Source organism: Notolepis coatsorum, assembly GCF_963971535.1.
Source record: "Notolepis coatsorum genome assembly, chromosome: 18".
Classification (NCBI taxonomy): Eukaryota; Metazoa; Chordata; class Actinopteri; order Aulopiformes; family Paralepididae; genus Notolepis; species Notolepis coatsorum.
The window spans coordinates 92032533-92168843 of record NC_140182.1 but is presented as its reverse complement, the minus strand read 5'-3'; the positions used below and the strand labels follow the sequence as shown (position 1 = coordinate 92168843).

The 136311-nt window shown below is 44.0% G+C and overlaps 2 protein-coding genes across 2 annotated transcripts; both read right to left on the bottom strand.

Moving 5' to 3' along the window:
* Positions 1-18982: 18982 nt before the first annotated feature.
* On the bottom strand, positions 18983-60282 carry cnot4a (CCR4-NOT transcription complex, subunit 4a). Its single transcript, XM_084335602.1, has 13 exons — positions 60069-60282; positions 58803-58977; positions 57015-57212; positions 55398-55484; positions 55144-55245; positions 54735-54860; positions 54115-54239; positions 53813-54022; positions 53644-53701; positions 53134-53389; positions 52491-53012; positions 25466-25699; positions 18983-21457 (listed from the first exon to the last, which is right to left on the bottom strand). The coding sequence occupies exons 2-13, from the start codon at positions 58974-58976 to the stop codon at positions 21129-21131; spliced, it is 2421 nt and encodes an 806-aa protein (XP_084191728.1). The 5' UTR covers position 58977; positions 60069-60282; the 3' UTR covers positions 18983-21128.
* A 1053-nt stretch (positions 60283-61335) lies between these two features.
* Positions 61336-126135, bottom strand: LOC311245441 (uncharacterized protein; the record flags this gene model as incomplete). The annotated part of the gene is made up of 23 exons (XM_084335283.1): positions 61336-61531; positions 62040-62122; positions 65465-65631; positions 66303-66440; positions 66530-66644; positions 66780-66908; positions 67838-67932; positions 68054-68117; positions 68216-68275; positions 68395-68531; positions 68722-68807; positions 69559-69679; positions 71079-71205; positions 71420-71526; positions 72185-72296; positions 76621-76795; positions 84772-84886; positions 122432-122678; positions 122823-122981; positions 123165-123208; positions 123669-123912; positions 124372-124459; positions 125900-126135. 23 exons carry the CDS (start codon positions 126133-126135, stop codon positions 61336-61338), a joined length of 3045 nt encoding a protein of 1014 aa, XP_084191409.1.
* Between the last annotated feature and the right edge of the window lie 10176 nt (positions 126136-136311).

The window sequence follows — 136311 nt, the reverse complement described above, 5'->3', positions numbered from 1 at the left end:
ACCAGTGGTCGGCGCCTGGAGGCCAGGCGAACTCTCTACAAAGGATCTACTACTATTCAGCAAAGCACCTTATAGGAAAAAGACTGATCTCGCCCGTTTGGACGTAAAGAGATGGTGATGTACTCGCTTCACGGACATCCGCAATGCTGCTATTTTCCAGCAGATGCTGTAATTATGATATCACCAAGTGATTCAATGCCATGCCCTTTAGATGCAACACAGCACAATGGTTAAAAAAAGAAAAAAAGAAAGAAAAAAGAGAAGAGCTTCACACTAGCATGTTTAGAGACTTCCCATTTTGAGATTGGCATGCATGTGACATTACCTCATATAATGGTAAAGACGTTCTTTTGGATATCCACCTCCATTCCCCTCTCATTCGTTCTCACATCGAGTGCACTGGATCGTTTTTAATTTTAAAATGCTAATCATCTAGAAATATAGGAACTGAATGTTAAATCTTAGGGGAACAGTAAATGAGATCATAGCATGAAAAAAGTAACCTGCATTATGGCCTACTAACTAAGGTACTTTTGTATCCTAGTATATTTAATGCATGACATCAGTATACAGCTTGTTGCAATTCAGGCACTTTGCAGTGCCCTATTGTCAGGAAACAAGGGAATCTAAATCCTGTATGTTTCTGAACTGTGACAAAGTATATCCAAGCTCAACTCGGGGATGCAGAGTTTCTAATTTAAAAATAAGAACCTGAAAAAATATTATCAAAAATGCATATAATCATAATAAGCACCAATTACAGTATTACTTCAATAGTGCAGTGCATGGACCTTCTTTGAAGAAGAAAAGTTAACATTGTGAGTCATGCTTCCATCTCACCCACAAAACTTTAGTGATGTTGAAACCACTGAAAAAAAGATTCAGTGCCAAAATTCTGTTCATATTGCAAATAATTATTTTGACATTAGTTGCTAGTGCCTTTATCCCTCCTCACCAACAGGACCAGTGAAAGTGCCTCTGTGTACAATGGAATTCTTGATGTTGAGCAGATCTGGTGCAGTTCCTGTTTTCATACAATTACGATGTTATTGATGATGTTATAGGGGCAATTCACCCAAAATAAGAAAACAAACAAAATATTTCAGCCCTTACCTGGCCTGCTATCTATCCATCCAGATAGTATCAATGTGATTTGTGTATAGTTTTAGAGATATCCGCTGTAGAGATATCTGTCATTACCCCAATACAATGGAACTGAATGACACACGGTTTGTGGCGCTCAAAGCACCAAAGAATACATTTGTAAAACACAAAAGCATGATAATGATTACGGGAAAGAGACTCGGTAATCAAGGTAATGCACAGACCTGGTTGTGGGCAGTTTCATGTAGGAACTATTTTCTACCGAAGTACATCCACCATAATAATGAATGGGGCTGTACTTGAGTAGAAAATAGTTCCTACATGAAACTGCTCACAACACGGTCTGTGGTTTATCTTGAGTAACCGGGTCATGATTTCTGGAAAGAGAAATATACTGTTGAGTTTTTCAAATGTATTCTTTTGATGCTTTGAGGAGCACAAGCCAAGTGCCATTCAACTCCATTCTATTGGAGTGACTGCAGACATCTCTGCAGCAGATATCACCAAAACTAGGCAAATCCCACCAAAATGATCTGGATGGATAGATAGCACTCCGGGTAAGGGGGATAATATGTTATTTTTTATTATTTGGGGTGAATTATCCCTAATGATGATGATGATCATGACTGAAACAGAGAGAGAGAGAGAGAGAGAGAGAGAGAGAGAGAGAGAGAGAGAGAGAGAGAGAGAGAGAATGTTTGGTTGTTGAGCGAAAAAACTAAAAACATGGACTTCAACAAAATGATCCATGGCTGTCACGCACAACCCTGATTTCATGTTGTCACGCACTTGCTTATGCCCTTAAGGAACAACGTATTGTATTCTGCATTTTCACCAGTATGAATCAAAAGGGAATATTCATTGCTTTTGTACACGTTTTGCTTATAATGTGTTCTGTTGATTTGCGTGCCATAAATCCTTGCATTGTTTTCTACCTCAGTGAGGTCATTGCAGAACTAAGTGCAGAGCTGCGAGCTTCAGTGCAGGGCTCCTTTTCCATAATGTAAAAAGGAACCCTAAGTATATGTACACTGCTGTCATGCAATGCTAAACTCAAGAGTAGGCCCAAAACAAAGCCTTTAGATGAGCACTTAGGACAAATAGTGTATCACCACCCCACTCCTTAACCCTTTCCCCTCTAAGCTACGCACAATCAAAAGAAAACATGCATTTGTAGAACATAGTTTATGGAGCATAGTTTATAGAGATTGCCTGACTCTCCAAAAAAGATGGGATTGACTGTTTTGTGTGGCAGTTTTTATGAAATAATGGCCTATACAAGTTAATGTTGTATCATGGAAGCCTAGTGTCTGAATGTGTTGTTAATATGCATCTGTCTAGGAAAGACAGTGGGAAAGCTTGATAGTTTATAAGTCTTCATATTGCAATCCTTGGGCATTATAATGCACACCAGGTGCAGTCACCCTTTTTGCACAATGTATTGTTTTGTTCAGTTCTTCAAGTCAATTTGTTAGATGTTTTTTTCTTCCATGGCAAGGCTTTCGCTGACACATTCTGAATAGTTGTTATTAAGTATGTTGGCTGAAATAAGCCGATCGCAGATGAGGGGTCAGAACATAATGACACTACTTGAAAAACCTCCACCAACATCACTATACACTTAGTACCGATGTTCATTTATCCAAATGATATTAAGTCATTTGGGCAGAAAAGTGCTGTTCTCTGTTTTGATCTCGTCCTTATTTGAAGCTCTGCTTACAAGGTCCTATGAAAACCCCACATATACAGTGCTACTTGAATGTCTCACTTGTCTGTGTTGGTGAAAAGGCTACTACCCTCACAGTGCTTGCAGGGGGCCACCATTGCTGTACTGTTGCCACCCGCCACACATTGCCTGGTGAAACAAGCGTACATAAACTTTGTTGAGACGAGACATTTCTTTTGATTCTGTGAATCTAGTTCCTCATTGTTTCGTTTTTTGCTACGTAGCTGCTTTGTTAGCTTGGGACACTTGCTGTCCTTTTTTATTTGGTAATGATCTTTGTACTGTATTGCTGAAGACTTCAGAAAGTGTCTGCCTCAGGCCAGGGGACTATTTAAGAGCCTTCCTTGATGTCAGTGACTTATTATGAGTGCAAAAAAAAAAAGATACACTTCTGTGTCAGGGATCCTCAATGTGGGTTTCTCATAAAAATCTAAGAACAGACACAAAGGACATCCCGACACCACATATTATAATACTAGATCTAGAAAGATCCTAGGAAAGTAGAGCAAACCTACTGTGTCTCTTGTGTATAGCTAACAATCAGGTAAAGGATATGGTTGCTTTTGTCATGTGAGTTTCCCCTATGGCTGAGGCTTAGGACAAGTTATGATAGGTGTAACATGTCCTACAGTAGGTAAAACTGAGGCAAAGAGAACACATTATGATCCCCGTCATACTCCTGCTGCTCTTGCTGGGAGGGCAAATGTATGGTGCTATGCATTCAGTGACTCTACAGGCCATGCATTCTTATAGCAATAGAATAACAGGCACGTTTCTCAGACGCTTTTTGTAAAATAGGATACAAATCAATTTTGAAAGACACTGAAGCTGAGATCACTTGGCAGATACTTACAACAGGGCTGTTTATGAACCGACCTCTTACCCCTCTACTGTGGGATTTCCGTTGAGGTCATTGGGGGTCAAAGGAAGAGGTCAACATCTGCCCTTACATTACGCAGAGAGAAACCCATGAAGAAGAAGACAAATATAGGTTCTGTATGTAGTATTCCCCCTCATCCTCCCAGTTCTAACTGGAGTTGTTTTCCAGTCAGGAACCGAGGTTGATGAGGGGGCAAGGCAGACCTATAGCACATGTCCCAAAGGAATAGCCCAGAATGCACTTAGGGGATGCTATCATCAACCCACTGGACTGGATGCCTGTGTGCTGCATGGATAGTGAGGGGGAGTCAGAGAGGGTGCCTGTATTGTTTTTACACATTCTTTTGCATTTCTTTTGCCTAACGTTTCAAATGTTGTGCTTCTCTGAACAAAAACATGAGTGAGAAGGTCTTAAAAAAAATCATTTAGAGACAATATTAACCTAATTAAACTATAAGAAGAAATATTCTATAAATGTAGTAAGAACTCAATGCCATTTTAGCTACAGTTAAATAGAATATAGCAACTACTATATATTGCAATTATGAAAACCAATGATGAATTTTAATGTGTCCCTTGTGTGTTCTAACCCCCCCCCCCCCCCCCCGTGGCACTGTAATGACTGATTGTTTTAGGAAGAACATGCCATACTGAAATATCAAAGACTCAGTGCGTTCCTTTGGAAAGCCATGATAACGATGATGAAATTATGATCAATTACTGTACACTGAATGATAGGAACAACACGTGTATTAGCATTAAGATGTGTATGGTTTGTCTTTTTTTGTTCTAAGAAAAAAAAAAGATTCATTCAAACTTCATGTTAACAATTTCCAAAATTCCAACACGGAACCTACTGCTAATGTATAGATGCATATCTCTACAGCAACCTACTGATCGCAAAAACTGCATGGTCAATGGAAGACTGCATGAGCTTAGCCTTTCCAAACTGTGGATCAACTATAATAACGGTTGCATCATTTAAAAAACCCTTGCTTTCATCTGCACCAAGGCTTCTACAAGGCCCTGTTCGGAACTTGTTTCAAAATGTGCCCTCTGCTGGGATCCCAAAAAGCACCTCTGCACTTATCTCAGTGCTGGGATGCCTTTGGGAATAGTAGCCATAGCCATATTCAATGACTGTCTGTGACTTATGGGTTCTGACCTCTAGGCTCAGAATGTGAACAAGGACATTAAGGGCTTAGTTTCTCACAGATTACCCTATTCTGAGACTGAAACGTTCTTTCGACGGGAGTTGTCAGTTGACAGGCGTCTCCAGTCTTTGGATTAGGCTTAATCTGTGTCCTGGGAAACATGCTCATGATGTCTAAATAGGGCCTAATGTGTCACATACCCTCCTTTATACACTATCGGTTTCAAGGCATTCTTGTTTGCTTAACCCTTTCAGGTGTATGTACTGTATTTTGGAAGGTTTTCTCAGAATTCTACCGTAGAATTCTAGAACCGTATAGCTTTCAATAACTAGTAGCCGTTACATCATCATCATTAGAATGTTCAGTTCCCCAAATTCCAAACTCACTTGTGGGATTGTATACCTGAAAGGATTATGGTTTTGACACGAGTTTGCGACTCAGATGAACTGATGTGTGCCTGCTGTGGCAGCAGTCGTATGTTGGAATACTGTGTACCTCGCTCACCTCAAACCACTTCACTTGGTCTAGTGATGAACGGTGACCGATGAATGAGAAGAATTTGTTGTTTGGCAGTAATGCCACAAAAGTAATGTAATTGATGTGAGTTTGTCTTCCTGTCAAGCATGCACATAAGAATGTGACAAAGTGCACTATTTAGGGAAGCCGGCCCCCGTTTGGGAGCAGCTCTGAGACACAAAGGACTGTTGAACTCCCACTCCTCTGTTTCGTCCATACGCCTACAAACTGTCCCATATGTTCTTCTGTTGTCATCTTCATGTTGTGTTTACAAGGATTATGCTACAATGTGTTCAGTTTGTCAGATGATGACAATGGCATGGTCTGTGATCTATGCAAGGGTATTTCTTTTTATTCTTCTATCACTTATGATTTCATCTGACATTAACTTCAATAAATTTTTAAGGATCTCACAGTGTAATGCTTATTTGTGCTTGGGGTCGGGGCATCTAAGCGTGGTGGTGTCTGTGTGCCTGTCAAAATGATTAGGTTCAGGTTTCAGACCGGGCTTCAATCCAACCATGACCTTTCAATGATGCAGTCACTTGCTAATCTGAAGACCTACAGTATGGTACATGCAGGCTTGTAGTGTTGCCTTGCTCTCTTGGGTTGTTACTAACATTCTGTCACAATTTATGGACATATTCTGTCATCAAGATGAGAAGCTCCTATTCGGACATGCTACCTGTGTACTCCTTGTGCCAAATTGTCCCTATCAGATACATTACAGTCCAATTCTAACAATAGTAGTGTAGTGGAGCGCATGGTGATACAGGCCTCGGAGTCTCCCTCTGTACTCTATACTCTGAAGCCATTAGCATTGTTTCACTGAGATAAGAGAATGGTCTCACGCGGGACGCGTGAATACTTTCCCCAAGGTGGTTGTCCTTCCGCGTTCGGTTTGGCCACTGACGCTTCTCTCAGCGCCCAATCGCGTTGCGCCTATGCTTTCAGTTCCACAGCCCAAGTCCTTCAGTTCCACAGCCCATTTCCTCGTATTTTGTCCATCTCTCTATATTAACGTAGCCCATTTCCTCGTATTGTTTTCATCTCTCTATATTAACGTAGCCCATTTCCTCGTATTGTTTTCATCTCTCTATATTAACGTAGCCCATTTCCTCGTATTGTTTTCATCTCTATATTAACGTAGCCCATTTCCTCGTATTGTTTTCATCTCTCTATATTAACGTAACGCGCTATTCATATCAATCGACATCACATCAATATAAATAACGTATTTTTTTCATCTCTCTATATTAACGTAACGCGCTATTCATATCAATCGACATCACATCAATATAAATAACGTATTGTTTTCATCTCTTTATATTAACGTAACGCGCTATTCATATCAATCGACATCACATCAATATAAATAACGTATTGTTTTCATCTCTCTATATTAACGTAACGCGCTATTCATATCAATCAACATCACATCAATATAAATAACGTATTGTTTTCATCTCTCTATATTAACGTAACGCGCTATTCATATCAATCGACATCACATCAATATAAATAACGTATTGTTTTCATCTCTCTATATTAACGTAACGCGCTATTCATATCAATCGACATCACATCAATATAAATAATGTATTATTTTCATCTCTCTATATTAACGTAACGCGCTATTCATATCAATCGACATCACATCAATATAAATTACGTATTGTTTTCATCTCTATATTAACGTAACGCGCTATTCATATCAATCGACATCACATCAATATAAATAACGCATTGTTTTCATCTCTCTATATTAACGTAACACGCTATTCATATCAATCGACATCACATCAATATAAATAACGTATTGTTTTCATCTCTCTATATTAACGTAACGCGCTATTCATATCAATCGACATCACATCAATATAAATAATGTATTATTTTCATCTCTCTATATTAACGTAACGCGCTATTCATATCAATCGACATCACATCAATATAAATAACGTATTGTTTTCATCTCTCTATATTAACGTAACGCGCTATTCATATCAATCGACATCACATCAATATAAATAACGTATTTTTTTCATCTCTCTATATTAACGTAACGCGCTATTCATATCAATCGACATCACATCAATATAAATAACGTATTGTTTTCATCTCTCTATATTAACGTAACGCGCTATTCATATCAATCGACATCACATCAATATAAATAACGTATTGTTTTCATCTCTCTATATTAACGTAACGCGCTATTCATATCAATCGACATCACATCAATATAAATAACGTATTGTTTTCATCTCTCTATATTAACGTAACGCGCTATTCATATCAATCGACATCACATCAATATAAATAATGTATTATTTTCATCTCTCTATATTAACGTAACACGCTATTCATATCAATCGACATCACATCAATATAAATTACGTATTGTTTTCATCTCTATATTAACGTAACGCGCTATTCATATCAATCGACATCACATCAATATAAATAGTATATTGTGCACGGCGGTAGCGAGTTAGGCGTTAGTTAGTTTTAGTATATTGTGCACGGCGGTAGCGAGTCACGGCGGTAGCGAGTTAGGCGATAGTAGGGCTAACGCGATTGGGCGCTGAGAGAAGCGTCAGTGGCCAATCATGCCGCGCAAACCGAACGCGGAAGGACAACCACATTGGGGAAATTATTCACGCTCCCGGGACAGCCCTTCTTGTCTCTGTCATTCCTGGGGAGTTACCGCTCACCTATGAGGCCTAAATACGACCCCGTCTTCCACTATTGTTCCAGCATTCAGACGTGGAAACGCATGAATCATCTTGGTGTGAATCTAGGGCATGGGCTTTCTCAACTTTGGGATCAAACCCCTAATTAGGAAAAACAGGGTCCTTAACAAAATCCCTATTCAAAGTAATGACTCTAGTAATATTGTGATTTGTGAAATGGAAAACAAGGCTCGCCTACAGTAACCCGTACATAGTATAATCAGTCTTCACTGTCTTCACCTTCACCTGAGCGATGATGAGGTCACCGGTCAAGAAGAAGGGTTGCAAACCCTGGGTCCCGAGGTGCCATTGACCACGTTCACACGGTGGTCATTTTGCTCTTATGTCATGCTCAGGTTGGGATTCCTTTCAGGTGGGAACAGGGTGGAAAGAAATCCCAACCTGAGGCACGACACAAGGGTGAAATGGACACTGTGCAACTATGGTCAATGTTAGTTAGAGTCTAGTGCACAAATCACCCCATTTCCTATAAGAAAAACTAATCCCACAAATGTCTCTGGGAAAATCCAGTGACGTGAGTGTTTGCAGTTATTTTGGGGGGGCGGGGGTTATAAAAAAGATTTATTATCAACCCGTCCTCTGACGCTGCAAAAGCTGTCTAGCTGAGAGCTATGGAAGACATTGGACAACAGAAGCGTTGGAGTGAATGCTGCAGCTTATCTCTCTCTCTCTCTCTCTCTCTCTCTCTCTCTCTCTCTCTCTCTCTCTCTCTCTTTGCACCTGTCTGTCCGTCTCTCTCCCTCCCTCTGTCTGCCCCGGGCTCTCTCTGTCTGTTTGGGATAGGACGACCCTATAGGCAGCCTCCTCTTCCTCCTCGTCCTCTGCATTGCCCTCAGGAAATGCACCACTTCTCACTCTGCAGGCAGCAGCAAGGGTGGGGTGAGCTGGCGCCGGTCCCACTGCTCTCTACCTCTCTCTCTCTCTCTACTGCTCTCTCTTTCTCCCACTCTTTCTCTCATGCCCCCCTCTCTCCCTCCAGCTCTCTCCTTCTCACTTTCTCTCATTCTCGCTCTCTCTCTTCTCCTCCTTCTCTTTCTCGCTCTCTCTATGAAGCACCGTGGCCAGCTCCAGAGCTCTACTTCTGTAACAGCACACATCACAACACAGATCAACACTTCACACTCCAAGCACTACCCTAGCAAATGTCATGTCGGCTTTCTTTAACACACACACACACACGCACGCACACGCACGCGCACGCACACACACACACACACACACAGTCAACAGGCAGGGGCACATGCCAAATGCATGTTCAAATGACACAGAAATGTAATGGAATTAAAAAAGTCTTTCTTTCTGTGACTGTGTGTTTTATTCATTTATCTTGACGTAAACTCAACACAGCTGAATGCGAGGGCAACATCAATCTGTTTTTCGAGTCTGACATAAAGGAAATAAACTGATGATGATGATTTTCATGTGTGCTTTCCCACTGGACACTGAGGCCATTGGGTCCTATAGGTCAGCTTTAGCTGTTTGGTTTCAAACAAATGTAGCCTACAGGCTACAGCCCTTTGGAATTGACACCCTGTTTCGTCCATCGCTACCACATGCACCCAGCTGTCTGTCTGCACATGCAAGTGGTGGGTTGGGAGCTGGGTGAGGGGGAGGGGGGGCTTTTACGTAATTGAAACTGTGGTGGAAGCCACCTCCTCAGTAATCCCCCTCCCGTCTGTTGGACTAATTGAGGGACTTATCGGTCAGTGGTACAACAGGGCCTCCCTGGTGCTCATAACATCCCTCCTTCTCCTTCCCTCTCTCCTTTCCTCTCCTCTGTCCATCCTTCAACTGCCCGAACACGTCTCTTTGAACGTGGAGTCGTCGTCTGTCAGCTGTTGGGCAAATGTGTTTTTTATCACAGAGTGAGCATCTCTCTCTCTCTCTCTCTCTCTCTCTCTCTCTCTCTCTCTCTCTCTCTCTCACAAACACACAAACAAACCCACGCACACACTCGCAAGGGATGGCTGCTTTGGCTGAGTCAGATATCTGGCTCACTTGATATTCCCGATCGATTCCTGTGAAGATGGACACTCATCCCTTTTAGACAAAAATGCCATGCCGTTCCTGTTGACGTCATCCAAAAACCTTCTGAAGGGCCCCAGCCGTGTGGTCCAGTCAGCTCCGCATGCCACAGTATCACATGAACCACTCCGTATCAAGTCGCAGATGTTTCCTGGTAAATCTCTGCTGTGTAGCTAATCACTGAAAGGAGCCCCGCTTTAATGTTTACAATGCAGTCCACCTCCTGCTGCCCCACATAAGCTCAGCATGTTAACAAGGCACAAAGCAGCGTTGGCAGCAATACCTACCGCATGCTCAAGTCATACATAGCCTCTCCGGGTCTCTCACCCCACCCCCAGACCTAAGCCCCCCAACTCCCCCTATGCCCCCTCTATCCCCAAGGCCCTCTCTCTGGCCCACTTCCTTTTTGCATTACCTCCATCAGGCCGGGCTGCTGACACACTTGTTTAATAATTAAGGGCACGTCCATAATTTCCTCGTCCTTGTGGAAGTCCACAAATGGTGTTTGTGAAACTCAGGCCAGTTAAATGTACCTCTTTACCCCTGGCCCCTGACAGCCCTACATCACTGCAGTGATACAGCAAAGAAAACATGAGGCATGGATGCAAGGGGGGGGGGGGGCGAAGGGTGGTGGGTGGTGGACGTGTGTGTGTGTGTGTGTGTGTGTGTTTGGGGGTGGATTGCGAAGGGGTGGATTTCATTAGGAAATAAACTGTGTCAGTTTATCCATTGTCCATCAGGGTCAGAATTGCCTTGCACAGAAACAGAACACAACCCACTGTGTGAGGTAGAGGAAATTAGGCTCATTGTCACCCCTTCTGACCGTGAGATTGTTTTTTGGTGATGCTGTTAGCTGTGTGCCTAACAGAAATAATTTCTCACATGAAGACCTCCTCCAGTCTTCTGACTAGTATGCATATTGCCCAACATGTTGGAACTGTTGTTGCCCCTTTGATCTATATCCCCCTGGATATCAACAGAATCAAACCATTTTAGATATCCAATATGCTTCCGTGGAAACATTGCATAATCTACTTGGGTTCCCCCGATTGGCCCATCAGTCAGTCTGTCAGTTGTCAGTATTCTACAAACAATTAATGAAACTAGTTTGCTACAATTTAATGTAACTTAATCTAATCTAATTGAATCTCAATCTAACTGTTTTAGTGGTTGAAAAACATCCACAGCAACCATTATTTATCACCCTCTAGCATGGGTTGGACAATGTGAATCTCCCATAGTAACCAATCACACTGATCCCATTAATTAGTTGACATTTAAAAGTTTCATGTATTATGATACTAACTCCTTTACTCCTTTCAATGAACAGAGGGCCACTCCCCCTCAACATACTGAGAGTTAGCTGTGCTCAGAAAGGGTTATATAACGAATCAAATGATACCCAAAGCTGAGAAAATGACACTCCTGACATTAACATTCCACAATACGCTTTTTCTGACTGAATCATTGTAGTGGTGTAGTTTCAAGTTCAAGTTTCTTTATTAGTTGTCATACAGAAATACAGGATACTTTTGTATGAAATGCTTCTTTCTGTTTTGCTCCTGAGAGTGTGCTAGGTAAAAATAGATAATTATAAAAAGTATAATAAGTATAAAATAGAAAGTCAAGTACTTAAACAAGTGTAAACAAGACAGAAATGTCCAATATATATAATGTAGTGGGTAACACTGTCACCTCACAGCTAGAAGGTCCAGGGTTCGATTCCCGACCAGGTTTCAGCGTTGCCAGGTACCCAGGTGGGGTATCTCCAGGGCCTTTCTGTGTGGAGTTTGCATGTTCTCCCTGTGCTCGCAAGGGTTTCCCCCCCCGATAAGATAAACCCAATGGAAAAACATGCACAACAGATCGCTAATGCTGTCGCGTCCCTGACGAAGGCGGACAGGAGCACTTGGATTGGTCCCCGGGGCGTGGCCCCACACCGCAGCCCCTATCTGCTCCCGGCTGCCCTTGGGGGGGAAGGACGACGGGAGGGGTCAGAGTGCAGAGACTCAATCGCATCGGCGACCCAACAAAAATTGCATGTGTGTGTGTTCCTGTGTGTGTGCCGCCCATCACATGTGTGTGTCACTGCATGCCGAATAAAGACTTCTTCAAAGTCCAGTTATTATTGTACTGGTTCTGTTTTCTGACACCTAGAATTCCCCCACTTAAAACATGCACTGGTTCAACTCATAAAAAAAGAAAAACACGGTAGACCCCCTGGATCTCAGCAGCTATTGGCCCATTTCCATCATCTTTGTCAAAGGTAATTGAGAAAGTACTTTCAAATCAACCAATTTGATTTCTAGCCTAACTTTGAGAAATGTCAGCCAGGTTTCAGACTGCATTAGCTGCATAGTATGGAGATTGCGTTCCTCTTTTATAACAGCTTGTGCTGACCTGAGGGAACACTCTATACCAGGGGTAAACCAGAGTCTATACTAACCCTAGACCACATAGTGCATCATTTGACACAGTTGATCGCACCATCTTACTCAATCACCTCAAAGTTTGGGTTGGTGTCACTACGACTGATTAAAGAAATTATCTTAAGTAGAAAAATCACTATAAACATTGGTTATTAATCCTCATCAATACAGCCAATATTAATTGTGGTGTACCACAAGGTAACATTTTAGGTCCAATTCCGTTTTTCCATACATGCCTCCTCTTGGCCATATTATCAGGAGGCACAACATCTCCTTGAACAGATACACTATGCTGATGATACACAGTCAGACTTGCCAACCTTTATTATTGCCAAATGTTGGATGTATCAAAACCTTCTTCAACTTTGTGAGAGTAAATCTGTAGTCATCTTTGGCTAACCAAGCTCAGGGGACCTTTTGCGTATATCATACTGGGTAATTTGTCTTAATTTAAGACTCTGTTATAGAAATGTGGGTATTTTATTTGACTGTGACTGAAGTGCAAGTAAAACCCAATTATCCAGTTTGGCTTTTTCCAGCTGAGAAATATCTCTAAAATGTAATTCGTTTCATCCTTCAATGACCTGGAAGTTATTCATGCTTTTATCTCTTCTTGAGTTGACTGTTGTAATTCATTATACTCAGGTATCAGTTGTAATTAAAGCTCGCTCCCATCTGCAACTGGTTCAAAATGCAGTTGCTAGGCCTCTGGCTGACACTAAAAGGTATAATCTTTTTCTTTTTTTTATGTTCTGGCAACATATTTTGGCTAAATATGCCCCATTTTACAAATGTGTATTGATAGTGCTGTAATTATATTTTCTAATAAATATGCATGATCAAGTTCAACAATGTGTGCTTTTATTTTTATATTCCTTAATTCCACGTTGAAATTCCACGATACATTAATTAAATATCCTAAATAAAATGGGGTCGTGGTATAAAAAAGTTTGAGAACCCCTGGTCTAGACTGACAACCAAGGACTTTTGCTATCAGGATAACTCAACTTTGGAACAACCTGCCCCAGAATCTCAGGGTTGCCAAGTCCAATCCTTAAATCACATTCACCCTAAAAGAGAACCTACATATATCCCAATGATTATGATCTATAAACTAGATAGCTGTCTCCCTAAACTGGAAATCCAAAGCATTCAAGACTTAAATTTATGATGTCAAGTGAGTAAGATGTTTACAGCTCTGAATCAGAAAAGTATGCCCATATCCCATTAAAACCACCATGGTTTGCCCTATAGTGATCGTTAGATTAGATTCCCTTAGAAATATCCCTTTAAGGAGAGTCTACTTCATACTCTGAAATATCCCTTTAAGGAGAGTCTAATTCATACTCTGAAATATCCCTTTAAGGAGTCTAATCCATACTCTGAAATTGAAACTAAGCTGTATATAAATAACATATTCCCATTCGTGTGTATTTTCCCCATTTAAACCTTTGACTGTACTTAACCACACTATGTCTGTGGCACAATACATTTATAAGATGGCAGAAACTGAATCGCCCCAAAAATCTATTTATTAGCTCATCCACCCATCCAGGTTGTAGGAGCCGTAACACTGATGTGTCCTTCTCAGTTTACCGCTCCTCCTCTTCTGCATGCAGTGTCAGCGTGCGGCTTGTCTGGGGGAGAAAATCCCAAAGTTACCATCATCGTCGCACACAGCAGCGCTGTGACCTTCCCGCTTCAGTTACACCAACACACAGCACTCACAGAGACCGGCTCGAACACAAAACCACAAAGGATGACACAGCGTGGTGCATGAGACTTGTGCCGAGATGTACAACGACTCTAGAGTTCTTTGTCTTCGCAAGCTGTTACAAATGTGGAATATAAACCCACCAGGGGAGGCGACTGCGAGAAGTATAGTGCCTGGTAGCAGTACTCTAGATAACAGATAACTTGCACTGGGAAAGGCGATAATCCTTTTAAATGTTATAGATCCAATCACTGGGCCAAGACCCCCTCCACCCCCCACACCTCAGCTTGCTGTCTCTTCCCCAGCGTGAAAGTCATTCATCTAGGTCCACCCTGCTGCTCTATTGATTTGGTTTCGCCTCTCATACGTCTGTAAAGAAATCTCCGCATTGGGGTGCTTTTGGAGAGAGACCTTGGTCTTGACCTCGCCAGGAATAGCTCTTTTGTTGTGACTTGGAATGACTGAGGAATGCTCTTCAGTTTTTACCTCCGTTTTTTGATGCTCAGGTGAACAGTTGACGATTCAAAAGAGTAGCATGACTATGCTACCAGCTACAGTAAAGCTACGGCTGGAAAGAGTCAACCACAGATATAAGTTGATGCCCGTAGGGGAACAATATCACTCACTGTCTCTTTGCTAGAGGACAGAGCAGTGAACCGAAACGGCTCGGGCCATAAACAAGCGCCCATGGTGCGTCACACACAGACAAGCCCCCTAGACCCATTACATACTGTGTGATGATGAAGGGGCACATTAACGATATCCCTGGTAGGATTTACAGGAAAGACTCGATGGGGTTGTGCAGACCGCTATGCAGAGAGGACGACCTGCTCATACAACCTGTCAAGAGGCTGATGAATGGAGAAAGTGCTTTCTGCTGAGAGCTCGTCCCAACAGACTTCCCATGCATGCAGCCGGTCAGGCCCGGGCCAGGTGGTTATACCAGCATAGGATCCTGAGATGAATTACCGGAGCCCCTCTCCGTAAAAAAAAAAAAAAAGAAGAAGAAAAAACAAAACAAAAAAACTGTCAAGGACAGCCAGGTCAGAAAGCAGCCACTGCAGCTTGTGTGCCCTCTCCACGGGCTGCTCTCACTGCAGTCCTTCAGGAAAGCAGGAATTCAGCATTTTAAGTGACTGCTCTTTTCAACTCCCAGAGCAGAGAGCTCTGTGATGCAGCAAAAACAAGGCTCTTCTGGCTGGCCTGATGTAACATGCAGCACTACCATGCCGCTAAAGGTGATTCATCACCGTGAGCTACCGTTGCCTTTTTCATGCTTCGCCCGTTCATTACCACTCTCTCCCCTGTACTCCCCCCAGACTTTTTCACCCAGCAAAATGCCATATGGTAATGAGCATGAATATGCAGTTTCAGCAGAGCAAGCCAAATCAATAACCTTATCGTTCAATTTTAGGCAACACTGTCACAGAGCACTTCTGTTATTTTCGATAAGTCTTCCGGTAAGCAAATTTACCACAAAAAAGGAAGAAAATTATAAAAAGCCTCACTAGTCCATTGGTGTTAATATTTACAAAGAATTGGCCCATATGTTTTTATTTTCTCTCCACTTTATCCTCTACATCTATAGTCTATAGCTGTGACAAAGCTCATCTGTAAACATATCAGTGAATGCGGCTAGTGTCAAAAAGACCACTCTACTTATATAACAGGAGGTGCAAATCCAGAGCCTGCAGAATAATGAAAGACCCCCACCACCCCAACAACAGCCTGTTCAAGCTGCTGCGGTCAGGCAAGCGCCTACGTACACACGTTACGAGAAGAGAGAGACTTCGGCTCAGCTTTTCCCCCCAGGCCATTAGAACACTGAACTCTCCACACACAAGTACACATGAGCACACACACACACACACACACACACACACACGAGCACACAAACACACACTGCAATCTCTTTAAACAATCACTTTAACCAATCGCAAACAAAATGTCACTTTAAACAATATGGAAAAGTCACTTTAAAGGAATGAGGAATATAAAAGTCCCTTTAAGGAAAGAACAGGTGTGGTTCTTGTATAGTATAGTTAGAAATAGTAAGTATAGCATAATGACGGAGTTAAAATTGTATAGTAGTGTACATAGGAACCAGTGCCTTCTCAGGAATTTAGCATGTCTATTTGTATCATGCACATCTTATGTCTTCTTATTACCTGTTTTTTTATGTCTATTTTATTATTGTATTATTGCACAATCAATGCCCTGGTATGTATGTGACAAATAAACCTCTTGAATCTTGAATCTACCTATGATAGTGTGTTGGTTTCAGATTCAAGAGGTTTATTCATCACATACATACACAAAAGACATAGTGAAATGAAGGTGGCCATTCGATTGTGCAAAAAATACAAATAGAATAAAATAGAATAGAAATAAAATAGTCATGATAAAAATACTAAGATAAAATACAAAAGGCAATGAGTCCTATGTACACTACTATACAATATACAGTTATACCCTATGTCACTATGCTATCCTAACTATACTATACAAAAACATCCAGTTATGTTTCGTTTTTTCCCTTTAAAGTTACCTTTTTTCTTTCCTTTAAAGTGTGTGCGTGTGTGTATGTGTGTACTGGAGAACTGTGTGTTCGTCCAGGAATCTTCTCAGCTGAGTCTCCCTCTCTCTGTTGCTGCTGCTGACTCATTGTCACTGCCCCCAGAATCTGCTGCCTGTCTGCATTATTCACACACTCACCTTCGTTGGCTAGTGCCTCCTCAGCACCTGAGCGATGGGACTTGGGAGATGGAACTAGAGGGCAGTTGCAGTCGTGGCTCCCGTCTACCCCCGGGCTGGACCCTGGGGTGGGGTGTGTCATGTATGTGTTACACCCAGAGGACCGGTAATGATGTGCAGAGGTATCACTTGGAGAGCAAAGTTGGTCTCGTGTCGAGGGGTCTGTTTATTTATTGCACACAGAAAAGAAAAAAAAAGACTAGGGCCATATCTGAATGGAACATGTGGGCTACTGTAATGTCACACAAAACACATACCTACAGGTATATGAATGGAACATGTGGGCTACTGTAATGTCACACAAACCCCTCCAATGTACAGTAAATGACCAAGTATGGGCTTGTCAATATTCCAATGTACAGTTTTGCTTGTACAGTTGTACAGTGTCCCCCCCCCAACCACCTCCAATGTACAGTCAGTCACCCCCACCTACCCAACCTCCTCCAATGTAGTTTCTACGTCAAATGTATATACTCTCTTTTCGTATCACAAACAGTATTGTATTTGAAAATCTGGTATGTCATAAATGTATAGATGTAGCAGTACTGTCTATCTGTATGTCATGTATGTCATATGTTATGATGAGTTGAAAATGGGGGACCCTGATGTAAACAAGTCGAAAGTCTTTCTCTGGTCTGCATCCCCTTAACAATTGTATGTATTGAGCTGTACTGTACAGTACCCATTCTGCAATCTGTTAATAGTTTTCAATCAAACACATACCTACTTACAGGTATCTGAATGGAACAAGTGGGCTACAGTAATGTCATACTAAACACATACCTACGTACAGGTATCAGAATGGAACATGTGGGCTACTGTAATGTCATACTAAACACATACCTACGTACAGGTATCGGAATGAAACATGTAGGCTACTCAACACATAGTTAGAAAATAAATGTGAGAAGTGGATTCCCGATTTAAGCGTTGGAAGTTGAGGCCTGCCAGCAGCGACGGTGCTGGATGTGTTTCCCCTCTCGGAGGTCCTTGAGGACACACAGCTCTCTCCCGCTGCAGGTAGACTACTGCATTGGCTTGAAACAGCGTGCCAGAGCCATAGGCTGGAGGGCTGCATAATGTACACATGCTGGTCCACACACCTAGTGGTCGACCGATATGGGTTTTCAAACGGCCGATGCAGATAGATATTTATATTATATCGATATAATTTTTTTCTTTTCTTTACGAGACCCAAATTAACTCCAAAAACATGACTTTAGTAGATCTGCACTCTACTTATTTTTAAATCAAAACTTGTATCAAATAAAATTACTTTTGCAATCTTTTGAATCAGGTGATACAAGGGGGAAGTCATATTTTTTGTAATCGCTGATTATACCAAACGCCACATACACATGAATTGGTCCATCACTAACGCACACCATAAAATATATTATATATAACAAATTACATAGGCTACTGCTGACAGAAATCCTATAAACCTGACATAAATAAATGCCATGTCAAGATTAGTGTCAAAATGTTATCATAGCATTCACGATCAACACGTTTTAAAACAGAGGCTTAAGGCAATTCTTCAAGGTCCATAATATATGATAAATTAAGCAAATGTAACCTTCAGAATATCAAGATCCCCAGCAGCAGATAATTATCTGTAACCTTGTTGCACTAGACAAGTCTGACTGCAGCGCTTCATCACTGACAGGAAAGTAACCATCTGCCCCCTAGTGGAGACAATCCAAATAACACCGGAAGAACTAAGGACACCCTCAGAAGCTGTATGAGTTACATACAATACCTGCTATTAAAGGTCAACGTGTGGAATATGCTGACGGGTGTCTAATGTTCTAACAGTGTTCCTGTGGTTTCTGCAATAGTTCACCTTGTACAACAAATATAAATGTAAACAAAAGGACGTAGAGGGGAAAGATGACGCCACAACATTTGAGTTTTCAGTTTTATTTTACGCTTCATTCTTCCAGACCTGCAGAGGACAGTTTGTTTCCGTTAAGCTCCTCGATTAGTTTTTTTTCCTCAACATCATGTTAAAACCCATTGTATGACTTTTCTGTTGGTTTCTCCTAGATGAGTACGCTCTCATCCGGTGAATACTGTTTTAATAAAGGAGGGAAGGGGGGCGGGGGGTGGCAGCGGGGAGGAAAGAGACAGAGAACACGGATCAGAGAGTTAAGACTTCAAAAAAGAAAAGCCTGTGGTAGGAGAGGTCATTCTCAAGGCCAGAAGGCGGAGAGCTCCTTGAATCACTACAACAGAGTAGTTTGTATTGTCTTGCAGCACCTTCCTTGGCGACACACACTCGCATACAATTGCCGATGTTACATACATTGACCCCCCCCCCCCCCCACAGGTGCATATTTTCCAGCAATCATGACACTATATTCCCCTTCAAATCACTCAAACGCCCTATCCGTCATCAGTTCATTTAAGGCCTCGTTTAAAAGCCCTCACAGGGGGGGGGGGGGGGGCTGTTCAGCCTATTGCTACCCTCATCTGTATTGTCGGCCAACATCCTAGCACATCTAGCCTTTTTCTCCTAACGCGGTGGCTTTCCTGGTTAGGGCTAGCTACTGTAGGTGCCACACAGTGGCAACTGTGAGTATCAGTCTAGCCCTGGTTCTCAGGATGTGTGCCGTGGTCTCCCCGAGCCCCCGGTCTAGCCCTGGTTCTCAGGATGCGTGCCGTGGTCTCCCAGAGCCCCCGGTCTAGCCCTGGTTCTCAGGATGTGTGCCGTGGTCTCCCAGAGCCCCCGGTCTAGCCCTGGTTCTCAGGATGCGTGCCGTGGTCTCCCAGAGCCCCCGGTCTAGCCCTGGTTCTCAGGATGTGTGCCGTGGTCTCCCAGAGCCCCCGGTCTAGCCCTGGTTCTCAGGATGCGTGTCTCCCAGAGCCCCCGGTCTAGCCCTGGTTCTCAGGATGCGTGCCGTGGTCTCCCAGAGCCCCCGGTCTAGCCCTGGTTCTCAGGATGCGTGTCTCCCAGAGCCCCCGGTCTAGCCCTGGTTCTCAGGATGCGTGTCTCCCAGAGCCCCCGGTCTAGCCCTGGTTCTCAGGATGCGTGTCTCCCCGAGCCCCCGGAGCCCCCGGCTCCCCTTCCGTCAGGCAGTGCTCCATCCTCTGATACAGAGGTTCAGCAAAATCTTCCCTCTCCACCAAAAGGGAAACGTCGGGCCAAGTGGCCTCTCAGGCGAGCCATTTGTGTCCCTGCTTGACGGGGAGCCCATGCACAGCCTGTGCCCTCAGCTGCCCCCTACGTCACCTGTAATAGCCATCCAAACAATTCTCAGTTAAGCTCCTTTTTAAAAACCATTGTCAGAAAGCTCCAAAGTCTCTAAACTCTCTACTCACCTCACCCTCATTCATAACATATTACTCACCTCACCCTCATTCATAACATATTACTCACCTCACCCTCATTCATAACATATTACTCACCTCACCCTCATTCATAACATATTACTCACCTCACCCTCATTCATCACATATCGGGGACTTTTCTGCAAGGGGGGGGGGTTAACCGTTACACAGTCTCCTGTCAAGAGTGGGGAGGATGAGGGTCTTTGGGGGCAAAGCTTCAAGAGCGGATTCACAGCTTGCTTCGTTTCTCAAAGAGTTATCGTGACTTCAACTTTCAAAAAACACTTTTTTTTTTGTTCATGCTTAAATCATTAGTTACGTAAAAAGACCTCACGTCAGCTATGTTGTTGCGTCATGATTTTTGGGAGTCGACTCTTTGCGTCGCCACCGAGCACTCCCTCTATACTCTCCCTGTGCTCCTCGAAACAGTGGCTAATAAATACCAGAACATGTCAACCTCAACGCCCGGAGCCCAGTGGGGGGGGGTCTGAAGGAGTGGTGATGGTAAAGACGAAGGGTGCCGGAATTCATGTGCCACAAACAAACAAACAAAAAACCAATAGGCTTTTCAGAGTAGACAAAAAGGAAGGAGGAAGAGAAAAAAAAGAAAGCATCGTTTGTTACTTTGTTAATAATTTTTCACAATCTGCAGATTGGTGTGTATTGCATCATGGGAGGGGGGGGTATAGGAGGGGGATGTGTAATGTAGGGTGAGGGAGGGTCTGCTGTAGTCTGTGTTCAGTGGCGGTCCACAGCGGCACTCTGTAGCAGCTCTGTGGCGGGCTGGCCGGAGGGTCTGAAGGCTGTTTGGAAGCCGGGGGGAGGGGAGTGGAACTGGCTGGCGGGGTTGACTGTGGCGGGGGGCAGGTAGGGAGCCCAGCTGCCCGTGACTCTGTGGTGGAGGGGGAGGTGGGCGTCCATGAGGCCACTGTGGAGGGGCTGGGGGCTGGGCATCACTGAGCCACCTGGGCCGTCCATCTCTGTGAGCGCCTGCAGGGATTTGAGCCAGTGTGGCGGGTTGTCATCCTGGAGACAGTCTAAACTATTGCCTGTCGTGGCTGGGATGCCTGTGGGGTGGGGAGAGAGAGACAGAGAGAGGGGGTAGGAAGGAGAGTTTTGTTGAGTGATACCGCCACTTCTTTTACAGCACTAACTGATAAATACCCTTACAGTGAGCATCAAATGTATTCAGCGACAAAGGGGTTTAATTAGGCACGGGTGCGGCAGCAGCCACACTGATCTGATCCCAATCACAACACGGAGATGGAAAGTATTGTTGTCCGTGGGTTTGTTAAATGAGAACCTAGCTGGATTATCCTGGCCATCATAACAGCTAAGCACATACCCTACATACTCTGGAACAAAAGAGACTATATTGTTTTTAAGTGTTATAAGATAAGATAAAATACTCCTTTATTAATCCCCTTGGGTTGTTGTTCTTATTGATGATAATGTTGTTTTGATTTCCCCATTAACTCAATGGACGCCAGACCCGAGATAAGTCGGGTTAACTCGCCAACGCTTGAGCTCCAAACCCGGGTTGTCATCGTTATTTCTTTTATTCAATATTTCAATATTTCCATTATCCATCCAGGGAGCCTAGTGTTATCATAGGGAATGAGTCTGAGATCCCAAAAGTGCAATACCGGCCACATCCATCAGGCGGCGGTATCGAGCACCCTTTGAAAACTCTGTGTCTTGGGCTGTGTGTCAATTATTAGGTCCGGGGGGACTTTTCCATGTCAGGCAAGGGGAGCGGTTGTCCCGATCGGCTTGAGAAGCGTCAAATGCTCCAGATGGATGATGTATGGCGGATTATGTTGGCGGATTATGTTGGCGACACGATCGACACCAATACTGGGACTCGCAATCAGATAATTGGAATATTCTTTTTTAGGCACATCCTAGTCAAGGTAAGGGCTATATGATATCAATCTTGCGTTGATCAAAGCATGCCTTCATTGCGATCCGAGCGTATGTGTGTAACGCTAGTCCATAACGTATTCCGTTGGTGACGATCAAAGTATAAAAAAAATACCCCCCCCCCCCCCACCAGACCATGTGAGCGGATCGGCGCGGGCGAGAAATCCGCTCTTCGCTCTAGACGGCTTGTTTTCCGCTCCGCTAATCGCTCATGTTGACCCCGCCCCCAAGTCGCTCTTTGCTCGCTCACAGCTCACCTTCATTTACGAATCGAGTGCTCCCCGCTCCAGCCCGCTCGGCAGATTTTTATTTTTTATTTTTGGAGCATGATGTAAATTAGCTTGATTTGACCAAACTACAACAGTCTACACCCCCTGGGCCCCTTAACAATTGTTTGTATTGAGCCGTATTGTAATTGTACCCATTCTGCAATGTTAAATAACGTTGTTTATCCATTCACTAGCTCTACTACGCGATGGTAGCTAGCCTAGCCACAATGCTATGGTCGCTGCCATTCACGTTAGCATGTAAGCTAATAACAACAACAATGGTGGAATATATTTTTGTCTAACAGGATGTGAGTGACGGTTCACCCTTCTCATTGGTTGAAAATGGCCTTCATGTTTGTACATCGCCACCTGTTGCTTTGGCATTGTACTACATGTATATTACATCAGTGTGAGCGGCCCAGAGCGGATTGGAGCGGAGGAGAACTCTCGCTCCGGAAGTCGCGCCGACCCATTTTAAAACCCACTCCGCCGCTCACTTCAAAACCACCCGCGCCGCTCCCCGCGCCGCTCACGTGCCGCGCCGCTCACATGGCCTGCCCCTCACACACTTTCATGGAACATAATACCTATCACATGCATTTGATTTTTTTATTGTAGCGTGAGTAGGGACGGAACGCCAATGCATTTAGTATAATACACGTTGGGGGCTATTACCAGCCTCCCATGAATTACCCTAAAACCATACTTATATTCACCACGGTATAAAACAGGAATGTATGGATGAATTTTTTTTTCTCACATATTGAACGATAGATACTCGATGTCAAATGGGCAATAGTATTGTATCTAGGGCTGGGCGATATGGAAAAAAATCATATTGCGATAACGATATGATAATGTTATTATATTTCTCGATATCGATAATTATCAAAATTGTTATAAGTATAATTTTTTTTATTTTGCAGCAATTCTTTGTCGTTGCCGCCATCTTTAGTGTTACAGCCCCTCACACTCTGGTTTAAAAGCGAAAGTAAACCGGCTTCTCTGCTGGCTGTGGCTCCAGGGGAGTTGAACAGTTCTGGCTCTGCTAGTTTATTTTCGATCTTTTGGCGCTTTTTTGGTGGACAAACCACCGCACATGTGCACCGTGACTGGAGTCTAGCTCTGCTAGCACACATAGCCTACTGTGTACAGACGGTTTCAAACTGTATTTTAAATTAGAAAGCAAACAAAATAAATGGACAAGAGAAAAATAAATCTCAATTTGGTCAGTATTGTCATTTGGACAAGCAAAGCCATTACTTTAAGTTGCAGGCAAGAAAGACAAGTCTGTCCACTGTCTCTGGTTTTAAAACTGCCCTGTTGCAGGTCACAAAAAATATCAAAAATTTCGATATTCGATATCGATTATTAAAATATATCACGATATTTATCGTTATCGTTATATCGCCCAGCCCTAATTGTATCCATAGCTATAATATATAATATAGTTATAGCCCTACAAACACCGCCACGTATTCCTATACTTTAGAGCGCTGGCCTTTTAACCACACATTACACAGCGACCCTCTGGCGCTGATTGAGTTAACACATTCCACGCCAACAACGAGTTTACTCGTTATTGGGCGCCAATCGCTTAACGCCAACAATGAGTATACTCATTATTTGATTGTTTTTCCTTTTATTTGATATTTTTATTAATTATTCATCCAGGGACCTTCGTGTTACCATAGGGAATGAGTCTGAGGTCACCAAAGTGCAATACCGGCCGCATCCAGCTAGACGGCGGTATCGAGCACCCTTTGTAACCTTGTATCTGTATACACTCGTTATTGGCCGACAAGCGTTGAGTGCCAATAACGAGTAAACTCATTTTTAGATCCTTTGATCTTTTTCCTCTGATCCCCGTTCTAAATCATCCGGATCATTCTAGCCGTCCCTGGCTCGTTTGTATACATTGGAATTGCAATGCTGATCGAATATAACCAGGTGGCAGTATCGTTTGTGTCTGAACTGGAATTGCATTGGCATGGACACACATCTTCCTTTTTTTTTGGTAAGGGCTCCTCCTCCTGCTTGAACAGAGATTCACATTGATCGCCTCGATTCCGTTGCCTAAGCGTATTTACCATCGAAACGTGTAGACATATACACTGGTAATCGCGATGGGATCACTCGGAATTATTATTTTTGGAATACCTTCTGGCTAAGGTAAGGTATATTCTATGTCTATTTGACCAAACCTGAAACGTGTTTGTGTTTTACCGGACGTAAAACATGCTCGGCAAACACAGTTTTGAGTTAAAATGACCCAACCGCCTTGATGATTTTGTGAAGGTACATATGTACATGTTATATACCTTTGACTTGGGAGTATTTGGGGTTTCAGGGAATCAACCAGAACGATTCGAGCTTATTGCACATAAACGCGTTTTTATCTCACGATCTATGGAAAAAGACTGGATTATCTTGGAAATGCGCGCTGTTTAGCATGTAATAAGCCACACCATTGTCTCCACAGCTATAATACAGAACACACACACAGCTCTGCAAACATTGTGAAATACCACGGAAATTACCATTTTAAGCTGGCCTTCTAGCGGCAGAGATGGGGATTAAGCGTGGCGCTGAAAGTGTTAAGTCTATGTTGTCATTTTCTGGTAAGTGTTGTTGTTAAGTCCTGTCTTTGTTTGAAATTCCCTAATTAGAAATGATAAATCATAATAAAATAATTATTAAAAAAAAACTAGCTAATGTAATCATGTGTTTGCAAAAACTGCTATGCAAAACAGACGGTGATGTATTCATCAAAACAGATACATATCTAGTGGAGATGCACACATCATCAGTCCTGTCGAACAAATGGAAAAATAATGAAACAAGACAACGGATCAGTGTGGTGAACCAGGACAGTATAACTACCAGTGATGATAGCAGGGTCCATCCAACTGGCCGTGCCGTCCCAGCTCAGGCTGTGTGAGATAGCCGCTGGCCCTGCCGGTCCGCCGATGTGGTTAACACTGTTAGAGGATGAGGAGGATGAAGAGGAGGAGGAGTTTGGGAGGCCCCCGAAGTTGATGTTGATGTTGGGCAGGAGAGCTCTGAGGCCATCCTGCCATTCTTTCACATTTAAACCGTCTATAGAGCTGCTGTTTTCTGCAGGGAGAGGAAGAGGATGGGAGACATGTAAGCAGTCAGTGGGTTTTGACCACCAACTTGTGGCCAGTTACAGAACTGCAATGCATATCTAACTCAAATAGTTTTTGCCCTTTAAAAAGGTCACTAAACGCCAGTCAAAACAAGCAGTAGAGGTGGGCGATAGAGCAATCTGACATTGTCCCTAGTGAAAATGTCATCACGAGTCCATTCTCCATTGATAACCTTCACCATGAGTTAGTTACTAGGTTAGGTAGGCATGATGTTCTGATCATAAAATTCCAGAATTGTGGTCAAATCCACTGTCACACCAGGTAAATCCAATCCTACATTAGCGCACCAGCAGGTCACAGTGAATTGGCCTTGCATTGCTTTGCTGTCTCCAGTCAGCTGCATGTAGTTATTTTGGGGGAAAGTACGATGGGACTGAGGAAGCAAAACAACACGACCATTCCACCTATAAACACATGAGTGATGCTAGCTCAGTATATTTCTAAACACAAACCTGTTCCACAATGTGAAAATCTGCATAAAATATATCCCTAGGTAAATGGAATATTGCTCCACTTCTACAAGGGCTATTTGCATATTCTTGGTATCTAGGTACATCTATGGACCTCATGGAATGTATTCAGTGTCAGAAATATTGTGTCTATTACTAGGCTTGCTTAAATTGTGATGAAACAAAAAAGGAGAATATTAATTATGATTTTTCTTTGCATCTTTGACAGTGAATAACACCATGATATTAATGACCAAACTTAAAAAACTGCCACTGATGTTGTTCAGTACCCTCTTGAGATCATGTGTACAAACAATCTAAGGAAATTAATAAAGGGAAAATGATAAAACCGAAGGTTCTGTAGATACAGTACTGAATTCTCCCATCCGGACCAATGCAATTTGAAATATTATTATAGAATATAGAATAGATGCTTATACATTACCTTATTATAGCCAATTCGCACATTTATATATATATATTAGAGCTGGGCCGTTAACGGCGTTAACGCTATACTAGTATCGCGCGATAATATAATTAACGCATTCATCTTAAAAAAAATAAAAAAAAATAATGTTTATTTACCCAGGGTAGGTTCGCTGAGCACAGATGCTCTTTTTCAGGAACGCCCTGCTTCACATTCACACAGTTCCATTCACACCTGGGAGCTGCCCAGTACAACCACAGTTGACACCATTGGCCACTGAGCAACTCCACTGGAGCAGTTGATTCAAGCCATGTCACATAGTTCAAGTTTGAAATGATTCTTTCTGTTTTGCTCCTGAGAGTGCTAGATACTGTACTGTACTGGTAATATTATTTATTTGTGTTAACTTCTGAATAAAACAACTTATTGAACACAAGTACATCTTATTGAACATTATTTTGATATTTCATTACCAATTATCATAGCAAAACAGCTTTTTCAAACAGTCTGTAATGCATTTTGGAAACGGGAGATGGGCTCATGGTGTAATGGGCCACCTGGCCTGAGAAACATAAGGAGGAAAGAAAAAGTAAGGACTTACTTCTGGTCATTATTTGGGTAGAACACACATATTTTGAATGCCTTCGGCAGGTTTTTTTTCCTTTTTTGAGCCATTTTAATCTAGATTAATCTAGATTAAATCCAGGATTGCAGATAGATTAAAAAAAATTATCTATGCCCACCTCTAATATATATACATATATTATCTTTCAAATGCCCGAGTTCAATTTGGTATTTAGTATCACCAGGCGTGCATAAGAACAGATAATGAAATATCCTGTAATCTACTGTACTTTTTTATTTTCCCCACAGTGCAACCGTTTTGAAACTAATTTCAGATCTAATTGTTCCTACATGTTAACAATGAGGAGAAACTAACTGCGTTTCAATATTTGTCAAAAACGTTACCTTTTGTGGCTTATTATCGCGAATCATAACAATTATTGATACGATTCATTCAGAACGCTGAACTTTGAACAACCATAGTATGTGACAGGAACTGTAGATCGGAAAAATTCCAACGCTGGTCAACAGCTATGAATGCCCTCTACAAAATGGCCGCAAAAAGTCTACAATTCCCATGGTTAAAAATGTCCATTTCCGTTCCCGGCTTGGATAGACCAGGGGTTCCCAAACTTTTCAGGCTAGGGCCCAGAAAATAAGGCGTCAGAGAGCCGCGGCCCAATGCACATCGTCAGGCTTTTTATTTTTTTTTGCCAGGCGACCGATTTTTTAAGCCAAATATCACTTCAATCCTATTAAGTTAGTTCAAGTTAGTTATTCATTTATATGTGCTATTTATGAGAGGGCTAACTTGTTGCAAAATAATAATGATAATAATAATAGCCTCATTAAAATACTATTGTTGCTTCGGTTGTTTTCAGCGTTTTATGTGCATAATCTGTTATTTAGTTTGAAATGTTCGTTGAAATAAGTAGATTTTTCGTTTTTGTTTATTTATTAAGTTAATATAAAACCATATAGTCACATTTTAGAATACAATAGAATATAATTTTAGAATACAACTAGAAACACTGTCCTGGCCTGCTTCTAAGTTCAGTGGCCTGACAAAAAATAAAATAAAAATAAAAATAAAAAACAACAAATATTTTTTTTTTTATTTTTTTTTAGATCATCTCGCGGCCCACCCGTGGCTGCTCGCGGCCCACCTTTGGGTCGCGACCCCGACTTTGGGAACCACTGGGATAGACGATCGCAAATCGAAAACTTAAAACGATATGAGACTTTTAACCTATTGCTAAACTAACGTATTGATGATAATATACATTCTACATGCTTTTGTGACATGTTAGTGATGTTAATACTTGAAAACGGTTGATTTAAAAATCGCAAATTAAAAAAATCGCAAATTTTTTGCATCACTCTGAAAAATATGAATCTATGATCATAATGTCATTTTGGGGTCGGTACCGACCCTGAGGGGTGGAACAGGTTACAGTGATGCTAGCTAAGTATATTCATAAACACATAACAGTGATACTAGCTAAGTATATTCATAAACACATAACAGTGATGCTAGCTAAGTATATTCATAAACACATTAACAGTGATGCTAGCTCAGTATATTTATATAAACACATTAACAGTGATGTTGGCTCAGTATATTCATGAATGCATAACATTGATGCTAGCTCAGTATATTCATGAATGCATAACAATGATGCTAGCACAGTATATTCATACACATAAGTGATGCTAGCTCAATATATTTATAAACACATCAACAATGCTAGCTCAGTATATTTATAAACACAATAACAGTGATGCTAGCTCAGTACATTTATACACAACAGTGATGCTAGCCCAGTATATTTATAAACACATAAGTGATGCTAGCTCAATATATTTATAAACACAACAATGCTAGCCGAGTATATTTATAAATACAACAGTGATGTTAGCTCAGTATATTCATGAACGCATAACAGTGATGCTAGCTGAGTATATTTATAAACACACAAGTGATGCTAGCTCAATATATTTATAAACACATCAACAGTGATGCTAGCTCAGTATATTTATAAACACATTAACACATCCTGCACCAAAAACGTCGTACGTGTTTCAAGGTCATGCTAATTCTGCCATTCCATGGCGTACAACGTTATTGAGATCATATTTCATTTTTTCGCCATGGTATTCAGAATGCCCTCACCCAGCCTCGGCTGATACAGTGGGAGCCTGCACAACTCTGCAACGCTTCAATACTGCCGCCTGGTGGTGATCGGGCGAGTTACAACCGGAAATGGATCTCTGGTGATCACTGTGTACCGGGGAAATGCGTCCGGCACTCACATATTGTTGCGGGACTCTAGACACACGTCCGTACATATGGATCGCTGCCATAACTCAAGAATCGATATGATTTGGGCGTTTATTATTATTATACAAACCGGAAATGGATCTAGGCGATACACGTCAAATAAGTGGGATCTTTTTCCTCCAGTCTCATCGGCGAACGGTAAGAGGACGCTGACGGCATTTTCAGCGTGATTGTTTATTATTATTATTAATGCAAACTGCTCTGATCAATATATCACCCATACTACATAAAGCATTTACTGACGATCACAGAATTATAAACGACCCCCCCCCCCCCGTTCATCCGCGCATGATCAGTCATAACGTTTAGGATCATGTACAGTTGACATTTTTAATATAGTGTGTATTGGCAACAAACGGCAGTTGATAATCTATATATGCGTTTATGCCTATAACTCACGTTCTAGGAATTACTGCAGAAAACGATAAAAACATTTATATTCTAGACGGTATTTTCGTATGAATCTATGAATGAAAAAGTATAACGTTCCTACATCCTGAACGATAGATAATCGATGTTGAATGGGCCATAGTAATGTCAATTTAGCAATACAATTTAAAAAGTTATAGCCCTGCAAAGAAGGTAAACGTCTCCATAGGCTTAGAGTGGTGGCAGAGAGTGGTATGAGACGGGCAAACTCCGTGGCAGTTAATGTGTTAACAGTGATGTTAGCTCAGTATATTCATGAACGCATAACAGTTATGCTAGCTCAATATATTGTAAACAAATATTTCCCCCCCTACAGTTGTGAATGTGGAAATTTCCTAGTGGCGAGAATGCAGGTACTGCTCATTCAGTGTGAGGCATCACAACTAGGGATGGGTACCGAATTCGGTACTTTTGAGGTACCGAACCGAAACACGTCGGTACTACCGAGTATCGATTCAAGTGAGATACCGAAATCTTTATATATATTTTTTTTACCCTTTTTCTTTTCATGTCAACGTTCACACGCACAATATATGCTTACCTAGGATTTGACTTGATTCAACAACAAAGCAGTCGGAGCAATGGCAAGCCGAAAACTGTCGAAATTGTAGTTATTTGAAGTTTGGATTTTTTTTTCATGACTGAGGTAGGTCAATTAAATTTCTTGAGACTAAAGTACCGGAAAAAGGTACCGTTGGGTACCGGTTCAAATGTGAAAGGTACCCATCCCTAATCACAACCCCACCTTTAAAATAAATCTGGTTATTTTTGACATATCGTTCTATGGTCTCTCTGGTGTATGTATAGGATATAGGGTGGAACCATTTTTCATATTATTTGTAGTATAAACCCCAACTGCTTCCTTCCCGCTTTGTGAAATGGCTGGTGGTGACTTTAAAGTGCAGTGTGCTTGAGTAGAGTGGCACTAGGGCTTAAGAGCTGGGCTGCATTATGTGCTCCATATTCAGACCATCCTATAGTCACCCTGAGATTGTCAATAGCTGATGTTATCACCACATTTTCTCCTCCGTCTCTCTCCCACGCGTGAGTCTAGGCTATTGTTCAAATGATAAGATGACAGACATCCTTTTATTCATAATGACTGATATAACTCCTTTAGTGAGATTGGTGACCATATGATTTGATACGTTTGGATGATTTGATCAGTTTGGATGAACCCGTGCAGCTCAAGTTCCATGTGCTCAGCATCAAGCAGTGAGGAGAAACGGAAAGATACAAACATAGCCAACAGCAAGACACCCGAGTGAATATTAATTAATATCAATTTTGAATTAAATCACATCCTGTTAATACAAAGCCTATTTAACGCCACAGGTCTCTGCTTTAAATGCTAGTCAGTTGTTTGGGCTCAAACAACCAAAAACTTGTCTCGACAGGAAATTGGCGATCGCTCCGAAGATCATTGACACAACCCTACTAGGGCTGCACAATTAATCGTGTATTAAACGTGATCCCGATTTTGGCCTCAACAATGAATCAAACATGATCTACTGCAATAAGACGCATTCCATTTTGACCACCTGCTCTTCTAAATCAAATCAAGCGTGACTAATCACAGGTGTTCCTGTGCGCTGAGAGCAATACACCCTTGTTAACATTGGTAGCCTCAAACAAGGTTTATGACATTAACTCATTGGGCACCATACTTTGCTCCCCGTTCTATACACTCCCTAGGTCTCCCTGGCTCATCTGCCTACGTTGGAATTGCAATGACGATCGAATCTCGCCAGGTGGCAGTATCGCCTACCTTTTGAACTGGGAACTGAGGATATCACTTGTCTTGTGATCCGGCTGTTTCCGCCTAGGAGTGGATCACAACATAGCAATCGGTGGAAGATTTGGTGCCTCAGACGCTCAGAGCTATTATTTCCCATATGGTAGTCATGCCCAATATACACAAGTAATTGCGATTGCCAAGGGATCACCTGGGATTTATTAATTTTAGAGTACTTTCTGAATGAGGTAAGGTCTATCTTAGGTAATCTGCTGGTATTTTTTTAACGTAAAACATGCTTCTGTACCGATCACAGTGTCGTAGTTTACCGGATGTAAAACTTGCTTTTGGTAACGATCACAGTTTGAGTTCAAACGACCCCCCCCCCTTGATGATTTTGTGAAGACACAGGTAGTATTTGGTGTTTCGGGCGAGCACCCAGAACAATTTGGGCATATTGCATATAGGGCTGGGCGATATGGCCTCTAAATGATATCGCAATATTTTTTGGCCATATCACGATACATATCGCGATATTTTGACATTTCCTCTAAAGGACTTAAAAATGCTTGATGCCTACAGTCACGCCAATATGATTATAATAGTCCATGCAACATATGTTTGCATTATTAAACCATGAAGATGCTTTAAAAAATAATGAAATGAAAATGTACTAAGAGTTACTGATAGGGATGCCCCGATCACGTTTTTTGCCACCGATACCGATCACCGATGGTCGTGAGCCATATCGGCCGATACCGATAGTTTTTGATTAAAATAAATTAAAATGTATTTTATATAATATTTTATGTAGCCTCCAGCTACAGCCAGGATTCTCCGGAGCTGCAGCTGGACCTATACTCGAGTAGCCTCGAGCTACGGCCAGGATTCTCCGGCGCTGCACCTGGACCCTATTGGTATAACGTTACTTAACTGTGCTCAGCAAGCCCTCAGCTCGAATACGCATCGAATCAGTGTTATAAGACATTGATATCAGGAGCTATCTGTAGCTACTGCTAGCCGGATATATAACGTTAATACAACGCCTCTGTGAATTATTTAGTCAATGGGACATTTCGTTTTTAACAGTGAACTAACTTGCGCTAACGTGAGCTAACAGCTAACAGGTATCATACCTACCTACTATACTTGCTAGAGCGTTTGTTGATGTCAGGAGCTATCGGTAGCTGGCCGGCTAGATACCGTTCGGTTAGACCAGGGGTTCCCAACCTTTTTTCCCCCAGGGACCCCCAAACATCTCTGATGAAATTCCTGGACCCCCCTCCTAATAAAATACCATAAAATACTTTTTTTTGTCATTTTAATACTTTTTTTGGTCATTTTAATAACAAACTGCTTACACAGGCATATGAATCATAATTAGACCCACTATGCTTCTTTGACTTGTGCCTTCAATCAACAAATCTCATCTTGCACCATATGTATTTCAAAATGTTGGCCAATATTCAAATCCTGTATTCATCCTCTCAAATCAGGCCCTAATGATGAACGGTTTGCATTTATGTTGAATGAAGTAAGAATCCACTGCAGTAAAAATATCCTCACCTCGAGTGGTGGTAGTAAGGTTGACCGACATGAGAATGTCCTGCTTCAGATCCTCATTTTCGATATACTGCACATAAACGATGAGCACAGCCTCGTCTGCGACAGTTGTAGTTTCATCAAGTTGTATGGCAAATGGACCCTTTCTAAGCTTTTCTGACAGCTGCTGCTCGCAATCACTTGACATCTTATCAATTCGGTCTTTCACTACATTGTTCGAGAGTGGTACTGATTTTAGTTTATCCGCCACCTGTGGGCCGCACAGTTTCTAAACCATTTTGATGCAGGCTGGTTTGATGAGCTGCTCGCCAATATTGTGCGGTTTCTTTGCTTTTGCAATTAAAAGCGAACACTCAAGGAGGCTTCGGTAGCCTTCTGTAAATCACTGCCACCCCTGCTCCACGCTACTCTAACATCAACGGGCTTGTTCGCCTTGAGAGACTGTTCTTTCCTCCGAAAAAAGTCTGGATCCTTCCCAACGGTTTCTGGGTGCTTAGACGCCTGATGTCTCTTCAGCTTGCTGGGCTTCAGGCTCGAGTTTGCCAACTTTTCTCCACAAATCACACACTCAGGTCGTTTGTCTGGTCCCTCAGTGAAGCCCATGGTGATGTAATTTTCGCGATTGCTGTAGGTCCTAACTTTTTTTGCAGATGAGCTGCCGTCATCTCCTTTTCGTTTGTCACATTTTCGCCTCTGGCGGCTGACTGCAGACAAGCCGAGAAAGTTAACTAGCGTGCTAGGCTAGCTACGGAAAGTGATACAGTCAACTGATTAGGGCTGACCTTCGAATTATTTTTTCGCAATCGAAGCTTCGGGGCCGAGCTTCGATTTTAATTCGAAGCTTCGAATAAAAAAAAATTTTTTTTTTTTCTTTTTATATCTTATGTTGTGGGACTTGTACAGCACTTGGTAAACTTTGTTGTTTTTAAATGTGCTCTATAAATAAAGTGGATTTGATTAATGAATTAAGTAGCCCCTTTCGTGACTGTGACGCAGCCAACACGGCTGTGTGATTTAATTCAAGGTGGATCGCTGTTGTCGTTTGAACAACTTCAGATTTCATGGGAACTACCAATCCCCCAAATCAAGAATGTTTAAGATGAATGAAGTAAGATTTTGATTATTTGAAATATGGCCTGTGTAGACTAAACTATGGACAGAATTATGTCAGTCTACAAGGTCCGGATTCTACATGGTCCAGCAATGTAGACCTTGTAGACTCCACTACAGACCAATAATCAGTGAATGTTCATGCATTTTTAAGAAGGGCTACTTCCACAAAAAAACAAAGAACTCACCAAAACATCTCAGTAGCACCTTATCTAAATGTTCTATTTCATATATGGAGATTCATATTTATTTATGTATTGCATGCATTTCTACATTTTATTTCCCATTTTGTTTATTCATCCCAGTATCTTTCTTTCTTATGTGTGGAATTCTACAAGGCATTTACATTCACATTTACATTTAGTCATTTAGCTGACGCTTTTATCCAAAGCGACTTACAAGTTATGTACGACAGGTCATCAGGAAGGATACAACTCTATCAGCTGTGTAACAATATTCATCAAAGTGTTGCGTGTTACAGTGTAGGTTAGTTTATTAGGACAAGTGCATGACAGTAAGGTTAGTTATGGTTAGATTTTTTTTTTTTTTTTATTATTTCAGATAATGGTTGAAGAAGTGAGTCTTTAGTCGACGGCGAAAGATTGGACGGGATTCGGCTGTCCTAACTGGGGTGGGTAGTTCATTCCACCATTGTGGGGCAAGAACTGAGAATAGGCGTGTAGGTGGTGTATATGTGTTTGAGGATGATATCCTTCAAACAGGCAATAGTGATGATATAATTTGGGCAGTGCTGAGCTGGGTTACTTTCCTCCAGTGTATTTGTCCCCCGGCCCACCCAATGGCCCCATGCACACACACACACACACACACACTGAAGTAAAAATAAAAAAAAAAAAAAAAAAAATTGAAAAAAAAAATTGATTTTTTTTAACTTCGATATTTTTTTTAATGTTCGAAGCTTGTGCCATCGAACGAAGCTTCGAAGCTTCGAAGTATTTAAGACAGCCCTAAAACTGATTCGCGTTTTTAGCGGCTACCCGGTTAACTCGTGGCAAGTTGTTATTGTTTTATTCCATATTAATAAACGGATCAAGATCCCCCATCGACTCTGCAGATTTACCCGCCTCTTTGAAATCGGCGACATGCAATACCGGCCAGATCCTCTTAGGGGCGCCATCGCTCCACTGCAGTATCATTGTGGGCGAGTGGATATATTTTATTTTTTACAGTCTATGGGCGTTTCATTTTAGCCTGATCCCAAGCGAACATCCTGCACCGTTGATCACGGTTCGAAGCGCAGATTTCAGCCTGGAATAATGGGATTTATGATCAGCCAATGGACATATCGATCTACCAGATGCCAATGAATAATGGGGAAATGCTGCCGGCGATCACATGGGCTGACGGTAGGACCCTCTTCACCCAAATTACAGCCGGATCAGAGATTGTTGTAAAACGCAAGCAATCGATCAGTGAATGTGGCTACTTGCACGGACACACTATTGCTAATCAATAATACTAATCGGCGTCCCCCGCCACCCCCATTTCATCCATAGATGCTCTGTAATAGTCCGGATGATAAGCCGTTTGTTTTATTTCATTCGAATATATACAACAGAAATGCCGTTCGATATAACGCGAGTAGCCTTTAGCCTCATATCTAGCTTCCCAGAAAATATTTGAGACAAGAAGTGCGATAAACCTTATATTCACGACGCTATAAAATGACAACCAACCGATGGATTTTTTTTTTCTTTAAGCCATTATGAAGGCACGGTTTATGCACTCAAGTGACAATGAGAATGGACAGATAGCAATACTATAAAGTATAGATATAGCCAGGGCTCTACAGTGCGACCATATTGCTTGCATATGCCCCTAAAAATATGTGTGTGCGAACCTCAAAAATCAATTACGCGCACGGTGTGCGAGTGCAAATTACAGCCTCAGTCGTACTTTTTATTTCTCCGCTGAGAATCGTTAAAAAACTACAAGTCCCACATTGCACTCAAGCCAACGGTCCAATCACAGTAGAGTGAAGTGACTGGTTTCATGGGAAATAAAGCAAATGACCAATCGGAAGCTCTCATTTTGCTTATTTACTTCCTGAAACTCCGCCATTGCGATCAGGGCTCTCGTTTTCCGAGACACTAACTTATTATAGTCTCTCTCTTACCAATAGCAATAGATTTTAGAACACCTAGATTTATCGATAGCAATAGTAATATAACGTTAATGCAACAAAACGAATGCCTTGCTTTGTTAATCATAACGTTGATGCAGTAGCGTATGTCGGCTGTAACGGACATGACAATAACATAACGTGTACACATTAAAATTGCGAGAATCTATTCTAACATTTTCAAATCGATGCAGTTGAATTCCCCCCTTAGGATCGATGCATTGTTATACCCCTACACCAAAGTCACTGGCCCACTGTGTATAATAACTTGGCTAGCGTTATCAACAGCAGAGATGGGCAATAGGGTCCAGCTGCAGCGGCGGACGGCCGGAGTGCAAGCGGTGTGATGTAATTGGCAGACTCGACTGTCAATCAATGGTCTACCTGACACGCAAACTCATAAACAATGTTTCTGTACTGGAGGTGTACAGTATTTCAATAGGCAACCCTGAAAGGATTATTTTTCTAGAAGAGCAACACAGCCAAAACATAGGCATTGTATGCATAAAAGGGGCAAAAGCTAAAGTTAGGTGACTGAACCTTTTGTAGCAGTAGTTTGATTTGATAGGGACAGCACGTTAATGAACATCAAGTACAAAATGTAAACATGCAGGGTTGTAGCAAGAGCTAATTTACACGCATGCACGCACAGTACAAATACACGTTTATTAAAAAAAAAAAAAAAAAAAAAAAAAAAAAAAACTTACTTGAAATATTTTCACTGTGCTCCTAAATATTTTTGGGTGCTCCTAAATTTCTTTGTGTGCTCCTAAATTTTTTCATTTAGGAGCACATGTGCTCCTTGGGAAAAAGGTTAGCGTAGAGCCCTGGATATAGCTCTCCAAAAGTACATCGGTTTGTTTACAAAGCGTTGTCCTCCAGCCACATATTAGACGGCGACGGCCGGTCCTCAATGTGTTAACACTATGGCGTCCGTTCACGAGTATATACGTGTTTCGAAAAAGAGCGTTGTGGACCAGAGCCACGTATATACTCGTGGCAAGTTGTTATTGTTTTATTCCATATTTATAGCGCTTATTAGGTACCCGATCCACTAGCAGGATCTTTCCACATATTTGATTTTCGAAACATGCAGTACCGGCCAGATCCGCTTAGGGGCGCCATCGCTCCACTGCAGTATCATTGATGGGATTTAAAACATTTTTTTTTACAGTTCTGTGGGCGGATCATAGATCCTTGATTCCAAAAGAAGACCCTCCATCTTTGATCAGCTTGCCGAATTTTTTTTTTAGCCAATGTGCATATCGATCTACCAGAATCCGATGACTGGTGAGGAAATGCTGCCGGCGATCACATGGCCCGACGGTAGGATAATATTACCCCAAATTACAGCTGGATTGGACATTGTTTTATAACGTAACGTGATCGATCAGTGAAAATGCTATATTGAACGCACACTGTATTGCTAATCAATAATAGTAATCGGCGTTCCATAGATGCTCTGTAATAGTCCGGATGCTACGCAGTTTGTTTTATTTCATTCGTATATATACAGCAGAAATGGCGTTTGATATAACGGCGCCAACATTTAGCCTTTTTGCAGCCTCCTGCAGAAAAGCCTAGACGAAAAGCACGATATACCTTATATTCACGACGCTATAAAATGACAACCAACCGATGGATTTTTATTTTCTTTAAGCCATTATGAAGGCACGGTTTATGCACTCAAGTGACAATGAGAATGGACAGATAGCAATACTATAAATGATATATAAAGCTCTTAGAAAGTACATCGGTTTGTTTACAATCCTCTGTCCTCTGAGGCCTAAATCGCCGCGGGGTGCCGGTCGCCAGAGAGGCAGAGTTGATTTTGCAAAAAAAAAACAAAAAAAATTAAAAAAAATTTTTAAACATAATCGCATTTTTTTTCCATATTCGAATCCCATGCCCATCGAACGAAGCTTCGAAGTATTTAAGACAGCCCTAGTGTTGTCCTTGACGAACAGTTGAACTTCTCTGCTCACATCGCAGCAACAACCAGAACCTGCAGATTCCTCCTGAGCAACGTCAGAAGGATCCTTCCTGACAAAAGAGGCCACCCAACTCCTCATCCAATCAACAGTCATCTCCCGCCTCGACTACTGCAACGTAGGGCTGGGCGATATGGCCTAAATATGATATCACGATATTTTCTGACCTTTCGGCGATACATGATACACATCACGATGTTTTTCCTTTTTTCCCCAAACAATTCATTATGAGGTTTACCAAGACAGTATTTGAGTTTGCAAGCTAACATGAAAGACAAAAGACTCATGCATTTAGCATTTTTATATTATATATTAGATTTAGATTATTGGTAGGGATGCCCCGATCAAGTTTTTTGCCACCGATACCGATCACCGATCGTCGTGAGCCATATCGGCCGATACCGATCGTTTTTGATTAAAAGAAATTCAAATTTATTTTATATAATTTTTCTCTTCTTTTTTTATAAAATATATATATTATATAATTAGACTTGTACTTGTATTATCTGCGAGACATCGCCACCACGCAACAAGCTCCACTGTCTGTGTGTACTCTAGTAGCCTCCAGCTACAGCCAGGATTCTCCGGAGCTGCAGCTGGACCTATACTCGAGTAGCCTCGAGCTACGGCCAGGATTCTCCGGCGCTGCACCTGGACCCTATTGGTATAACGTTACTTAACTGTGCTCAGCAAGCCCTCAGCTCGAATACGCATCGAATCAGTGTTATAAGACATTGATATCAGGAGCTATCTGTAGCTACTGCTAGCCGGATATATAACGTTAATACAACGCCTCAGTGAATTATTTAGTTCAATGGGACATTTCGTTTTTAACAGTGAACTAACTTGCGCTAACGTGAGCTAACAGCTAACAGCTAACAGGTATCATACCTACCTACTATACTTGCTAGAGCGTTTGTTGATGTCAGGAGCTATCGGTAGCTGGCCGGCTAGATACCGTTCAGTTAGACAATGCCTCATCATGTATTAAACTAAAAGTAAATAGTTGACTGGGTCATTTTGTAACGGTAGCTAAGCTAACGTTAGCTCAGGGAGACACACGCCGTCCTCCCGTGTCTCACTAGACTAGACCCATGTTTACATGCGTGCGGGAGGGGCTGGACTCGAGAGCAGACGCCGCACCACCGGTGTCTGAGACAGAACTCAGCGACAGCGACTGAGATCGGGTTTGACGATCGGTGAAAATAAAACATCATCACCGATCACCGATCGCATATTTATACTGAATATCGGCCGATAACGATCGGGGCATCCCTAATTATTGGATTCTTAGATTATATATTTAGCATTTTAGCCTTTCGTTTTTTTAGATTATATATTAGATTAGATTTAGATTATTAGATTATATATTGTAACTATTTATTTATTTATTTATTTATGTATACATTTATTATTTGAACGGCTTAAGGTTATATCTGTACTTGATGTTTGTTTGTTGTGTTGCATACTTGAAATAAACTTCAATCCAATCAAATCAAACCCCCCCTCTTAAAAACAAAAACCTGTGCCATCTATAAAACATCATGCTAAAACTGTGAAACAAATGTCCTACTCCCCTAAAGAAAGAAATACATAGCAAACATGACCCAGTTATCCAATAGTGCTGCTGCTTTTTATTTAGTTAAAATCTTTTAGTTAATAAGACTAAGACTACAATATGACAACGATTTAATGACGGCTTCCTGTCCTCGCATTCCATTTCCGGTTTACGTAACATTTTTAACAACAAATTGCTGCTAATTAAACACTTCATGGAAACGGAGTAACGTTAACGTTATGTTGAGTTCATACGTGTAGTGTAGTATGAACTCGACATAACGTTAACATTACTCCGTGTCCACGGTTGCGTCGCAGATGGATGGTACACTAGTCTGTTAGCTCCGTATCTAAATTTTTAATTTATTTTTTTAATGTTGTGGGACTTGTACAGCACTTTGGTAAACGTTGTTTTTAAATGTGCTCTATAAATAAAGTAGATTGGATTACCGTAATTCCTCTAGGATCAATATTTCAAAAATCTGTGATGGCAATCATATTTTACCCACGGAGTCTTGAGATCTCCTGTTGATCTCCTCTCAACGCTCCAACAGTTCAAGAGCGCCATCTGGTGGCCAATCGGCGGATCGCCCAAACAGGAAGTGATGCGCCGGAAGTGGTGCTCATCCATATTTTGTCCGGGCACTCGCTATCGTTAGCGGGACTCCATCTTGATACACTGGACATCGATCGGTTGCAAATAACTCGATAAACAACATGATTTGGACGTATATATTATTATACAACCTGGAAATGGATCGCATATATCAACATCCCATAATCGCGCACTTTCTGCTCCACGCTGACCACCCAACGGTCAGAGGAAGCTGCGGTAAGTTTCAGCGTGTTTGCTTATTATGATCCATATAAACTGCTGTGATCTATGTATCGCCCATACTACATAAATGATTTAATGTCGGCCACAGACTTATAACCCCCCCCCCCCCTCCGGTCACCAGCAGATGATGAGGCAAGACGTTTAGGACCTTGTGCAATTGAAAGTTTTATTATGACGTCAATCGGTATCAACCTACATTTGATGATCTAATATGCATTTAGGGCTATAAATCACGTTCTGCAGAATGCTGCAGAAAACAATAAAAACATATTTATACTGAGACCGTATTTTAGTATGAATATGTGAATGAAAAAGTAGAACGTTGCTACATCCTAAACGATAGATACTTGACGTTGAATGGGCCATAGTAATGTCAATTTAGCAATACAATTTAAAAAGTTATAGCCCTGCAAAGAAGGGGAACATCTCCATAGACTTACAGTGGTGGCAGAGAGGGGTATAAGATCAGAATAATCCCTGGCAGATAAAGGGTTAATGTCCGGGTGCGCTGTTGAGATAAGCCGACCTCCTAATACAAACCGGGTTACTAATATACACCTCTCCTTACTTCCGTATGGAACACGGGTCGTGCGCAGCACGTAACACAACAACAACAGAGCTGAAAGCAGCCGATGGTAAAAGAGCTACCTACAGTACCCGGAGCTGCTAACTGGCTAACGCTATGAGAGCCAACGTTGCCACCCACAGCACCCGGAGCTGCTAACTGGCTAACGCTATGAGAGCCAACGTTGCCACCCACAGCACCCGGAGCTGCTAACTGGCTAACGCTATGAGAGCCAACGTTACCACCCACAGCACCCGGAGCTGCTAACGCTACGAGAGCCAATGTTGCCACCCACAGCACCCGGAGCTGCTAACTGGCTAACGTTATGAGAGCTAACGTTGCTACCCACAGCACCCGGAGCTGCTAACTGGCTAACGTTATGAGAGCTAACGTTGCTACCTACAGCACCCGGAGCTGCAACTGGCTAACGTTATGAGAGCCAACGTTGCTACCTACAGCACCCGGAGCTGCCAACTGGCTAACGTTATGAGAGCCAACGTTGCTACCCACAGCACCCGGAGCTAGGGATGGGTACCGAATTCGGTACTTTTGAGGTACCGAACAGAAACACGTCGGTACTACAGAGTATCGAATCAAGTGAGATTTTTTTTTTTTTTACTTTTTACTTTTCATGTCAATTGTCAACGTTCACACGCACCATATATGCTTACCTAGGATTTGACTTGATTCAACAACAAAGCAGTCGGCGCAATGACAAGCCGAAAACTGTCGAAATTGTAGTTATTTGAAGTTTGGATTTTTTTTTTTACGACTGAGGTAGGTAAATTAAATTTCTTGAGACTAAAGTACTGAAGAAAGGTACCGTTGGGTACCGGTATCGATTCACAGGTACCGGTACCGGTTCAAATGTGAAAGGTACCCATCCCTACCCGGAGCTGCTAACTGGCTAACGTTATGAGAGCCAACGTTGCTACCCACAGTACCCGGAGCTGCTAACTGGCTAACGTTATGAGAGCTAACGTTGCTACCCACAGCACCGGGAGCTGCCAACTGGCTAACGTTATGAGAGCCAACGTTGCTACCCACAGCACCCGGAGCTGCTAAGGTAAAGTTACTCGATTTCACTTTGAAAACGTTGAAATGACCAGTGACCACCTGTAATTGCACTGTTTACTATTTCATACAGTACTTGGTTTCAATAAATGAACCCAGTACATTTTACTGGGTTCAAACTCACACAAAATGTTGATTTATTCATTATGATCCATTTGAAAATTTGAAATATAGGCCTCTCTCTTATACATGCCTCCTCCTAATAAAAGCCTGGTACCCGCTACAGTTGAAACAAATACAAGCCCGGGTTACTATTAGAGGAATTACGGAAAAATAATTAAGTAGCCCCTTTCGTGACTGTGACGCAGCTAGGCCTGCCGCGATAAGCAATAAATCTATTAATCGGCGCGATAATTAAAATGAATGCAATGATTTTGACGGGCGCGATTAATTGCTATTTGCACGTTTGTTTTAATGAGGCGGAACCAGTACCCCTTGTCAGTCACTCTCCGTGTGGGGAGGCGGGCCGCTGGCCTTACTACAGAGTACAGCACGGGAGCTCCGTGGGGCAACGCCACATAGCTTAACTACCGGTACATTTCTCAATAGTGTTGCTCCTTTTAACCAAGTAGCGTTCTTTGTAGTGTAACGTTAGCTATTTTTAGATCCAAGTAGTTACTCGCTACTGCCCGGAGAAACTGGACTGCTAAATAAAGATTAAAGATCTAGCGTTGACGCTATCCAATGCTAACATTAACATTAGCTAAATAGCTAACAAACAAAATACAACGTATAGCATAGCTACAACACAGAATAACGTTAATACAATTACATGCATCATTGTTTACAATGAACGGGTGGGGCTGGTCAAAGGACTGGACACGGGGACAAGTTAAACATGAATTAATATAATAAAACAGGTAGTTTCGAGTCGTGCTGCAGTGCCTACGCACCACAGCTATTCTATTATATACGGCTTTGACGCTTCCTCCTCATCGTTGATTGCCTGTAGTAGCTGCATCTAACGTTAGTAGCTAACGTTAAAACTAACCTAAAGTTAGTTGTTCACCAACAATCTCAACATTTGTTTTATCATTAGCTCAAAAACACAGAACCGGACGAGACAAGTTGTCCGCTCAATACGTTCTGCTAGGCAGCTAGGATAATAACAACAATACTTCCGGTCGGACCGGTGGGTGGGTTTCAAAATAAAGTGAAAATACGTTTATTTTGTACAGCATTTTCCTCCACGAGTACTCGAGTACATCATGTGATCAATCGATCTGGATTATTTTTGCCCATCCCTAGTTTATCCTGTGCTGAAGTCTCCATTCCAATAGATAGTATATATTTTGGTGTTTATTTGATATTGTTTCACTGCCTTTTTATTTATTACGTTTCCAGTTTTTTCCTCACACTTTATTAACATTTTGTACATGGTACCGCATAATAATACATGTACATGTTAACACTTTGGCTGCCATGGGTTAAATTCATTATCAACCGTAGGTTGCCGGCTCTATTTGTCTATAGAGAAAGTCCCCTTCTTTGCAGGGCTATACATTTTTAAATTCTATTGCTACATTGCCATTATTAGGGCCCATTCAAAGTCCTATATGTATTGTTCATTGTGTAGCAACGTTAAACTTTTTCATTCACATATTCATAGTAAAGTATGGTCTAATGTATAAGTATGTTTTCATCTCTTTCTGCAGCTTTCTCCAGAACGTGATCTATAGCCCCAAATACATTATATTGATGATGCAACACAGTTTTATGGCAATCAGCGCGATATAAAAAATTCCAACTAGACGTACTTCTAGAAGTTACTACACGTCATCTGATGTTGACCGGATGGGCTAGGGGGCGTTTATAATTCCGTGGGCAGCGTTATACCAATCATCTAATGTGGGTCAAATGTTGATAATAGCAGTTAGTATCGAAGACGGTAATTTTACACGCTAAAACTCACCCCAGTCTCCGCGCGCCGTTGGGCGATCATCGTAGAGTAGACATTTTACCATTATGGGATGTCGATTTACCCGGTCCATCTCCAGCTTGTATAATGGTATATATGTCCAAATCATGTTGTTTATCGAGTTATTGGCAATCGATCGCTATGTAGTGAGATCGAGCCTCGGGACCTATAGCGAGTGCCCGGAAGTAATACGGCCGACCAGCACAACCTCTACGGCACTTCCTGTTAAGCGATTGCACCGATCGGCCACCAGATGGCGCTCCTGAACCGCCAGAGAGCTCAGTGGGTCCTCCTGGTGGATCTCAGGCCAGCGGAGGGGAAATATGAATCCGATCCCAGATTTTTGAAATATTGATATTAAAGACGCTGTAAAGCGTCTTCGGCAACTTGAGCATGGCCGGGAATGACGTGTTTAGGCGTTTTCCGGCAGCCAAAGTGTTAAAAGGATGACACAAAAAGCCAGACAGAGGGCTTGTTTCCAGTTTCAGTTTGTTTTATAATAAACAATCAAACTGAGCATTTTTTTATTTAGGATATTTAAAATGTCTTCCAATGTTAAATAAAGGTTTATTGCACTTTGAAACGGTTTCCTTGCATTATTATGCTATTATTATATTAGTAAAAAAAATTAAAAGGTTAATTGAACTTTTAGGAAATAAATTTCTCCAAAAAAAAAATTCTCTAACCGGTCGCAATAACATCGCTTATCGTGATATTTTCGGGGGCAATTAATCGCCCAGCAAAATGTGTTATCGTGGCAGGCCTAGACGCAGCCAACAAGGTTTCACTCGGCTGCGCTGCCTGGGTGCAGTGGGGCTGCTCTCACAGCCAACGACATGACATTACATAATTATGTTGCAACCTTCGTCTATCAAGCAAACAATTATATAAATATTTATATGTAGTTGATAGAGACAAAGGCAGAATTCGACTTATTTTTATATGGGTCGGGACACTTTAAAAAAGCAGCACAATGAACACAAATCTGTCCGACAGTCTTAAATAACAAACGGCATTGCTTCGCTTCTTCGTCGACATGTCTGCTGCACATGTCCTTGTTGTTTTCAACACAGATAATCTCCACATGCTTGTTGTAGAGAGGTGGAGTCGAGGCGCCGCTTACTTTTGTTTCATTGGAATGGAGGCGGGAAGGCGCCGCTTACTTTCGTTTCATTGGAATGGAGGCGCAATATTTTGGAGGCAAAAAAAATTGAAAATAACTTTGATTTTTTTTTTACGTTCGAAGCTTGTGCCATCGAACGAAGCTTCGAAGCTTCGAAGTATTTAAGACAGCCCTAAGTACCCTTAACGTCGGAGTTTATTAATACTCCTGGGTATCGGGGGGCATCCCTAGCACCGAGCCACCACCTCTCTGGCTAGGTGTGTGCGCGTGCGTGCATGTATGTGTGTGTACTAGATGACGTAATTTGGGCAAGTGTGTGTGTGACTGACTTTATTTTCTGCGAGAGGGAGAGGAAAGCATTTAGCACTGCGCTTGTAAGTCTCATCTCAGCCACGGCGGCCTCTAACGCAAGGGCAAAACATCACAATATCCACGATACGTTTAAAAAGTGTATCGTTAATGAACTGTACCCAATATTTATATAATATCGTCATATCGCCCAGCCCTACTGCAACGCACTGCTTGCTGGCCTTCCGACCACTGCCACCAAGCCTCTTCAACTCATTCAGAACGCAGCGGCCCGCCTGATCTCAAACCTACCGAAGTCAGCCCAATGAGCCCATGTCACCCCACTTCTCAGGGACCTGCACTGGCTCCCCATGGCCGCACGAAGGGAACGGCTCCCGCCTACCTCCGGTCAATGATCTCCTAACTACACACTAGGGCTGCAATGATTAGTCGTTATAATCGACGACGATCATAAAAAATCGGCGACTGGGAATTTTTGCGTCGATGGGTCGTATAAAAAAATCTGACGGAAATGTTAATTTGTAACTGCAATGCACTACAGGAAGTGCTGGGGGCAGTATCGTTTCCATTGTTCTGACTGCCTTCTGTAGTAACGGCCCGGGTAAGAAGAATAAAGAATGCACCCCGGAGCTTCGGAACGTTTTAGATAGTTAGCCATAGTATTGTATTTTTTACGTTAGCTTACATGTTGGAAAACAGAACGTCTCATGGATATAGATAATGCTTGCTAAGCGAACTCTATTGCTGGGGCTTATAAAGGCTGTGGTATGTTGTATGTAACGTTAAACAGCGCCAAGCTTACAGCACGCTATTTCAGTTATGCCGAAGCTGCGGTATGTTGTATGTAATGTTAGCTAAACAACAGCGCCTAGCTTACAGCGTTGCTGCTTTTATATACACATATACTCAATGTGGCAGTGTGTGTCACAATCTTACTTAGCTAGTCAGTCTGCAAAAACACGACACTCTGTGCTAACGTGAGCCGTCTGTAGCCTAGCCAGCCAAGTTCCAACTAGCTTTCCCATGGTTTAACGTTAATGGTATTATGCAGTACATCTAAAATAAGGTTTCACACATACACACACTCCTCTCACACACAGCAAACAAAATACCTAGAAGTCTGTCTGATCCGTCATCCTCCTCTCCCCCTACAGCTGTTCCAAGTCACCCTCCTGGACCAAGTTACAGCCCCATCAGCCGCGGTGCTGGGGCAGATGCTGCTACTTATTTTCTCTCTTTGTTTACATTTAAACACTTGCACTTTAATTTGTATACATTTTTTAATATAGCGTGTATAAGAAAGAAACGCCACTCAACTACTACACACCCTCAAGACCCCTACGCTCTGCATCTTGTGGCCGCCTCAGACCTACTCCTATCCGAGCTCCGGGAGGGTCATCAAAGAGAAGTGGCCTATTCTCGGTCCTTGCCCCACAATGGTGGAACAAACTTCCCACTAGGGCTTGGCGATAAAACGATAACGAGATATCCCGGGTTAACTCGCCATGCGCTGGGGGCCAAACCAGAGATATCTCTGGTTTTAACCGTTATTTCTTTTATTCGCTATTGCCATTCATAATTAAACGAGGCAGCCGGTGCAGGCTGTTCTGAGTGTGTCTGAGATTGCAGACGGCAAATACCGCCACCTAACGCCTTGGGGCCGCTATTACACTCCATTTGAAACTATGTAGTTTGTTTTCTGGGCTGAGCTGAGCCGTGCGGGCGGGGCCAAAATTCTCAGGCAAGACGTGCGCTTACGACGATGCATCAACTAGGCCCCCCCCCCCCTCATTCATATGCAATGCCGGATAACGTGGGACGGACTGCCGCGACCAGTACTTGGAATGGCGATCAGATAATTGGATTATTTTTTTTGCATTACATCAGAGACACGGTAAGGACTATATATTACAAATCTTGTGTTGATCCGATATTTTAATCCCGCGATTGAAGCCCGTCTGTTAGGGATGCACCGAAATTTCGGCCACAGAAAGTTTTCGGCCGAAAATGACAAAAAATGGCCTTTCGGCTTTTGGCCGAAAGAGTTTTTTCACCGAAAATATATCACTGAAACAGAAACAACCTGTAACCTAACGCGTGTTGTTGTGATGATGTCATCAAAACATGGCTTCAGTCATTACATGCGCGCTGTTTCTACGTGTCGCGCTGTTTCTATGTAAACTCAGCGCGCAACGCGTCCAATAAACGAGTCTTTAACATGCTTCATATCCTTATTTACTATATGCCCGTCGCGGTTAACTTAAGAGGGGGGGGGGGGGGGGGGGGTTGTGTTTCTCACATTGACGCTGTCTGTCGTTGATAATATAATCTGAAGAGCATTATTATTCTCGAGAATACACGTTGCGCGTCTACTGTGCCAAAGTCAAGAGAGCACATTCATCTGCGGACTAGAAAGGTGCGCTCAGTAGAGCACAGATGTCCGCCACTTGACTTGGAATTAATGTACTGTATGCATTCAGAAGTGCTGAATAAATGTTTTATGGACCCATAAGTGATTATTTATTATTTAAGTTTTGCCATAATCATATATTTTTCCATAATCAGGTAGCTGAACAACATTGGTAAAAAAAATCTATTCTATGAATCATTTTCGGCCTTTCGGCATTCGGTTTTCGGCCAACTGTTTTCCGATGCACGCATCCCTACGGTCTGTGTGGAATGTGGAATGCTGTGTCCCGTTGGGTCATCGGGATGGGCGCCCCGCTCTAAACCACATTTCATGCTTGCATGAGGAAGGATAATACCGATAATCTAGTGTTGATTTCAGGATGATTCGATAATCAGGCGAAAAATGACAACATGATAACTGGATTTCACTAAAGGGCTGTTTTCGTATTTTTCCTGAGATTACTCAGAATCACCCAAACTATACTCATATTCACCACGGTATAAAACGGAAATGTACGGATGAAAAAAGTATCTGTTTTTTGCATGTTGACTGGAAGAAACTCACTGTCGACAACGTTATTAGATCCATAGCTATAATATTTGATATCGTTTTCAGCAGTGCAAACACGGCATTCTCCTCATTGAACAAAGCGCTGGCACGCAACGGCCCCAATGCCCATAGCGCCCTCTGGCGTCCAATGTGTTAATAATCGATAAATAAAAAAATATCAATAATAAAAATAAAAATTTGTTTTTGTTTTGTGTGTGACCTGCAACAGGGCAGTTTTAAAACCAGAGACAGTGGACAGACTTGTCTTTCTTGCCTGCAACTTAAAGTAATGGCTTAGCTTGTCCAAATGACATTACTGACCAAATTTTCTCTTGTCCATTTATTAGTGTGTGTGACCACCCACACTATTTAATCCATATTGTATCTTTATTCCGCCGATTTTTGTCCAGTAACTCCTGCCTTTCACACCACACACAAGTGTGTAAGGTATCAAAACGACCGGCTTGGTCCAACTCGAGTTGCTATAACTTTTTGGAAAGTTTCACTGCACAGTTTGGCTACAAATCGACTCTAAAACGGGAAATTTTGGTCCATAGGAAGGCGGAATGTTAATAACTAGAGTGTAGAAACTGCATTTTTTTGTTTTACCTTTTGTAAATTGCGACAGTGATCTCAATTTTGGACGTAGATATAAAAACACACCAAAACGATGACACGACTGTCAATGGAATTGGACATTTCTCTCTCAACTTATGGCCATTTATTTGACAGTCATGGTCTACATACACACTAATGGACTCTCCACTCTAGCTGAAATCTGTGATTTCACCGTTTCTTCCCTTGTCTTCCGATCGCCACAATTGTCGACGGAATTACACAATATCGCACATAACCCTTCATGAAGTTCCTCAAGTGCTCATATTAAAAAAACTAAGCTTCATCTCTTATCGTTTTGCTTTAATCATCATGAGTGAAGGAAGTGCAGCCTCATTGAAATGCATTGGGGATGGATTTGTCAATTAGGATTGTAATCAATTAGGCTTGCAGTAGGGCTGCACGATTAATCGTTTTTTTAATCGAAATCGCGATTTGGAATGATGCAATTATCAAATCGCCAAGCCTGCAATTACATTTTTTTTTTTTTTCTTCTTCTTTAACCAGGAAGTCCCATTGAGATACAAGATCTCCTTTGCAAGGTAGACCTGGCCAAGATGACAGCAATAACATTTGCAATACATCACACAGCAATAAAATGTGCGATACATCACACAAGAACATAATAAATGTGCATGTATACAATACATCACATGTAAACACAAAGCAGAATAGTCTACACATGATGGTAAAAGTGTATAATACAGGGTAATACAGTAATTTTGCAGTTGGGACCCGACTACAGAAAGCAGCAACATGCTTCTTGTAATTTTTTTTTTTTTAAATATGTTATAATCGCATCGCAAAATCTGTCAGAATAATCGCAATTAGATTATTTCCCAAAATCGTGCAGCCCTAGCTTGCAGGTGTGCATGCGACTCAGAGGGAGGTGTCAATCAACTCAGTACTGCATGACCTCTCAGGGGATTAACCCTCGATCCTTAGGCCACGCCCCCTTTTTGTATCTTTTGAACCGTTTGTCGTAGAGACTTGCGGGTTGTGCCATTGTACTCAGTAGGGATATCCTCTTTCATTGGTCTATGTTGACCACGCCCCCATGATTTGGCTCCTCCCCCTTTGTGTATCTTTTGAACCGTAGAGACTTGCGGGTTGTGCCATTGTACTCAGTAGGGATATCCTCTTTCATTGGTCTATGTTGACCACTCCCGCGATCCTTAGGCCACGCCCCATTTTTGTATCTTTTGAACCGTTGTCGTAGAGACTTGCGGGTTGTGCCATTATACTCAGTAGGGATATCCTCTTTCATTGGTCTATGTTGACCACGCCCCTATCCTTAGACCACACCCCTTTTTTATCTTTTGAACCGTTTGTCGTAGACTTGCGGGTTGTGCCATTGTACTCCGTAGAGATATCCTCTTTCATTGGTCTATGTTGACCACGCCCCTATCCTTAGACCACACCCCTTTTTGTATCTTTTGAACAGTTTGTCGTAGAGACTTGCAGGTTGTACCATTGTACTCAGTAGGGATATCCTCTTTCATTGGTCTATATTGACCACATCCTTAGGCCGCGCCCCCTTTTTGTATCATTTGAACCGTTTGTCATAGAGACTCGCGAGAGATCCTCTCCCGTTGGCCGGCGGTGCACAGGCATCACCCACACTTTCACAATTTACCCCGCGGAATTGTCTATTTTTGATTGCTTTCTAATTTAAAATAGTTTGAAACCGTCTGTACACAGTAGGCTATGTGTGCTAGCAGAGCTAGTCTCCAGTCACGAGTCACGGTGCACATGTGCGGTGGTTTGTCCACCAAAAAAGCGCCAAAAGATAGAAAAGAAACTAACAGAGCCAGAACTATTCAACTCCCCTGGAGCCACAGCCAGCAGAGAAGCCCGTTTACTTTAGCTTTCAAACCAGCTGCAGCCTGAGAGTGTGAGGGGCTGTAACACTAAAGATGGTGGCAACGACAAAGAATTGCTGCAAGATAAACATACATCTGTTTAAATTTTTTTTTAATACTTTTAACAATATCGATAATTATAGATATCGAGTGATATCGAGTGATATGATATCGTTATCATGATATCATTTTTGGCCACATCGCCCAGCCCTACTTCCCACCAGTTAGGATAGCCGAAACCCGTCCAATCTTTCGCCGTCGACTAAGACGCACTTCAATCATTATCTGAAATGAAAAAAAAAAATAAGGAAAAAAAACTCTAACCCTAACTAACCTTACTCTCATGCCTTGTCTTAATATACTAACCTACACTATAGCACTCAACACTTTGATGAACATTGTTACTCAGCTGATAAGAGTTGTACCCTTCCTGCTGTCTTGTTGTACACAACTTGTAAGTCGCTTTGGATAAAAGTGTCAGCTAAATGACAAAATGTAAATGTAAATATTCTGGATTATTTTGGAAAGGGCCGATGTTTAGCGTGTAATAGTGCACAAACTACAGTATGTAGAAATTAACTCGTCAGTGGTATAGTCTGGCCCGAGCACACAATAGTAGCCTGCAATGCAATGGCGAGCGAACTATTGGAGATTATGAAGACAACGGATGAGGGCCACCTAACGTTATATGTATTGATCCTGTTCTGATCCAAGACACTTGGAGCAAGAGTGGAGCGAGCAAGAGTAGAGTACCTGCTGACAAAAGGTAACTATTTTACCGAACCCCATCATAAAACATGCTTTTGTAATGATCGCAGCTTCGGACAACTCATTCCCTATGATAACACCAGGCTCCCTGGATGGATAATGAATGGAAATGTCGAATAAAAGAAATAACGATGAAAACCCGACTTTTCTCGGGTTTGGCGCTCAAGCGTTGGCGAGTTAACCCGACTTTACTCGGGTATGGTGTCCATTGAGTTAAAGGGCTGTGCTCTGCATAGCTTAATTAACGTGCATAACATACCTGTGTAACGTTAAGTAACTTGTGTTCCGCTGGGAAAGCATCAGCATAACTCCATACATACACTCCATTCGGAACCGTTTTCACATGTGGCAACAGAAAATGACAGGATGCAGACAGAGTGACCCAGGGGGCCTGGTACCTGAGATGGGGATCCCTCCCAGCCCCGTGCTGTGCTGAGGGGGCAGACTCAGGTCCAGGAAATGACTGTGTGAGGCAGCGCTGGCCGAGTGGTTCAAGTGTGTGAGGTTATTGCGTGTGGGGATGCCCATCCAGGGATGTCTGGCGGCCGGCTGTTGCTGCTGCTGCTGTTGCTGCTGCAACTGACTGGCCTGGTTGCTCTGACTACCGGGGAAGCTGAAGGAGCTGTAGATGGCTCTGTGGTGGAGCTGGGAGAGGCGCGGTGGGCCGGTTGGGAAGTGGTGGGAGTTGGCGCCAAGGTTGGGGGGCAGCAAGCTCGGGCCGTGGTGGGGCCCGTGGGAGAGCAATCCGGGGGACAGGGGGCTCTGGTCCTGCACAGACAGCTCCTTCTCGATCAGGTCGGCCAGGGCCTTGCGGGTGACGTCGAAGGGATCGAAACCCAGGTCGTCGTCCTGCTGTTTAGTGGAGGAGCCGAAGCCGAAGGCCGCCTGCCAGTCTGTGGAGGACGACACTGGTATTGTGTCTGGGATGACATGAAAGGAATGAAAAAGAAGAAAATGCTTCGTTATGGTTTGCACAAAACAACCGGGACATTTTCAGCTACGTGGGTTAACAAAACAAAAACAGATCCAGCGTGGACCCACCTGACGTGAAGAGGCTCTGTGGTTCGGGGGTCATGGGCCAGTCGGAGGCACCGCGGGGGGAGCTGGGGAAGGGGGTCAGGCCGCTGGGGAGAGGGTTGGGGTGTCTGAAGTTACTGTTGTCCGAGAAGAGCGACTGGGACTCGGCCGCCGCGCCCTCGAAGGGCGAGCGGGCAATGAGGTCCGCCACGCTGATGGGCACCAGCAGGCTGGGCTTGGTTAGGCCCGGGGGAGGAGAGGGGGAGTCACTACTGGGCATCTGGATGGAGAAAGAGAGAGGAGAGGGGGAGTCACTACTGGGCATCTGGATGGAGAAAGAGAGAGGAGAGGGGGAGTCACTACTGGGCATCTGGATGGAGAAAGAGAGAGGAAAGGGGGAGTCACTACTGGGCATCTGGACAGAGAGAAAGAGATTAAATAAACATTGTGAGAATGTCCGACTGAAGACCCGATTCAAGCCTTTGTTTACATTCACATTAACGAGTTAGTGAAGGTCTTTTCATCTTTATTTACCTGTTGTAAAGTCTCTCCGTTCGCTATACCAATTGATTCTGGAGGTTTGTCACTGGGACTAGAAGGAGACAAAGACAGACAAGCATCAAACCATGTCGATACGATGACCTCCCCTTCAGGAAGGCAAACAACTGAGCGGCTAATGTTGACCTAGACATGTCAACGTTACCTGTTACTGTCACAGTTGGAGGAGAAAGGCGACAGGGCGGCACCCTGACCAGGCCCCTGGTCTGCATCCAGCCCGTCTGAAGTAAGAACATCTTGGTCTAGATAGCAGTCTAGCAGCGGTGGGGATTTGCGGTCCTCTGAAAGCCCATTGGTCAGTTTGCCATGTCCGGACAGTGTCGGCCAACCGTCTTTACCATTACCGTTGTTGGTTCTGTACCGCAACAGACACCAAGCATCATCTGATTACACTGAACACAAGTTAGCGTTTTGAGGTAGTGAGCAGAAACGTATGAAAAAGCCTACCTCTGTGTAGAGCTGGATTTACTCTTTGACTTCTCTGTTCCACATGTTGGGGGTTGTAGAAAGCTCGGGTTCATTTTATAGAGGTCTTGGAGAAGTTTCTGCTCATACTCTTGGTGTTTCCCCGCCTAAATAAAAATGGAATAACATAATTTGTCATTTTGAATAGTGATTAATAATGCAACACATGTACAGCTCTGACCGTGCACCATTTTCACTTTAGAATAGAATATTTCTATTTATCAAGCACATTTTTACATATACCCAGAATTCGTCATCTGAATTTAACCATCCCAACTAGTTAGGAGCAGTGGGCCACAGTCCAGCGCCAAGGAACCAACTCCAGCAATGCATGTACCAGGAATGCATGTCCCCACTATTTACGTTGTGGGAAACACAGAACATGCAAACTCCACACAGAAAGGCCTTTCCAGGGGTTCGACCCTCCAGGACCTCCTTGCTGCGGGGCAACGGTGCCACCTCGCCGCCGTGCATAAGGGCAACTCCAGGAGCTATTTAAATTGTAATTGTCTAGATGTTTTGAGGTAGATTAAGGTTTCTGAAGTCAAGACATAACTAGCCAATGGGTCTTCAGATTTCAAGAAAAGAGCCAAATACATTACCTGCATCTCCTCCTTAGTAAAGCTAGCTGCCTCATCGCCCAACTCATGTAGATACATACAGTCTGGTTTTGGACACTGCATACTTTTGAGGAAGTAACTGCAGTATTTTGTTGTGCCTAAAGAAGCCTGTAATCAAAAATAAAGGATAGATGTCAAGTAGAAAAAGGTTCCATTAATGTTCTAAGTTGACGCCTACTTTCTTCCAGAGCAGTTTGTTCAAGATAAGGTTTTACTTTTGATAGTGTTTCTATTACAAACAAAACAGAACATGAAAGGGAATTGAATAAAGACAAGCTCCCCCCATAGGCTGGTATACAGATTACAAAGACGCCCATAGCAACAACCAAAATGGGTGCTAATGATAAAACAAATGAAAAACACAGGTCTATTATTACAAGTTAATGCTCACCTTGAGTGTTCTACCGTCAACAACCACATTGTTAACACACTGTATTGCTCTCAGGGCATCCTCGGAGCGTATGTAAGTGACATAAGCACTGGCACTAGGCCCCTATTGAATCAGAGATGGAAAATTAACAAGCAAGTCATGTGGAAGTCAAGATAATTGTTTATTAGAGGTCATGCGACCTCTAGCCCTTGCCACCGCATTTTCACATATACTTGAGGAGGGAGCCCAATAGCCGATTTGACACAACTTCTTACCTGTGAACCTGCATATGATGTGCTGTTGTTGATGACCACTTTATGGATTTTCCCAAACTTGCCAAAGTATTCTGGCCTTTTTAGGACCTGTGAGGACGGTGCAGGAAAGTAAACCAGGGCGAGATCTCGACAGTTATTTACACAGTTTGGATGTACTTTGCGCCCATTCATAAAAATAAAAAAAACACTCAACACCAGCTTTATATTTCAAGCTGAAAAAAAGTGCATCAGCAATACATTTTTTAACATGCATTAAAATAATTCCCCATCAAAGTGCTAAATGGTTTTGATCTTCACTGCATCTATAAAAGTAAATCAAGTCCATTGAAAGTAGGGATGCACTGATATGAAAATTTGCCACCGATACCGATTGTTCAACTAACACAATCGGCCGATACCGATATTTGTGACAACAATTTTCTTTTTATATTTTTTAAATATTTTATTTTTGTAATATTTTTTTTTGTAATATTTTTTTTATGAAACTACTGTATATTTCTGTTACAAATTGTGCTCACCGATATGAACATAGGCCTCTTTACTTACTTAAAAAAAGGAAACATCAAGAAATAGCACTATCTCTCTCCCAGTATGTTCTGCAGGGCTGCAGCTAGATACTATTAGATACTATTGTCTCAACCAATGAAATTTTGATTGACAGTCGATTCTGCCAATTACGTCACACACCGCTTGTACCCGCCTCTGCTGTTACCACCAATCTGCAAGCGCGTATAATTTTTTTACTTCGGCTTTTGTCCGCCATTGATTTTGACGAGAGCTTTTCTACAACAACAACAATGGCGGCGCGGCTGACGTTTAGCTTTTAGCTCCGCAGGATGACTTAAATGAGTCATAATAATTTTACTGCAACTAATGTTATAATAAAACAAAGCCTTTCTATACATGTGTCTGATTGAAAACGTTATTAACAGATTGCAGAATGGGTCAAACTCAGGGCTCTGTGAGCAACGGAAGGAACTGAGCTAGTATGAACGCTTGCTACGTTCGGGTAAATAATATGCTGATGTTATTTAACGTGTAACACTAACTATATAACGTTAATGCCACAAAACGAATGCCTTGTTAATCATAAGTAGTAACTTTGTGTGTGTGTGGGGGGGGGACTGGGGACGGCGTTGTGCAGGTCGCCTTTTTTTTGTCTTGACGCTACACAAATTGATGGATATTTATCGGCTACTGCCATCGGCACATTCGAGCTTATCGGCCGATTGCAGTCAACAAGGAACTTATCGGCCGATACCGATACCCGACCGATACATCGGCGCACCCCTAATTGAAAGCGATTTATTTCGCCTCAATGCAACATTTTCCACTTGGTTTGATTATCCAGTGTCATCCAAATTAGAATTAAATAATCCCAAACGCTGAGCTGTGAGAGGAATGTTGACAGTAAAAAGATGGGCAACTTCAACACCATCCATCCGTGTTAAAATTGGCGGATGAGAAAAGCCAAGTCACCCCACACAGGCTGCAAAAGCTACTGCACCCATACATTCATAAAACAACCAAATGACAGTGACAATAACTCTCCAAGTTCAAAACTAAATAACAACCGACCGTCACACTTTCGTGCGGGATGGTTTATGGACTATTCACCTCTGGGTCTGCGAGCCGTTGCGACAGCCCCACCACAAACACCAGGTTTCTCTGCACCACCCGGACACTGGCCAGATGCTTGCGGTTCTCCGTCACCTTCTGCTTCTTCTCGTTCTGCTTCTGCTTCTTCTCGTTCTTTATCCTCTGGATCTCCTCCTGTGACAATGGCTTGTACACAGCGGGGTCCTCCGGGTACGGCTACGCGGCACACAGAACAAAAACACGCTCATAGTCATCACCTTCCGCTTCCTCACCGTGAACCCCCCCCCCCCCCCCCCCCCCTTCTGCTGTCATGACAGCCCCACCCTCCCCCCAAAGCATCTTTGGTGAAATGCATGCTTTGCAGTGTTTTCCCTGCCATTGTAAGACTCAAGCACAACCGTCTAAGAGTTTTTGTGCATTGTCCAAGCCGATTTGGGAAATATGGGTGGTGGTGGTGATGGGGGGGGGGGGGTAATATGCAGCCGCTCAAGCTAAAAGATCTACCTAATAAAAACGTGTTGCCTGTCAGTCTGTGGATGCACAGCCTCCTAGGCAGTAGATAGCTGGCGACAGTGTATTTGTTTCGTTACCAGGCAGGCGTCACTCCTAATAACGTTATGTGTAAATAATCTTTTGTGTCTTTTGACACATCTGCGTTTGGAGAGTTTTGACTACTGGGAACCATAAACAAGGTTAGATCGAATTAATCTGTTTATAGAACCAATTGACTCATATTAATTGACCTCATAAACCCCTCAGCCATTCGTAAGTCACCTAATAAGTCCCCTCTCTCATACATCCATTGCAACAGTTTGACATTCTCCATTTTGGTTTGATTATCCAGTGTCATCCAGATTAAAGTGACATAATCCCAAATACTGAGCTGTGACAAGAGGAATGTTGACAGTAAAAAGATGGGCTGTGATCAACTTCAACATCAGCCACCTCTGTTAAATTTGGCTGAATGCTGCCATCTACTGGACTAAGCAAGGGATGCCATTAATGGACCCCAGCCTGACACTTTAGTTTATAAAAACCAGGTTAGATTTAGAGCCGGAACAGGAAGGTAAAATGATCCAAAGAAGGCAGTGACATCTGCTGTTCATATTATACATTGATAATTAATTTAAATAAATCATAGTGTTAACCAAAGTTTGATGGTCTGCCTTTCTTCTGTCACCATGTTTTCAAACCTTAAAAATGTGCCAAAACCAAAGTCAATATGTTTTGTGAAAATCCCTGACATGGTTGGCTTTCCATCTGGCTATCCAATCACATGGCACGACAATATTTAACAATGTATGCTTAAGACTTATAAGTCCTCGATGCGAGCCACCATTTTTTATGTCATAAACGTGTAATTTATGTTGAGCTGTGGTTGTCGAAAGTTTCGGGCAACCAGGTATCTGTAGGGCTGTATAATCAGTCCAACACCAGGCTAAAATAGGGCATCTGTATTGGATAATTCTCTCAATACTAACATCTGATACGCAGAACCATGCAACGTGTCAGAAACCACATGATTTTCTTTTGCATCGTTGACAAACAGAAAGGGGTCCGATCTCTTTAATGGTGAAATGGTCCTGCAGCGTGGCTACATGGAGAAGGATCCGGGCTCATGATGGACAGAAAGTTAAGGGTTTGAGCAACAACAAGACCGTTGTGTGGCGTCGTCCATTAGGGAGCACTCTGTCCTTCGGACCCGGCAGTAACAATTCCTGTAACAGTGGCAGGGACGCCGTACAGCTGTGAGAAAATGGCATCTGTGCATCCCTAATTCTCTGGTATAATGATCAACCTCCTTACCTTTCTGCAGGCAGGGCAGAGGCCGTTCTCGTCTGTGCGGATGCGGTGCCAGCAGAAGCGGCAGATTTGGTAGCCACAGGTGCAGGGGAAGAAGTTGACATCATCAATCTCCAGTGGCTCCATGCACAGGGGGCACTCCATGGGGTCGTCCTTGATCTCAGGGCTGTGGGACATCCTATGGCACGGCAAGAGTAGGCGTTGAAGCTGGTCACAGAGCACAGGGCTGAGAACACACACACACACACAACACTGGCCCGGAATGTGAAAGCTCCAGTGCAAAGATCTTGAGTGCATGAACGGTCACACATCGACTCAACTTGTGTAATTAAAGCTATTGAAGAGATGGAGGATGTAAACTTACACCAGACATTATGAGTGACGACTAATAGTGACACATTAACAATAAAAAGAGGAAATGGCATCCTTGAGGTTACACGAGGATAAGCAGTCTCATACAACAACAAGGCCAACTGTATTGATTCACACAAGAAGACATAACATAATGGCTAGTTAAGTGGCAGATACCTGCCAAACGACAGGCGGGTTTCTTTATGACATCTCTGTCACTGCATGACAGTTGCAACAGCCCAACATAATTAGCTAGTTGAAAAATATAAATAAACAAGTAGAACCTTCCAATATCCGAAACAGCTGTCGGCATCAAAACGAACACAGACAAGAAAGGAGAGCTTCGCGCCTCCGCCGGTGTCTTGGTGGTGTTTGCTGCCAGATGTCAGCTGACTGGTAAAGTCGTGTATATAGAGTCCAAATAGCTGGTTGTAGCCCGGCGGCTAACGTTAGCTGCTGTGTTGGATCGCACATCATTCATGACAGATGTTACAGCTAGCTTTGGGTGGTAGATAGCCGGCCTAGCAGCACCCAAAACAAACTACCATCCAACACACACAAAAACAGATAATAATGTGTAATTGGTACGTTACGATGTGACAGCTAGCTTTAGCAGATAACTGGGACCGCTGCTATCATCAATGTATTCGCTGTTTGGCCGCGGCCTACACAACACAAGCTAACGCTATAGCCCAGTATGTTGTTAGCTAGCATGCTAGCTGGTTGAGTTTACAGTCAAGCAGTGACATTCCGCTCACTACATCACACTAACTGGGCAGCGACACACAATGGTCGATACTACAATGGTGTTAATTTATACAGCGTTTGTACTGCCGTAGTCCATTCTTATTTGTCCATTAACGTTACATCCTAAAAGCTCTCTAGTAGCCAGCTAGCAAACAGACTAACGTTACTTACCCTGTCCGTATTTAGCTAGCGTTAAGGATTCCACTCCAAGAGTCACACAGCAAATTGGGCGGGGACTGCTAGCCAATGTATCTAAAAATGTCAACAATTCTATAAATAGACACTTAAGATAATCTTAGGTTTATTATTTCTCTATAATTAAAATGGCTACAGTGATGTTTTGCCCCTTTCTTGTCTTGGTATTGTGGAGACAGTTTACGCTCAAACCACCATCTTAGCTAGCATTAAAATAGGGAGGAGGGAATGGGTCAAGTATTTAATACACAACTGAGGCTGCGCATAATGTGTTGGTGGTTTATGGGAGTTGTCGTTTTTCCTCAATGTTCCAAGAAAGAAAGGAAGAGCAGAAAAAGAGGGTAGTCATTTTTCTATCTGGAAAATGTCCCATAATAAGTAACAACAATCACTATGAATGGAAAATGGGGGACCCTGATGTAAACAAGACAAACGTTTTTCTCTGGTCTGCATCCCCTTAACAATTGTGTGTATTGTACCTATTCTGCAATCTGTTAAATAAAGTTTTCATTCATTCATTCATTCATTCATTCATTCATTCATTCATTCATTCATTCATTCATTCATTCATTCATTCATTCATTCATTCATTCATTCAACATAAACAGATGCCTTTCCTAGGCCTACCACAAAACACACAGTAAGACTTTACTATGTTATTTTAGGTATTTATTAAATTGTTTATCTTCATACAGTTGCAATCACAGTTAATACTTCGAAACAGGTGTAACATACTTTGATGGTGATTACTTTAGTTTATAATGGCTTTAGGTGGCATGATACCTCCAGTCCACAATCTAACAAATTAATTCATTTCATATTGGAAATAAGGGCAACACTAATTTTCTGTTATTACCACACCTTGAAAAATTGCCTTGTTTGTCACAAGAGGACAATTATTTATTAAAAACCCACATTTTTAAACATTTAAAACAACCTTTTAAAACAAACTTCTTAGTCCAGACCAGACCCTCTGAGGGCCAGTGAGCTTGGGGCACTGGGTAGTCAGTTCCATCAAGAAAAGAGGGCAGGGTTTTAGATCAGGTCAATTCCCCCAGTCTATGCCCCTGAGGCCAAGTCATTAATTCCCTCAGTTGCTCACACATACTAATTTCACTAACAACCAATTGCAAACTTGGAAGCTCATATTCAGGCCATTTAGAATATATATATTATATTAAAAAAAATGCCATGGTTTTAAGAAGCTAATTCTGATATATTTCTTCAAGAAATATAGCTATCATCAATCCATCCACATGAAACCAGGCTCAGACCAGGACTGATTCTGGACCTTGTCGGGGTCCACAGAATCCATGGTAAGGATGGGGGCAATGGGGTGCGGCGAAGCCAAGGAAAGCCGTGCAGCCAGGAGCCCCATCCGAACACAGCTGGTAGTATCACGACACTGGAGGATCCCAGCCATCATTCCACCTGCGAGACTGAGGGCAGAGGAAGGATGAGTCCCTCATGTTTGAACGTGTGTGAGATGATGAGATGGATGTAGTCCAGGGTGTACAGTCTAAATAAAAGGCAGTAGATGTGTGGTTAAATGGTTAACTCTGACATACTATACTGTGGTGTCCATAAAAGAGCATGTGGTGTCCATGGAAGATAATGTGTTCCTTCTGTGACTTTTTTACTACCATTAATAATGTATACACTGTGTATTGTACTTGTGCTGTACAATGACAATGACATTTAATCTAATCTAATTCTGTGTGTGTGTGTGTGTGTGTGTGTGTGTGTGTGTGTGTGTGTGTGTGTGTGTGTGTGTGTGTGTGTGTGTGTGTGTGTGTGTGTGTGTGTGTGTGTGTGTGTGTGTGTGTGTGTGTGTGTGTGCGTGCGTGCGTGTGTGTGTGTGTGTGTGTGAAGCACAGGTAAAGTAGGAAAGGAAGTTGTAAACAATAGAAAAAGGGAGTTAACAGCAGGGCAGAGGAATGTTAGCACCTGTCTCCAGCTCCTGACACGTTCACCGTTTCCTCCATGGTCACAGGCAGAGCTGAGTAATGGACGGCACACAGCCGTTCCTTCTGCAAATACAGGCACCCCTCTAGTCAGTACGTATCATCATCATCGTTAGAAGCAACATGTTGTAATCCGCCATGGTTCTTATTCTAATTCCTTCAAGACACTTTCTGGAACTCCTATAATACAGCTTTAAAACTGCTTGGACATATTTGTAGATCAAAACATCCAGCTTTTCATGGTTCATATGCTTGTATCTTTCTAAGGGACAGAATGTATGCAACTTTTTATGTGAACCCCCCCCCCCATAGAAATGAATGGAGGAATGTTAAAATCCTAGAGTTTAGAGGATATTTTGGTAACTTTATCTATAACTCCACCACCACCACACCATTAGTATTACTACTACTGCTACTGCTACTACTACTACTACTACTACTACTACTACTACTACTACTACTACTACTACTACTACTACTACTACTACTACTACTACTACTACTACTACTACTACTATACTACTACTACTACTACTACTACTACTACTACTACTAGTAGTAGTAGTAGTAGTAGTAGTAGTAGTAGTAGTAGTAGTAGTAGTAGTAGTAGTAGCAGTAGCAGTAGTAGTAGTAGTAGTAGTAGTCTACTACTACTACTACTACTACTACTACTACTACTACTGCTACTGCTGCTACTACTACTACTACTACTACTACTACTACTACTACTACTACTACTACTACTACTACTACTACTACTACTACTACTACTACTACTACTACTACTACTACTACTACTACTACTACCACTACTACTACTACTACTACTACTACTACTACTACTACTACTTACTACTACTACTACTACTACTACTACTACTACTACTACTACTACTACTACTACTACTACTACTACTACTACTACTACTACTACTACTACTACTACTACTACTACTACTACTACACTGCTATTACTAAACCTTTCTAGTGGATATCAAACAGGGCCTGAGAGAGGATTGCCCTGAGAGGGAGGTTTGAATAGTCAAATTGGGTATCAGACAGGGAAGACTGTCAGTTTTTAAACTGTGGATACTATACTGGTATACTGGACTTTAAACAGTAATCCAGAACTATTTTATTGCACTGCACTGTTGCATCATTTTACTTATTTTACTCTTTTTATTATTGTCTATTTTTAAAACTGCAATAGAATCAAACCATAAACAAGGTGGCTTATTGGGATGTTAGATATTAATGTGACAAACTGTAATTTTATGTCTGCACTTTATGTGCTCATTTTATAAAAGAAATTCTGTTGTGAAGCACTTTGAGCTGCAATTCTTGTATGAAAGGTGCTATACAAATAAAGTGTATTATTACTACTACTACTACTACTACTACTACTACTACTACTACTACTACTACTACTACTACTACTACTACTACTACTACTACTACTACTACTACTACTACTACTACAACAATAACTACTACTACTACTACTACTACTACTACTACTACTACTACTACTACTACTACTACTACTACTACTACTACTACTACTACTACTACTACTACTACTGCTGCTGCTAATATTACTCCTACCACTACTACTACTACTACTACTACTACTACTACTACTACTACTACTACTACTACCACTACTACTGTTAGTACTACTCCTCACCTTCCCACTACTATAAATACAACCACTTGTACTAATACTGACACCACAACTTCTACTTTGTAGTACTAGACTACTTTACTTTTGATACAACTAATACCAGTGGAGCAGGCATTACTACTATTACTGCTGCTGATATTTTCTTTTAGCTTTTAAAGAAAAATGTCTTTAGAAAATGTAATCTTTCCTAGTTATCATCATTACCACCACCACCACCAGCAGAAACACCATCATCATCCTCAATCCAATCCAATCCAATCCACTTTATTTATATAGCACATTTAAAACAACAAAGTTGACCAAAGTGCTGTACAAGTCCACAAACATAGGATAAAACATAAAACATAAAAATGTAATAAAAACACATAATAAAACAGTACAATGTGTCACATAAAAAGGCCAATCTCTCAAAAAACGGTTTAAAAAACAAAAGCCAGAGCAAATAAGTGTGTTTTTAGGCGTGATTTAAACACCTGCAGAGTGGGGGCCTGCCTAACATGCAGTGGCAGCTCATTCCAGAGCTTTGGGGCTGCCACTGCAAAAGCACGGTCCCCCCTAAGCTTCAGCCTGGAGTTTGGAACGGCCAAGAGGAGCTGGTCAGAGGACCTGAGGGACCTTAGAGGAACATAGGGTTCCAGCAGGTCTGAGAGGTAACCCGATGCCAAGCCGTTCAAACATTTAAAAACAAACAGTAAAACCTTAAAATCAATCCTAAAACGCACAGGAAGCCAGTGGAGGGCAGCCAGCACAGGGGAAATGTGCTCCCTCTTTCGCGTTCCCGTCAGCAGACGGGCAGCGGCGTTTTGCACCAACTGCAAACGAGAGAGGGAGGCCTGACTGACGCCCACGTACAGGGCATTACAATAATCAAGGCGAGAGGTCATAAAAGCATGGATAACCGTTTCAAAAACGGAACGGGATAAAAAAGGTTTGACCTTGGACAGCCTCCTAAGCTGGAAAAAGCTCCTTCCCACCACAGTATTGATCTGCTTGTCCAGCTTTAGGTCACAATCGAATTTCACCCCTAGGTTGGTGACTGTTGGCTTCACAAAAAGCCCAAGAGGGCCCAAATCACCAGGAGGAGGCACATGACCATTGCTGGGACCAAACACCATGACCTCTGTTTTACTGTCATTGAGACAAAGACAGTTTGATGCCAGCCATGCCTTAACATCATCAAGGCATGCTAATAGTGGTTTTACCGGGTTGATAGTGTTTCTTTTTAATGGCATGTAAATCTGGCTGTCATCTGCGTAGCAGTGAAAGGAGATGCCATGCTTTCGGAGTATAGGCCCTAAGGGGAGCAGGTACAACACAAATAAAATTGGCCCGAGAATTGAGCCTTGGGGAACCCCGCAGGGGAGAGGTGCTGTGGAGGATACAGCGTCGCCCAGGCTAACACAAAAACTTCTCTCAGACAAATATGATCTAAAAAACTCCAGGGCTTGGCCTTTAATGCCAACCCAGTGCTCCAAACGGGAGAGCAGAATATTGTGATCCACTGTGTCGAAGGCAGCAGTGAGATCTAAAAGTACGAGAATAAGGGAGTCACCAGAGTCAGTGGCGAGAAGGATATCATTAAAAACTCTTAAAAGTGCAGTCTCTGTACTGTGCAGTGCTCTAAAACCAGATTGGAAGACCTCCAGAATGCCATCCTCATCAATATCACCATCATCCTCATCTTCATCATCATCATCATCATCATCATCTGAAGTAATCCTTACCCTCTTGTGTTTCCTTGGCTGCAGGTTGACTGAACCAGCATCATGCTCTCCACACACCAACACTCCCATGGCCCCCAGGGTCACCACCACACAGTGCAGATGCTCCAGCAGGGGGCGTGAGAGAGCCAGAGCACAGCTCAGTGCATCCTCAAGAGAGCTTGGCAGCACTGTCGCACCGAAAAACAAGACCACATCCGCATCAACACACACAAAACTAATGTATTGCTCAGGAATATTATGTGCATCTGCCTCGGAGGAGGTGAATGTAACAAATAATACAAGGTTGTGTGTATTATCTCTATTAGAAAACTCAACCATTATATCTCTGGTGATGGTGATGGAGGACTAATTTTCTATATCCAGGTGTCATTATATCTCAGTCTGGTGATGGAGGACTAATGTCGTGGAAAATATCATCATGTCATTATAGATCTGTGTTGAAATATCATACATATTCGACTGTTCCTTTAAGGACTCCGGGCTCCAGAGAGAGGATGACTTTTGACCTAATCTTTTAAGGTTGTTTAACATTCCAGTTAGGAACATAGTGAACATCACCGCCTAGCCAAGGTTGATTCCCCTAACTGGGCCATTTGTTACTTTCAGTCATATCTGTTCTAATGTTACGTATATTTCTACGGTCTGACCAGACCTCTGGGTAATTTTATGGTCAGACGCTTGTGTGTGAACATTGTTGTCTCTGATTGTAAACGGATCTTTCATTTGTGGCCACAGATGAAATAAACGTTGTTTTCTATTTTTAATAACGACTCAGAATTATTTTAACGAGCGGCTCATATTTTGTCCTTTAACCTTTACCATAACACTAATTGTCTACCTTCAGGTGTTGGCAGACCCAGGGTCCTGTTCATGGTGCATAGCTCTGCCAGGTTAGGGGACGTGTAAGAGAGAGACTTCCAGGCGTCGGACAGGAAAGGCTTGCAGGCCTTGTCAGAATCAGTCGGCTCGTACCAAACTGCGACACAAATTAAATACGTCAATTAAAATAATCAGTTGAAACGACTTCTCGTGATCATTCATAAGCCAACTCTCTGTGCTGCTTACCATGCATTGCATGCTCTTTGACCATGGAGCAAACATAGTCAATAGTGGAGACAGGGATGTTGCCATCGAGACACACAAGAGAGGCGGATGACAGCTGCTCCTTAAACTGGGACACCTGTAGAAATAAATAAAAAGATATAGGGTACAAATAAAATAACAAAACAGGCATACAGTCCTGAGATAGGAGCTTATAAGAACTAGTGAAACATAATGTAATAAACTGGGCGCCTTTGTCAGTAATACTACTTACATATTGCTCTGTGATTTGCTGATGAATGTCCATGTCACCCAATCCCAGGCTCAGCTCTCCACTCTCAGTGATGACAGCACAATAGGTTGCAGTACTTTGCTCCTGAAGCCTGGCCACTGCAGTTGTGTTCTAACAGAAAAAAAGAATAGCCAACAATTTAATGTAAAAACGATTTTAATTTAGTAAAATAACACCCAGCTCATTGTCCTGTAATATCCCTGGTTCAAAATAATCAATTCATGATTTTAGTACTGTACTACCAAATCTTCCTGGACCTTTACTTTACTCTTAAAGGAAAACTCCAACATTTTGGGAAATTAGCTTATTTGCCATCTATCCTGGAGTTAGACAAGAAGATACATACCTTTTCTTCTCTGTGCATGCAGTAGGAGTAGGAAGACGTTGGGAACTAGGCTAATGGAGGAACCTACTTCCAGTGACTGACGCTAAGCTAGGCTAATGGTGCACGTCTTCCTACTCCTACTGCATGCACAAAGAAAAAAAAAGTATGTATCTTCTTGTCTAACTCCAGGGTAGATGGCAAATAAGCTCATTTCCCAAAATGTTGGAGTTTTCCTTTAAATCACCACTGTACAATTCCACACTTTTTTTCTGTACACTTACTGTATATTTCTGTATATTTTGACTGTATATTTTATATTAGTCTTATTTTTATTCTTATTTGTGACTTTGTTTTGACTACCTAAATGTTTACTGTTTACTGTGAGCGATCTGTTGTGTCAAATTTCCCTCGGGATGAATAAAGTATTTCTATTATATTCTATTCTATTTTGGTCTAAAAGTAGGTGAAAGGAAGTTTCTTTAAATACCTTGCAATTCGATATGAAATACTGTGCAATTTAAAATCATCATTGTCATCGCTCTGAGCAGTCTGGGTTTGGCTGGTTTGATAGGGGATATTATATAGGGAGGAACATAAAATAGTGATGTCTGTTCTTAGTGTGGTGTAATGCTCTGTGATGGTCTGAACTCCCCACACCGTGGAGGCCTATCTAATTATACTTAATGATGGCAAGCATCTGGTTCTACTCGCATACCATGTGCTTACAGTAGCTCAACACAGCTTCACTGTGAGTGTCGGTCCCAACGGCAGAGATGAACAGGGGTCCGTGGCCCAATCGACTCAGGGAGTCTTGAAAAAGAAAAGAAAAAAAAGAAACATTGCCACGGGAACACAGGGCACAGGGCATTCTGTTTTGGATCACTGATTGGAAACTTTCCTTAAAATGTAATCAGATCTAACCAGAACTAACCAGCAATGTTCCGTCCTACACCACCAAATGATTGACAGACACTTCCTGGGTTGGTCTGTCCAAACTGTAAAAGAAAAAAGATGACATGGGTTCTCAGAACCCAGGATATACAGTATGGCCTAAAATAGTGTAGGTGAGTCCAGTTCATAGAGGCAAACTTACCACAAGCTTCTCTGTTTTTCCTTTAGCAATGAAGTCCACGTTCACTCCACCTATGACAATCTGAAACAAGGGGACAATGGAGGTACTGTGGGCTACTATGTTGTGTCATAATGTCAATGTGTCACACACTATCCGGGCAAAGAAATAGAGAAATATCCTTGACTATCATCTATACTCACAACACTTGACTGTGAGTTGGAAGGGTGCTTTTCATTGGACTGGATGGTGTGTCTCAACCTTTTCTCATCCGTCCGTTTAGACAGTGCACAGGCTATCTGACTGCCCACCCTGGCATTGTTGTGAATGAGAGCTATATCTTTGAACATGAAAGGTTAAGGTGAATTCATTCAATTGTAAGACGGGTCAAAGCGAGGTCATCAACCGGTTATGATATTGATAGCCATAAATCATACAGTATATAATGTGCGCGATTCCTCTGTTGGTTCTCTGATCCTGATAGATTCACATGTACTGACATGTCACTAAGTCGCATTTCAGAAGGATACTAGCTTGAAGGGACTTTCCTTGTGTGAGCTCGTTGACCTTTTGAAGGATGAAAGGCGTCACGTCTCTTCCTCTGATACCTTGAGCACTGGAGGATCAGCAAAATCAGATAAAAAGAGAATGTGACCGAAGACTGTCACTTTCATCACGTGTGTGACCACTCAAAGTTTCCTCTCTGCTGTTGTTTGAGCAATTAGATGAAAGTCCAGGAAGTGACATTGATGTTGATGAAAAACATGAATTCATTCATTAATTCAATTTTTATTATTAAAAAAAGAAGAAGAAAAAAAAAACAGCACATAATAAATGCGAAAAACTGTAAAAACAGAAAGTCAATCAATTAAACATTTAAAATAAAAAGCAACTGCAGACTGTGGTGCAATTATTGGCTATTAATAAAGATTTAAACTGACTAATGAATTGAGATTTAAAGTCCATTGCAAAACGTTCCATGTGTCTGGGGCACAGAAGCTATAAAAGCAGATTTTCCTAATTCAGAGCAAACTCTAGAGACCTTAAGTGTAAGCCAATCACCAATAATCGCTTTATACAGAAACAGATGCCAGTGCGAGTCACGTCTCTCTGCCAGAGAGGACCACCCAACATTATCATATAGGATACAATGATGGGCACCATAACTGTCACCGGTGATAAATCTAAGGGCAGAATGATATACAGAGTCCGGCTTTAGAGTGGAAGCAGCAGCATGACCCTCCTAAACATAAGAAAACTGGTTTTGTTTCTGTACAACTGACATGACAGCAGATATGAGAGTAGACTGTGGGGCCCCACTGAGACCGACGCCAAATATTGAAATGTTGGAAAAAAACGTTCCTTACCTGGCCTCCTCCACAGCCACCTGGATGGCCTCCTCTATCTGCTGGCCTGCTGCTGCATGCTCCTCTGGAATGGGAACAGCTAGCAGGAGGCCGCTCTGGAGACCCAGGCTCAGAGTCCCTGCTTAAAAATAAAACAGAGACTAGGAGTCACTTTATTATAGACTAGAGGGTATAAGAGACATGCTAGAGTCACTTCATTATAGTGATAAGAGACATGCTAGAGTCACTTCATTATAGAGGGTATAAGAGACATGCTAGAGTCACTTCATTATAGAGGGTATAAGAGACATGCTAGAGTCACTTCATTATAGAGGGTATAAGAGACATGTTTGAGTCACTTCATTATAGAGGGTATAAGAGACATGATAGAGTCACTTCATTATAGAGGGTATAAGAGACATGCTAGAGTCACTTCATTATAGAGGGTATAAGAGACATGTTTGAGTCACTTCATTATAGAGGGTATAAGAGACATGTTTGAGTCACTTCATTATAGAGGGTATAAGAGACATGATAGAGTCACTTCATTATAGAGGGTATAATAGACATGTTAGAGTCACTTCATTATAGTGATAAGAAACATGTTAGAGTCACTTCATTATAGAGGGTATAAGAGACATGTTAGAGTCACTTCATTATAGAGGAGATAAGAGACATGCTAGAGTCACTTCATTATAGAGGGTATAAGAGACATGCTAGAGTCACTTCATTATAGACTAGAGGGTATAAGAGACATGCTAGAGTCACTTCATTATAGAGGGTATAAGAGACATGATAGAGTCACTTCATTATAGAGGGTATAAGAGACATGATAGAGTCACTTCATTATAGAGGCTATAAGAGACATGTTAGAGTCACTTCATTATAGAGGGTATAAGAGACATGCTAGAGTCACTTCATTATAGAGGGTATAAGAGACATGATAGAGTCACTTCATTATAGAGGGTATAAGAGACATGATAGAGTCACTTCATTATAGAGGGTATAAGAGACATGCTAGAGTCACTTCATTATAGAGAGATAAGAGACATGCTAGAGTCACTTCATTATAGAGGGTATAAGAGACATGATAGAGTCACTTCATTATAGAGGGTATAAGAGACATGTTAGAGTCACTTCATTATAGAGAGATAAGAGACATGCTAGAGTCACTTCATTATAGAGGGTATAAGAGACATGTTAGAGTCACTTCATTATAGAGGGTATAAGAGACATGCTAGAGTCACTTCATTATAGAGAGATAAGAGACATGCTAGGGAGTCACTTCATTATAGAGGGTATACGGAATTAAAGGGCAATGAGAGAGGCCTAACACCGCCGTTTAAACCACCGCTGTCACAGACAACAATAACAACGCTGGCAATCTCAACCATGAAACAGAAAATGAGAGGGAAAATGAGAGGTTCAAAATAGCTCAACCTTCCCTTTTAATTATCATATTCTGTACAGACTGAACCGGCTTCTGTCATTTATAAAGATTTGAGTGGCTGTATGAAATGGATGGTGACGTCTGGATGTACCGATGAGTTCTGCCGCCTCCTCAGGGTTACAGACATGGTACGGGGAGGTGAAGCCGCTTTGTGGAGAAAAGAATGCAGGGAAATTGTTGGACCGTCCATATGTGGCTACGCACACACCCTGGGTCTCCTGAGGAGGGATACAAGACAGAAAAGGTACTGGTGGAATCATTTATATATATATATATATATAATTTTTATTTTAGTGTCTGTTTATAGAATTCTAATGAAAACACAATAACATACATTGGTGCACTCAACATGCACACACTCAACACAAGTAAATAAGAACGATGTATAGTGACTATATATGACTATTCTCATAACAACCTCACAATTATTACCAAAAATTCCAGGGTTCGGCCAACATCCAGAATGGACTTGACGCCAGCGGAGACCACGGCAATGGGAGTCCGGCCCAGCTCTGTCAGGTCGGCACTGACATCCAGACCTATAGAGCAGGGGTTCCCAAACTTTTCAGGCCAGGGCCCAGAAAATAAGGCGTCAGAGAGCCGCGGCCCAATGCACATCGTCAGGCTTTTTTTTTTTTTTTTTTGCCAGGCGACCAATTTTTTATGCCAAATATCACTTCAATCCTATTAAGTTAGTTCAAGTTAGTTATTCATTTATATGTGCTATTTATGAGAGGGCTAACTTGTTGCAAAATAATAATGATAATAATAATAGCCTCATTAAAATACTATTGTTGCTTCGGTTGTTTTTAGCGTTTTATGTGCATAATCTGTTATTTAGTTTGAAATGTTCGTTGAAATAAGTAGATTTTTAGTTTTTGTTTATTTATTTAAGTTAATATAAAACCATATAGAATACAATAGAATAGAATTTTAGAATACAACTATAAACACTGTCCTGGCCTGCTTCTAAGTTCAGTGGCCTGACAAAAAAAATTAAAAAAAAAAAAAAAAAAAAAAAAAAACATTTTTTTTTTTTTTAATCATCTCGCGGCCCACCCGTGGCTGCTCGCGGCCCACCTTTGGGTCGCGACCCCGACTTTGGGAACCACTGCGAATGATCCTTTTACTTGACGATATGGGACTTCAAATGATGAATAACCAAAGTGTGTGCAGATGACAGACCGGTGAACGTACTGTTCTCCCCATCCCTGTGCACTCCTCCGATGCCGCCGGTGACGAAGACGGCGATGCCGGCTCTGTGTGCCGCTATCATGGTGCCCGACACGGTGGTGCCCCCAGAGAGACCCTGAGAAGACAACACAGGATGCTGCAGGTTGGACGAGATCCTTGTATCTCCAGGAAGCCAACTTTTATCACATTTACAAATAAGCATTATTTCATATTGACTACAGTGCATTTGTGAGAAAATATAACATGGGGTTTGAAAGGATTTCTTTTTTCAGTCCATGAAAATTACTAACCTCATGATAGGAGGATCATGTAACGGTACAATTAATATATAAAAACTAGAAGAATGCACTCAGTAGAGTTCAGACCTCTTCTTTTTTTTGACCAAATCTTTTTATTTTCATATTTTCAAACAAGAAACAACACAGCACAATAATGACAATATTACATAACAGACATCCAAGAACACAAACTAACACAACAATGACTAGACAATAAATTAGACCTATTATATATCGGATACACAACCAGTCAATACAAGTTGTCACAAAGAAAAAGGATAAAGGCCCCAATTTGCCATTACATTCACCCTCAACATTCTACTGAGTAACCATGTTTATTGGATCTGGGGGTCATACAGTTTGGCTCATCAACTCTCTAAATAATACCTAGTGATGCTATCAGTAGGATACCACAAAGGGCAACACATTTCAAACGTCATCATGATCGAACAAGCTGTTGAGTTGATGGTTTTAGTTTTGTGAGAATAGTGCCACCATGAGGCCAAATAACTCAAACCTTCACAGGGCTCCTCCCTATGGTAAGACTGACATATCCAGTGGTGCAGTCGTAATATGGGAACTGGTAACACGCCACGCCATGTGCACGCGCGCGCGCGGGTACGTGCATGCGCACAGAACTGATTTATACACATGCACGCACACACACACGCACACACACACACACACAAGCGCATATACGCAAGTGCAATCTTTCTATCATACAAGCTCTTCTTGCTCTCTATTTGTGTGAATGTGCGCGTGGAAAGCTGGCGCGCAGCACAGACGCTTGATTCAATATCATAAGCAGGCAGACCCCCATCACGAATTCCGAGCCACATTAGTATTCACCTCCACTGCCTGTGTCACACAGAATGAAGGGGGAGATGCATTCAGATAGCCAACACCCAGACACTTAGTCTACCTGCGCTTTTTGTTATGTAAAACGGTGGCCGGGTACTTAGTCACAACGAATGGATACAGCGCATTTTTGTGTGCGCGTACACGCGAGTACACATCCGTGCGCGATCGCGCGTACTTCTGCCTCAGTGATCTGGTAACACGGCGTGTAACCGCGTGTGACCACGACTGCACCACTGGACATATCTATAAAGTTTGGTGCAAATCAGGCAAAGCGTTCACTTCCTGTTTACTATGCCTTTTCCCGGAATTCCAATGGATCTGGATCTGGTAGTCAGATGGCTTGGTCTATATACTTTGTAAATAATACATTTAAACATGTTCCTAGATGCTACACAACAAGTTTTGTGAGAACAACCCAGGAGGAGTAGGGAAAACGGGATTTGCAAAACATTTGCAGTAATGTGTAGCAGCAACAGTGTGCAGCAGTAATGTGTAGCAGCAACAGTGTGCAGCAGTAATGTGTAGCAGCAGTGTGCAGCAGTAATGTGTAGCAGCAGTGTGCAGCAGTAATGTGCAGCAGCAGTGTGCAGCAACAGTGTGCAGCAGTAATAATAATAAATAATAATAATAGCTTCATTTTATATAGCGCCTTTCAAAAGACCCAAGGCCGCTTTACATAGGGGGGGAAATAACAAAAGTAACAAACATAGTGGACAGACACAACATAAATAAACATAATGTGTAGCAGCAGTGTGCAGCAGTAATGTGTAGCAGCAGTGTGCAGCAGTAATGTGTAGCAGTGTGCAGCAGTAATGTGTAGCAGCAGTGTGCAGCAGTAATGTGTAGCAACAGTGTGCAGCAGTAATGTGTAGCAGCAGTGTGCAGCAGTAATGTGTAGCAACAGTGTGTAGCAGTAATGTGTAGCAGCAGCAGTGTGTAGCAGTAATGTGTAGCAGCAGCAGTGTGTAGCAGTAATGTGTAGCAGCAGTGTGTAGCAGTAATGTGTAGCAGCAGTGTGTAGCAGTAATGTGTAGCAACAGTGTAGCAGTAATGTGTAGCAGTGTGCAGCAGTAATGTGTAGCAGCAGTGTGTAGCAGCAGTGTGTAGCAGTAATGTGTAGCAGCAATGTGTAGCAGCAGTGTGTAGCAGTAATGTGTAGCAGCAATGTGTAGCAGCAGTGTGTAGCAGCAATGTGTAGCAGCAGTGTGTAGCAGCAGTGTGCAGCAGTAATGTGTAGCAGCAGTGTGTAGCAGCAGTGTGTAGCAGTAATGTGTAGCAGCAGTGTGCAGCAGTAATGTGCAGCAGCAGTGTGTAGCAGCAGTGTGTAGCAGTAATGTGTAGCAGCAGTGTGTAGCAGTAATGTGTAGCAGCAGTGTGCAGCAGTAATGTGTAGCAGCAGTGTGTAGCAGCAGTGTGTAGCAGTAATGTGTAGCAGCAGTGTGCAGCAGTAATGTGCAGCAACAGTGTGCAGCAGCAGTGTGTAGCAGCAGTGTGCAGCAGTAATGTTCAGCAGCAGTAATGTGTAGCAGCAGTGTGTAGCAGCAGTGTGTAGCAGTAATGTGTAGCAGCAGTGTGCAGCAGTAATGTGCAGCAACAGTGTGCAGCAGTAATGTGCAGCAACAGTGTGTAGCAGCAGTGTGTAGCAGTAATGTGCAGCAGCAGTAATGTTCAGCAGCAGTAATGTGTAGCAGCAGTGTGTAGCAGCAATGTGTAGCAGCAGTGTGTAGCAGCAGTGTGTAGCAGCAGTGTGTAGCAGTAATGTGTAGCAGCAGTGTGCAGCAGTAATGTGTAGCAGCAGTGTGTAGCAGTAATGTGTAGCAACAGTGTGCAGCAGTAATGTGTAGCAGCAGTGTGCAGCAGTAATGTGTAGCAGCAGTGTGCAGCAGTAATGTGTAGCAGCAGTGTGCAGCAGTAATGTGTAGCAACAGTGTGCAGCAGTAATGTGTAGCAACAGTGTGCAGCAGTAATGTGTAGCAGCCAGGGACGTGCACAGGACTTTAGAGGGGCAGGTGCTCAAAGGCTGAAAAGGGCACAACACTTGTGTGTCTATATTAAGCGAGCGCGCGTAAGGGCCCTTTTCGGGCGGGGGGCCCCCTTTTTATGCTTTTTGGGGGGTTTTGGTGATCAAATATTGAATATTGAACTATAATAATCAGTGCAGGAGCTCACTTATCCTTGAAAGACACTTTTATCACTGACTTAAAAGGCCCATACATCTCCATAAATGTTCAGGGGGGAGGGAATAAGTGCTTATCCTACAGACCCCAAGAAGTGCTGTATATTCTGTATTGTTTAATATAAATGCATTTTTTATTCCAATCCCGATTTGTATTTGAGATTCCCAAATCCCATCGGACTTGACTTCTTTGTGTCCCTCAGTGAGTGTAATACCAGCATTCAACAGTGGTTTCTATCATGATCATCATCACCACCCACGCTATGCATAAAATATATACAGTAGGTCCGCGGAGAGGCACGCTGAGGAGGCCGTGCAAACTGCAATGGAATATGGGGCATCTCTCTCTCTTTACCTAATATTTTTATTCTATCCTGACATTTTTCAGTTGGAAGGGCAGTCTATATGCGTAACAGTAAAAAAAAAAAAAAAAAAAAAAAAAAATTTTTCAAAAAGGGCACTTTTTTGATGAGGCTCAAAAAGGCAGGTGCTCAGGCACCCCTTGGCCTCTATGTGTGCACGTGCCTGGTAGCAGCAGTGTGCAGCAGTAATGTGTAGCAACAGTGTGCAGCAGTAATGTGTAGCAGCAGTGTGCAGCAGTAGTGTGTAGCAGCAGTAATGTGTAGCAGCAGTAATGTGTAGCAGCAGTGTGCAGCAGTAGTGTGTAGCAGCAGTAATGTGTAGCAGCAGTGTGCAGCAACAGTGTGCAGCAGCAGTGTGCAGCAGTAATGTGTAGCAGCAGTGTGTAGCAGTAATGTGTAGCAGCAGTAATGTGTAGCAGCAGTAATGTGTAGCAGCAGTGTGCAGCAACAGTGTGCAGCAGTAATGTGTAGCAGCAGTAATGTGTAGCAGCAGTGTGCAGCAACAGTGTGCAGCAGTAATGTGTAGCAGCAGTAATGTGTAGCAGCAGTAATGTGTAGCAGCAGTGTGCAGCAACAGTGTGCAGCAGTAATGTGTAGCAGCAGTGTGCAGCAACAGTGTGCAGCAGTAGCGTGTAGCAGCAGTGTGCAGCAACAGTGTGCAGCAGTAGTGCGCATCGCATGCATCAGAAGATGGCACTTAGATACCAGTACACCTGGATAACTGGCTTGAGATAATCAAAGTGGATTATGTTTTGGTTTGACCTTGCTGATGGCGTAGGGAAGGTCCCGGCGGGATACTTTCAGAGAGTTCTTGCTGCGGGCCAGGTGGTCCAGCTCCTCTGACGACAGGCCCACGTGGACCTTGCCCTGAATCAGGCCAACCGTGGCTGGAGTGGCTCCTTCAGCCCGCACTATGGCCTCCACCTCCTTAGCTGTGCTGGTTAAGATTGTGGAACGAAGGAAAAATGTCAGTTGGATGGACAGCGTGTCGCCATTCTATTATTATTATGTTCTATTCTATTATTATAATTGTTCCTGCCTGCACCTTCCCTCCCCCTCCCCCATGCTGCTGCTATGACAATTTAATTTCCACAAGGGGATTAATAAAGGAACACTTGACTTGATATCAGGCCAAGGGTAACGGCCAGTCCACACCACTAGCATGATGGTTGTTTTGCTGAACTGCAGTAGCTTGTCCACAAAGACAGCATCACTGTTTATTTTGCAGAGCACCACGTGTCTCACACTAGAAAAGAGGCTCGGCGCCAAACTCTAGGTCCACACTGCCAGCGGAACATCTGCATGTGCCATGTGTGCTGGTGCCCATGCTAACAGGTTAGAGCAGCTACTGTACACAGATCTTTTATTTTTAGAGCATTAACTCTTTGGAATAACCTGCCTCAAAACCTCTGCTGCATTTACAGTAGATTCACTTTAAAAAATTATCTTAAATTGTTTTTAACACTGTAAAGTAATTTTTTGTTTTTGTTTTACACTAATATAATTTTAGCTATCTTAATTGTTACAGTAGTTTCATTATGCATTGTGTACTGACTTTTAATAATTTTGTTTTTGCAATAATAATACTAATAATTGTTTTTGTATGTTTTTGTGTGTGTGTGGACCCCAGGAAGACTAGCTGGTTGCTATGGCACCAGCTAATGGGGATCCCTAATAAAATCAAATCAGGTTAGAGCACCCACATAGCCCATGTTAACAGGTTAGAGCACCCACATAGCCCATGTTAACAGGTCAGCGCAGCCACATAGCCCATGTTAACAGGTCAGAGCACCCACATAGGCCGCATGAGCAGTATAGTTCTGTGTGAAGGCAGCAGTGCGTAGTCCTAGAGATTTGGCGCTAGCATGATCCGCGAGGCACTCTGCAAAATAAGACTGTAAATAAACCTCTGTTGATTACGCTGTCCACTTCAATATCAATGGTGCGAGGGGTGCACTTGGGCCCAGAGGCTGTCAAGAGCTCATGATGTAGGAACACAATATTTTGCTGCTTGCTTTGCTATTGTGGGTGGGCCCTCTTCGCATTGACCGTTTCTCACAGTCTGTCAAGTAACTTAACCATTCAACTAATGGTAAATGCTATAACTATTAATAATAATAATAACTTTATTTGTATAGCACCTTTCATACAGGGGATTGCAGTTCAAAGTGCTTTACATAAGTAAGAAATAAGACCCTATCCCCCCCCCTCACAGTGAGCTGTGGTGTTCCACAAGGAAGCATACTAGGACCGCTACTGTTCCTAATTTATGCAAATGACATGTCGTCAGCTTGTGACTGCAACTTGTTCCTGTTTGCGGACGACTCAGCCCTGCTGGTCTCTGACAAGAACAAGTTACAGGTTGAAAAAACCCTCAGCTCGGAACTAGGCAGAATCTGCATATGGCTCGCTGATAACAAACTATCATTACACATGGGCAAAACAGAGTCCATTCTCTTCGGTTCAAATAACAAACTCAGCAAGACCGACGGCTTCTCAGTTACAGTGGGTGACAATATTGTCACAAGGAAAGATGAAATTACCTACCTGGGTTCCATCCTAGAGGCTAATCTCTCCTGTGACAAAATGGCATCCAATGTAATAAAAAAAGTCAACCAACGAACTCGATTCTTGTACCGGATCTCCTCTCTGGTAAACAAGAACACCCTGAAGACTCTGGCAGGAGCACTCATTCAGGGGTACTACGACTATGCTTGCACCTCATGGTACCAAAGCACCTCAAAGGCGCTAAAAACAAAATTACAAACATCTCAAAACAAACTGGTCAGACTACTGCTTGACCTTACTCCTAGAACCCACCTCACCCCTGCCCACTTTGACAACCTAGGATGGCTTAGAGTAGACGACAGAGTACAACAACTTGCAATGGGCCTGGTCTACAAGATACACTACACGACCAAGGTACCCATGTACATGTCAAAATACTTCCCAAAGGTCAGTGAATACCACGATCACAACACCAGAGGGAGCTCCACAAATCATGTTAAACCCAGATTCGGCTCAAATAAGGGACTAAACACGTTTCGCAATTATGCCACATCAATGTGGAACGCCCTACCCAAAGCTGTAAAGGAATGTGGATCACTACCCACTTTCAAAACCTCTCTCAAGGGACACCTACGGGAGACTGCAATTCAACACTGGCCCCTGTAAATATCCTAACCCAACCCCCTCCAATGTACAGTCATTTACCTAGTATGGTTTTGTCAATAGTTCAATGTACAATTGTGTTTGTTTGTACAGTGTCTCCTCCCCCCCCCCCCCTCAATGTACAGTGTTACTTGTTTATACAGTGTGCCCCCCGGCCCCCCCCCCCCCCCCAACCACCTCCAATGTAAATTACCCAGTATGGTTGTCAATATCCCAATGTACCCAACCCCCCCCACCCAACCTCCTCCAATGTACAGTTTCTACGTCAAATGTATATACTCCCTTTTCTTGACTCCTTCTGTATCACAAACAGTACTGTATTTGCAAATCTGGTATGTCATAAATGTATAGATGTAGCAGTACTGACTATCTGTATGTCATGTATGTCATATATGTCTATATGAATTGAAAATGGGGGACCCTGATGGAAACAAGACAAACGTCTTTCTCAGGTCTGCATCCCCTTAACAATTGTATGTATTGAGCCGTACTGTATTGTACCCATTCTGCAATCTGTTAAATAAAGTTTTCATTCATTCATTCATTCACATAAAATCAGTGTAAAACAAGCAGCAAGAGCAAAGCATAAAGTGGGATAAAATAATGCAGATATATTAATCAAATCTTATCAGAACCTAAGATTCCAATAGGCTATATATTAGTTATATATACCAACTTCCCACCTTGTGTATAACACTTATGGTTTTGAGTCATATATTTATCTATTTTTATATGAATGAATATTATGTCTACCCACCACTTATTTAAATTGGTTGCTTTCTTCTCAAAAGTTATGAAGGAAAAACAAGGTACGTGATGATAACGTGGACGTAAACATCACTTTTGCTTTTAGCAATATAATATAAAAAAATATTATAGCAACCGTGTACAGTAGGTCTACCAGGCCATTCCCCTGAGACAAAGAGCAAGAAAATAGCTGTTTCTCTGACATGTATTACACCACCACTACCAAGGCAGGTATCAAACTCCCACGAACATGACTGTGTTATTCGCCCACTGTGGACTGTGCCTATTGTAAGCCTTGCTGGCCGTTTGCAGATGGAAGTGCACCTTTTCTACAGTGATGCATGGGTCAAAGGAGTTTGAGACTGGCAAGTAACATTTGTCAGAGGGGAATTGACCGACATCAATCTCTGGTTCATGTCAGCAGGGAGGATTGACAGACATCAATCTCAGGTTCATGTCAGCAGGGTGGATTGACCGACATTAATCTCAGGTTCATGTCAGCAGGGAGGATTGACCGACATTAATCTCAGGTTCATGTCAGCAGGGAGGGTTGACCGACATCAATCTCAGGTTCATGTCAGCAGGGAGGGTTGACTGACATTAATCTCAGGTTCATGTCAGCAGGGAGGGTTGACTGACATTAATCTCAGGTTCATGTCAGCAGGGAGGGTTGACTGACATTAATCTCAGGTTCATGTCAGCAGGGAGGGTTGACCGACATCAATCTCAGGTTCATGTCGGAGCATGTATACATACAGAAGAAGAAGAAGTCCACCATCATCCCTGTACCCAAAAAATCTACGCCTGCTTGCCTCAACGACTACCGCCCTGTAGCCCTCACCTCCATAGCCATGAAGTGCTTTGAGAAGCTAGTGAAGGGCTACATCTGTTCCTCCCTCCCCATCAACCTGGACCCCCTGCAATTTGCATACCGCCCTAACAGATCCACGGAGGATGCCATAGCCCATGTGCTGCACACACCAGCATCACACCTGGACAAGAGGCAGGGGAACTATGTGAGAATGCTGTTCATTGACTACAGCTCAGCATTCAATACCATAGTCCCCTCCAAACTCATAGCCAAGCTCAGGGACCTGGGCTTGAACTATGACCTCTGCCAGTGGGTCTTGGACTTCCTGACGGGCAGACCCCAGGTGGTAAGAGCAGGCAACTGCACCTCCTCATCCATCACGCTCAACATAGGGGCCCCCCAGGGCTGTGTTCTGAGCCCCCTCCTCTACTCCCTGTACACACATGACTGCGTGGCACAGCGGAACAACAACACAATCATCAAATTGGCTGATGACACAGTAGTGGTGGGCCTGATCTCTGCCAACGACGAGAGGGCCTACCTGGAAGAGGTAGAGAATCTGTCACAGTGGTGTCAGGAGAACTGCCTCTCCCTGAACGTCAGCAAAACAAAAGAGATGATTGTGGACTTCAGGAGGTCGGGGGTCAAGGACTACAGCCCCCTCAGCATCGACGGGGCACCGGTCGAGAGAGTGAACAGTTTTAAGTACCTCGGAGCCCACATATCCGAGGACTTGACATGGACCACACACATTGACAGTGTTGTGAAGAAGGCACGACAACGCCTCTACTTCCTCAGGCGCCTAAGGAAGTTCCAAGTCAGTCAGAAGATCCTTAGGAACTTCTACTCATGTACAATCGAGAGCATCCTGACTGGCAACATCACCTCCTGGTTTGGGAATAGCACTGCACAAGACCGTAGCAGACTACAAAGAGTGACACGTTCAGCCGAACGCACAATTGGAGGGGGGCTTCCCACCCTCCAGAACATTTACAACAAGCGGTGCAGGGGGAAGGCTAAGAGAATCATCAAGGACTCCAGCCACCCGAACAACTGCCTCTTTGAACTGCTGCGGTCAGGCAAGCGATACCGGAGTCTTAAGGCGAGCACAGAAAGACTCAGAAGAAGCTTCTATCCCCAGGCCATCAGGCTGCTCAACGAACAATAAACACTATGCAACAACCATCAAATGCACACAGCACACACATCCACACGCACACACTCACTTTAAACAAACAACTCACTGCAGCACCCACTTTACACACTTTAGAACACCTAAACACACTTTACACTTTATATTTATTGGTAAAGGATTTGCACTACAACTCGTACACCTTACTGTAAATTGTACCTAAATTGTACCTCATCCCATTTCTGCTCTGCACTATATAGTATTGTATATTAGTACATTGCATAGTATATTGTATATTGTATGGTAACTCAGTTACTTCTATTCTGCATCGAACATTGTACATATGTCTATACTGAACACTGTGACCTCTATTTTTACTTCTATTTTACATGCTATACTATTTTATTTCATACTTATCTTGTCTAACACAGTCTCTGGAGCGAAACAGTAAGAAGCATTTTGTATAAAAGTATTCTGTACTTCTGTATGACAACTATTAAAGAAACTTGAAACTTGAAACTACAATATAACCAGTGGGAGGGAAACTGGCGAAATGATGCAAACACGAAGAGGGATGCGAGGAACGCTGCCAATTCCTGGAGACAGGTAGCCATAGCAGATCAGCGAGGCTGCTGATGCCGCCAAGCAGGGCCACATGGACAGTTTCTCTAACTCGTTAACAATGAAAAGCATGACATTCCACAGTGCAACGCTGCTGAGGTAAGAGGTGTGGACTGGTCCTAAGATTTAACTTAAGTTTTGCACAGGCAATGGGAGACAGGGGTGGTACAAAACAGGAACACACAACAATGAACAACTCTTCCCTTGCAAATGACTTGAATATATATATATATACATATATACATTGTTGGAGCCAAAATGCCTTTCTGTTTATTTTGTTTTATTTTAACTCACGGTGCAGAGGTGTGGCATTATCAGTCACCATGGCAACCACCACAGGGGGTGGTTACCCATTTATACTGATCAGTGGGTGACGAGCCCCAGGTGTGCAAGGGGAATAGCCAAACAGTTTTTGACCGTGTTTGTGTTGATGGGCTGTATAGGTCGGCGTTCAGTGTTATTAGTTTAAAGAGTTTTTGTATATATATTTCGGTTTATAGTGGTCAATAAATGGATTGGCATATCCGAAATTATACAAGCACTCTGGACATTGAATTCTTCAAGCACGCGTCTAACTCATTCAACCCACTTGCCCCTCGCAGTAGGCTTATAGGTAAAGGCTCTACATACATATATATATATATATATATTGTATATGTGTTCATACAAATGTATATATTATTAGATACAGGGAGAATCTCCGGTATAGAGGGAAGTCATAATTCCATAGGGTCCTTTAAAATGTGTTAAATGTCGCTAAGACAAAGGACGTGGTCAACTGCACTAAAAACGATAATCAGTGGTGATCAATAGCCAACCGGTGCAGACTATAAAGAGTTTCAATATATGGTCACTTTTCTAGATAACAGGCTGAGCTTATCTGAGAACACTGATAACATGATGTGCATGGAATGCCTACATCTAGTCAGGAAACTATACAGAGTGAGAGAGCAGATTTTTGTGACATCACAAGTCCCTGATTGAGAGTGTTCTGTCTGAAATATAACAGCACAGGTACGGGAACCTCGGCTATAAATTCAGGGGTGAATTAGCCAGAGTGGTGAACATAGTAAAATTGTGCAGGAACCTCCGTGTCACTGTCAGCTGGGAGATTTGTATGCACTCAGAACACAGCATAACAATCTGAGGATAATAAGATTATGCTGGATATCCCTTGTATGTATATCCCAGTATGAGAGGCTACACGGCGCCAATGGCCACTAAGAACTAACTATGAACTTCTATAAGAAATAATTTATCCCAAGTGCAATTAGCCTCCTCAATTTGATATGAACATTGAACTCCCGTGCATTTTCTTTTGCACAATTATCAGTTAAATAAAGTGAGGTCATGTCTGGTACCTCAGGTTGTGTGGATAGGGCATGTCTGGTACCTCAGGTTGTGTGGATAGGGCATGTCTGGTACCTCAGGTTGTGTGGATAGGGCATGTCTGGTACCTCAGGTTGTGTGGATAGGGCATGTCTGGTACCTCAGGTTGTGTGGATAGGGCATGTCTGGTACCTCAGGTTGTGTGGATAGGGCATGTCTGGTACCTCAGGTTGTGTGGATAGGGCATGTCTGGTACCTCAGGTTGTGTGGATAGGGCATGTCTGGTACCTCAGGTTGTGTGGATAGGGCATGTCTGGTACCTCAGGTCGGCTGCTCCCTTCCCTCCCTCGAGTCCCTACACTCCACCAGAGCCTTGAGGAGGGCGAGGAAGATCATGGCAGACCCCACCCACCTGGGTCATAACCTCTTCACTATGCTCCCCCACGGCAGGCGGCTACGGCTGCCCAAGACATTTAGGTCCTGCCATAGACTGAGTTCTTCCCCTCAGCAGCTCGCCTGGTAAACGAGTCAGGTGTCCCCCTGCTCAACCCCCCCCCCCCCCCCCTCTATGGCGAGCTGCTAGGGCTAGACTTCTGGACTTGAACTTTGTGCTGCACTGTGTCCCCAACCACTGCACTTTACTGTCTTATTGTTGTCTCACTGTTCTGTCCTGTTTTGCACTTTATAATTATATATTTACTGTTGTGTTGTTCTTATTTGTAAAAGAAAAACTGTAAATGTCGAATCACGTTCCATTTGTACAAACAATATGGTGAATAAAGTAATCTAAATATTAATCTGAATCTGAATCTGAATCAGGTTGTGTGGATAGGGCATGTCTGGTACCTCAGGTTGTGTGGATAGGGCATGTCTGGTACCTCAGGTTGTGTGGATAGGGCATGTCTGGTACCTCAGGTTGTGTGGATAGGGCATGTCTGGTACCTCAGGTTGTGTGGATAGGGCATGTCTGGTACCTCAGGTTGTGTGGATAGGGCATGTCTGGTACCTCAGGTTGTGTGGATAGGGCATGTCTGGTACCTCAGGTTGTGTGGATAGGGCATGTCTGGTACCTCAGGTTGTGTGGATAGGGCATGTCTGGTACCTCAGGTTGTGTGGATAGGGCATCCCATGGGTGATGATGGTGCTCTCCAATGCAACCACTGGTTTGTTGTCTGCCAACGCCTGTGCAACCGACGGGTGAATTCTGAAGACTCCATCTGAAAGAAGAGATGTTACAAAATATGAACAACATGATGATGATGATATAGATACAGGCCTACTGTATACTATGAAATATATATATATATACTACTTATCTTAAGTGGATACATTTACCATTTATGCATAATCTGCTTTGAAATGTTGAGATGCCACGTTTCAAAAGATGTGCAGAGAATCGCCTCAGCATTCTCAGTTCAGATCTTCCTCAAGGAAACAGAGAATTATAATAACATGATAGATTTGTTAAAAACTGTATGTTGACAAATAGGGTGAGCACTTATTTCCAAATTAATTTGTGATCTAGGTTCATCAATCTGCTCATGCGTAGTTCAGGAGTAGGTGCGGAAAAGTTACTATAACTCGGCCGAGAAAGTGCAGTTCAATTTGGGATTGGTCTCTCCGTGTTCAGGAGACTCATGCGTATATAAAAGTCGATTGGATAATGTCTCCAGCACCCCCACAGCCGTAGCTACAACCACTTAATGTCATGGCTCTTATCCACATCCATTCATTTCTCCCCCCCCCCCCCCTCTCCTCCATGAGCGCAACGTAACACGGAAGTGCAGTGGTCTATAGCTTCCCTTCCAGCACCCCTCCTCCATAGCCAGCACAGCTTCCTCTTTCTGCTCCTTTCCAAAGCAAATTTCCTAACACGGTACTGTTGCATAAGATAACTTTGTATAAAAGTTAAAGAAATAGTTAAATATCACAACAGATTAAAACAAGATAACAAAGTTACCTGAATTTCATCTTTTGGACACAACAAATAAGTCAGCCTCGGCTCTCTCTGTATCAAACCCTGCAGTGTGTTCGTTCGCCGTCACTGCAAGGCACTGGGCAGACATCCAATTCAACCATTGTGAAGATTTTCTATGCTCCACGTAGTTAGGACAACCTCCCCACCCCCAAACTCAGCAAGTGAGACCCAAATTCCAGAGCTGTTTGCAACATGATGCAACTTTGCTAGGAGAGGTGAGTGGTCTTATCTTAGTGGCTCATATATTTTCCTGTCACACTGAATTACTGCATACTAAATGAACTAAAGACTCATTCCAGGGATATCCTTTAAAAATAGTAAAAGTCTTAATTGTAAAGACAAAAAGTTAGGGCAATTTACTCAGTGCAGAAAAAGAAAATCTTTAGCATAGTCTTTCATATAAACTCAGTAATGGCTCATAAGCAAACAATTTATAATCATTCTAACTAACATAGCATTAATTTAATTTTCAATTCTATATTCATGTAAAGACAATAAAATGTCTTATTATGAATTTGCAGCTCATTATAAAAGAACATGCAGTTCAGGGCTTACCTTCTGCAGTGTGACAGACATGCCAGACACTTTGCCCAGGAGGCTGAACTTTGACCCCAGCTTTCTGTTTACACAGCTCACACACACATCTGCTATAGATCTCCATACTTCTAACCTACTGGGGAATACCCCTTCCAAGTGAAAGCATGTGATATTTAACATTATGGAAATGTGTATCAAATCCTCAATAAAGAAAAACAAATGTGTGGTAAAACATTAATACAGCAACAAATCACAAGATAGATAGATAGATAGATAGATATTTGTATTTGTCCACTTTCGTGGAAATTAGTCTTTGGCTCCACCATGGTTGCAATCAACAAGACAACACAGTACAAACACCACACAGGCACAAAAGACATTGGCCCAAAACAGCCCAATACATAGACAAAATAGAAACAACAACAACAACAAAAACATATGTAGCAGCCTGAAAATATTGTTTATTATTCAGAGCTGCTGACTTGCCTTTTTATCTTCCCTTTCTGCACCAAGACATTCTAACTAGTTTCATTGATATTCGCACAAACAATGACACAAGCTCCTTCCTTCTATCACTGGAATATGGATTATAAACGACATTACTGGATCATATTCTACAACGCTTTTCCCTGTGGAGCTAGTAGGCGACCAACAGGGGGCGGTAGCAGGCAGAGAGTGTCGGAGAGAGTTGGGAGGAGATATATGGAGGAGAGAGACGGAAGACGCTCTCTTCGGCAGTGAACTTGAACACGAACAGTCGCAACGGACGGGTGCTCGGGAGAGCCCTGTTGCAGAAGTTATGTTGGAGGGCCCCGTGGGATAGCGACGGGTGATAGGAAGTACTTGCTAGTTGACGCGATATCCTAGAAGTACCAGCGATAGTGTGTGAGCAAACAGTGCAGAGCCAAGCACTAACAATCGGGTTATAGTAGTTACTGTGTGCGGTATAAGTAACGTGCGGCTAACAACATATCAAAGTCCTTAGTAATCGGGTTATAGTAGTTACAGTGTGACGGTATAGAGTGCAAGCCCCGAGACGCGCGTGGACCTACAACCGGTCTGCTCCGGCTGCCTTCAATCAGTCTGCTCCGGCTGCCTGCAATCAGTCTGCCCCGGTTACCTGCGACCAGATCTGCACCCGGCTGCCTGCAGCCTACGGGAGTTCGTCCCGTCCAGCAGGGGTCGTCATCGCCCAGCACACGCTCTCAGCCGGCGCTGCCTCTCTGCCCAGCTCCGCCTGCTAGTGTCCTCGCCGAGAGTGCTCGACGCCATCTTGCCTTCCGGACAACAGTGGCGCGGCGAGGCGGCCATTTTGGATGAGTATAAATGAGCGTCTATGCTCCGGAGCCTTACACCGTACACAGTGTGGTGCTGCCCGCGGGCGAAGTTAACGTTGCTACAGTTCATAAGGGGAACCCCAAACAATATATGCCGGCATTAGATTAGGGCTTTTGCAAGGTATTAGTGGGCCCACACTTTTGTTTTCTTTCCTTTCCTTTGAGCGTGATAACATGTGTGTTTAATAATATTTTCCCATCCAATTAACCCTTTCCCTGTGGGGAAGTTACAGACCTGGTGCATTATAATTAAAGCCTTTTGAGGTATTATTCTGGCCGTATAATTAAAGCCTTTTGAGGTATTATACAGGGTGAAGACCCAGACGTGGGTGATGAGTCAAACACAGTGAAGTATATTATCCCTGATATTAACCCAGAGGTGGGTGTATAATATTTTTTTGTATTTTATTTTTGTATTATTTTTTAAACAAACACATAAACAAACATGACAACACACAATAGGATATACAAATACACATATGCTCCAGCTCGTACCCCCCTCTCCCGGACCCCCCATTGGATAATCCAACCATTATAATTTGTTCCTGACCAGACACTACCATTATATGCTGGCTTTTATTCTCTCCACCACTTCTAACCACATTGCCATTTTGGATTCATTGAGACCCAAAATTCTAGCTGTTGATATTTCTTGATAAATCACATCGAGATATGTAAGAATCCAGACCTTACGGCACATTTTTTCCGGTTGAAACCATCGTGATGCTATCAGCTTTTTAGCCACTGTGATACCGGATAAAACCAATCTCTTTAGCTGTGGAGGTACTGCATGCTCAAAGACATCATTCAGCAGTAATACAGAGGGGTGTACAGGTATATCCAGAGTTAAGAGATTTGACAATTGCTGGGTCACTTCTTTCCAAAATATCTTAACTGGTGGGCAGTCCCAGTACATGTGCATAAATGTCCCTTCGTCCCCATTTGTACATAAGGAGCATTTGGAGTCTTGTTTAAGACCCATTTTGTTCAGTCTTATAGGAGTTAAGTATGTCCTGTGAATATAGTTAAGATTGATTTGTTGATGGTCCGGGTTCCTTGATGCAAGGCGTACATTTGCCCAGGCTTCTTGCCAGTCAAAGTCTATCTCCAGGTCTGGTATATCCCTCCTCCAGACTGAGTCTAGATGTAGGGTTTCATACGAGGCCGTTAGTAATTGATGATAAAAATCTGAAACAAAACCTCTCGATGTCTCTCTTTCATAGAAGAATTTGTGGTATCTGTGGTGTACAATTGGTATCCTTAATGGAACACCGTGAGCCTTCAAACATGCCAATAACTGTGCGTAAAAATAATATGAGGACTTGGTGAGATTAAATTTTTTGCATATCTCATCAAAACTACAAAAACCCTGTTTGTTGAAAACGTCTCCTAATGTGTGTATGCCTTGCTTTTCCCATCTAGGGAATCTTATAGGTTGTTTTCCAATCAAGAGTGCATTGTTATTGAATAAGGGAGTATGATTATGCCATTTATGTGGGATAGAGTCTTTTTTTTGTGTTTCACGCCATATCCGGATTGCATGAGTGATTATGGGGCCAAATTTCCGTTCGCATTGCTTAATTGATAATTTGGTGTACACTATGTCCTTCAGCCTATGTGGAGCTACTATATTTTCTTCTAAATTTCTCCAGGATACTGATGCTTGGGGATCAAACCATGTTGTCAGTGGTCTTAAAGTGTATGCCTTAAAATAGTGGTGGAAATCTGGAAATGCCATACCACTGTCTGCTTTGTTTCTCTGTGCGGTGGATCTTTTTATACGTGGTGGTTTGTTATTCCAAATAAATTTGTATGTGGAGGAGTGTAATTCTTTCCAGTAACCCTTTGGAGGGGGTAACGGTAGCATTGAGCTGAAGAAGTTGATTCTAGGTAGGACGTCCATCTTAATTATTGATATCCGTGCTTGTACTGAGTTTTTAAGTTTTGACCACCTGACAAGGTCGTATTTGATTTTGTTTTGGATTTTTATGTAATTGTGCTTCACCGTTTGGCTTATGGTAGGGAATATTTCAACTCCCAAACATCTAAAGTGTTTTACCATCGGTATCTCTTCTGGGAGGGTTATATTTCTTTTTGCAGGGGCGTTAAGTGGGAGGAAGGCCGACTTCGGCCAATTTATCCTAAATCCCGATAAATCTCCAAAGTCCTCAATCAACTTGAGAAGATGAGGCAATGCGGTGTTGGGGTTTTGCATGAACAGTATTACGTCGTCCGCATATAAACTAATTTTGTGTTGTGTGCCCTTGATTACGATTGGTTCTATGGATTGGGATTGTCTTATATATTGTGCTAAAGGCTCTAATGATAGATCGAATAGTCCGGGACTAAGGGGGCAACCCTGTCTGGAAGACCGTGATACTGGAAAGATTTCGGAGGTGATTGTACCTGTTGTAATCATGGCCGATGGGTCTTTGTATAATACTTTAATCATATCAATGAATCCTTTTCCTAACCCCATCCTTTCTAACACTGCCCATAGATACGACCATTCCAACCTGTCAAAAGCTTTCATTGCATCCAGGGACAGCATCGCCTTAGGTGTGTTGTCTTCCTTGTTAGCATCTAGTACGTGTAGTAATCGTCTTATGTTATCAGTGATCAGGCGGCCTCTTATGAAGCCTGTTTGGTCCGGATGAATTAAAGACGTCATATGCTTTTGTAGTCTGATGGCTAATACCTTAGAGTACAGGTGGGTGTATAATATACGTGTTTATGAGGTATTGAGTTACACACAGGAGCTATAGTAGGACTTCAGTCCATTCGACCACTCCTATTAAATAATTGTAACTGAACAGTACAATTAATATAAAGACTTCAATGGGGTTCTGTGTGCGTGTCCATTCCTGTGCCCAGTATTAACTCTTTTGGTGTGGGTAATGTATATATGATTAACCCCTTCCTACCCAACTCTCCCCTTTTCATTATAAGGTTTCTAGTGGTCATCAAGGGAGGGTACTGCTTGCGGGAGGAACGAATCCATTTATGCACATCAGTCACTAGGTGTGGGAGGGTTAACGGAGGTAAACAGGGAAGTGAGAGCAGGTGGGGAAGTATTGCTGACCGCTCCGGAGAGGCGGGGAAGACCAGAGTACCAAACCAGGTTGGTGAATCCCGGGCCCCATTCACTCTCACTACCGGGTCCCAGTTTGACGCTCCAGGCCCAAAGACGAGGGTGCAGTCAGACGGAGCTCTGCTGTGTCCAGCTACCTTGTGACTGCCAGCAACCGTTCCCACTAAGCAGGGATAATCCACCCTGCTACACATAGACAGAGCCTACTTAACAGTACCATGGTTCAAATTAAAATCTAAGAATTCATCAGAGCAATGGCATGTGGGATGAAATACTTCTTAAATATGTTTTTTTGGGGTTAGAGGAACTCTATAGCACCTTCCAGATGGAAGCTTGTCAAACTCACCATGAAGAGGATGCAAACGATCAGACAATAATTTGCTGAGCCTTGTCCCTATTCCGAAATACATATAACTCAGACAATTGTCTTTGTGGTTTCCCTATAACTTTACTGTCCATGTTAACAATCCTTGCCAATTTGTTCTTATTCTTGGCCCCAAGGTTTCCATACCAGGTTGAGATATCAAACGTTATAACACTTTCTACAAGACTTTTGTATACCAGCTCTAGAATATACGTACATCAAAACTATTCAACTTTCTTAGAAGATACACGTGTTGCATAGCCTTCTTGAAGATGTATTCCATGTTAGCTATAAAGCTGATGGTGTTATCCAGGAAAGTACCTAAATATTTAAAATCTTCTACCAACAGACTGATTTGCTTGGATGGTGCAGGCTACTGTTGCAGCTGATAGTCAGCTCTTTGGTTTTACTAGTATTTATGACCAAGAACACTATAAGGACGCAAACATGTCTATGTATACTTTTGTGTTATATAGCCGTTAGGTGGGTTGGAAGCAACCTTGGTTCATCCCTATTAACAGTCCACATATCGCATCTGTCCACATTATCACATCTGTCCACATATCACATCTGTCCACATTATCACATCTGTCCACATATCACATCTGCAGTGACGTGGGAAGGGGGGGTGCTGCAGGGGCTGCAGCACCCCCACCTGGCAGGGAGTTGTAACTGCAAGGTTGTTTTGGCTTTTATTCCATTGTAATATCCTACTCAATGTCACCGGCACTGCAGATTTACCCTACTCTTGGAATTAGGAAAAGTGAATTACCGGCCAGACCCTCATAGGGGCGCTGTCTCGATAATGCAGTGTTCCCTGTTATACAGACCGGTGTTTTAGGCATATAAACAAAGTAATTTAGAAGCTGTACCGGGCGCGTGTAGATTTTTACCAACCCACTTGCCAAGACGAAACGTTGCATTTTGCTGCATTAAGGTAAGACAATGGTTAATCTATTATTGGATGCCTTCATTTGAACACTTAATTTGCACTATATATTAAAAGAGTGGGTCTTATCTCCGCACCCCCAACTCTGACTGACTTCCCGCGGCCCTGCACATCTGTCCACATTATCACATCTGTCCACATATCACATCTGTCCATATTATCACATCTGTCCACATATCACATCTGTCCACATTATCAAAGGCCCTAAAAACAATGCTACAAACATCACAAAACAAGCTGGTCAGACTACTGCTTGGCCTTACTTATAAAACCCACCTTACCCCTGCACATTTTGACAACCTAGGATGGCTTAGAGTAGACGACAGAGTACAGCAACTTGCAACGGGCCTGGTCTAGATTCAGAAGATACACTACACCACTGGGATACCCATGTACATGTCGAAATACTTCCCAAAGGTCAGTAAATTCCCCGACCACAACACCAGAGGGAGTTCCACAAATCATGTTCAACCCAGATTCGGCTCAAACAAGGGACTAAACACGTTTAGCAATTATGCCACAATAATGTGGAATGCCCTACCCACAACCGTGAAGGAATGTGAATCCCTACCCTCCTTCAAAACCGCTCTCAAAGAGCACCTACGGGTGGCTGCAATTAGAAACTGGCCCCTGTAAATCCCCCCCCCCCCCACCAATGTACAGTTACATTTCGTTCTTGTATCTCGTTCTGCTCTGTGGGATGACCTCATCGTTACCTATTGTAACCTTGAAAGCTTCCGCTACATGCACCTTCACTTGTCCGGCCACGCCCATTTCCGCCTATGCATATAAGCGAGGGGCGTGACCGTGCTTCTTCCTTCCCTCATATTTTTATTCGGAAGTGTTTGGCTACAAGCGCACTTTAGACAGTGGAAATTTAGCTTATAGTTTTTCTTGTTGCTGTTTCTTCGAGATGGCATCACCACCAAGACTCGAGAAGTCCTTCTTGGGGCTCCACCAGTGCTCCCTCCTCCCAACCTCTGCCGTTCGCCCCGGTGGCATGCGGCGCCGAGTGTAGTGCCGCCCGTTGAGCGCCCCTCACTCGTGAGGAAGGTAGCTCCGGCGTCTCCATCAAACGGACCCCCGACACGGGCGCGGTCTCTCTGATGGCAGACGATTGCGGCACAAGCTCTCCGCCTGCTTGCTTCCACCGCTAAGAGTGGTGGTGAGCGAGCAGGGCGGGTGGTTGGTAGAAGGAGGAAGAGTATGCGGGCCGCGGGGGGATATAAACCCCTTCGGTTCTGCGGAAGGGCTGGTGCCAGAGAGGGCCGCCTGTATCAGTTCCGCAACCGTTTCCATTTCCGGGGTAGGCCTGATTGGCCGCGACAGGCACGTGACGCGCGTGGCACGCCCCCGCGGCAGCCCCAGCGGCAAGCGCGCTACGGCTGGAGTTCACTTCGCCTTGCTACAAACGCGCTACGGCTGGAGTTCACTTCGCCTTTCACATCGCTTTAACATTTGAAAGGCATACATTGTTGTCATACAGAAGTACAGAACACTTTTATCCAAAATGCTTTTTTTTTTTTTTTTACTTTATTTTTTAGCGTTTATCGCTTTTTCTGGTCAAGCATGACCGACAGAAACAGGTTGAAATGGGATGTGGAGCAGGGGAAGACATTCTGAGAAATGACGGCGGGTCCGGGAATCGAACGCGTGTCCCCCAGATCCGTGACGAGCACGGTTTTCCCCGACGCAGAAATAGCGCCGAGATATGCGGTGAGCTACGGGAGCTCCCCCTCCAAAATGCTTCTTACTGTTACACTGTTAGAGACTGTGCTAGACAAATTAATGACTAATTCGGTCAGAAATAACGTAACTAATAACGTTAGTAAGCACTGCTTATATGCTTATTATGTCTGCGGGGTACAGTAAACGTTTCTCCCGGTACATTCTGAAGAGCACACCGCTGTATGTTGGAGAACCAGCGGTCTTCTGCTCCTCCTCACTCGAGTGAGAGCAGGCCCGGACTGGCCATCGGGAGCACCGGGAGTTTTCCCGGTGGCCTGGCCTGCACAGATAAAAAAAAAAAAATAAATAAATTATATATATTTTTTTTTTATAATTAAAAAAAAAAATTGCCAGGCCATTGTTTCTAGTTGTGGCGGCGGCGCGGCGCGATAGTTAGATAACCTAGGTGGGTGGGGAACAACCAGGATCTCACTGTCTGCGACAGAGTTGGAGAACTATCTGACTCTCTCCCTCGGATCACACACACACAATGGAGCCGTGCTGCCACTTGTGATTGGTGGAGGCGGGACCAGGCGATACAACTGATTGACAGTGGAGGCGGCGAATGGAATGGCAGATGGCACTCTGCAGAATATTGTAACAGCCAGGCAGTGAGCCAGGTAGTTTTGTAATAATGAAAGGTCTGTTATTTAATGTTTGTGTAAGGGCTATTTTAACTGTTGATGGGTAGTGCATCAGTAAAGTGAATATGGTATTGTGCTCTTGCTCTGTTTGAATAGGTGGAGAGAGTGGTTAACTGTATTATAATAGTAAATAGACAAATATGTTGTGCTCTTGCTTTTTTCTTTTTGAAGGTGGAGAGATTAGCATTGCTAGTGCCACAACAGTTTTATTTGAGGTTCATAACAGTACATTGTACTAAGCAATTGTTGGCTCATTAGTTTGTGGTTCACATGCACTAAAATTCACCAGAATGCAGGAAATTAAGTCTTTGTAACAAAAAAAATCCTGGTGGGGGACCCCCAGACCCCCTGCTTAAAAAGTGGCCTGACTGGGGCTATATTTCGTGCTATATCTCCCGGTATGAATTATTTCCCCAGTCTGGCCCTGAGTGAGAGCAAAGCCGTGCACAGCTCAGCCCTGTGTGAGACGCGAGGAGGAGATGGGAGTCCTTCCAATCGGAATATGTTGTTTCTTTACACATATGTTGGATTATGAATATGTCTTTATAGCTATGCTGCCAGGCTGGTCCGCGACCCTCCGTGCTGCGATCACCAGCGGGGAGAATATGCTCACGCGAGCGGCATCGCTGAGCTCTAGTGACGGTCTTATTGGGGCTTATGCCGAAGAAGCAGTAACACAACATTGCAACTGTTGTGTTACTGCTTTCTGACCGAATTAGTCATTCATTTGTAGCTATAAAGACATATTCATAATCCAACATATGTGTAAAGAAACAACATATTCCGATTGGAAGGACTCCCATCTCCTCCTCGCGTCTCACACAGGGCTGAGCTGTGCACGGCTTTGCTCTCACTCGAGTGAGGAGTAGCGGAAGACCGCTGGTTCTCCAACATACAGCGGTGTGCTCTTCAGAATGTACCGGGAGAAACGTTTACTGTACCCCGCAGACATAATAAGCATATAAGCAGTGCTTACTAACGTTATTAGTTACGTTATTTCTGACCGAATTAGTCATTAATTTGTCTAGCACAGTCTCTAACAGTGTAACAGTAAGAAGCATTTTGGATAAAAGTATTCTGTACTTCTATATGACAACAATGTATGCCTTTCAAATGTTAAATGATAAATGATTAAATGATACACAGCGAAATCTACGCTCTCGCATCCTGCTTTCGCCAACGGCAGCGATGTGAACTCCAGCCGTAGCGCGCTTGCCGCTGGGGCTGCCGCGGGGGCGTGCCACACGCGTCACGTGCCTGTCGTGGCCAATCAGGCCTACCCCGGAAATGAACACGGTTGATTGATTGATTGATTGAAAACTTTATTAACAGATTGCAGAATGGGTATAATAGAGTACGGCTCAATACACACAATTGTTAAGGGGATGCAGACCAGAGAAAGACTTTCGTCTTGTTTACATCAGGGTCCCCCATTTTCAATTCATCAGGACATATATGACATACTTGACATACAGTCAGTACTGCTACATCTATACATTTATGACATACCAGATTTGCAAATACAGTACTGTTTGTGATACAGAAGGGGTCAAGAAAAGGGAGTATATACATTTGACGTAGAAACTGTACATTGGAGGAGGTTGGGTGGGGGGGGTTGGGTACATTGGGATATTGACAACCATACTGGGTAATTTACATTGGAGGTGGTTGCGGGGGGGGGGGGGAGAAACACTGTATAAACAAGCAAAACTGTACAATTGAGGGGGGGGGGGGGGGGAGACACTGTTGCGGAACTGATACAGGCGAGAGGGCCTTGCACTCTCCTAGCATCACATCCCAGAGTGTTACATGGAGGGGGCGGGGGTTTCATCTTTGATGCCTCGCTGGCAAAAGTCTGGGTTCAATTCCCCGACGCCAAATGGCGGGAGGCCTGAGATGCGAGACGTAAACACGGAGAGAGAGGCGGCAGATGGAGCGCACCTCGAGGAGAATGCGCCGCACCCGGCAGCAGGTAAGGGGAGCGGGACTAGGCCTAGGATGCTGTATCCCCTGCTTTCCTTCACCTCTCTCTTCCTCTCTTCCCCCCAAAAAATATGTTTCCTTCAATAAAGAGACCCTCTTAGGAGGGGCGGGGATTCCAGGGATTCCCTTACGCACCAGCGCCATTAGAGGTGACGGGCGAGGGACTAGACCTTGGCTGTGTTCTCCCTCCCTCTACCCCTCTTCCCCGTTCTCCTGGTTTTCACTATTCTTCCCCCCCCCCTCAAAATACTACGTTTTAAAATAAAAAGTCCCTCTATGAGTGGCAAGTTTTGTTGGAACAAATATGTGATCTTTTCACTATGTATTTTGTGTATGCCTCGTACGAAATAACAATGGGGGGCCCACTACCTTTTTCTGGTACAGTTAAAATGTGGCGGGCGGCATTTCTTGTTTGTAAAGAGAGTCACAGGGATTCATATGGACGTGTTTTTTTAACAAACGTAGACCCTGAATTCACGATTGGTGGTTTACTATTGTGTGTTTGGCTTTTCAAAGCAATGTACATCAGCACATGGCTAAGGGCACTGCTCTTCTTTTGCCTCGTACAGTATATGTTTTTGCTTTACGCGGTAAGGTAAAATATGGCGGCGGCAAGTTTTGCTTATGAAACGGAGCCGTAGGGACTCAGATGGACGCGTCTTTTAAACAGATGTAGTCCCTATTCCCACGGTTTGGTGGTTAGCTGTTGTGTTTGGCTTTTTCAAAGCAATGAAGCAAGCATGTGCTTGCATATGGCTTTCGTTTGTAAATCAATGCACGGCTAGTAACACCGCTTCTTGTTTTCGCCTCATATGTTTTTCCCTTTACGTGAGCTTGGTTGAGCGGGGGGGGGGGGGAGATAAACCCTCCCCTTTGGGTATGTTATATCCTTGGTAAAATGCTGACGACGGGTGATGAGAACGTGGCTTAAAAACTAGCGCTCACTCGGGTATCCCTTGTACACATTAGCGTCATGACGCACGTACGTGGATTCCGTTCTGTCAGCTCCCTCGACGTCAGGGCAAGTATTTGCATATCCTGCTCGTCGCGGGGGGAGGGGGGGTGGGGGGTGGGGCTTAGAGAGTGTTTTCTTATTGGCCCGAGGGATATCTCCGTGAGTTGGGGTCTGCGTGGCAGATCCCAACTTGTGTTGTCAAAAAAAGAAGAGGTGCCCCCATGGGTGCAATTGCCCCGACCCCAGCCTCTTTGGCAGAGTCAGGGTGCGAAACCCCGACCCCACGAGATACCTTGCTGGCGGAGTCAGGAGAAACCCAGACCCCACGGGACCCCTCGTTGGCAGAGTCAGGGTTCGCAAGGCACAGCGGGAGGGACCGGGTTTCCTATCCACAATTCTTAGCGGGTCAGTGCCAGTTGGCTGCGAGGCCGCTTTGCAATTTTTACCACGTGTGGCTACAGAAGTGCCACATGTCGGTATGGATGGAGAGAACGTTGAGAACGGGGCTCGTGCTGCAATTTGCACGCCCCCAAAAAAGATGAGAGGTCTCTACGGGATAAACCTGGCGTCTTCCCCTCTCAGGAGAGCGGAATTTGTGACGGATGGTTTTTTCCCAGGCTCTGTATATAAACCCTGTGTCGGTCCTTGTGTTGGTGTCCTTCCCCCGGTTTACCCAAATAGGGGGAGAGATGATGGGTTGGGGGCCCTTTCTTATTAGAATTCGCCCAACACCGTTCTCAGGTTTTACGAGCCTAACGCTGTTCGATATCAGCGCTTGGTCCTAAGGGACCGAAGTCAGTGCCTGGCCCTGGGCATGTTCATGTTTATTTGAAACAGCCTTTTTAGGGACCGGTGCGCCCTGGTCTGTCCGAACGGCATAATGGCGTTTATGCGGTCGGCCGGGAAGGAATTTACCTCTGCCGAGCGCCAGGCGAGCGCTGCTCGAAGGCTTGCATGCATTTCCACGGCCGATGGGTGGGCCACCGTGGTGTTTCGATCGAAACGTGTACCTTTCCCCCTCTCCTTTGAAGAGGGCCGGCAGTGTTGAAGGACATGGGACTCATCCTGGTCGCGCCGGACCGGATCAGTTCAACCCGGTGTCCGCCGGGTCACAGGCGAGTGTTGCTTGTACAATATATTCTGTTAACCCGAAGGGCCCTGTGCATTTATTTCTTTCTTTTCTTTATCCTTTATTTATCCAGGAATGTCCCATTGAGATACAAGATCTCTTCTTCCAGGGAGTCCTGACCTGATTTCCAGGCAGAAATGCCAGGGCGGACCGGACGCCACAGGGGCTCCTCCCCTCCCTCCCCGCTTGGCACCCATCTAAGCCCCTCTAAGTGCTCCTATGCGCTAAGCACTCCTATGTAGTTCACGGTCCTCCAGGCACAGGTCGAGCTTTGCTCTTGTTACCTGTCGGCCTGGGTTAAGGGAGCAACCTTCTGTTTTGTGGTGGTTGTCTCCCCGGTGTGCCGGTGGCGGAGTCAACTCACTGGCAGAGTCCGGGTTCGACCCCAACCCCATGAGAGTATGCCCTCGCAAATAATTGTAACTGAACAGTACAATTAATATAAAGACTTCAATGGGGTTCTGTGTGCGTGTCCATTCCTGTGTCCAGTATTAACTCTTTTGGTGTGGGTAACGTATATATGATTAACCCCTTCCTACCCAACTCTCCCCTTTTCATTATAAGGTTTCTAGTGGTCATCAAGGGAGGGTACTGCTTGCGGGAGGAACGAATCCATTTATGCACATCAGTCACTAGGTGTGGGAGGGTTAACGGAGGTAAACAGGGAAGTGAGAGCAAGTGGGGAAGTACTGCTGACCGCTCCGGAGAGGCGGGGAAGACCAGAGTACCAAACCAGGTTGGTGAATCCCGGGCCCCATTCACTCTCACTACCGGGTCCCAGTTTGACGCTCCAGGCCCAAAGACGAGGGTGCAGTCAGACGGAGCTCTGCTGTGTCCAGCTACCTTGTGACTGCCAGCAATCGTTCCCACTAAGCAGGGATAATCCACCCTGCTACACATAGACAGAGCCTACTTAACAGTACCATGGTTCAAATTAAAATCTAAGAATTCATCAGAGCAATGGCATGTGGGATGAAATACTTCTTAAATATGTTTTTTTGGGGTTAGAGGAACTCTATAGCACCTTCCAGATGGAACCTTGTTAAACTCACCATGAAGAGGATGCAAACGATCAGACAATAATTTGCTGAGCCTTGTCCCTATTCCGAAATACATATAACTCAGACAATTGTCTTTGTGGTTTCCCTATAACTTTACTGTCCATGTTAACAATCCTTGCCAATTTGTTCTTATTCTTGGCCCCAAGGTTTCCATACCAGGTTGAGATATCAAACGTTATAACACTTTCTACAAGACTTTTGTATACCAGCTCTAGAATATATGTACATCAAAACTATTCAACTTTCTTAGAAGATACACGTGTTGCATAGCCTTCTTGAAGATGTATTCCATGTTAGCTATAAAGCTGATGGTGTTATCCAGGAAAGTACCTAAATATTTAAAATCTTCTACCAACAGACTGATTTGCTTGGATGGTGCAGGCTACTGTTGCAGCTGATAGTCAGCTCTTTGGTTTTACTAGTATTTATGACCAAGAACACTATAAGGACACAAACATGTCTATGTATACTTTTGTGTTATATAGCCATTAGGTGGGTTGGAAGCAACCTTGGTTCATCCCTATTAACAGTCCACATATCGCATCTGTCCACATTATCACATCTGTCCACATATCACATCTGTCCACATTATCACATCTGTCCACATATCACATCTGCAGTGACGTGGGAAGGGGGGGTGCTGCAGGGGCTGCAGCACCCCCACCTGGCAGGGAGTTGTAACTGCAAGGTTGTTTTGGCTTTTATTCCATTGTAATATCCTACTCAATGTCACCGGCACTGCAGATTTACCCTACTCTTGGAATTAGGAAAAGTGAATTACCGGCCAGACCCTCATAGGGGCGCTGTCTCGATAATGCAGTGTTCCCTGTTATACAGACCGGTGTTTTAGGCATATAAACAAAGTAATTTAGAAGCTGTACCGGGCGCGTGTAGATTTTTACCAACCCACTTGCCAAGACGAAACGTTGCATTTTGCTGCATTAAGGTAAGACAATGGTTAATCTATTATTGGATGCCTTCATTTGAACACTTAATTTGCACTATATATTAAAAGAGTGGGTCTTATCTCCGCACCCCCAACTCTGACTGACTTCCCGCGGCCCTGCACATCTGTCCACATTATCACATCTGTCCACATATCACAACTGTCCATATTATCACATCTGTCCACATATCACATCTGTCCACATTATCAAAGGCCCTAAAAACAATGCTACAAACATCACAAAACAAGCTGGTCAGACTACTGCTTGGCCTTACTTATAAAACCCACCTTACCCCTGCACATTTTGACAACCTAGGATGGCTTAGAGTAGACGACAGAGTACAGCAACTTGCAACGGGCCTGGTCTAGATTCAGAAGATACACTACACCACTGGGATACTGTGAAGTGTCACAGCCAACTAGTGACACTGGTTATTATGACATCCTGTTCTTATGTTTATTATATATGATTATGAGGAATGTCTGTATATTCTTCCTCTCACTTGTGTAAAACTGTGAGAACTATGGACTGTGGACTCTGGAACAGTAACTTGTGTACACTACAATATCTTGCGTGATCCTGGAGAATGGAATAGGCCTATGATATGACGGATGTCTTTTTGTATTCTTATATAACCATATATTCTTTATACACTTTTTAAACTATACTACAGTTAAAAGTTAATGTTATGTTACAGTCAGAATGGAAACAGAAACCTTTTTGATAATGCAGTCTCTGTTAGAGTGAGTCAGAAATGAAAGGGGCCCCTTAAGAATGTGACCTTGAGAGACAGCTCCGAGCGAGACGAGCACAGAGATGAGAGCAGAAGGGAGAGTTATCATGGCACTTTGGGGGCTACATATGTGATGTGCAGAACATATCCACCAATGTATATGAGTACTGTATTGTACATGTATATGTATGTATATCTGTATATATCTGTATATGTATGTGTTAGGCTATGTACTGTATATTACGGCAGTCTGCCTCATCTTCTTCTCTTACTGTCAGAACGAGAGAGGCCCATGCAGTAAAGAAGTTAACGATAAGAATGTGGCCTTGGAGACAGCTCCGACCAAGAGGAGCCTGCAGAGTTAACCCTTGCAGTGAGGAAGCAGAGCAGACATGCATACATGTTTAAATAACGTGATAGGGATTTTCCAACACAAGGTAATCTGTTGCTCCTCCAGTTACTGTGACGAATACAGGGGGAGGAGAATTCATCTGTATGTGTTATACGTTGATTGGCCAGTGGAATGACATAGCTGTGACATCACTGTTTTTGGACCAATGGCAAAGAGGTCCTGATATGATATAAAAATGACTGCTCCTACTTCGAGAGCTCAGATTTTCAGATTTTTCCATTTGTTACTTTAGAAGACACCTTTCTTCTAGCTGCAGAAACCGTTAAATAAAGATGACTTTCTATAATTATCCATTGATTTCGTGGACTGATTCCGGCCAGCAATGTGCCCCGATGCCGGCCGCGCCCTGTTTTCCTATTGAAGGTGACTATGACTGGCAGCATGTAATACAGATTGAATCAATCGCTGGTTAATGCTTTTCATCTAAAAAGTTATATATTATATATATATATGCTATGTACTGTATAAATACTATATATGGCAATGTTTGTTGTGCTGGGGCGTGCAAACAATGATTACGTGTTAGTACGCTAATGTTATATTATTAACAGTGGTAATACTTATTAAAAGAGTAGTAATACAACCAAGTTTTTCAAATGATCAGTACTATATGCCTTCCCTCACAAATGAGGACGGTAATGATAATGATAATAATAATATTATTGTTATTATAGGCAATGAGAGTTCTCCTAGACATACATTCGGTTTATTACAAACAAGAAGAGATTAACAACTCTTCATGCTTACATTTCATATCAACTGGATATAACTAGACCAGTGACTTTGAAGTAATCTAGACAGAAATAGTAATTGACTCGAGAACTTGGCGAGTTTAGCACCTCGCTGGCGGATATCGAGCGGCCACAGGCTTCTATCTCGAGTAGGTGATTGAGATAGATAGAGACTGCCTGTAGCTCTTAACAGATACCCATGTACATGTCGAAATACTTCCCAAAGGTCAGTAAATTCCCCGACCACAACACCAGAGGGAGTTCCACAAATCATGTTCAACCCAGATTCGGCTCAAACAAGGGACTAAACACATTTAGCCACAATAATGTGGAACGCCCTACCCACAACCGTGAAGGAATGTGAATCCCTACCCTCCTTCAAAACCGCTCTCAAAGAGCACCTACGCGTGGCTGCAATTAGAAACTGGCCCCTGTAAATCCCCCCCCCCACCAATGTACAGTTACATTTCGTTCTTGTATCTCGTTGAGAGACAGCTCCGAGCGAGACGAGCACAGAGATGAGAGCAGAAGGGAGAGTTATCATGGCACTTTGGGGGCTACATATGTGATGTGCAGAACATATCCACCAATGTATATGAGTACTGTATTGTACATGTATATGTATGTATATCTGTATATATCTGTATATGTATGTGTTAGGCTATGTACTGTATATTACGGCAGTCTGCCTCATCTTCTTCTCTTACTGTCAGAACGAGAGAGGCCCATGCAGTAAAGAAGTTAACGATAAGAATGTGGCCTTGGAGACAGCTCCGACCAAGAGGAGCCTGCAGAGTTAACCCTTGCAGTGAGGAAGCAGAGCAGACATGCATACATGTTTAAATAACGTGATAGGGATTTTCCAACACAAGGTAATCTGTTGCTCCTCCAGTTACTGTGACGAATACAGGGGGAGGAGAATTCATCTGTATGTGTTATACGTTGATTGGCCAGTGGAATGACATAGCTGTGACATCACTGTTTTTGGACCAATGGCAAAGAGGTCCTGATATGATATAAAAATGACTGCTCCTACTTCGAGAGCTCAGATTTTCAGATTTTTCCATTTGTTACTTTAGAAGACACCTTTCTTCTAGCTGCAGAAACCGTTAAATAAAGATGACTTTCTATAATTATCCATTGATTTCGTGGACTGATTCCGGCCAGCAATGTGCCCCGATGCCGGCCGCGCCCTGTTTTCCTATTGAAGGTGACTATGACTGGCAGCATGTAATACAGATTGAATCAATCGCTGGTTAATGCTTTTCATCTAAAAAGTTATATATTATATATATATATGCTATGTACTGTATAAATACTATATATGGCAATGTTTGTTGTGCTGGGGCGTGCAAACAATGATTACGTGTTAGTACGCTAATGTTATATTATTAACAGTGGTAATACTTATTAAAAGAGTAGTAATACAACCAAGTTTTTCAAATGATCAGTACTATATGCCTTCCCTCACAAATGAGGACGGTAATGATAATGATAATAATAATATTATTGTTATTATAGGCAATGAGAGTTCTCCTAGACATACATTCGGTTTATTACAAACAAGAAGAGATTAACAACTCTTCATGCTTACATTTCATATCAACTGGATATAACTAGACCAGTGACTTTGAAGTAATCTAGACAGAAATAGTAATTGACTCGAGAACTTGGCGAGTTTAGCACCTCGCTGGCGGATATCGAGCGGCCACAGGCTTCTATCTCGAGTAGGTGATTGAGATAGATAGAGACTGCCTGTAGCTCTTAACAGATACCCATGCACATGTCGAAATACTTCCCAAAGGTCAGTAAATTCCCCGACCACAACACCAGAGGGAGTTCCACAAATCATGTTCAACCCAGATTCGGCTCAAACAAGGGACTAAACACATTTAGCCACAATAATGTGGAACGCCCTACCCACAACCGTGAAGGAATGTGAATCCCTACCCTCCTTCAAAACCGCTCTCAAAGAGCACCTACGCGTGGCTGCAATTAGAAACTGGTAAATCCCCCCCCCCACCAATGTACAGTTACATTTCGTTCTTGTATCTCGTTCTGCTCTGTGGGATGACCTCATCGTTACCTATTGTAACCTTGAAAGCTTCCGCTACATGCACCTTCACTTGTCCGGCCACGCCCATTTCCGCCTATGCATATAAGCGAGGGGCGTGACCGTGCTTCTTCCTTCCCTCATATTTTTATTCTGAAGTGTTTGGCTACAAGCGCACTTTAGACAGTGGAAATTTAGCTTATAGTTTTTCTTGTTGCTGTTTCTTCGAGATGGCATCACCACCAAGACTCGAGAAGTCCTTCTTGGGGCTCCACCAGTGCTCCCTCCTCCCAACCTCTGCCGTTCGCCCCGGTGGCATGCAGCGCCGAGTGTAGTGCCGCCCGTTGAGCGCCCCTCACTCGTGAGGAAGGTAGCTCCGGCGTCTCCATCAAACGGACCCCCGACACGGGCGCGGTCTCTCTGATGGCAGACGATTGCGGCACAAGCTCTCCGCCTGCTTGCTTCCACCGCTAAGAGTGGTGGTGAGCGAGCAGGGCGGGTGGTTGGTAGAAGGAGGAAGAGTATGCGGGCCGCGGGGGGATATAAACCCCTTCGGTTCTGCGGAAGGGCTGGTGCCAGAGAGGGCCGCCTGTATCAGTTCCGCAACCGTTTCCATTTCCGGGGTAGGCCTGATTGGCCGCGACAGGCACGTGACGCGCGTGGCACGCCCCCGCGGCAGCCCCAGCGGCAAGCGCGCTACGGCTGGAGTTCACTTTGCCTTGCGACAAGTGCGCTACGGCTGGAGTTCACTTCGCCTTTCACATCGCTTTAACATTTGAAAGGCATACATTGTTGTCATACAGAAGTACAGAATACTTTTATCCAAAATGATTCTTACTGTTACACTGTTAGAGACTGTGCTAGACAAATGAATGACTAATTCGGTCAGAAATAACGTAACTAATAACGTTAGTAAGCACTGCTTATATGCTTATTATGTCTGCGGGGTACAGTAAACGTTTCTCCCGGTACATTCTGAAGAGCACACCGCTGTATGTTGGAGAACCAGCGGTCTTCCGCTCCTCCTCACTCGAGTGAGAGCAGGCCCGGACTGGCCATCGGGAGCACCGGGAGTTTTCCCGGTGGCCTGGCCTGCACAGATAAATAATAAAAAAAAAAAAAAAAATTATAATTTTTTTATTTATAATTTTTAATTTTTTTTTGCCAGGCCATTGTTTCTAGTTGTGGCGGCGGCGCGGCGCGATAGTTAGATAACCTAGGTGGGTGGGGAACAACCAGGATTTCACTGTCTGCGACAGAGTTGGAGAACTATCTGACTCTCTCCCTCGGATCACACACACACAATGGAGCCGTGCTGCCGCTTGTGATTGGTGGAGGCGGGACCAGGCGATACAACTGATTGACAGTGGAGGCGGCGAATGGAATGGCAGATGGCACTCTGCAGAATATTGTAACAGCCAGGCAGTGAGCCAGGTAGTTTTGTAATAATGAAAGGTCTGTTATTTAATGTTTGTGTAAGGGCTATTTTAACTGTTGATGGGTAGTGCATCAGTAAAGTGAATATGGTATTGTGCTCTTGCTCTGTTTGAATAGGTGGAGAGAGTGGTTAACTGTATTATAATAGTAAATAGACAAATATGTTGTGCTCTTGCTTTTTTCTTTTTGAAGGTGGAGAGATTAGCATTGCTAGTGCCACAACAGTTTTATTTGAGGTTCATAACAGTACATTGTACTAAGCAATTGTTGGCTCATTAGTTTGTGATTCACATGCACTAAAATTCACCAGAATGCAGGAAATTAAGTCTTTGTAACAAAAAAAATCCCTGCTTAAAAAGTGGCCTGACTGGGGCTATATTTCGCGCTATATCTCCCGGTATGAATTATTTCCCCAGTCCGGCCCTGAGTGAGAGCAAAGCCGTGCACAGCTCAGCCCTGTGTGAGACGCGAGGAGGAGATGGGAGTCCTTCCAATCGGAATATGTTGTTTCTTTACACATATGTTGGATTATGAATATGTCTTTATAGCTATGCTGCCAGGCTGGTCCGCGACCCTCCGTGCTGCGATCACCAGCGGGGAGAATATGCTCACGCGAGCGGCATCGCTGAGCTCTAGTGACGGTCTTATTGGGGCTTATGCCGAAGAAGCAGTAACACAACATTGCAACTGTTGTGTTACTGCTTTCTGACCGAATTAGTCATTCATTTGTAGCTATAAAGACATATTCATAATCCAACATATGTGTAAAGAAACAACATATTCCGATTGGAAGGACTCCCATCTCCTCCTCGCGTCTCACACAGGGCTGAGCTGTGCACGGCTTTGCTCTCACTCGAGTGAGGAGTAGCGGAAGACCGCTGGTTCTCCAACATACAGCGGTGTACTCTTCAGAATGTACCGGGAGAAACGTTTACTGTACCCCGCAGACATAATAAGCATATAAGCAGTGCTTACTAACGTTATTAGTTACGTTATTTCTGACCGAATTAGTCATTCATTTGTCTAGCACAGTCTCTAACAGTGTAACAGTAAGAAGCATTTTGGATAAAATTATTCTGTACTTCTGTATGACAACAATGTATGCCTTTCAAATGTTAAATGATAAATGATTAAATGATACACAGCGAAATCTACGCTCTCGCATCCTGCTTTCGCCAACAGCAGCGATGTGAAAGGCGAAGTGAACTCCAGCCGTAGCGCACTTGTCGCTGGGGCTGCCGCGGGGGCGTGCCACGCGCGTCACGTGCCTGTCGGGGCCAATCAGGCCTACCCCGGAAATGGAAACGGTTGTGGAACTGATACAGGCGAGAGGGCCTTGCACTCTCCTAGCATCACATCCCAGAGTGTTACATGGAGGGGGCGGGGGTTTCATCTTTGATGCCTCGATGGCAAAAGTCTGGGTTCAATTCCCCGATGCCAAATGGCGGGAGGCCTGAGATGCGAGACGTAAACACGGAGAGAGAGGCGGCAGATGGAGCGCACCTCGAGGAGAATGCGCCGCACCCGACAGCAGGTAAGGGGAGCGGGACTAGGCCTAGGATGCTGTATCCCCTGCTTTCCTTCACCTCTTTCTTCCTCTCTTCCCCCCAAAAAATATGTTTCCTTCAATAAAGAGACCCTCTTAGGAGGGGCGGGGATTCCAGGGATTCCCTTACGCACCAGCGCCATTAGAGGTGACGGGCGAGGGACTAGACCTTGGCTGTGTTCTCCCTCCCTCTACCCCTCTTCCCCATTCTCCTGGTTTTCACCTAACCCACTATTCTTCCCCCCCCTCAAAATACTACGTTTTAAAATAAAAAGTCCCTCTATGAGTGGCAAGTTTTGTTGGAACAAATATGTGATCTTTTCACTATGTATTTTGTGTATACCTCGTACGAAATAACAATGGGGGGCCCACTACCTTTTTCTGGTACAGTTAAAATGTGGCGGGCGGCATTTCTTGTTTGTAAAGAGAGTCACAGGGATTCATATGGACGTGTTTTTTTAACAAACGTAGACCCTGAATTCACGATTGGTGGTTTACTATTGTATGTTTGGCTTTTCAAAGCAATGTACATCAGCACATGGCTAAGGGCACTGCTCTTCTTTTGCCTCGTACAGTATATGTTTTTGCTTTACGCGGTAAGGTAAAATATGGCGGCGGCAAGTTTTGCTTATGAAACGGAGCCGTAGGGACTCAGATGGACACGTCTTTTAAACAGATGTAGTCTCTATTCCCACGGTTTGGTGGTTAGCTGTTGTGTTTGGCTTTTTCAAAGCAATGAAGCAAGCATGTGCTTGCATATGGCTTTCGTTTGTAAATCATTGCACGGCTAGTAACACCGCTTCTTGTTTTCGCCTCATATGTTTTTCGCTTTACGTGAGCTTGGTTGGGCGGGGGGGGGGGAGATAAACCCTCCCCTTTGGGTATGTTATATCCTTGGTAAAATGCTGACGACGGGTGATGAGAATGTGGCTTAAAAACTAGCGCTCACTCGGGTATCCCTTGTACACATTAGCGTCATGACGCACGTACGTGGATTCCGTTCTGTCAGCTCCCTCGACGTCAGGGCAAGTATTTGCATATCCTGCTCGTCGCGGGGGGAGGGGGGGTGGGGGGGGGGGCTTAGAGAGTGGGGCTGGGGTTCCCGGCCATAGTAAACATCACAGGTTTTCGTGTTTTCTTATTGGCCCGAGGGATATCTCCGTGAGTTGGGGTCTGCGTGGCAGATCCCAACTCGCGTTGTCAAAAAAAGAAGAGGTGCCCCCATGGGTGCAATTGCCCCGACCCCAGCCTCTTTGGCAGAGTCAGGGTGCGAAACCCCGACCCCACGAGATACCTTGCTGGCGGAGTCAGGAGAAACCCAGACCCCACGGGACCCCTCGTTGGCAGAGTCAGGGTTCGCAAGGCACAGCGGGAGGGACCGGGTTTCCTATCCACAATGACTTAGCGGGTCAGTGCCAGTTGGCTGCGAGGCCGCTTTGCAATTTTTACCACGTGTGGCTACAGAAGTGCCACATGTCGGTATGGATGGAGAGAACGTTGAGAACGGGGCTCGTGCTGCAATTTGCACGCCCCCAAAAAAGATGAGAGGTCTCTACGGGATAAACCTGGCGTCTTCCCCTCTCGTGAGAGCGGAATTTGTGACGGATGGTTTTTTCCCAGGCTCTGTATATAAACCCTGTGTCAGTCCTTGTGTCGGTGTCCTTCCCCCGGTTTACCCAAATAGGGGGAGAGATGATGGGTTGGGGGCCCTTTCTTATTAGAATTCGCCCAACACCGTTCTCAGGTTTTACGAGCCTAACGCTGTTCGATATCAGCGCTTGGTCCTAAGGGACCGAAGTCAGTGCCTAGCCCTGGGCATGTTCTCAAGTGTTTATTTGAAACAGCCTTTTTAGGGACCGGTGCACCCTGGTCTGTCCGAACGCCATAATGGCGTTTATGCGGTCGGCCGGGAAGGAATTTACCTCTGCCGAGCGCCAGGCGAGCGCTGCTCATGAAAATGAATCTGCCAGCTCGAAGGCTCGCATGCATTTCCACGCCCGATGGGTGGGCCACCGTGGTGTTTCGATCGAAACGTGTACCTTTCCCCCTCTCCTTTGAAGAGGGCGGGCAGTGTTGAAGGACATGGGACTCATCCTGGTCGCGCCGGACCGGATCAGTTCAACCCGGTGTCCGCCGGGTCACAGGCGAGTGTTGCTTGTACAATATATTCTGTTAACCCGAAGGGCCCTGTGCATTTCTTTCTTTCTTTTCTTTATCCTTTATTTATCCAGGAATGTCCCATTGAGATACAAGATCTCTTCTTCCAGGGAGTCCTGACCTGATTTCCAGGCAGAAATGCCAGGGCGGACCGGACGCCACAGGGGCTCCTCCCCTCCCTCCCCGCTTGGCACCCATCTAAGCCCCTCTAAGTACTCCTATGCGCTAAGCGCTCCTATGTAGTTCACGGTCCTCCAGGCACAGGTCGAGCTTTGCTCTTGTTACCTGTCGGCCTGGGTTAAGGGAGCAACCTTCTGTTTTGTGGTGGTTGTCTCCCCGGTGTGCCGGTGGCGGAGTCAACTCAATAATAAATAATAATAATTCATTTAATTTATATAGCGCTTCTCAATAACCCGAAGTCGCTGACAGTAGTCGGGAGCAGGGGTACAAACTCACGAAGCATTTCAGTCATGAGTAAAGTAAAGCACATTCTGGATAGAAAATCACTCTACATTCTCTACTGTTCACTAGTTTTACCAGATTTAAATTACTGTGCTGAAGTCTGGGGAAACAATTATAAGTCTACACTACAACCACTTTTTATACTCCAAAAAAGGGCCATAAGGATAGTTCACATTGCAGGTCATCGTGATCACACTAACATATTGTTTTTGGAGTCAAAGACATTGAAGTTAAATGATCTTGTGGAATTTAAAACGGCACAATTAATGTATAAAGCAAAAAGTCATGCACTTCCAAGAAACATTCAAGAATTGTTCTTTGATAGGGAGGGGGGTTATAATCTGAGGGGAGAACACAATTTAAAGGTGCTAAACGTACGCACTACCATGAGAAAACACTGCATCTCGATATGTGGAGTGAAACTGTGGAACAGTCTAAATGTGGTGCTAAAGCAATGAGACAATTCAAACTGATGTATAAGGAAATTATGTTCACAAGGTACAGGGTTGAGGAAGGGACTTGATATTCACGGGTGTTTACATTTTTATTTTGTTTTCTATTTTATTTAATTTTATACATATATAGTTTTTGTTTTTTGTTTTGCATATATATATATATATTTTTTTTTTATTCTTTTCTTTTTTATGTTTAAAATAGTACACTCATTTGAGTAGTGGAAAAGGGTGTGGCAACCCCAAGCCACCCCTGGGCTTGGTGATTGATGGGCGCTATGTGGCGACCCAATGGCTGGGCGCTGCCCATGTTTGGGCGTCCGCTTCCGGACGCACCTGTCACTAAAGACCCATCAGAGTGATTTCGTGATTAGCGAATCACGGCGCGGTGCGCCTGTTGGGGAGGGGGGACTTAATGGAGCCGAGGAGCCTCCTCTCAGTCCCCCGTAGCAGCGCAAGGCAAAAGGCCACAGAGCGGAGACGCCGCCCGGCCGACAGATCACCGCCAGCAAACCGTTATTATTTGACTAGGAAATAAAGAGCATGATTTTGGGAACTGCAACCTGTCTGTGTGTTGTTTATTCTGCCACCCCTACACCTGGAATTGCCACAGTGGTTGAGAATGCGGGCATAGTCTACTGGCAATCAGGGGTGCGGAATAAACAACAATAGACTTTATCGAAGTAGAATAAAAGAAATAAAAAAAAAAGAAAAAGAAGAAAAAGGAAAAAGCATGGACGCGCTGGTGCAGCAGCTCGTACAGGCGAGCATGGAACAACAGACCCGGCACGAAAAGGCCCTGCAAGAACAGAGGAAACAGACGGGGATGATCCACGCGGAGCTCCAGCGGATGGCCTCTCACCGGCGGGAGGAAGGGGCCGCCGGGACGCGGCCTAACCCCGGGCGCTTCATCCCCAAGCTGACGGAGCAGGAGGATATAGAAGCCTATCTCCTAGCGTTTGAGCGCACCGCCGGCCGGGAGGGCTGGCCAGAAGACGACTGGGGGGGACTGCTGGCCCCCTTCCTGTCGGGTAATGCGCAAAAGGCCTACCAGGACCTGCCACCGGAGCAAGCCGAGAACTACACTCGGCTAAAGCAGGAAATTTTGTCCCGTTACGGCCATAGTCTGCAGTCCCGTGCGCAGCGGTTCCATGACTGGGTGTATGACGCACAGGCCTCCCCGCGCTCCCAGATGCATGACCTGGTCCGCATAAGCCGAGCCTGGCTAATGACTGACCCCGGAGGGCCCACGGTCTTGGAACGGATTGTTATGGACCGCTTTGTCAGAGCCCTCCCCTATGACACGAAGAAGCAGGCGAGTCAAGCGGACCCCCGCTCCGTGGAGCAGCTGGTGAATATTGTGGAGGCCCACCAGGTAACGCGGGAGTTACTCAAAGGGGGGCGAGGGGAAAAGCCAGAGCGGCCGAGAACAAGGAGGGGTCCCGACGAGCCCAGCCCAAGGGGCCAGGTAGGGAACGCAGGTGATCCCGAACTACCCCGAAGAAGACCGCTGTTCGACCAGGACCAAAGACGCTGCTATGACTGCGGCGAGCCCGGGCATCTCTCGTGGAACTGCCCAGGCCGGGATGTGTCCATGCCATCGGCGGCAGCTTCAGACCCCCGCGGAAAGACGTGCAATTATGGCGCAGCCTGTTGGGCCCATAAGGAAACATCGGCGACACTTTTACCCGTGCGCGTCAACGACAAAGATGCCGTAGCGCTCCTGGACTCGGGTAGTGTTATAACGCTGGTTCAGCCCCATTTGGCACACTGCGATGCAGAGGCTCCGCAAGTGTCAGTGTCCTGTGTGCACGGGGACACAAAGTTGTATCCTACAGCGCAGATCACCTTGACAACCACCAAGGGGGTCTGCTCGATGACAGCCGGCGTCATACCTAACCTGCCGGTAGCGCTGCTGATTGGTCGAGACTGCCCCCTGTATCGCCAGCTGTGCTCAGCCGTCATCTCCCCGCGCACCCCACCCTCTGCGGGTAAACCGAGGAAGAAGAAAGGGTTACGTCAGCCGAAGGTGTGTGCTCTGAACGTAACGGGGAGTGAGACTGAGACGGCATCAGATGTAGGTGACGACGCGCCGGAACCCCTGAATATACCGGGGAGTGAGACTGAGACGGCATCAGGTGTGGGTGACGACGCGCCGGCGCCCCAAGCGGGCCCCGAGACGGATAGCAGTGACGAGGACCCATTTGCGGAGTTCCCCCAGGCGGACGAGGTGGGGAGGGACCTGGCGGGTCAGTTCGGAACGGCCCAGCTGGAAGACCCAAACCTAACGCAGGCCCGGGCGAATATCAAAACCATAGATGGAAATCCGGTGGAGGGGGTGAGTAACCTGTCATATCCTCACTTTGCAATAAAAAGACAATTGCTGTACCAAGTCATAAAAAAGAATGATGAGGTTAGAGATCTATTGCTGGTGCCGAAATTCTTTATTCCCACTGTACTCCAGCTAGCGCATTCACATATCCTCGGAGCGCACCTGGGCGTGGACAAAACCATGGAGCGCATAAGGGCGCGTTTCCATTGGCCGGGGATGAAGAGAGCGGTAGAGGACTACTGCAGGAGCTGCCCAGAGTGTCAACGCGCAGCACCAAAGGTACAATATAAAAATCCTCTGATCCCGCTGCCCATCATTGAGACCCCATTCTCAAGAATTGCCCTCGACGTGGTGGGCCCTCTAGTTAAATCGTCCCGAGGCCACCAGTATATACTGGTAATCATAGATTATGCTACCCGTTACCCCGAAGCCATCCCGTTACGCACGGTGACGGCCAAAATTGTGGCACGGGAGCTCTTTCATTTGTTTAGTCGGGTGGGAATTGCCGACTCTATTCTCACTGATCAGGGCTCGTGCTTTATGTCGCGGGTCATGAAAGAAATGTGCAAACTGATGAAAGTGGAACAGCTGCGAACCTCCATATACCATCCCCAGACGGATGGGCTGTGCGAGCGCTTCAACAAGACCCTAAAAAGCATGCTAAGGAAGGTGATGGAGAAGGATGGGAAGAGTTGGGATCAGTTGTTGCCCTTTCTGATGTTCTCTGTGCGTGAGGTCCCACAGGCTTCCACTGGCTTCTCGCCATTTGAGCTGCTCTACGCCCGCAAGCCGCGGGGTCTCCTGGACATCGCAAAGGAGATTTGGGAGGAACAGCCGTCGCCCCACCGGTCTCTCATAGAGCATGTGCAGGTAATGAGAGACAGGATGAAGGCGCTCTGGCCAGTGGTGAGAGAGCATATGCAACAGGCCCAAGACGCACAGAAGCGCATTTATGACCGGGGCGCACAGCCACGGGAGTTTAATGTGGGGGACCGGGTCCTAGTACTGGTACCGACAGCAGAGTGCAAATTCCTAGCCAAATGGCAGGGACCCTACGACATAATCGAGAAAGTGGGTCCCGTCAACTACAAGGTCCACCAGCCCGACCGTAGGAAGCATCGACAGTTATACCATGTTAACCTGTTGAAGAAATGGCATGCCCGGGATGTGTTGCTCTCGCCCCCCCCTCTTCCCCCTTTTGCGCAGCAGGTGGCAGAGGCGGCCGATGTTCCCATCGGGGAACAGTTGTCCCCGACCCAATGGCAGGAGCTTCGGGAGCTGGTCCAACAGAACCGGGACGTGTTTTCGGCCACGCCGGGCCGCACCACATTGGCCCAGCACCACATCATTACCAGCCCGGGAGACAAGGTAAAGCTGAAGCCCTATCGTATCCCAGAGGCAAAAAGAGAGGCAGTCAGAAGAGAAGTGCGGGTCATGCTGGAGATGGGAGTGATTGAGGAGTCTCATAGCGGGTGGTCCAGTCCTATTGTTTTAGTGCCGAAACCCGACTCAACAACCAGGTTCTGCAATGATTTCAGGAAGCTTAATGACATTTCAAAGTTTGACGCCTATCCCATGCCTAGAGTGGATGAGCTCATTGACAGACTGGGCCTGGCCAGGTTTATCACGACACTAGACCTAACGAAGGGTTATTGGCAAGTCCCTCTGGCCCCCGCCTCGAGGGAGAAGACGGCTTTCTCCACCCCAGATGGGCTGTTTCATTATAAAGTTCTCCCGTTTGGCCTGCATGGGGCGCCATCTACCTTTCAGAGGCTGATGGACAGAGTACTACGGCCCCATCGGGAGTATGCAGCCGCATATCTCGATGACATTATCATCCACTCGTCAGATTGGGACACCCACCTCCAAAAGGTGAGAGCGGTGTTGGGTGCCCTCCGGGAGGCGGGTCTCACCGCCAACCCAAAGAAATGCAGGCTGGGACTAGAAGAGGCAGAGTACCTGGGGTTCACAATAGGCCGGGGCAATGTAAAACCGCAGAAGAGGAAAATTGATGCGATAAGGGAGTGGCCTCGCCCTTTAACCAAGAAGCAGGTCAGGACATTTAATGGGCTAGCAAGCTATTATAGGAGGTTTATCCCTAACTTTGCGACTCGCGCTGCTCCCCTCACAGATCTGACCCAGGCGCGGCGGCCGTTCACGGTGAAGTGGACACCGGAGGCGGAGGCGGCGTTCGAGGACCTCAAGACTGCCCTCTGTTCGGGACCGGTGCTGATCTCCCCGAACTTCGACAAGGAGATGACGGTACAGACAGATGCATCAGAGGTGGGACTGGGAGCGGTCCTCTCCCAGCAACTGGAGGGTGAGGAACATCCAATTTTATATGTGAGCAGGAAGCTGCTGCCACACGAGCGCAACTATTCTGCGGTGGAGCGCGAAGGTCTGGCAATTAAGTGGGCACTGGAGACGCTCCGTTATTATCTGCTGGGGAGGCGTTTCACGCTGGTGACGGATCACGCCCCCCTCGTCTGGATGGCCAAGACAAAGGGGACCAATGCCAGGGTGACTCGATGGTTTCTGGAGTTGCAATCATTTAACTTTTCTGTCATTCACAGGTCAGGGGTGGCGCATGGCAACGCAGACGCCCTCTCCAGGAAGGATGCCTGTTGGGCGTCGGACGCTCTTCCCCGACGGTCGGAGCTGGAGGGGGGGTACTGTGGCAACCCCAAGCCACCCCTGGGCTTGGTGATTGATGGGCGCTATGTGGCGACCCAATGGCTGGGCGCTGCCCATGTTTGGGCGTCCGCTTCCGGACGCACCTGTCACTAAAGACCCATCAGAGTGATTACGTGATTAGCGAATCACGGCGTGGTGCGCCTGTTGGGGAGGGGGGACTTAATGGAGCCGAGGAGCCTCCTCTCAGTCCCCCGTAGCAGCGCAAGGCAAAAGGCCACAGAGCGGAGACGCCGCCCGGCCGACAGATCACCGCCAGCAAACCGTTATTATTTGACTAGAAAATAAAGAGCATGATTTTGGGAACTGCAACCTGTCTGTGTGTTGTTTATTCTGCCACCCCTACACCTGGAATTGCCACAAGGGGTAGGATTAAATAAGTGTATACTTCTTCCTACTCCTTTTCGAACATGCAGATTGAGTTGTTTTGCTTTTTGTTATTGTTTGTTGTATTCATTGCATGTTCGAAATAAAGACTTAAAAAAAAGAAAAAAAAAAACGTGTAAGGTATCAAAATGACCGGCTTGGTCCAACTTGAGTTGCTATTACCTTTTGGAAAGTTTAACCGCACCGTTTGGCTACAAGGAAAACTCCAACATTTTGGGAAATTAGCTTATTTGCCATCTACGATATATTTTCCTTAAAGGAAAACTCCAACATTTTGAAATTGTTTGAAATTAGCTTATTTGCCATCTACCCTGGAGTTAGACAAGAAGATACATACATGTTTCTTCTCTGTGCATGCAGTAGGAGTAGGAAGACATTGGGAACTAGGCTAATGGAGGAACCTACTTCCAGTGACTGACGCTAAGCTAGGCTAACGGTGCGTGTCTGTCAAAATTGTTCTAAGTAAATATATATATTTTTTTACAACAAATGTATGTTTATTTTGCAGCAATTCTTTGTCGTTGCCGCCATCTTTAGTGTTACATCCCCTCACACTCCAGTTCTCAGGCTGTAGCTGGTTTAAATGCGAAAGTAAACCGGCTTCTCTGCTGGCTGTGGCTCCAGGGGAGTTGAACAGTTCTGGCTCTGCTAGTTTCTTTTCTATCTTTTGGCGCTTTTTTGGTGCACCGTGACTCGTGACTGGAGTCTAGCTCTGCTAGCACACATAGCCAGGGTGCGATCCACCGGGGGAGCTCGGTCCGCTATAGCTCCCCTAGATCAGACATCAGCTCCCCTGGGGGTCTCTAAAGCTCCCCTGGGGGTCTCTAAATTACTGAAAATAAATGCTACTTTTGCCATGCATTTCTCATTTTTCTGTAATGTTCTGTATCATCATCGTGTATAATAATAAACGTATGCTATTTTGGATGTATGATTAATGATTTGCGCACTAATTCACACGTAATATGGCAACATGCATGCTATTCTTGCAATTACCATTCGGAGCGCGGCGGCGCTGCAGCCTGCACGCACGCACGCACGGCACAAATCAAACTTGACCCACTTTGCTCCGGTGGGGACTATTATTGACAACGCCCGGTGACCGTGCCGGCTCCTGCCCTGCGGTCGTATCAGAACACAGGATAGGATACTGTAGACAGTGTTGGATGATGATCTATCATCTAACTAAATGGATCCTTTTTTTTTATCATGGAATGTGCTGTGGAAGCCCAGACCGTCCAGACGGCCGGACCTCAACAAGTGAGTTGTCTAGTATTATGTGTTCTGTAGTTACTGAAACTGATTGAATATATGACAGGATTCAAGAGGTTTATTTGTCACATACATACATACATAAGGCCTACAGGCTACAGGCTACATTAACGTCTGCGAGTGCGATCACAGTATCCGCCAATAGTCCGACTGCTCCGCGCAACCCCCCCCCCCCCCCCCCCCATGGTCTTTGGCTCACCCAAAGACCATGCTATGGTTCGCACACTGCACATAGCCTACTGTGTACAGACGGTTTCAAACTGTATTTTAAATTAGAAAGCAAACTAAATAAATGGACAAGAGAAAAATAAATCTCAATTTGGTCAGTATTGTCATTTGGACAAGCAAAGCCATTACTTTAAGTTGCAGGCAAGAAAGACAAGTCTGTCCACTGTCTCTGGTTGATTTTTTTTCTCCGATATCGATTATTAAAATATATCGCGATATTTATCGTTATCGTTATATCACCCAGCCCTAGGTTGAATACCCCCGCTGTGGATGGAAGGAGAACTAGTGAACAGGTTCCAAATGTAATATGTATATCTCTCCACTCTTTGTTGAGTGGGTGGGGCCTGAGGCTGGAAACAACCTGGATGAATACACTGATACTGTGACATCTTTCATCAGCCTTGGCGAGGAGGTGTGTCCCCCCCTCCGCTCTAGGATGTTTTTCAACAACAACAAGCCCTGGTTTTCAGCCCAACTCAGGCGGCTGGAGAAGGAGAAGGAGGTGGCCAGGCGCAGTGGTGATGCACATCGGTTCAGGCAGGCCAAGTACAAGTTCGCCAAAAGAGGTGAGGGAGGCAAAACTTCGCTTCTCAGAGAAACTGCGGCAGCAGCTCTCTGACGGGAATTCCTCCTCCGTATGGAAAGGCCTCAAGACCATTACTAACTACAAGCCGAAGTCCCCACAGGTGCCTGATAGCCTCCCCCTTGCGAACAAGCTAAATACATTTTACTGTAGGTTTGAGAAAGAGGTTCCCCCCTGCCCTCTTCCTCCACCCACCCGGCCACAACCACCATCCCCTCACCCCAGTGGGCCCCTACTGCCCCCCCCCCCTCTATCCCCTCTCTCTGTCTGTGTGAGAGAGGTGAAACGGCCTCAACCATCATCCCCGTCCCCAAGAAGGCCAAGGTCACAGGCCTTAATGACTACAGACCCGTCACCCTGACCTCTGTGGTCATGAAGGTCTTGGAGCGCTTTGTCCTGGCCCACCTGAAGCTCATTACTGATCCTGTGCTGGACCCGCTGCAGTTTGCTTACAGAGCCAACAGATCCACAAAGGACGCTGTGAACATGGCTCTGTTCTACACACTGGAATATCTGGACTACGCAGGCAACTATGTCAGAATCTTGTATGTGGACTTCAGCTCGGCCTCACCATCCTTCCACCCATCCTGGAGCACCAGCTATCCCTGCTGCAGGTGCCGGCCTCCACTCGCAGGTGGATTACCGACTTCCTGTCCAACAGGTCTCAGCGGGTGAAGCTGGGGAAGAGCATTTCCAGCTCTAGGTCCACCAGCACCGGTTCCCTGCAGGGCTGCATCCTGTCCCCACTACTGTTCTCCCTCTATACTAATAGCTGTGTCTCTCTCCACCCCTCGGTCAAACTCCTGAAATTCGCTGACGACACCACCCTGGTGGGTCTCATCTCCAGGGGGGACGAGTCGGCCTACAGGAGGGAGATCGAGAGGTTGCAGAGCTGGTGCAGCTGCAACAACCTTGAGCTCAATGCTCTAAAGACAGTGGAGATGGTAGTGGACTTCCGGAGGAAAGCAGCCCTGCCCTCTCCCATCATGCTGGGAGGCACCCAGGTGGCCTCCGTGGAGTCATGCCGCTTTCTAGGCATGACCATCTCCCGGAATTTGAAGTGGGAGCAAAACATTAAACAAACTTAAAAAGGCCCAAAAGAGGATGTTCTTCCTCCAGCAGTTGAAGAAATTCAAACTGCCGACGACCATGATGGCCCAATTTTACACGGCCATCATCGAATCAATTCTCACCCACTCCATCATCTCCTGGTTCCCCGCTGCAGCAGCAAAATATCTCGCCAAGCTGCAGCAGGTGATTCTCTCCGCGGAAAGGGTGATCGGCTGTCCCCTGCCCTCCCTCAGGTCCCTGCACGACTCCAGGGCGCTGAAGAGGGCAAAAAAGATCATGGCCGAGCCATCCCACCCCGGCCACAGCCTCTTTGGATCCCAAAGGCTGTGAAAGCTCATCACAGACTGAGTTTTTCCCCTCAGCTGATAGGCTGATCAATGCCTCAGCCCCCCCCCCGCCCCAAGTGACACTTTAACAATAACAATGACACTGGCAAAAATACTGCACTGGGACTAACCTGGTACTCTGCACTTTACTTTACACTTTATATTTATAGTTTTTACTTTAGTGTAAAGTAAAGTGCAGAGTTCCAGGTCATATATTTATTCAAATTATTAATCCTTCACTGCATTGTCTTTGTCCTGTGTCTGTTGTTGCTGTTATGTGAAAAAAAGATTTATGGAAAAATGCATACACTGTAATTGCTGAAACAATTACCAATGTGTTTACACATATGGCTTATTAAAGGAATCTGAATCTGAATCTGAATCTGAATCTGAATCTGAATCTGAATCTGTTAGTGACAAATCAAATCAAATCAAATTTATTTGTAAGGCCTGACAACACACGTTAATGTCCCCATGGGCCGGACACGTCTTCTTTAAACAAGTCAAGAAGAAACATCACAATAAATCAAGAACACAAAACACCATAAAGTCCAAAAAACTTTAAATAAATAAAATAAATGCAACACTCCCAGACATACCCCACGCGAAGGTAAGGAAAAACTCACTAAAACCTAGCAATAGGAAAAAATGCACCACAGGCAATGTGGAGGAGAGAAACCTTAGAAGGGCCGTTCAAGGGGGGATCTCCCTTCTTAGATGTTGGTGATAATAGTGTTGCAATAAAACAGGCAAAAGTTTAGCATAGATATGGACTAAATATGGATATGGTCCTGGACTAAAAACCATCTTAGTCAACTAATAGTCTAATAGGATATTTTCGACTAACTGATTAGTTAAATTAATCAGCAAATTTATGAAATTCACTGATAAATTATATTTGTATCAAACAAAAAGATGTATTGATGGGATCCTCTGGTCCATTTAGGAAATCCCTGAACATGAACTTGAATTGGTTTGTGATAGATATTAGTTACTGGGTATTTCAAAGTACCTCGTATTTGGTACCATTTTGAAGGTAACAACTAGGGCTTTCCAATGATATAAAATAAGTGCATGATTATCATATTTTTTTTTTATTATTATGGTTCATATGTAGTTGCACTTGAACTTGTTGAAATTAAACTTGGAAGATAAAAATAGATTTTCAAGCACTTTCCTTGCTTATTTCAGATTTATAATGTAGACAATCTTGTTGGAAATATAGAACAGCTGACAGATTAGAAATAGCATCTATTGTTCAAAAGTTATGAATTAATTAATGAAACTAGATTAGATAAAACAATTTTACATATTGTGATGGTAATTATAAAACGTTCATGTGTGTGTTAAACATTTTCATCAAACTTACCCCATTCTCTTCATAGAGCCTTGTCTTCCTCCATACTCTATGCCGCTCTAGAAGCATCTTTCCTGGGTAGAAAAGTAGCATGGCTCTGCCTGGCTCTTCCTGGCTCTCAGCTGTATGTTATTAGCCAACGCTAGCATGGGAGCTAGCGTCCAGCAGCAGGCCTTGTCGTCAATTCTAGGTTGATAAAATGAAATATGTTATATACGAATATGACCCACTAATGAATACACTAAATACAGCAATGTGGCTATTTGAAAACACTGCATTTGAGAAATAAATACGTCAATTGTGTTCACGTTAGTCAAGCGTTAGCTCGCAGCTAGCGCTAACGTTACCTCAACACAAAGCACGGCATCCTGGATGAAATTCTTACATCACATCGGTACTTTTGAAACAAGCTTTTTGAGTGGAAAATATGACCAGAATCTCTGGAAAAACATCTCACAAACACGTCATAAACGTTAACGAATGCTATAATAAGTCCAACAAATTAGTATAAATAGTACTTACACGGTTGTTTCGAAATGCAAGAACGCGCACTGAATCCCTGGAGAAATGTATTCCTTGACTGACCGCTCTGGGAAAATATACCAAAAAACTTGGCCCGCCGTCAAGGGGGCCATTTATATAGTTCCTCTAAGACCTAATACTTGCTGGGATGGTGGTGATGGGTCTTCCAAATATGGTCTAAAAAAATGGTGTCCTTCCAAAAAACTCGCCAAACAGGACCTGACTGCCCGGCGCCTCCCATGTTATCGCGCCCGCGATATCAGCGACTCAGAACCGTTGATTAACAAAGTCTTGGTTGACTAAAATCGAACTGATCGATTAATCTAGTAAGAGGGGGCAGTCCTATAGTCTGAACAATATAGAATGATATTTTTTTATAACGTGCTGTGTGACAGATAAACGTCATGCAGTATGGTCTTGGTCACAGAATGGAAGATTGTAGTGTATTCCTTACCCTTGGGCTGAATTCTCCATGTCACATTCATAACAGGAAGGGCTCCCCTCTCTTCCATCCAGACTCCCACATCGATCCCTTGATCCCATTCAGGACCGGTAGGAGCGAAGAGTCTGGGTACAGTCAGGCCTTTGTCTGAACAGTTTTCTAACATTTAGCAAAGGTGAGATATCATTTCAACAGTGAGTAGATTTGGGCGGCTAAGTGGCGCAGTGGGCAAGGCGCTCACCACTAACGCAGGAGCCCAGCTCTCGGCGTTGCTACCAGCTTGGCTGGTCGTTCATACTAACACAATTGGCAGTATTAGGGGTGGGAAAGCTGGTGGGTGGGGATTGGACGTTGTGGACGGCGACTCCTACAGGTCGGTTGGTGCGCCTGTACAGCAGAATCAGGAAGCATCGTGGGGCAACGTGAGCCTCCCACGCGTTACTCCTCGCCACTGAGAGATCGCGCTGTACAGGTGAAAAAAAAGATGCAACAGCTGCCTCCTCGTGTACCGGAGGGGACACATGATGCAAGGCTTGGTCCTCACTACAGCCGACCAGTGGGAGGCATAGTCTAGCAACGTTCGAGAAAGGGGAGGGGAGAATTGAAGGGAGAATTGGCAAGGCGAAATTGGGATGGGAGAAAAATAGAAAATAAGGAGAAAAGTGGATAAAAAAACAGTGAGTAGATTTAACCGACCCAGAGTTCAATCACATTTAGAAAGTTGATGAACAAAACCTCATATCTGCACTTTGCGAGGCACTAATACCTGGTCGGTATTGTTAACACATAATATAGTAATATAGTCCAAAAACAGTGTATTGTATTGGGTATCCTTAAAAAATTGCATTCTGCAAGAGAACAACACGAAATCCAGGCTTGTCCGGATTAGCCCGATGGAAGTCCCGGATGAGGGAAGGGTCCAGGATCAGCTGGCGGGAGATCCAACTGCACTCCTCCGGACGGTAGCCCTCCCAGTCCACTAAGTATTGGAAACCGTGGCCGCGCACGTCCAGGAGCCGCCAGACGGTGTAAGCGGGGTGGTCATCAATGATCAGCGGAGGAGGAGGTTCCGGAGCTGGAGGGGACAGAGGACTGGAGGCCACCAGCTTCAACTGTGAGACATGAAAAGAGGGGTGAACGCGCACATGGGAACGAAGCTTGAGCCTGACGACTGAGGGGTTGATAATAGACAGAATCGGGGGGTGAGCTTTCCGGGAAACTGACTTTAAAGGAAGGTCTCGGGACGAGAGCCAAACCATCAGACCTGGTTGATAGTCGGGAGCTGAGGTCCAGTGGCGGTCGGCGAAGCGGCAATTCCGGTCAGCGGAGCGGAGCAGCGCGGCCCTGGTGTCCTTCCATATCCTCCTGCAGTGGCGAAGGTGCGCCTGCACCAAGGGGACTGAGATCTCTTCTTCCTGAGTAGGAAACAGTGGAGGCTGGTAGCCCAGAGAGGACTCGAAAGGGGACTGACCTGTGGCAGCGGAGGACAGGGAGTTGTGAGCGTATTCGATCCACGGTAGGAAGGCGTGACGCAGCGGAGGGCGGACCCTAGGTCTTGTTTGGCCCGCTCCGACTGACCGTTGGTCTGTGGGTGGTACCCGGAGGAGAGGCTGACCCTGGCCCTCAGGGCTCGGCAGAAGGCCTTCCAGACATGGGAGATAAACTGAGGCCCTCTGTCGGAGATCCCGTGGAGGCGGAAGACGTGAAGCACCATCTGGTCCGCAGTCTCTGAAGCAGAGGGGAGTTTGGGGAGAGCGACAAAGTGAATGGCCTTCGAGAACAATGGTTAGAATGACAATGGTTAGAATGACAGTGTTACCGTGTGAAGGAGGCAGACCGGTGACAAAGTCCAGGGCGGCGTGTGACCAGGGCCGGCCAGGAACAGGCAGTGGACGAAGGAGCCCGGCAGGCGGTCGGTGGGAGGCCTTCCCACGAGCACAGACGGAGCAGGCAAGGATGAAGGCGCGGGTGTCTTCCCTCATGGAAATGCCGCTTCAGCAGGGACAGGGTACGGTCGACCCCAGGATGACAGGTGAACCGGGAGGTGTGGATCCACTGGAGCACCTGGGAGTGGACAAAAAGCCGGTTAGGTGGGCCGTTACCTGGATCAGGCTGGGTGAGCTGGGCCTCCCTGACGACGGACTGGATCTCCCAGGTGGCGGAAGCCACCAAACAGGAGATGGGGAGGATGTTGTCTGGGTGAGAGAGAACCCCTTCGGGAACAAACTGCCGGGAGAGGGCGTCTGGTTTAGCGTTCTTGGAACCGGGACTGTAGGTCAAGGTGAAGTTGAACCGACCGAAGAACAGCGCCCAACGGGCCTGGCAGGAGTTCAGGCGCTTGGCCGTCTGGATGTAGGCGAGGTTCTTATGGTCCGTCCAGACAAGGAAGGGGATCTTGGAACCCTCCAGCCAGTGTCTCCATTCTTCCAAGGCCAGCTTGACTGCCAGGAGCTCCAGGTTCCCAATATCGTAGTTGACCTCGGCCGGAGTCAGGCGGCGAGAGAAGAAAGCGCAGGGGTGTAGTTTCTGGTCGAGAGCGGAGCGCTGGGAGAGGACCGCCCCCACCCCGGTACTGGAGGCGTCCACCTCCACCACAAACTGGCGGGACGTGTCCGGCTGGACGAGGATGGGTGCGGAGGTGAAGCGCCTACGCAGCTCGGAGAAGGCGGAGTCCACCTTATCGGACCAGACGAAGGGCACGGAGGGCGAAATGAGTTGGGTGAGGGGTGCGGCGACCCGGCTGTAGTCCCTGATGAAACGTCGATAGAAGTTCGAAAACCCCAGGAAGCGTTGGAGCTGCTTGACGTTGGTGGGCCTGGGCCAGTCCAGCTCCGCCTTGATCTTCTTGGGGTCCGCCCGGATCTGGCCGCCCTTGATAATGTAGCCGAGGAACCTGATGGAGGAGACGTGGAACTCGCACTTCTCCGCCTTGACAAACAACTTGTTCTCCAGCAGGCGTTGGAGGACCCGGCGGACATGCTGGACGTGCTCTTCCATAGAGCGGGAAAAAATCTGAATGTCATCCAAATACACAAAAACAGAGCGGTTCAGGACATCACAGAGAACGTCATTGACAAGGGCCTGGAAGACAGCAGGGGCGTTGGTCAACCCAAAGGGCATTACCTTGTATTCGAAGTGACCTAGCAGCGTCTTAAAGGCTGTCTTCCATTCGTCCCCCTCCCGGATACGGACGAGGTGATAGGCATTCCTGAGGTCCAGCTTTGTAAAAATGGTGGCACCTTGCAGGGGTTCAAAAGCAGAGTTAATCAACGGTAGAGGGTACTTGTTCTTGACCGTGATGTTGTTGAGGCCACAGTAGTCAATACAGGGGCGAAGGGAACCATCCTTCTTAGAGACGAAAAAGAAACCATCGCCGACAGGAGAGGAGGAGGGGGTGATAATGCCCGAGGCCAGGGACTTGTGGACATATTTCTCCATGGACTCCCTCTCTGGGCGCGAGAGGTTGAACAGGCGACTAGCGGGGAGCGGGGCTCCCGGAAGCAGGTCAATGGGGTGGCAGGGAGAGAGCATGCTGTTTGCTAAAAACAGCCTCTAGATCATGATATATTGGAGGGATAGTGGAAAGGTCAATGGGTTCATTGGGAATGTGAGAATCAGCTACCTCCAGTGGTGGCCGAGCAGAGCACAGGCAGGTGTTGTGGCAGTGGGCGCTCCAGCTAACGACCGAGCCAGTAGGCCAGTTTATCACTGGGTTGTGTAATTTCAACCAGGGCATGCAGAGTACAATAGGGTTATGGGGGGAACTAGTGACGTGAAAGCGAATAACCTCGTTGTGATTTCCCGAGAGCAACAAGCGGAGTGGCTTGGTGTGATGAGTTATCCGTGAGAGCAGCCTCCCATTTAGGCCATGGGCATCGCGGGGAATAGGCAGCGCGTCGGTAGCAATGTAGAAGCTGGATACGATGCCGGCGTCAGCGCCCGAATCGACCAGTGCAGACAGGGGAAGTGACTGGCCGTTCCAACACAGGGTGGCACTGAATTGCATATTGGGACCGGAGCTGGGGACATAATTAAGGCTCGAACATGCACCCAGCATTACTGTTGAGCCCCGCCGTTTGGGCGAAGCGGACACGAATCGAGGAAGTGACCGAGCTGGCAGCAATAAATACATGCCCCAGTCCTGAGCCTGTGGAGGCGTTCATTGGTGTGAAGGTGGGATCGGTCAAGTTCCATTGGTTCAGGGGAGTAGTGCTCGGCGCGAGCAGCGCGCCTGGGGGGAGAAGAGCGAGATGACTTGGACAACGAGGAGCGGGTGCCGCTTGTCTTTTCACGGCGGCGTTCACGAAGACGCATGTCTAGTTCTCTGGCTAACTCAATTAGCTCGTCCAGGGAGTTTGGTTTTTCTTTGGACACCATTTCGTCTTTAAGGACGTCGCTGAGGCCTTGACGGAATGCCTCTTTTAACGGGATGTCATTCCACCCGGAGCCCGCTGCTAGGATACAGAATTCAATGGAGTATTCGCTAATGCTGCGGTGGGCCTGGCGGATGGTGAACAAGCCAGCAGAGCTATCCGAGCCACAGGTAGGGTGGTCGAAGACTTTTTGCATGTCGGCGACGTATGCGGAAAACGAATTGCAGAGGGGGGACTGACTGAAATGGAGAGCTGTTGCCCATGCTAACGCAGGACCCTTGAGGAGACCCGACACCGACAGGTAAGTGATTTTAGATTTATCACTTTGGTAGGTGTATGGCTGTTGTCCGAATACTAGCGTACATTGAAAAATAAAGGCGCAACACTTTGAGACGTCTCCATCGCAGCGCTCTGGTGCGGGGACCTGGGGCTCTCTGTACGGGGGTGCGACTGTTTGGGTTGGCTGGGCTGCAATCTATTCATCAAACCGGTTACATCGTTCATCTCGCTCAGCGCCGCTGATAGTCAGAGCGCAAAGTTGGGCAGTGGTATCAGCAAGTGAGCGTGTGTGTTGGTTTACCAACCCGGCATGTCCGTTGATGATGGTCTGGACCTCTCTCCATTCTCCGGCGTCCTGTGTTGCTGAACTCGTCATGTTGGTCTCAGTGTTCTGTTAGGGCAGCGGTGGCGGAGACCAATAGCAGAACACAGGGAGAGAGAGAATGGAGCGTTTTAGGTATACGTTTTAATTCCTTTGGGTACCAAGCAGAAAAGGCAGTAGAGGATATACAAGAATGTGCGACTTTGGACCAGTAGTGACTCTTGCTTGAGGTTCTCAGGAACGTCCTGCCAGGTGGTATGTCAGGATACAGCGTCGGCCGAGAGTGGTGGTCCTGGGCACAGGGAGAACAGAGGTTAGGACATGGCAGGCAATACAGACAGAGCAGGCAAGGCTAAGTACGTCCTCCTACCTATAGGTTAGATAGGATAACACTGAGACGATCAGGAGCAGGATCCGCAGGGTTGATATCCGGGCCGGTGATGAGCTGACGACTCTCAGCTGGGCTGATAGTTGCCAGATCACAGCGCGGGGAAGATGGCGTCGGAAGCTGCCCATATAAGGGCGTGGAAGCAGGTAGAGAGATGGAGGCTCTCGCCGTGATTGTGACACATTTCTTGCAACATGCTGGTGCAAACCAGAGAGCATTTGACAAATCATCAAACCCTTGTGTCACATCATCTTGGTATCACTGGGGGTCAAATCTAGTACATTGTATTTCTTATAAACTCACACTTTTGGTGGTTGAAAATAAGCTTACATTGAGAGGATGGTAAAGTAGTGGTACACATAGAAAGTGGTACACATTCTATATGACGTTTGTGTATTACAGTGTTTGGGAGCATTCAATCCTATTATCCATTGACCTCTAAATGTGATGTTAAAGTGGTATGTGGTCGAGTTATGCTGCTCTGATTAAAGGTTGTGTTAAAGTGGTATGTGGTCTGACTCTAGTTATGCTGCTCTGATTATGTCCTCTTGAAGTCGGCAGGCTTCATATTTGAAAGTATGTTATCTTCATACATTTTGCCATGTTCTCTATGCAACATCTTTTAATTCAAAGTAACTAGTAACTGATGGGTTCAGATAAATGTAGTGGAGTAAAAAGTACAATATTTCCTTTGAAATGTAGTGGAGTAAAAGTATAAAGTGAAAAATATATATATAAAATGAAAATACTCACGTAAAGTACAAGTAGCTCGAAATTGTACAGTAAAAGTACTTTCCACCACTGAGTACAATATACAGTGTATACAGATTTATTAATGAGAGTCAATAAAGTAAAATAAAGTCACAGAAGGAACACATTCGTCATGCTCTTCCATGGACACCACAGTATAGTATGTTGTCAGAGTTAACCATTTAACCACACATCTACTGGCTTTTATTTAGACTGTACACCCTGGACTACATCCATCTCATCATCTCACACACGTTCAAACATGAGGGACTCATCCTTCCTCTGCCCTCAGTCTCGCAGGTGGAATGATGGCTGAGACTGAGATCCTCCAGTGTCGTGATACTGGGTTCAGATACATGTAGTGGAGTAAAAAGTACAATATTTATTTTGAAATGTAGTAGAATAAAAGTAAAAGTAAAAACCCCTAAAATGCAAATACTCTGAAATTGAAAATACAGTATTTGAGAGTAAAAATAATTTTCACCCCTGGCCATAATCATATCTCTTCATTGTTTCTTTGGACAGTGGGGTACTTTAGTAACAGTTTCATCTTAGAATGGAAACATTCAAATCATATGCATTCGACTATATCTTTTCAATTTAAAAATTGTTTTGTACGTGCATGGTTTAATTGTATATAGAGTATGAATATCAACCACTAGATGACGGTAGTGAGCCATGAAAAATAAAATAAAACATGCATAACTTCCTCTCCATATCTTACTGCACACAGCATTTTCCAGTGAATGACAGCCCTACCTGTGACAACAAACCAACATCATGACTTAACCCAAAACACCTGTCACATGATGTTTTTAGGCCGAAGGACATTAATTCGCCTAAAATCAGGCGAGGAAAGAAACAGGTGGCCATGTTAAAATGATCTATTTACAAATAAAACCGCAGACGAACCAGTGCCTTGATGGCTATGGGACTGTAAAATTGTTTGGGTGCTCCCAAACCTCTAACCCCACCCCACCCCCAACACACACACCTCTACCACAATTTGTACCAATGAGGAGTGTGTCCCTTGATTAGGCTTCCTCCTAATACTATGCCCCCTAATTGTACAAATGGTAATGTTACAGAAAGCAAGATAAGATAAGAGATAGATAGATAAATAGTTAGATCGATAATAACAATAATAACAATAATAATAATAATAATAATAATAATAATAATAATAATAATAATAATAATAATAATAATAATAATAATAATAATAATAATAAACTGTATTAGTATAGCACCTTTCATACAATAATTGCAGTCCAAAGTGCGCAGTGATGTAGACACAAAATAGACATAAAATGAGCATATAATTGGTATAATTATAGACAGGCATGCATAAAAATGTATCTTAAAACCTCTAAAACCTTTATTAAAACCTCCCGGACACATTTTTATATTTCTGTCATTAAAATCTATAAAATACTATTAGCAGGTTTCTGACAAATAAAAGCAAAAGTGCAGACATATAATGAGTATAAAAATAGACAGAATAAAAGCAGTGCAATACAATAGCTATCATTTACATAAATTAGCATTAAATAGATTAAATAGATTAAAATTGTGTAATAGTCCAGTGCAATAAAATAGTTCTCATCTACAGTACAATCACAGTCTTGATGCAATGAGTCCAAGCAGCACAGTGTAGCAGAGTGGCTAAGGTGAAGAGGTACCTTATCTATATAGATAGATAGATAGATAGATAGATAGATAGATAGATAGATAGATAGATAGATAGATAGATAGATAGATAGATAGATAGATAGATAGATAGATAGATAGACACCATTATCTGTATCTGTTCAACCAGAATATCTGTCTCTATTGTAATTTATAATATAATATATAATTTGTATTGTACAATACAAGATGAGAACAGACATAATGAAATTAACAAATTACCATTGGATTAAAGGAAATCACATTCAATTGGCCAAATTTTTTCTATCCTAATATTCATTGGCAATGCAATTGGTAAATGGTAAATGGCTGCTTTTTTATATAGCGCTTTTGTCCAAAGCGCTTTACAATTTGTTACTCACATTTGACCCATTCACTCACACATTCACACACCGACGGCGGAGGCAACCATGCAACCTGCTCATCGGGAGCAATTAGGGGTTAAGTGTCTTGCTCAAGGACACATCGACACGCTGCCCGGGATAAGCGGGAATCGAACCTGGAACCTCTGGATTGCCAGACAACTGCTCTAAATCCTGAGCCACTGTCATGCTTTCAAAGCATCTAATTGATTTAACCTCTTAACTGGCGCCCCCAAGTTAAGTGGCAATTTTTTTACTTGAACTTGAGGACTGCATACTTTTTTTGCAAACCAAAATACTATATTTTATACTTATAGCACATGCATGAGCCTGGTCTCTTTTGAAAGATAACATTCTGAACTAAAGAAAATTCACTTTTAGTGCTAATGAAATAGAGTAACATAGGTCTGACCTTGAGTTGTAGACAAACCGGTTATTCACGTTTTTCTGTAGTAGTTGCAATATCCAAAAGTATATAGAAAAAACACCATGGGTCCATAGCCTGAAGTCTTGTGTAGTACAAGTCCAAATTTAATAAAAATCCGTTCAGAAATTAGTGATATAGAGCGATTTTGGTAAAATGTGAGGAAAAAAGGTCTGCAGGTTTCCATTTTCTCATAGACTCCAATGCATTCGGTGCATCTTTTACTTCCTGTTTTCGCTCTTAACTTTTCACCTAGATCCCTGATTCGCTCATACCCATGTGGGGTATTATTGGAAAGCCACACTCATTGGTTACAACCCTGTCCAATCATTTTCGAGATCGCCAAATGATTGACAGAGGTATAGAGCCTCGGGAGTCTGGAGTGGTATTCGAAAAAATGTAAAGTCTGCTAAAGACTTTGGCGCACGCCTCACATATCGGCATGTAACTCGAGAACCGCTGAACGGATTTTGTCGCCTGAAAGGGCAATCGACAGGCAACAAATAGTGCTTTAATTCGATCTATATTTATATTGTATTAAAACACTCAAGCCGCTAGAGGTCGCCAAAGTGGGAGTGTTCCACCAGCGGGCGAATCATCCTCAAAACGTCCCGGGGCCGGGTCGGTATTGGCATATAATTAATTATTAAATATATTTATATCTCCTCATACTGGACTCATACTCATCTCTCTCTCTCTTTATTTTTAAATAAACTATGTTTTTTTAAAACCTTTTTTTGACTTGTGTGACTGGGAGACTTGTGTCTGGGAGACTCGTGTGACTTGTGTGACTGGGAGACTCGTGTGACTTGTGTGACTGGGAGATGTGGTAAATACACAGGTCACAACATGTTTACAGGAATGTTTTGGAGTTGTATTTTGATTGTATTTGGAGTGTATTTTGTGACTGTAGGGAACTCGGGTAAATGTATGACCCACTTCCAGTGATGAAGCTAAGCTAGGCTAATGGTCCAGGCGTTCCCTAAGCCTAATGCATGCAGAGAGACAAAAAAATTTGGAGTGTTCCTTTAACTAGAGTGTGTGTGTGTGTGTGTGTGTGTGTGTGTGTGTGTGTGTGTGTGTGTGCGTGTGTGTGTGTGTGTGTGTGTGTGTGTGTGTGTGTGTGTGTGCGTGCGTGCGTGCGTGCGTGTGTGTGTGTGTGTGTTTGTGCACAGTTCAAGTTATGTGGCGGTCAGTGGGAGCTGAAAGCCTGAATATGAGTTCTGGAAAGCACAGAAAATTAGATGGACACAAATATTATTTATGTTACACTACCTTTAGGACCTTGCCCCATTTCTTTGTTTGGACCCACAGGAATATCAGTAATCATATTTTGAAAGAAGTGTGTCAAATGAGAGAAAGAAAAAGGCAGGCGTTGTAATGATAAGTACTATCATAGCTGCTACCAATAGGTGGCAGTATAACATCTAGATTCTAGAGACCTGTTAGAGGTAGAACATGGTTACAGGTAGAGAGACGAGGAAGACGGGAGCAGGGGAGTAGCTGGGGGGGGGGGGGGGGGGGGTTAGGATGATTCCAAGGGCCCAGCACTGGGGGGGGGGGTTATTAATATCCTTAAGTAAGTTAATTCATTCCGTCCATTCATTGAAGATGAACGCAATGCGACATCCTTTACTAGGCTCACCCACCAACAGTTCAGGTGCTGAACTGCTGATCCGAATGTATAGGTAAAAACCCTATTATGCGTTTTCATCAATAAATAAATGCCCCAAATTTCTTAAGCTTGCGCGCACAAATAGATTCTTTCATGGGGCCCAGAATCTCCAGCTACGCCCCTGGACGGGAGAACTATAAGACAAGAACCTGTGAACACAATAAGCAGCTAGCTGAAGCTAGCATGAGGATTTAAACATCTGTTTTATTAATAGTGGAATACAAACATTACATGGTACCAGGAGTTGGGTCAAAAGTAGGAAGCAACACAAGAAGATGGAAGCATTTAAACCGCCTGGCGCATTGAAACTGACAGGAAATGTGGATGCAAATCGGAGGGCTTTCAAACAGCAATTCCTGCTGTATCTTGCCGCTGTTGGAGTGGACAGGGGGGCAGATGAGAGAAAAATAGCCATGCTGCTGGCACGGAGGCAATAGAAGTCTTCAACACCTTTGTGTATGCTCAACTCGATGACAAAGACAAGGTTGACGAGGTCATAAAAAAGTTTGATGAGCACTTCCTGTCAAAGAAAAATGTGCGAGAGGTACGTCTTTCTTTCCCGTTTACAGAACCAGGGTGAGCCATTTGATAACTTTCTCACCAACCTCAAGATAAAAGCAAAGTCATGCAATTTTTGTGATCTCAGAGACTCTTTGATAAGAGATCAGATAGTGTTTGGGATTAATGAGAAGAAGATCCGGGAGAAATTGTTGAGGGAAATGGACCTCATCTTGAAGAGTGCTATAAGGATAATGTCAAGCCAGTGAGCTAGCATGACAACATTCAATGACGTTCAGTGAGCATGTGCACCAGGGGCGGATTTAGGATTGTAGGAGATCCGGGGCTTAGCCCAGATAGGTGCCCTTTATTTTTCATTTTTTTTTATATATATATATTTTTTTTTATTATTATTATTTTTTTTTTGGGCAGGCAAGGGGTGGTTTGGAGGGGGTCAGGCACGCCCCCCTCCACGTCAGTTTTTTTTTGAATTTAATGAACCTGTACGTGCAATTTCCTGCAATATAGAGCCTTCAATCTTGACCAATAAAGCTGCTCTTTTCACTATAAAACTTTTATATATTGGGGGGGGATATATCATATTTTTCATATAATCAAAAAGTGGTGGAGCAAGATCATACCTTTGCTCCCCCAAGTTCAATAGTGGGAGAGCAGAGATGATCCGAATGCTCTTATGGCCAGGCGTCTATGATTCACTGATACAAAGTAAAATAGTGCAGTGCAATAAAATAGTTAGTAAAATAGAATAAAATAATGCAATAGTGCATTGCAATAAAATAGTTATCATCGTATTTTTTCGGGAGGCCGGTAAGGAGTGCATTACAGTAGTCGAGTTGGCTTGAGATAAAGGTATGGATCTGGTTTTCAGCGTCCTTTTGATTTATAAATGGCCGTACTTTAGCTATGTTTCTAAGGTGGAAGAATTACGTTTTTGTCAACTTGTTGATTGTGATTTAAAGCTTAGGTCTGAGTCTACCATAACACCAAGACTTAACTCACTCAAATACAGTTAGCAGCTGGATAGACCACAGATGGAAATTAGCCTCTGCTAAATCTGGTGCAAACATATTTTCATGTAACAATGATGAATTGTAATTTTTTTTTTTTTTTTTTTTTTTATAAATAGATTCGGGGCTTTTCAGAATACATTCGGGGCTTGAGCCCAAGTAGCCACCCCCTAGCCCCGCCCCTGATGTGCACGGAGCAGTGTGCCAGGAGGGCGAGGCAGTGAACGCCCTGTCTGTGAAAGAAAAGTGATGGACCACCATACTACCGCGGTGTAATCGCTGTGTTGACGGGATTAATGCGGTGCTGACGGGAAACCAGGTTGCTGTTCTGTTATGTGCCACCAGGAGGCGCAAAGTCTCGAAATATTTAATAGCTGTCTAGAAGAATCACCAATGATCACAGATGAAGCCTTAAAAACACAGACAGAGGGTCGCATCTTAATATACTATAGATTTATATGTAATTCGTTAAAGTTTGTGTTGTCATTATTATTATTCAATTGTAAAGTGTATCTAATAATAGTGACAAAATCAAGTAAGACAATTTCACACATTGTCATTATTATTATTTACAATTGAATAATAATAATGACAACACAAAGTTTATTTCTTTTATTCGCTATTGCCATTCATAATCCATTGAGGCACCTTGTGCATGCTGTTCTGAATGTGTCTGAGATCGCAGACTGTCAATACCGCCACCTAACGCCTTGCGGCCGCTATTGCACTCCATTTGAAACGATGTCGTTTGTTTTCTCGGCCGAGCTGCAGCGTATTTGGAATGGCGATCAGATAATTGGATTATTCTTTTTGCATTACATCAGAGACAAGGTAAGGACAGTATATATCCAATCTTGCGTTGATCCGATCTTTTTTTCTCCCACGATCGAAGCTGTCTGTGTCCCGTTGGTCACATCACGGCATGGATGGGCGCCCCGCTCCAAGCCCCCTTTCATGCGTGCATGAGGAAACATAATAACGATAATCTAGCGTTGATTTCAGGATGATTCGATAATCAGGTGAAAAATGGCAATGTGATAAGTGGATTTAACTAAAGGGCTGTTTTCGCGTCTTTTCCTTTTACTCAGAATCACTCAAACTATACTCATATTCACCACGGTATAAAACGGAAATGTACAGATGAAAAAATAATCCGTTTTTTGCATGTTGACCAGAAGAAACTCACTGACAATCGACAACGACAATAGTTTTAGCACTCGCAAACATGGCATTCTCTCCATTGAACAAAGCGCTGGCTTAAACGGCCTAACGCCCATAGCGACCTCTGGCTTCCATTGTGTTAAGATGCGACCCCTCGGGCAGACACACACACACACACACACACACACACACACACACACACACACACACACACACACACACACTACACCAGTGGCGCTCTGCATTAACACATTGACTGCCACGCAATAGCCTCATCCTTAGCAGCTGACGCCATCACTGTAAACGGTGGGAGTCGCTCACCTTGTTTGCAGGGCTATAACTATTTAAATAGTTATAGCTATATATGCAATACTATGGCTCATTTGACATCGGGTATGTTGAGTTTATGTGTTAATATGATAGTATGTAACTGCTTAACTGTTTCCACAAGAGGGCACTATAGGCGCAAGGAGACGTAGCTATTGTAGCTGACATCAGGTAAGAGAGTATAAAAGGGATTGTTCCCTCCCCCTCGATCATCTTCCTCATCTACCGCTCACAGAGAGAGTTGGTCTCATGGTGCATATACAATGTGAAATAAACCATGACGATTAACACTTTGAGAGCCAGCCGTGTTTTCCTTTTTACCCCCTTGAATGCCCAAATCCACTCCAATGTTAACGTTGATATCGCCTAATCTATGTTTTAAATTATGGCTATGTGTCTAATCTGCCCGTCGCTTATCAAAGACTCATTTTCCAGTCAACATTGTCAAAGCAGATTGTTTTTTTATCGCTTCATTTCAGTTTGATAGCATTTTGAAAATCACTCGTTTTCGCGGAAAAAACAACACATTCTATGATAATCGTCTTTTACTGGAATATTCTAGAACGTTGTCATTTGTCGGCCTATTTATGAATAGTTTTCAAATAAACACTAGATAATCGATAGTATATGTGTGCGCACGCACGCTCGTGCCGCGCGCTGATAATCGCTGCTCTTATTTCCTGATGGCTTTTACAGTCAAAACAGCCATATCACATATAGGGGAAACGCTTATATATCCGTGAAAACGAGTCTGATTATCCTAAGACTGATAACATAGATTCCTTACCTGAGATCAGATGGTATCCAAATGGTTTATTCCAATTTCCGATCGCCATTCGGAAAAATCGCTCATTTGATTGATCCATCGTGTATACAGTAAAACACATATTCGCCGCGGCACCAAGGCTCCAGAATGAACTCTGGTAGACCCCGGTTACATCAGTGAGAAGTAAAATGTGGAGTCAGAAATCCTTTCTCCCATTCACTTTCATTGAGTCCAATCCAAAAGGGTGATTTACCATCTGGGAGACGATAGGGGGCGCTTTTTTCACATCTGAGCGCCTGGGGTGACTGGATCTCCAACGGTAGGCTCGCTTGATGCAATATGATTTCAGATCGCTAATAAAAAAAATATAAAAAAAAACTGAGTATTCTCGTGATGGGCATTCAACCCGTGGGGGGGTAAACCCGAGAAATCTCGGGCGTGGCATCCAGTGGCGTCGTTAGCCCTGGGCTTCCGGGGCTTTAGCCCCGGATGTTTTTCTCCTAGCCCCGGATCTAAAAAAAAAAAAAAAAAAAAAAAAAATAAAATTGTTTACATTTTTTTTTTTTTTTTACTTTTTTTTTTTTTTATGTCAGCATCCCCATTGTCTGTGCTGAATGTTTGTTAGTGTTTGGTATTTTTTGTTGGTTTTTTGTACTTTTAAACATTTTTAGTAAGTAGTTTTCATTTGATCCTATAATTCTTT

Coding starts and splice junctions, on each gene's coding strand:
- cnot4a (XM_084335602.1), bottom strand. CDS start 58,976: ATGTCCCACAGCCCTGAGATCAAGGACGACCCCATGGAGTGCCCCCTG. Junction 55,246..55,397: donor CATCATATGCAGGTTCACAG/GTAAGAAGTTGT, acceptor CTGATTCAATAG/GGGCCTAGTGCCAGTGCTTA. Junction 53,013..53,133: donor ACAGAGCCTCTTCACGTCAG/GTGGGTCCACGC, acceptor ATGTCATCCCAG/ACACAATACCAGTGTCGTCC.